The 144,179-nt window shown below is 40.6% G+C and overlaps 4 protein-coding genes and 1 long non-coding RNA gene across 5 annotated transcripts in view; 2 read left to right on the top strand and 3 right to left on the bottom strand.

Annotated features, from left to right (window-relative positions):
* Positions 1-17,011, top strand: part of tmem161b (transmembrane protein 161B) — an 18,397-nt gene extending 1,386 nt beyond the window's left edge. The window contains exons 2-12 of the mRNA XM_022192870.2: positions 3,288-3,391; positions 4,552-4,632; positions 6,105-6,202; positions 6,876-7,032; positions 8,444-8,595; positions 8,710-8,770; positions 8,885-9,025; positions 10,930-11,043; positions 11,932-12,106; positions 13,012-13,108; positions 13,217-17,011. Of these exons, the coding sequence (XP_022048562.1) occupies positions 3,288-3,391; positions 4,552-4,632; positions 6,105-6,202; positions 6,876-7,032; positions 8,444-8,595; positions 8,710-8,770; positions 8,885-9,025; positions 10,930-11,043; positions 11,932-12,106; positions 13,012-13,108; positions 13,217-13,494 (1,458 nt within the window). The 3' untranslated portion in view covers positions 13,495-17,011. The remainder of the gene's footprint in view (positions 1-3,287; positions 3,392-4,551; positions 4,633-6,104; positions 6,203-6,875; positions 7,033-8,443; positions 8,596-8,709; positions 8,771-8,884; positions 9,026-10,929; positions 11,044-11,931; positions 12,107-13,011; positions 13,109-13,216) is intronic.
* A 15,386-nt stretch (positions 17,012-32,397) lies between these two features.
* Positions 32,398-59,534, bottom strand: LOC127534658 (uncharacterized). Its single transcript, XR_007942891.1, has 3 exons — positions 59,314-59,534; positions 36,808-36,956; positions 32,398-35,865 (listed from the first exon to the last, which is right to left on the bottom strand). It is a non-coding gene; the product is annotated as an uncharacterized LOC127534658 (long non-coding RNA).
* A 664-nt stretch (positions 59,535-60,198) lies between these two features.
* On the top strand, positions 60,199-66,059 carry ccnh (cyclin H). The gene is made up of 9 exons (XM_022192903.2): positions 60,199-60,607; positions 60,698-60,820; positions 60,906-60,979; positions 61,878-62,091; positions 62,220-62,383; positions 62,728-62,798; positions 62,922-63,027; positions 65,651-65,714; positions 65,824-66,059. The coding sequence occupies exons 1-9, from the start codon at positions 60,491-60,493 to the stop codon at positions 65,848-65,850; spliced, it is 960 nt and encodes a 319-aa protein (XP_022048595.1). The 5' UTR covers positions 60,199-60,490; the 3' UTR covers positions 65,851-66,059.
* On the bottom strand, positions 63,789-85,664 carry LOC110950338 (ras GTPase-activating protein 1). Its single transcript, XM_051950413.1, is given in 27 exon segments — positions 63,789-65,278; positions 67,096-67,175; positions 67,274-67,408; positions 67,883-67,960; positions 68,059-68,147; positions 68,242-68,309; positions 68,427-68,510; positions 68,652-68,767; positions 69,206-69,348; positions 69,457-69,616; positions 69,714-69,886; positions 70,004-70,080; positions 70,220-70,377; positions 70,616-70,696; positions 72,123-72,210; positions 72,366-72,522; positions 72,667-72,790; positions 73,195-73,273; positions 73,389-73,410; positions 73,413-73,538; positions 73,686-73,738; positions 74,340-74,371; positions 74,658-74,775; positions 75,355-75,425; positions 76,138-76,273; positions 78,402-78,554; positions 85,288-85,664. Coding segments are annotated over 27 exon segments (2,673 nt in total). The 5' UTR covers positions 85,311-85,664; the 3' UTR covers positions 63,789-65,229.
* A 34,236-nt stretch (positions 85,665-119,900) lies between these two features.
* Positions 119,901-121,911, bottom strand: LOC110950085 (cytochrome c oxidase subunit 7C, mitochondrial). The gene is made up of 3 exons (XM_022192488.2): positions 121,734-121,911; positions 120,423-120,570; positions 119,901-119,999 (listed from the first exon to the last, which is right to left on the bottom strand). The coding sequence occupies exons 1-2, from the start codon at positions 121,806-121,808 to the stop codon at positions 120,454-120,456; spliced, it is 192 nt and encodes a 63-aa protein (XP_022048180.1). The 5' UTR covers positions 121,809-121,911; the 3' UTR covers positions 119,901-119,999; positions 120,423-120,453.
* Positions 121,912-144,179: the final 22,268 nt, after the last annotated feature.

Below are 144,179 nucleotides of genomic sequence, written 5' to 3'. Positions count from 1 at the left end.
TTAATTCAATTTGATCCACTTTTGACTACAACTGTTGTACTTATATTATAAGATGTAATATTAGATCCATCGCATTAAGAGTTTGCAGCTAGAGAAGGAATAAATGCACCATAGAATAGCAAAGATGAATGAAACTGGGGATCAAAAGGTCAATATCGGGTTCACTCCTTCAAAGTTAGTTTCATGAGTAAAATAGTAGTGAAGTATTTGAGCTCTTATGGATGGTAGTTATCGCTGTTGCTCCCACTCCCCACCCCCAACAGATTTCATTTGGTAGTTGTGTGGAGGGGGTCAAGCAGACTGGGCCAGATAAGAGAGTCCATGCTGGCTCAATTTCCCCCAGGACTGAGATCCGTGCAGGTCCCCCACAGTGGATGGTCAGCATCCACCAGCAAAGACTGTTTGCTGCTGACCTATATTACATGACCAGTTCTCACATGGAGAAACGTCTTGAGTCAGAGAGGTTGTATTTTGTCACGCGTCACATCCGAGTGAGTATAATTGCCAAATAAATGGCACCCACTCTCCCCTATGTGACTCCAGAAGATGTATTGACTTTAGCTTTTGGAGCTTACCCCATGCTGGGTGACACTGGGGATCCCCATGACCAATCCAAAATGTAGGTCTAATGTACAGGTCTGGCCCGATCACCTCCTCTGTCACTTCCTCCTCCTATACCTGCTCCAGTCTGACATGAGTTTAACCATCAGAGATTTTTACTAGTATTATATGCAACGTTGTTAGTTTTGATAAATGTTTTTTATTACATTAGAAGCAACATATGTCTGGTGTTAGGTTAACATTTCAACTGTGTGTACCTCAAACTAATTACACTAACAAAAAGCATGTCGTTTAAAATATTTATGAAATCAGTGTCATTGCAGAAATTCAGTCGAGATTTTCTGTCACTTTTCAGTGTTTTCTGAAGGTTCTGATTTGAGTTGGAACAGAGAGGTTCGTTTAGCTTAATACTGTTGAGAGTGTCAACATTCTATTGAGAAAACACTGAAGACTTCAAAATCTGTCTTTCATTTTAGGGTGAGTGTAGATTCAGTGGCACTAGATCAGGGCTAACCGGGATCTAAGACTTTTCAGAGATAAACATATATTAATTGGGGATTAGTTTCCCAATTGGTTCCTCTTTGCTCAAGTGTGTGCAGGTACAGATATCAATGGTTCCTACAGATTGCCTAAGAGAAGCCGACCCACAGATCTTAGCCTACAGAGAGTAGATAAAAGCGCAACGTGATGAGAATGATTCTGGCCCCTTAAGCCTAAGTGAATATTGATCTAATGTGCTGGACTGATATTGAGCTCCTCGTGTTGCTAAATCTTTGGGTACCTGCCATAAGAGCGGCAGGCTCGTGGCCACACAGACATGACAAAGTGTCTTCTCAGTGCATATTGTATCATTAAATTTACTCAAATTAGTCAGTGTTAAGCAGTTGTTGTTTTGTTAATAATTAAATTACTCACAATTAATTAAATATTTACCTGTCTATGTTTTGTCATACAAATGTTCTGTGGTTATTATTATATTTATGGCATTGTTGTATTTTTTGTATGCTGCATTTTAGTGTTAATGCATTTTTCGGTCATTGTGGTCTGTGATACTAATCTTCTGTCACCTTCTAAGTTCAGTTTACATTTATGTAATAGCTGTCATGGTAGAGGTAATTCTCTGAAAATGAAATTGAAAGATGGCACATATATTTAAAAATGCCAATGTATTTTTTTCTAGTCTAGTATATTAAATATGACCCAAATAGTGTCAGTCCATTCCTACCATAGAAATGGTAAATAATTAATTTCTTGTTTTATTCATGACAATTATATTAATTGCTAATTGTTTTTGCTCATGATGATAACCACTTTGGTGGCAGGAGTTTAGAAAAATCTTGAACTGTTGCCAAGCTGACCACATTGTATAGATTTTCATGCCCACCAGCACTATGTCATCGCATCTACCACTGGCTACAAAAATTAAGAGGCTTATCATGTTGTGCAGAACAGTGGAGAGATACTACTGTTTACCATGTTGTTGAATTAAACATGCCTGGGGCATTGGGTAGACATGTGGCTCCGTCACATGAATCAAGTTGTGAATGTTATAAAAGCACTTACGTAAATCAGCCACAACATTAAAACTACCTGCCTGGTATTATGAAGAACCTCAATGTGTTGCCAAAGTTTCCTATAGGAGCATCATCATGGGACCTCTGAGGGTGTCCTGTTGAGTCTAGGACCAGGATGTTGGTAGCAGATCTTTTGGATAATGAGTGTTACAGGGTGGGTCCTCTGTGGATCGGCTTATTCTGGCATGTCCAGTGAATTCTATTGGCTTGGGATCTGGGATGCATGGAGGCCAGGTCAACAGCTGGTGCTCTTTGTCATGTTCCTCAAGCTGTTCTGAGCAGTTTTTGCACCATAGCAAAGTTTTAAGTCAGAAATTGTCACATTATATGGATGGTGTTTTTAGATAAAATGCTAAAATAACAATAAGAATTGATTTGAGAAAACTGGCATGGTATAATAGATGGGTTTTAGTTCTAGTAGTAGTACTACTAAAGCAATGAACTCCTGAGTTCCCAATGAAATACGGGTCATTCTTTGAACTGTGGGTCTTAATCATGGCTGTAGAGCCTAATCTCTACAACATTAAATAAAAAGATATTCTTCATATGTCTTCCTGTGAAATTACTGAAACCATCTACCTCAGATAGAGTATTCATTTACATTATTAATATAACATCTAAGTTAAGGGAAAGAGTCATCCACTATTTTAGATCAAGAGTTTGTCTACTTGGGACATCTTTATAGTCTCTACTGCTACCATTAACATTTTGACAAAGTGTATTATGTCATATCTGTCTGTGAACAGCTAATTGGATCATTATATTGTCAAGGAAGTATTTAAGAATTCAAATGTAGTATCCAATACATGTGCACAGTCTGAATGTTTATTGTCTGCAATCTAGGTAACGTGTCAAAAGAGTGCCTCTGAAGACTCTGATGTGCGTCAACAATTTTGTGTGTTAGCATGTGTTAAACTTGACTTGTGAACATAACAGTTATTATCAGATATTATGAAGACTTTTGGTCTGAGATTGGAAGTATAATTTTAAAGTTCAAATTGTGTTTTAAATACTTTCTACAGATGCAATCAAAAGACGTGCTTCAGTATGCATCAGCCTGAATAACCTATATTTAATATGTGCAATTACTTCCTTCAAAGGTATATATAATTGTTATTTAAATGTAATTTAAACCCTATCCTCTTTCCACAGGGTGTGATCGGTGTGCAGCTGGTGGTTACCATGGTAATGGCCAGTGTAATTCAGAAAATCATACCTCATTATTCTTTCGCAAGATGGCTACTCTGCAGTGGCAGGTACTGTAGAATCCTTTGCATGCTGTTTCAGATAGCTGCCCTAAATTTAGCATTTTAATTTCTTCATTGTAGTTGCCTCCTGAGGGGTTGATTTCAAAACGAGAGTTCAGAACAATTGGGATCAAAATGTTTATTTAGACGACAGAAGAAAAGAATCATTAAGACGCGCTGCACAGACCAAAGGGCATCAAAATATTGGGATGACCCAGGAGGAAGGCACATAAAAATAAAGTTCCTGCCTCATTTGCTCTAATTAGTGCCACATATGTTTTTCCGTAAACAGCTTATTGGAACACATTTAATAATTAATTCATTTTTCTTTTCAGGGCGCTGTTGAAACATTTTCAAAAAAGTTTTTGCCCTAAGCAGGAGGCCTGGCGTGTCCCTTCAGAATACTTTGTAATTAATTTTCCATAATAAATAAATATACAAAGGGAAAAACAAGCTGTGCTCCTTCTTTCCCCTCTAACACACAGAGTGCTTCTTAAGATGCTGTGACAAGAGGGTTTCTAAACAAAGTTAAGGAGGGTGCCTCAAATGTTTGTCTTCAAAAGGATGCTCTTAAATTAGGTCTTATTTCAAGTGTAATCCTTAAGGATGAATAACCTTGTCGTTGTACAGCCTTTCACAAGCACTTTTTTTTTAGATGTGTATCAGAATGGCTGATGTAAAGTAAAGCTTTGAGAAATGTCTGTTTCATGTGTATGTTGGTGTTGGGAAGTAAATCATAAAGCTCAGAGATGTTGCAAATTGAGACTTTGAGCCATTTTCATAGAATCAGGACTTAATGTCAGCACTTACAAGAGCATTTTTCACGAGGCTTTTGATAGTGCTTTAAAGAGTGATGTAAAGGCAATTTAAGCTTTTAACTGTGGGTGAAATACCCTTATTCTCACAAGAAAAGGAAATGAACAGACAAGTGATTATTTAAGATTTCTCAGTACGTTTATAAAGAAACCCACATGACTTACCTACTCCTTCGATACTTCAGAATCAACATAAATCATATTACTCTGGATTTCTTGGTAATTACATAGAAGGACAGCAAATCTAGCTTCACATTGTCCATTTTTTCAATGTCCACAACTGTAAATCTGTTGTATTGTGTCTCACTCTTTCCTCCTCCGTCTGAGTCTGATTCTCCTTTTCTTTGTTCACAGTCTGCGGTGGTATCAGCACCCTACGGAAGATGAGTTGAGGAGCTTAGCTGGGAAACAAAAAGGACAGAAGAGGAAAGACAGGTAGGTTGTAAGAGAGGGCAGAAAAGAAGAGGGGCTATTGTTTGGTAGTTTGGAAAAGCAGAGGAGGTAGAAAAGGTGCCCCTTTCATCACAGAGGAAAAAGATGAGAAGCAGACGTTTGAGATGGATGGAGACCACAGGCATGTCGACCAAAAAGATGAAGCTGATGTGTTTATGTGGCTCATTTAAGGCCTGTTTGAAGTAAGGAGATAGAAGTCTGTTTTTGTTGTTTTGTTCTTTTGTGGCTCTTCATTGGGACTCAGAGGAACTCGGCTTAGAAGTGGTCCCGTCTGGTGGATGTGAGGAAAGTTGGTCCTGTTTTTTGGGGGGACGTTACTACTAAGTCTATTTTAGGGAATGACAGTTTGAAAAGACTGCATCCACTCTGAAATCAAAGTTTCCCAAACAGCATTATACCTTCAAAGTGGTCAGGTGTCAAGCTTTGATTCTGGTGGATGATTTTCCTTCAAGACTACTTGGCAATTCAAAAAAAAAAAAACCTGCTATTCATTTTTTAAGGCTGCAGGTGGAAGTTGAACCATATGTTGAACACGCAAATTCAGTGCCGTTTCCTTTGTACTCTCCTTTTGAATGTGAATTTAAATTAAAGTCACAACTGAAAGTTAATCCTGACTGTCCCGCATGGTGTCCAGCTCTCCAACTTAAAGTGATTTCGTAGTTCAGTCCATTCTCTGACCCTGTATGAGGCAGGTCACCGCTCTCCAGCACCACATGCTCAGTAATCCCTTGAAGAAAAAGATGCACCACTGTCCTTTTGCCAGCTCGTGCCATGCAGCTCCATTCCCTTTGTTAACCGCCTGACTCCCTCAGTCAGGGGTAGAGCTGAGCCCCTTTTTTCCTGTCAGGTGCCTCAGAGATGAAATCTGTCCGGGGCATGTTTGGCCCTAGAGTCTTACAGTGGTATTGTCCTTATGAATTCAGCACACACACAGGGCTGAACAAAGTCCAGAAGTAAGGAGGCCCACCAGACAGTTCTTCAAACCCAAAGAATAGCTCTCCATGCACCTGTTGTTAGCGATTTAGTGTTGCCTTTGTGTTGGCCCCCTTGGTCATGACAGAGTCCAGTCGTTTTTGTAATAGAAGTATCTAGACCTATGCTAACCATTAAACTTGAATGCCAGAGCTGCATTGAATGTCACTATAAAGAATGGACTTTACTGTTGGACTCACTTCCACAATGACTATCTGGGTGGCAGATTTGGTTTTGGCATAATTGGTTTAGGCAGCAAGTTTTAACTTTAATTCTCCAATTCCATGTCACTTCTTGTTGTTTGCGAGAATGGAGTCCACTAAATTGATCTTTTTTTTCCAGCATAATTGTGACTTTTATGGTCCTACGCAGATTTAAAATAGGCTACTTGTCTGAAATTCTTTGTACTGTACTCATATTTAGAATTATTTTTTCTGTTTTTCTAACCCAAGTTGTTGCTTTGCTGCTCTGTCCTCTTCTAGGAAGTACAACGGTCACATAGAGAGTAAACCGCTAACAGTTCCCAAGGACATAGACTTACAGCTGGAGACGAAACGTATCACAGAAGTCGACACATTAGGTATAAATCTACGTATATTTCATCACATAAAAACAGTTTAACCCTTTGCGCTTCAGTGCGTAGTAGGTGTACCGCCGGCGGTACACCTACTAATTTGCATAGGAATTTCAAGAATGTCCGACGGCTGCAAACGCGATTATACAAACACTATACGCCGATGGAAAGCTTAGATTCTCATGAATCCGCCGGTATAAACCACTTTCAGATGCGATTACCACAGCGGGTGAGAAAAACACATTTGTCCGACAAAAACGAATATCCATCCATCCGTTCTCTATACACGGCTTCAACGCACACAGCGCGACTCACATTTCCGGGTTCATTATTACACACAGAATAAAAGATTCCACAAAAAACGGCCATAATCCAACCTTTTACATCCAGACAACACAAGCCAGTAAACTATTTTGTCCAAAACATGTCCTGAAGTCGGTATAAAATCCACGAATCGGTCGTTTTCAAGGAAATGCACCTCGCGATGTGCGTCCAATATTCCCCGTATTTTTCGTAATTTTTTTATTTAAAAATAGAATATTAGCGATTTTTTTGTACTGAAAACGGCTGGAATTGACTGCAGCTTAAAGGGTTAATCCTCACTGTTAGCTTACCCGAGCAGTGTAATGTATATTGTTATTGAATGTTTTGATTTCGTTTTATCCCTTTGTGCCCGCAGCATTGCACTACTTCCCAGAGTTCCAGTGGCTGGTGGACTTCACAGTGGCAGCAACTGTGGTCTATCTGATAACAGAACTCTACTACAGTGTGGCTAACCCCTCAGGAGAGATGAACATCAGTGTGGTCTGGTGCCTACTAGTACTCGCCTTTGTCATGTATCCTCACATCTCTATTTACATCTCGGTTCCTCTTTCGTCCTCTGAGTCTCCTCCGTGTTGTGGTGTAAACCGCTCTTTTAAATTGTAAGCACATGTATGTTATGCTTATCAGCGACTCGGTAGCGTTTGAGGTTTCTGCAGAACATGTTTTTGTGGTTTCTCCTCTCCACCCACACACTTCAATTATTTTCGAACATGTCATAGGTTATTACGTCTTTGTCTATAAGAGAGATGCAGCAGTGCGGGTAAGAGGCTATGAAATGACTGCCTACTGGCTCGACTGCCATCGCCTTTATCCTCCACCTGCTCTTTTGCTATGCTGAATGATGGTTAAATAATATACATTATCCTTGCCACCGACCAAAAGGATCAATCTTTCCAGTTCTGCTGGTCAGGCCTGGCTCCGTGCGGTCAGATGGTGTGTCATTTCCTGCCTGTGCTGGAGATTGGCGGCCCAATTTCCACAGCCCAACAGACTGATGTGCTTCGGGAAAAGGACAGACCGAGGAACTGATGAAACGGGACGATGAAAATGAGGGAATATGTCGCCCCAATATATGTGTTAATGGGGCACTTGATTTCAGTTTTCCCATTTCAGCTCTGATGACATGGTGAGGACTCTTGCCCTGGAGATCAGCTGCCCTGCTCTGTTAACCTTTTACTAATAACACTGGAACTCTGGAGTTTCTCAAGTATATGCGTTTAATGGTATTTACTTGCTTTTTTCCATTTGTTTAGTGAAGCTGATCAACATGACTGAATATCTTCTTCTCTGGCCAATGTCGACTGGCTGACTTGGCAGTCTGTTGATTGTAGGCCACTACATGGTAGCTCAAGTATGATCATTTCCCTCTCAGCGTCATGCTGCCTCTAAGTTATCTAGTGAATGTTTATGCAGCTGTCTTCACAGCACAAAATGAGGGTTATTGGGAGACAGCATCCACTGGCTTGAATACCATTCTTGAATTGGTCTGAAAGGGAGTGAATGGCATACTGTCACCAGAAACGTTGCAGAGTCCGAGGTTATCTCCGCGGCAACCAGTTCACTGGCGATGGTAAAGAGTAAAATACAGTTGTGACCTCAATGGCATGCACCACTTTCAAAGCAGCACATATTCTATATTCACACATGCCAAGTAGCAGCGTTTGTATGGTATTAAGGAGCTGAGGGTTCACACAGAGCCTGTAAGTATGCACAGACTGTGTCCTTCTGCAAAGATGGACAAACATTTAGTGTGGTGAAAAGCTGTGTGTTACAATTTCTTTTTGTACTGGCCTATTGAGGATAATTACCGGTTTCCCTTGGATTTACAAAAAAGACATTATACTATTTCTGCACAGTGGTTTGAATTTGCTTTTCATATCAGTGTGCTTCTTGGGATGTTTTTCCTTGACTCTGTCTCCACAGTAAGACCCTTTTCTCTCTAACGGCCCACTACTTCAAGCTGGAGGAAGGAGGCGAACGCTCACTCTGCATTACTTTTGCTTTCTTCTTTTTTGTCAAAGCCATGGCCATTCTTATAGTCACTGAAAACTACCTGGAGTTTGGTCTGGAGTCAGGTCAGTAGTGTACAAAGCCTTTCTCACAAATGACCCTGATGGTAGGAACTTTTTTTTTTTTTTAACTTCTGGTCCTGTTCAGTGAGTCACTGTTGAACATTTCTTCATTTCTAGGCTTTGCAAACTTTTCCGACAGCGCTCAACAGTTTCTGGAACACCAGGGCATGGAGTCCCAGTAAGTACAACATCAGTATTCTCATAGTATCATTTTTGTTTTCTCTGCAGTCATGAATTCTTTATGACTCATGAAACTACAGTAGTATCTCACTGTGTGTTTTCTCTTTCATAGGGGTCCCATATCTAAGCTCACCTTCAAGTTGATCCTGGCCTTGCTGTGCTCTCTCATTGGAGCTTTTCTGACTTTCCCTGGTCTACGATTGGCCCAGATGCACCTAGATGCACTCACTTTAACCACAGCCAAATTTACACAGTGAGTCCTCTGCACTAATCTCTGTCCACGTTTGATTTCTTCCTTCTAATACAAGGGTAGAAAAGGTGTCAATAATTGTTGAAACATAACCTTCGCAATCATTAAAAGAAACTGGAGAACTGGTCAGTAAATATTCAGAACTTGCTTTATTTTTGTAATGTGTTCCATTTCATGTGTAATAAAAACAAAAGGTGCAGGTAGACTACATGGAAAATATTGTACCCAAAGTCCATTCTCAATGCAACAAACGCAAGTACACTTGTGACTACAACAACAATAGCAATACTACATATAATTTCCAATTAAGGCTGATTATATGAACATGGTTCTAAAAGAACCTGTGACCACCACAGTTTTGTTTGATTCGTTCTGGTTTGCGTTTAATGCAACATGGCTTCATGAGCACAGAAAAGGGTAAAAGGATCAGATCCCCACAATGTACGGATTTGTAGATGATTCTGACTGAAGTTGCAGTGGATTTTTTGCTCACCTCATATTATTTGCAAGACTAAGGTTTACCACAGAATGCAAACGAAGTCTGATGAATTTAGATGGCACCTTTTTTATTTCATAAATCAAAACGCATTTGGTTCATATCAGATCCACCATGTTTTCTGTGGACGAGAATGACAAACATAGTTACTGAAGTTTTTACACCCAAATAGTAAATGAAAAGATGACTAGCCTTCTCTAGAAGCTTGGCACTCTGCCACCATCATTCAAGTTGCACACTCACATTCAGGGACAATTTAGAATTAAATTGTCACCATGTTTTTGGATTGTGGGAGAAGCATACACATTGAGAACATGCAAACTCCATGCAGAAAGATCCCAGGCCCAGGCTGGGACGTGAACCACTGATTGTCTAGCTACAAGGTGACAGTGCTGACCCCCGATCCACTTTTCAGCCCATATTTCCACTCAAAAATTATTCAGGTTAGTCAAAGGTAGTGTCTACAGATACGGACCCGTACCCGTAGCCTGTGGCCTACGGATACGTCACTTTCCATTTGCCAGACAGATACGGACACGTACGTGAGTCTCTCGAGTCAAGAAGCTGCTAACCACTGCAAACTGTTGAAAGGTAAGCAAAGGTTAAGATTAGGGTTAGTGTTAGGGTCAGGTTTAGGGTCCATACCTGTAGTACCGATGCTACAGGTCTGTACCTCCAGCGTCTACCGGGAGTTACGTGACCAGATCTCGCGTATCTTATTGGCAAATGGAAAGTGCTGTATCCGTAGGCCACAGGCTACGGGTACGGGTCCGTACCTCTAGCAACTACCTTAGTCAAATGTGTACATAGATCTAGGCTTAATAATATTTGATGTGCTCAAATTGGCCACAGAAACTGTGATCGAGAATCAAACCGTTCTATTCAGGACGATGAAGAAACCGTAGCGTAGCGGTGCTTCTCTCCTACTATTCAGAGTCTGTCAGATACAAGAGAGCACCCCGCGAGTTAGATGAAGACTTCCTCAGTTTCGTCAGATTTCTATTTCAGAACCCACTGGGTGGCATGTCTCCAGCCATGATAGGGGGTGAGGAGCAGGGAGCACATCGCATTCAGATAATCCACTTTGGCATAGCAGACTCACCAAAATGGCCTCCTCTTCCATTCCCCCTCTTAAGTGTCACAAGCTTACATCCTCAGACCCTGTCACTAGCAGGGATTATCTGCAAGCCCTTCAAAATGTGGGCCTTGGTTATCTTCTCACCCCTCTCAATGAAAGTTGCACTGATAACATGAACCTTATTTCTCTAACTTGAAATTGAGATTAAAAAGTGATGATTTTAGCGAGGTGCTCAAGTTTATATAATACGTAGATTCACAGATGATTCTGGGAAAATTCTTGAGCAGAACTTGTTTGACTTATTTTTTTCTTTCTATCTTTCTTTTTCTGTAGGACTCTGCTTCATATCAACTTCCTGTCCCCGCTCATCATGGTCCTGCTGTGGGTAAAGCCTATTACCAAGGACTACATAATGAACCCCACTCTGGGAAAGGAGAGTGTGCCTTTGTAAGTAAAAATAATTAGCTGGCGTACAGTATGCATATCCATACAGTAACATTTGGAGGAACTTTTCTTCTACTGTTAAATACAATATAAACTGTGCTGCAGCTGGATGAATTAGAGTGAAAAAAAAATTTTTAAATTGTCTTTTTTATATGTAGTGTTTGTTTCATTGGAACACGAAGAAATTTCAACCAATAAGCTCCATAAGCAAATAAATTACTCACATGGGTACTCTGTATCAGTGCGCAAATGAAAGTACGTGCACTTGGTCTGACAACAGGGTCATTGATGCACCTCTACATGCCACTCAAACAAGAGGGATTTGACGATGTCGTCGAGCTGTGAAAATAAAAGTAATTGCTGCTTTTTTGCTGGAAAATGGATGTAAACAAAGCGACGCCAGTTAGGAGAATGGAATTTACAACGGTTCGATGAGAGGAGCGTATTCAGCTCATAGATAAACTGGAAACAACACACACATTGTCTACGTGGATTCAATTAGATTGTAAACAAATTTAGTCATACCTGAATTAAGGCTCTTCACTCTATCTTCCATCTCTTTTTTTTATCGTAAGATAGCGTGTTTTATTTGTCACGTAAGTTTGAATTGTGTCACGTGTCTCGCTTTCTTCTTTTACCGACACTGGCTGTGATACCATCAAGGTCAAACCCGATTAAGTCTGATTTCATGTTACAGTGCCCCACTTTCATCTTTTCATTCCTCAATTTCACCCTCTCTTACTTTTTCTTTGTTTGTTTGTCTGTTTGAGACTCTCTCTATCTCAGCGTCTCTGCCTCCCATCCGAGTGATGAAGCAGATCCATGGTGTGCTGAGTTTGCGGGCTGGAAGAAGCCACCTTTTCATCTCTCCTGTCTTTCTATTAATGCCAGGATGACTGAACAGACATATGACACTCTGCGGTTATGGGCCATCATACTGATGTGTATGCTCCGGCTTGCCATGATGAGGCATCACTTGCAGGCCTACCTCAACCTGGCCCAGAAGGGCGTGGACCAGATGAAGAAGGAGGCGGGACGGATAAGTACCGTTGACCTGCAGAAGATGGTGAGTAAATATTGATCCAGATTGCAGCTCTGCATTAATGGAAAGACTGTATCTCTTATCTAAGCGGTGCTCTGAAAGTTACAGCCCTGCTTAGATCATGTAGATGGGTGACGTGGCTTCTGTTGTAGCGGTGGGGAAATGTAGGTATAAGTCAGTTTCTACGTATTTAAAAAAAGTAAGTCTAAGGTCCTGCCGTTATGAAGTAAGAGTAGAGCACAAAACGCAATCAGCTGTGCTCTTGTATTATTCAGAAGTCATGCAGTCTACCTGTGGTGCATTTGGAAATTGGCTACATAATCAATGAGTGCCTTAGACACTTGCTTCAGTTGTGGCCAATCAGATCAGTTTCTATGATTCCCTTTATAACAAGAAGCACTGACAGTTTAGGCTAATGCAGACAAGCCTCTTGTAGTGCACAGTGGAAAGTGTTAATATATGTCAGCCCAAGTTAGAACGGGTGGCACTGCAAATACAGACCTGCTGTCAAGAGCAGAGAGTGTCAAAGTTTTGTTGTGTTTCGGATTATTTGCAGCCCACAACAGAGAAAAAAAGTGTGTGATTAATCCTGACCGACTGCATTCAATATCAAAATATCATATTTAATTATTTTGGAGCTGTTAAAGAAATATGTATTTACTGATTTGTAATTTCAACATGTTTTATTACTGAAGTTATGGTTGCATGAAGTGACACCTCCAGTGATCCATCGTTATCAGTATAAATGCAATTTGTCCAATAAGAAAAAACATTATTAAAACTGACATTGGCCTGTAAGCAGAGAGCCATGCTATGTTGTAGAAGCTGTAGCTGTGATTCTTTGTTTAAATGTTTTGCATAATTCTTTGTTAAATATTTGGTGTTAAAAGCTTAATATAATGCTGCTCTTCTCCTCTCATTTCTCTAAGGTTGCGCGTGTTTTTTACTACTTGTGTGTAATCGCACTACAGTATGTGGCACCACTGGTGATGCTGCTACATACAACTTTGCTGCTAAAAACTTTAGGTGAGCCATCCACTGCTCTCTTTTTTTTTTTTTTCCAGTTCATAATATCTCATTGCCTTCTGTTAGTTCAAGCTGTTTTCTTTCTTTGCCTCCCTTTGGTATGACCAGGTGGTCACTCCTGGTGGGTCTATCCTGAAGAAGACCTGCCTTGCACCTATGAAATGAACTCTGTGACGGAGGCAGCACCAGTAGCGGCTCCGGTCGTAGAAACAGGAGCCCGGGCGTCGGTAGCCCAGCTGTCAGTGGCTCTGGGAGGTCTAAAGACTGTTTTCACCCCCTTACTTTTCCGGGGCCTCTTCTCCTTCTTCACTTGGTGGATTGCTGCCTGCCTCTTCTCCACCTCCCTCTTTGGCCTCTTCTACCATCAGTATCTCATGGCTGCATAGCATCACCGATCCAACAGCGGCACCCGAGACCCCCACAGTGCTGCCGTGTGTTCGGCCCAATCAGAAAGGACTGAGCGGGGGCAAAAAGAGGCCTGCTGATGACTCTGCTCTTAAACTCCCCTCCCTCCATCTCTCTGACCACCTCACAATGACTGATCATATCATCAGAGCTCCTGGTTCACCTTCCAGTGCTTCCTCCACAGATGACTGTGAACTCTTGTCATTGTTTTTACTTCTACGACCACCACTTTTTGTTTGGGCAGGCACGATATCGGAACCTTACCAAGAAACAGTACGAGTTAGAGGAGTATTAATCGTTGTCAGCAGTAATGGAAAAACTGGTCCAGATTTCTGTAGTAAATCTGAATGGCGTTAGAGGCCGAGATGCTGGATGCAATTAATTTTACATGTTGAGACGTTGTGTGGCAGTTCTGTCATATGAATGGGGGCCAACGGGGAGAGTTTAATCAGTGGTATCTGTTCACAAGAGAGCACGTGCAATGAGTTTAATCCATAAGCATCTTCAGATTCGTGAGGTCTTTTAATTTAAAAAACCATAAATGCAGCTTCTTTACAGTTTGATTTCATGCTCTTGTCCTCCTTTTTAAATTCCTTCTATTTACAGTGGTGGTTATTTCCCTTTTAAACTAATATTGGCAATGAATTACACCACAGATTTATCCATTCCTGGAATTACTCAGCATAAATGGATACATGTTGTTTGGGGCCTTGACATTAAGTGTCAGACAGCCGCTATTTTCCAGTTTGTATTCATGACTGTGCTCAGTTCCTCAGTGACTGTAAAGAAGCTACATTTAGACATGAACAAGACATCACTGAATCTGGATTTTTATTTTAATTTTTTAAGGGGGCTAATTTGTGACTTCACATTAGCCTAAAATTCTATTTTTTATTTGTTTTAATTCCATTTTGGGGACACCGATAACTGCCATACTTGGGCCCCAGGCTTGTTTCTCAATGAAATCTTTAAAATATGCGGGGGTTTTTGTTTGGCCTGTTTTTCCTCAGATGTGTCACTGAAGTGTCTGAGAGTCTTAAAATACTGCAGTCAGTACCAGTGAGTCTTTTTTTTTTTTTTTAGAATCGGAGGAGGGAGAGGCAGCCTGTGGGTGTTTCCAGGCTGGTTAGGAAGGACTGTGATCAAACCAGGGTTATAGAGTGGACAACAAGAGCTGTACTTGCAGGGGAGCTGAAGGAGATGTTAAACTCATGACGAGACGTCTCACTGACTTGAAGCTGATGTGTTTAAATCTGTCTAACTGAACTTGCCATAGAGGACAAACTTCCATATTTAAATGCAAGGTGTTCCAATAGCTTTGTGATGTTCTAATTTGCATCGTTAACCTTCCCGGTTTTCACTGAGCCATTTTAGAAGCTATGGGAGAATTCTGAGCAGCGAAGACGATTCAAAGAGAGGACAACATGCAGGGCCCCAGTTCAACGTATGTGCTTGCATCCGTGTGTCTGTCTGCATGTACAGGATCTCTGCTGTTGGTTAGCTGCAATCTGAACGGGCATTGTGATCAAGAGGAGATGATGTCCGCTACTGTTGAGAAATCACTGGCCTTTATGTTCTGATTTCCACTTTTCTTTGTATTTTTTAACCTTTACCCATCCCTTGCTTTTTAACCCATTTGAGAGCAATCTTGTCTTTGTTTTATATTCATTTTGTAATGGATTAAATTGTGGATTTGTGAAAGTTTTGATTTTAAAATGGCGCCAAGCGAGTGCGTCCCCCGCTGTCCTGTTGGCTGTGGGTCTGACGTGTGCTGGTGTTTGAAACTGGACTACAACTCTGCGGCCTTCTGTTTTATTCTGTAGATCCGTCTTGATAAAGAGGGACTCACTGGCTCTGATTCACAAAAGGACATATTTGCTGTGTCTTAGTATACTGTAATCCTTTGGTGGGCAAATGTACGCACAAAACAGTCATTGTGCTGGTGACACACCGGCCAGTGTGATTGTCCAGTCTATTCAGGAATGTAGGGTACATAGTGCCAGATTAATTACAGATCACACAATCCCGGGGTTCTCTGGCATCTCATTATTGCGTTTATATATATATATATATATACCAGAGCTGTAATTTCTAAATTCCAGCTCTCGAGTTTTGTACAGAACACATTTTACAAAGTCCAGCAGCACCATATCAGCATTTCTAAGCTCCTGATGTCGAAAGTCTTAGCTTTAGTTTGTGTCCGTTTTAAACGAAGAGGAATATGCACATAATGAATGTATCAATCCTGCCTAATTTCTAGATTGTTTTTCATGAGAATGATTTGTATGGTGAGTTGATTTAACGCCCCCCCCTCCCCTCCACCCCCTTCACTTCTTGAACTCTCGACTTGTCTAATACCATCTGTTTAATCTGCCTCTCAAACTAAATCTAATTTGTCCTAATGACTATTTTTATTGATTGATCTGTCTTTTTTTTGTATTTATTACACATGTTGAGGCCTGTAAACATTTCTAATTTTAATAACATCCCCTTTTTTTTGAGTGCATGATGGCTAAGAATCTGTTTTAAAAATGTGTCTGACAAATCAGTTGCGGATTAACTTTTCTTTGAAGGAGCAATCCGTTCAGTTGAGGAACAGCTGGGATACTTTCGGAATCCATGGGCCTAATCAGGCGTCGTTTTCTTCAGTTTGTTACCACTGAAAGTGTTTTATTATTCATTGTTGGGTTCACAAAGTAAATTTCACACATTGTTGTCTTTCATGTATTTATTTCTGCTTTAGATTTTGTCTAAAATAAATTATGTTCTTTACTTTGTCCTTTTTTTATTTTATACTCTACTCACTCACTGGATTCATACATAACTTTAGCGGTAACGCGACGGGAAGATGGGTTCATTTACGCAGCTTTAGATGCAATTGGCACTTTAGATATGAATTTGCTGTGAAATTTAAAGCAAGGACCCACTTGCTTTGGTTTTTAGTTGGGGAAAAAAAGAGCTTGTTTTTCTGCCTTCTTACAGTCCTAAGAAGGAGAAAACCTCTGATTTGTTGGTCATTGTCTTTTCGGACCAACTCTTGTTCCCAGATGGCCAAAGAGAGAAACTGAGTTTAGATATTTAATACATCCACTTTACTTTTTTTTGAGTCAGTAAACTGCCGAAATGACAGCAAGTCAGTCACAGTGTTGAATTTTGGTGATATTCTTTCAGATACATTAGAATGACTCAAGAAAAACACTCGTCACCAAAGACTTGTTTGTGAAATCGTCTCCTCATTGATTCAGACTGTCTGCTTGTTGAACCTTCCTCCCTCCAAATTAGGCCGACAAAAGTCATATAAATGTGGTTGAGAACAATAATAATTTTTGGTATGTTGTGTGTCGGGAAATTGTTCTCTTTCTTTAAGTAGTGCTGTGTTTTTAAAAACCTAACCGGTAAACGAGAACTTTTTTTACAGGGATGAAAAAAAGCTGGTTTTATACTGAGTCAGAGTGTCAAACTGTTAAATATCTTGAATAAAGTGGTGTTGTTTTTATACATCTTCGTGGATTTTAATGCGGACCTGATTTTTATTTATTTATTTCTGTGCTATGGCCTTGTCATGGAATTGAAGGAAATTATACTCTATCTCCCCCTCAAATACACGCGTTGCACCCAAAGTTATCAAAACAGCTCCACACAGATTTCCCTTTCTAAAGCTTTGCTTCTTTATCTGCACTTGGAAGCTTGAAGCACATAAGATTCTTCTTTCCAGATCAGTTGTATCATTGCTTTAGACTTAAAAGCTTTCCTCTGAATTTACAGCAGCTCCTTTTTGGTGCTTCATCTCCTCAAGCAAGATTTAAAATTCTGTCTCTTTCGCTAGACTTAATAGTCTTTGTATGACGGTGCTCAGTAATGCGGTATTTGTGTTTTCAACATCACTCTTCTTATGAAATATGTCGTGCAAACTAGCATTGATTGAGACAGTCAGTGGCCATCGATTTGCTTTTTTTAGTTGGCGACTCTATTCTTGTGGGAAAGGTTAGTGGAGTAGATAGAGGGATGGAATGACAAACGCTCCCAAACTCCTCTTAATGCACACTATTCTCTGGGAATAACATCAGGCCAGTTAATACAGGCCTTGAGTGCCATTGTCCACATGAGCGGGAAAACTGGGCCAATTCATTCATTCATAGGTAGACAGATCAATAAGACAGCTTCCAAAACAAACCAGTGGAGAGGTTCCTTTATTCCTCTTGAGTGGGGCCTATTCACTGAGGTTCCTTCTCCATGGAGTGGCGTAGAGCTCCGATTCAGCCAGGGGAGCCGAGACCCCCACCCCTCCATCCCGAACACAGTCAGGAGAACTGAGAAGCTTCTGAAGGGGTGATGCTATAATAGTGGGCTTTCTGTCCAACACAGAGGAGTGATCCCATCCTCATGTTGATTGTGAGAAGCAGCAGCCATGCTTACGTGATTGACCTGACCTTGTACCATGAATGGCCTAGAAGAGAACACTTTACATTGCTTCAACTCCCCTGACCTATTTTTTTTTTTTTTTTTTTGTTGCTTTCCTCACAACGATAGCTTCAAATCGTAAGCCCGACAAGAAAAACAGAAAATGGTTCCCCTGCTGAACTGAGTGCCAGTTACAGATTGGTTGACTGAGATCAGCATGTAGCAGTCATCTTAAAAGTAATACATGCAATTATCATCTTTTCATTACCATGACAACAGCTGAAAAGGTAGCACAAAACATTTAAGTGTCTTTATATGCCGCATGCAAGTGTGCTTTTTGAAAAATTGACATTTCGGAATAAAGGAGATGATAGTGAAAGTTTATTCAGCACATAATCAAAATTGCTTTTAAGTTCCACAAAGCATCACCGGCTTTTTATTTTTCAAGAAATGTGTAATAAAGCGAATCAAGATTGAAGCAACATTTTTTTTATTGACAAGTGAGGTAAAAGCAGATTATTGAAAGACAGTAAATGCAGGAACAATTTACAATTGACTCAAGAAACAGAAATCAAGACAATATGAAAATATATTCAGAAGGTTCTGTTTAATAACGAACAGTAAAGAGATAAAGCAAATTGTCCACACCGATGTCTTAGTTTGAATCATGTCAGAAAAAATCAGAAAGGATCAAATGCATCATCCAACGTCGATGTTCAGTTTTTTTCTCTGTTGACAAGGAGATTTTTGTAATACACAGAAAATCAAGATGCAGTCAACATTTAAGATGTAGCACTGTGGAGGACTTTATCCATGTTTCCGTAACGACGCACACACTGATGGTCATCATTGTTCACATATAATCATTGTTTTTGATAAAGCTTTCACCGTGTTACAGCAGAATTTGAGTTAAACTTTCACTGGTTACCAGTGCAAAGCAGGAGAAAATGGACAGAGAGAAAAAAAACTGTGATAAGCCTCTCACCATGCAAACTCCATTTAAATCTTGTCATGGTTAAAATTTGAGGTCCGCTGCCTTGTGTTGAAAATATGAAATGGCTGACTGCCCTCGTGGTAATCGCCACTGCTCTTACATTAATTTATCTCAGATGAACATTGTTCCTTTGGGGTTTCCATGCTTCATTGTTGTAGGCCTTTAATTAGCAGCCTCCTGATAGACACTATAGCGCGCACACACACACACATAGGCACAGTATAGCTGCTTCAACAGTGTGTATGAGTGTGTGTGTCTGTGCACATGCATTAGGGGCTGAAATGAATTGCTTCTCTTTGAATCATAAAGTAAAATAACAGTGAACCCCCTTTTGCTGGTTAGCACAGTTTATTTTTAGTGACATTATTTCTAATGCAGATTCTCAAATTTGAGAGACATTTGAGAATTAAACTGAAATGCATTGCGGTGAGAGTGCAGCTCATCATTCAAGCGACTTCAAGATCAGCGGTCTGCCCATTAGTATATTTTAAACAGCTTGTTTTTTTAACGGCGGCTACCAGATGTATTATTATGAATTGACTCGTATTGCATCATAAAAGATTGTATTTTGATTCACTTCTTTGCTGAGGACAAGTGAATTTCATATTTCATGTCTTGTATATGTAATCCACGATTTGCTGGAAAAACTGCTTAGTTAAAGATTAATGGTGTATTCCAGATTAATTTGTAAAAGCTTGACGTTTGGTGTTGGAAAACTGGAGCATTAAGCTCACAGAAACCTGTAATATCTTTCAAGGAATTAATTAAAATGAATTATATATTCTTAAAAAGAACAGCTCTATGTCCCTTAATGCAAATTCTACTGTAGATGGCTCCTAAACAATAAAAACTAACAGAGTGGGCTGCCCTCTAGTGCCACCAACTGAGTGTGACAGTGAGTGGAGGAGGAGGGGGGAGAGCACTGCTTGTTTTGAGCATTAGCAGAATGTCTGCTATTCAGCGCCGGCCAATCAGAGAGCACCTTAGTAACTCGTTCATACATCCAGCGGAACAAGGTGGCGAATGCAAATGCTCTGAGATCAAGGTTTCTCCTTGGCAATGGTGCAGCACTTGTTTCCCTCCTTTCATGTCCAAATGATGATGGTGATAATACGAGGGGAGGACAGGCCTCAGACTCAGCCAAAGGGGGGAATGAGCATCGATGAGATCTTTGATATGGAATGCTGCATCATATGATATTAGTGTCATTCATGCAGCAGTTTGATTGACAGTTTATTAGAAAAATTGTAAGAAATGCACTATAGTCTTCATCCATTTTTCATGTTTGAGTTGCTGACACTTTGATGCACTTTGGCGAATGTGGTGCTCAAACTAGGACAAAGGAGCCGCAGTCTACATCACATCATTTTCTTCTCTGGGATTTTCTCCTTTCCACTCCAATAAAAGAATTAATACAGTAAAAAAAAAAAAAATCTTTCCCCCCCATAATTGCTTCCTTTGTGGTTCAACACTCGCAAATGCATTTATACAAACACGCACAGTTCTACATGCATACACACAAACACGAACCTGCATCATTTTCCTCCATGGACCCTGTTGTTCTGCGTGCCTCAGGTCGAACAGAGTTAATTTTCAGTGTTATATTTTATTAGGATGATGATGCACATTGCATTCACGGAGCACTTCAACCTCCAGGTCCTCCCACACATTGCTGTAAAGCCGGCCTATGTTCCTGATTAAGACAATGTAACTCGGCTCTGTTTTCAGGAACTGTGAAAGTGATTGGAATGAAGTCGGCAAATTCTGAACATTGCTCTGGATAAAGGGAGGAATTTCTTTTAAAGCCTGTCAATTAGCTTGTACCTCACATACAATGAACGGCTTCTGCACAGTTTCCTTCCACACCAGTTCAGATCATATTCATAATCAGGCACTCTGTATATGGGAATATTTCATTTGTGAGTAGAAATGAAACAAGTTGACATGTTAGAAAGCATTTAAAAAACATTAAACATCATAGACATTGAGTTGTGTTTCATTTTCCTGGCATGTTGTGTGATATTGAAGCGATTTCAACAATAACATCTATCTGACTGCATCTTCAGTTTGCTATTTTACTTAAATTATTGTTTTACAGTGATCCTCTGCTTGATTTGACCCGATAAAGACAAACAAAAAGCATTCATCACACTGTGTGTATGTTCAATTTAATGACTAGAAAGTTGCACTGTTCCCACTGTGTGCTTCTAAAACAAACTTGAGCAAGGTTTGGAAAGCTTCCTGGTTATAATATTTTGTTTGCAAATTCAAAAACAAGTGTGGTAATTTCCATAAAATTTGGAATCTTGTCAATCCTCCGAGCAAATTTCAAAACATCACCAAGTTCAGGGAGTAAATGTGCTGTTTGATCCTGTTTGTCTGTGAGAAGGTCACACATTGATACTCTGTTGCTTCAAACACCCGCTGACCTCTCACTGCGACCTGCCGGAGGAGGAGGTCGGAAGGTCACCGGAGTCCTTTAGAGTGGTCCCGAGGGAAACTGGCCCCTGGACACCGGGGCCCCCAGCCTCTGTCAGTGCAGACACATAACACATACCGAAGCTCTAGCATCCTTTACTTACAATATCTGCTGCGGAGACAAGGCGAGTGTGAACTTACAAGAGAAATAGCTGTTTGCGACTGAGACATGGAATACATATTTATGCTGGATATGCATCAAAAGTGGATGTTTTTCCAAAAAGATGCTTGCAAAATAATTTGTGTGTGTGTGTCATCCCCTTTCTTAAGCCAGCACCATATACACTCATAAGACTACCTATGGGGGGAAAAAATGACAACTTTTTTCATCCTGCACTATTTCACTCAACAATATGAAAAAGGAGCAGCTATAGAAAAAAAAGCTAGCACACTTTCATCATTATCAATTTTGTTCCTAATGAAAGATTGAAAATTATATATCACTTTTAGCACATTAGGAGGAGAATGTAACATAAAAATGCTCAATTTCTTTTTGAAGGTATTTCTTTTATTATTCCTACAAAAAGACTATTATCTGGTAGTGGTGAATGCATATTAAGCAAGAAAAGCAACTATCATTCATCTTCCACAATGCATAGCTGTAAATTATGGCATTATCTCTGCTGCCATAGAGGGAAGAAGGGGAGAATAAAAGAAAGGCTGAAGTGGAGATGAGGGAGTGCGTTGAAAATAAAGAAAATGGTGTAGAAAAAGGGGACAAACCCTTATACACACACACACAAACACACACATGCACACCCTTCAGCATGAAGTCAATGAGAAAGATTATGCTTGGCCTTATCCAGTAGGGCCTGTCAGATTTATTTCCAACATCAAGGGACTCTCTGCTCTCTCCAGCCCCATCCATCAGTGCCCTGTCTGGGTCTCTGTGTGGTCAGAGTCGTGGACGAAGGCTCGGAGGCTGGAGGAGGTGTGTGTCTGTGTGTATTCGTGAGCGTGATGGGAAGGGGGGCATCTAAAACAGGAGTGGTTGCCAGGGCACACAGGCCCGTGGCATTCTGCACTGTCTGGCATCCCAGTGTGCAATAGGAGCACTAGTCACCAGTGGAGGTGAAAAGCACTGTCACAGAGATGAAAGGGGGCTTCCCCCCGTCCTCTGATCTGCGAGAGAAAAATGAAAAAGACAGACGAATATGGGGAGAGAGCGAGGCAGAGAGCTAGAGAGAGTTTTAGAGAGCGTAAAATCGCTCTCACTGTATTTCATGTCAATATGTCTCACATTTGAAATCCTTATTATAGATTGGGTGTGGAAAAAAGGGATGTGCTTTCATTGTTCAGGGACATGTCTCGTCACACACACACACACACACACACTAATATTCACACACACACACACACACACACACATACACACTATCCTCCTTGCCCAGGCGCCTGTGCCACACCACCCACCTCTGTCGTTCTGCAATGTGTAACCTAGCAACTATTTAATTAAAATAGCATCAGCAAGGATAGAGGCTTTTTTTTCCCTCCCTTGCCAGGATTTCCTCCAATCTCAATGCTTTTCAGCACCCCATGAATCAAAAGTGACGCCGTGTCTGCCACTGTATTGTAGCCCTCACATCCCCCCTTTGTTTCTGCATTTTCACAAAACTGCCTTGCTTCATTGGCACTGGATTGGTAGAAAGTACCTGATGTCATATATCTAGTGTGCTGCCACTATATCTGTGCTTCAACTGGCCAGAGATTTAATGCGGGACATTATTATGCCACAGAGTTGTACAAACAAGGCCATCACCTCTCTGTCCTTCAGAGTAGTCTATCAGGAATAATAGAATGCCTCCTCTTCAAGCCCTTCTCTTCCTCCTCCTGCTCTTCTTCTACCCCCCGTGCCTCCTTTTCTCTTTGTATGCCAAATCACAGCATCCCCTGTTTCGATCTAAAAAGAGGCGCCTCTTACCATGCTCTACATGTGTGCCAAGCTCGGGCAATGCGGAGCAATTAGAGGAAATGTGAAGCAGCTCTTCATGTCAGCGTGCATCACACTCACTGTCACTCAAACCACATCCATGACTCCTCGTCTCTGAGAAACAAACAATGGAGCAATATTCTGGCTCATGGCTGTCAAAACAGGAGGCCCGATCTCTATTTCTCTCCCTTTCTGTGTCTTTTTCCCTCTCGTGCTCTCACTGCGGCTAATGGATACCCTGATGTGTCATAGAGCAGTGAAGTTATCTGTCCTTTTCGTGATTTTCTGTAATGTAACGTTCCATATAGTGGAGGTGCAGCAGGAGGATAGACATAGCTCTTTTCACTTGCTCTCGAAAGGAGGACCTCTGTCATTACTTAAGAAGCAATGCAGTGGTAGTCATGGTAAATGGCTTTAATGATCCCACCTGCAAATGGGTACATTATAGGGTTGACCTCCATCACAGGTACATTTATGCTTTCCACCAAAAAAGACAAATTTCTACCTCTTATATCCCTCTTCCCCCTATTTCTTACACACACACACACACACACACACACACACACACACACACACACACACACACACACACACACACACACACACACACACACACACACACACACACACACACACACACCATTTCCATTTCTGCAAAACTGCAATTCAAACAAAGACATTTGAGACCGGTGAAAAAGGAAAGAGTTAAGAAATGTGTAAGGATAAAACCACATATGCACTTCTATCTAATAGTCACTGAGAATATCACTTTAAGCCCAATTTAAGGGGTGACTGTCATTGAACCATTTTGCATGATCTTTTCAATATAATGTATCAATGAGTGAAAATCCTCTTGACTTGAAGAATATATTCAAATTGAGCATGTGTCTGACTGACTTCAATAGGACTGGAAGCCGAGCACTTGTGGATCTGTGCATGAAGCTATTTGCTTCAAATGCTGATTTTATAAAGTTATGGATTTTTAGGAGTTTTTAAAAAAAAATGCTTTATTTTGGATGGTCACTAAATCACTGCAAAGATAAACGAAAACAACTACACCACTAAATATGCATTTGAATGGAATGATAATGTTGTCTTGGGCAAATGTAAAATCCTCCCATATTTGCATAAATGTACATATACAGTGTGTACCTGAAAGATTAATTCTGTAATCATCTGAATTCGCCATTGCCTATAGCCCATATAGCCTATGTAAATCTCTGAGAATGTGTGTTCACACAGCGATTTGCATAATGGCACATGATTTTGACAGGCAGGACGAGAGCGAGGGACCCCTTGACATTTTTATAATGGCACTTTACAGGGTGGACAAGGTTGGGGGTAGGGTGGTATATGGGAGGCGGCACTAGTGGAACAAAATATAGGGACTTCAAGTGTATCTCACGCTGATGAAGTAAGGCACTGACCTACAGTACGCTCTGTTATTCAGCATGCTGTTTCACAGGGGGCCCACTTGAGATTTGCAGAAATAGTGCAGCGGATCTAAAACCTTTCACCATGTTATAAATGTTGTGCACAAGATAAGGCCTTTAACCTCACAGTACATGTCCAAAGAGGCAATTTAAAATTGTATATAAGTTGATAGATGGATGAAACTAGAGCATCTTTCATTAGTGCACCACTTCCATACAGGGTCACATCCAGTGAGATGTTCATGTGAATGCTCTAGGAAATAATTCTAATTCTTCAAATTTCACATTTCAGGCACGCTTCTCTCACAGACCGAGCCGCAGAGCATTTAACCTAATTATTCTCAGCTCCCATTGTGGAAATAATATTTCATGTGTCGATAAAGAATTTTGCAACCAACCTCTACTTATGAATTTTCCTCCTGAGTTACATCAGTCAAACTGATTCTAGCAAATATGTCCCTTGTCAATAGCAATGAGATTGATAGAGTCCCGAATCACAGAATGGGACATGTATGGCTGACACAGAGGTCTGTGGGAGAGGCCACCAGCAAATTAAAAGGTCACGGACTATGATGGTTCTCCCGTTGTCCTGACACACGCCCCTATGTCTGCTCTGAGTGACACGTGCAACAATGCAGGTTTTTTTTTTTTTATCTCATCCAAACAGCTCAGACAATGCTGCAGCCTGGAGCCATATGCTGTGCTTATGGTCATCCACAAGTCCCCCCATCTTTTGGTGCGTGGGAACGTGGGTAGACAGAAAGGGATGTCTGGAGTGAAACCCCTTAACACGTCTCCAAGGGTAATTTTTTCTCATATAGTCTGGGACATGACAGACACGAGAGCGCCGATAAACAGCAGTGAATGTGACGTGGGTAGTGGAGAGAAAGTGAATCAGACAGGATTGTTTGCATCACACAATGATCGAGACAGAGCATGCCATTTAGATTCTTGAATAAATAATACCAGTGAACTGAAAATAAAACGGAATAACCAGCTTTCTCGATCAATTTTGTAATGAAAAAATAAAAAAAATCCACACATTTTTCGGAGTGTAGATTTTAACCACCATAGGGTCTAAAGTAATCCTTGTGTGCTTGAAGCTAAAAAGCATCTTACTACCGTGCAGTAAGATGATGTTGGAGGCAGAGTCTCGACTCCAGATACTTTCCAACAAATTATGTGCACACTATTCCTCGATGCATCTGCTGTGCTCTGCCCTCTTGAGCCCCTATTTTTAAACCTGGTCGCACATCCGTCTCACTCCACGCTTCAAATCCCTGTCATCCTGACATGCATACACACTCTCACACGTACACAGACACCTCATTAAAATGCATAAAACCCCTCACTCACACACACACACACCCCTGACACATGCATTAATTAGCACGCTGGTAACAAACTAGCCTCTCCATTCACACCCTGAGCCTCTTTCATTAGCATGACAGTGGCTATAAGCGGCCAGGGGCCCATAGGCTGCAAGGTTCTCTCCTCAGGGCCTCTGATTAAAGGCAGAACCCCTAGGACGCAAAGCTCCCAATTCCTTTCATCATTGCACCCATGCAGAGTCTCTTGGATGATCCCTGGACCGCAAACTGTCAAGTATACCTGTTTCTTTGGGCCCGACCCCCATCCCATCTCTTTGACTCTCTCCTCTGTCTCTCCATCCTCCATCCTTCCTCAACTCATTTGGATCCACTACAGTGTACTTTCTTCCATCTAAGTCTAATTGTTGCCTCACCTCCTATCTCTCCGTAGACCCTTATGTGCTTTTTTGGGGGGTTTAGCTCCTAATATATGTATGCAAAAAGAGGGCGTCTGGCTGGTGTCGGTCTTCTCTTTGCACATAGATGCAGATCACACAGGCATACCATTTCAGGTTGGCTTTTGGATTCACAATGGCAGCCCCAGGTGACCCAGAGAAGAGTGCTCATTCTATGAGGGCTTATCCTTATTTCTCACCGCTATAGAAACCACCTTTCCCCTTCTCAGCGGTAAGAGATCCGGACAGCCCTACACCTGACGCACAGGGTGGCTATCATCTCCAGGTCTTGCCCATCAGGGTCTCCCCGTCCAGCCTGGATTTCAAGGCAAAATGTCTCATTAGCCGTGGTCCTTGAAAGAAGGGCACTCAATTTCAAATTCAGTTCCACATTCCCTTTGAATGGAACTGGAAGGCAAAGAAGAAGAGAGAGAGGACGGAGAGAAAGAAGGCATGGGAGACAGTTTCAGTCGAAGGCTGAGGCCTTGGACCCAGAGGGAGGGAGAGCAGAGAGGGGAATAAGGTCTGCTGAGGCAGCCATAATTTCACGCCATCATTACCTCTATGGGCTGGAGATTTATGCTAATGCCATTTCAAGGAAGGAGTGCTGGACAAAACGGGTTTAGAGGGTCAAAAGGAGCTGTGTAGTTGCATGTCAGTGTCTGGTTTTCAATTTATTCAGTTTGTATTGTACATTCTTTTAATCTAATTTCCACACTAATTCACAGTTGATTCAAGAAATTTCCATTTTTGCCCTTCTTTAGTGTGATGCATCACTCTCTGATGAACAAAAGTAGGCAGGGAGTTTTATTGGGAACTGGTCACACCTCTATCACTAATGTCTTCAAAATACACATGCCTGCATTCCATGAGATACAGTACTTTACCTAAGCTTACTCCTAACATCCATTTCATCACCCCCATGACACTGCATCTCTCAAACCAGTCAAAACTCCATCATAGCTCCACACCAGTCTAGGCTGAGGTGAAAATCTGATTTGGCCCTGTCCTCTTCCCCTGCAGAGTTGAGAACTCAGGTGGATGTCTTGCTAAGCTCTATGGTGGACCAGCATTGCTCTGAGCTGAGGGGTGTAAGATTTGTGATCTGGAGCCCAGAAAGCTCCTGGGCAGCCTCCTGGAGTTCAAGAAGGCTGGACAGAGAACCTTACAGAGTGGCAACCGCATACACCGCTGTCAGTCACTAATGATGGTTGTATGGCAGCAGCTACATGCAGCAGGGGGCGAGCTGACTTTCTCCTAACGAGGAACTGTCACAGAGAGACAGGTCAGGAGTGTGAGAGCTGGGCAGATATCGTAACATAACACATCACACATAGATGAAGAAAATGTCATCGTCTGCCCCTTCAGCCAGAGCAGAACTAATAATTAGGATTAGTTGATGCTATTAAAAGGAGCCAGGGGTGCTGGTATCCTGCAGGGTTTCCTAGTTAATGACCACCCCTCAACAACACACAACAGCACAGAGGTTGCAGTGTAATAATGTGGGAATCGACTGGCGCTGACCTTTCCAGTTATTTCTCATTCTGACCTATCGATCATGATATCTATTGATCTACCTTTCTGCTGTGTTCTATTGCAACTGTGGACATCAGAGATGAGATCAGTGATTGAGGGTTGCACCATGGTGAGATCGAAGGCTGTAGATGGATAGTTATCATGAAGACCACCTGTCACTCCTCCAGCCTTCCTCAAGAACCTCATCAGAACTCTTGATGAACACCACAGGAGGTCAGGCCATGATAGTAATAAAGCAGTTAAAAGGAGGGGGACACAGACACAAAAGTGATAGGATATAAAAGGTTTCACATAAAGTGGTAAAACTGTCTGTGGTGGTATAAATTGAATGCAATTCTTCCCTCTTCTAAATTTAGCAGATTAGCACCACCTTGGCAGTACTGGATGAATATGCTGTTTTGATCAGGGTGAAGGAACTTACAATCAGTAATGGTGAAACAGATGATGAGCTTCAGCTTCAAAATGTAGAAACTATGTGCTGTGACATATTTCTGTTTATTAGTCACATTACAGCAAACTTCACACAACAGTCATGTTTGCCAGGTCAACCATATGACTGTGTGTTGCATGATTCACCAAGGAGAGTTTCTCAGAATACTACACACATCTGCTGGTATTTAGGGCTCGGATTGCCACTTGTTAACTCGAAAAAAGAATGTGTTTAGGGCAATCCTGGAGGGTTAATCCTGCGCCCCCCCCTCCCCCCCCCCCCCCCCCCCCCCCAAAAAAAAAAAAAAAAAAGCTTCTTTAACCCTTTCAAGAAGACAGTAGAAGGCTGGATAATTTCCTTTGATGTTTATTTTAAGTGATACGATTTCTATGCACCTACTGAACAAAGCTGTTCATGTCAGACTGTTTCCTTGAATTCATCTGTCAAATGAAATGTGATTGCTCATCGTGGGGCCTGAATTGAGCACTATGGATGTCTGCATGACATTTGGCGTCTCTATAAGTATATTTTACTTACTATATATCTCAGCTTTTGCGCAACCAACTGTCAATCAAGATAAGGCTGTACATTAAGTAGATGATTTGATTTTCAGGAAAGAGAGTGCTCTTCACCTCCAGACACTGATACAAATTTGTGAAAATGTGCATACTTTAATATAATGACTGTCAAAAGTCAATTTCTCCCTCCTTAAGCCATCTCTCATTGCTGCAAATTGAACCGTGCCACACAGATACAGAGTGCAGAAAGAGTCACACAAATACGGTGAGAGCTTGGTAGAAATTGTGGCGCTGCACCAGTCAGCTGCTGTCTGTTAGCAGTACGGGAGGGTGAGCACTTGTGCCCTACGGCACACTGCAGGGGCTAAAACGTTCCTCCACATCTACGCAGGCAGCTAAGAGACTGGAGGCATACATGGGATTACATCCTGTGCTATTGCCCTAGGCAGTCACCAGGAGAGGCCCTCACTCGTACGGCAAAACCACACACAAATACATGCAACGTAGAAGCAGTGAGGTGAAAATCATATAAAGGCTCACTAATATGCTCAAATGGCAAAAAAAAAAAGTGAACTTAGTGTGTGTTCTGTTTTTCTTAAACACACACCCGTGCATCATAATAAAGCATCCGTATCCTGGTTTCTTTTGGTCATTAATGAAAAACTTGATGCGAGTCTCTTTTCCTGAGGCAGTCAGCAGGTTGCTAAATAAAAGAAACTCTCAGAGGAAGCAATAAGTGTGTGAGGTTTAAAGAGGTTTATTTTTATCTGAGGAATACTTGATGCAAAGTTCAAACAGTTACTTAAATATTGTAAAATCTTTATAATCAAGTGTCAAAATAGGGAATAGTTACTGTATCTGCAACACAAAAACTGTTTACTCTCTGTGTTGCAATGCCGAAGGTGACATATCTACCTCCTTTACCACTCAATGACCCCCCCCCCCCCCCCACACACACACACACTAATACAGGCCCTTACATACACGCACATGCACACACACACACACACACACACACACACACACACACACACACACACACACACACACACACACACACACACACACACACACACCCAGCAGGATATCTGTGGTGAACAGATGAAAGTATCTTGCCTGCACTCTTCTTGACATTGTGCAGGAGGACCCAGGGGGTTGTTCTCAACAGTCTGGTACATATACAACACTCCAAGACAAATACACACACACACACACACGCTCGCTTAGACTCCACGTAATGTGCACTACATATTCAAGAAAAAGTCACTCAGTAAGTACTAAAAGGTCATATGAGGGCAAAAATGTGCTCCAGTTACTAGTTCAGTCTGGGGAAAATTCATTTCTCTACTTTAAACATATCACCATTATATAAGAAAGTGTTCCCAGCTCACAATAAGATCGAAATCTAACGTAAAGTTTAAATTTTTTGGCTGTGATTTCAGGTACAGTTCAATATTGCACGTCTTTGAAATGAATCCTCATTCTGGTTTAGGTTAGTTTATGCTTCACCTTACACCTTTTGATGTGTTCTCATCGCGGCTCAAAGAGAGATATAAAAAGAAATGTCAGAAACATTTCTCTTACTCTTTCAACCCTTGTGCCCATTAACAGTTAGTGCTTGGAGTAATTGTGATTTGAATGTAACCCCAAATCTGTTTAATGAGAGCAATGATCCATAGAGGGAGCACAGGTAAAGTGCTTTTAACGAGAGGGCCCTTATTTTACCAGCCAGAGAGGAGCAGAGAGGAGCGGAGCTGCTATTTCGCATTCAGCTTCAAAGCAGCGCTTCAAATTGTGCCGACGAGACTTCATTTCCTCTTATCTGAGAGTGTATAGGTCCTCCAGAGTGAGAGTGTGCAGAGTGAAAATGTGAGGGGATGGTGGGTGAAGATGTATAGAGCACACAGCACCACAGCGAGACGGAAAGACTCAAATTAGCTGAATATGAGAAATGGAGGGAGTTGTTAGACATTACAACTGCATGCTCAGGAGTGTGGGCTCTACAGTTATGTCCTCCTCCAGACAGACCTTGAAAAATACTTTATAGTGAGGGAGAGTCCATGATATTCATTTCACTGCTTGCACAAGTAGATTCTATGGCTCTATATAGCTGCTTTCCCTCTGCATTTTACGCAAACATGTTTTGGATGTCTATAGACACAGAATCTATATGACTGTCATTGAGCTGGAGAACACTGTATAATAACCTTCCTTTTGTGGTAAAAGTGAAATCAAATTCAAACCTACAGCCAGTAGGGTGTTTATATAAATGCAGTTAATCCAGTGTTCGAAGGTAAGATAAGATTAAACTTTATTTCATTTCTTTACTACACTTTACTACTTCAAATATTACATTATATTTTTTAATCAGAAATATACATCTGTCATGGCTGGCATCATGCTTGTAATGTGCGTTTTCTAAAACAGCCACATTATGGTCAGGAGTGGACTGGGGCAAAAAATCAGCTCTGGCATTTTTGGCCCAGACCGGCCCACAACATTATCGGTTCACTGAATCAAGCACTAATTTTTGAATGACTAAAAACCGACAGAGAGGTCGGAGTTTCAGAACAAAAATTCAAAAACATCCCTAGAGACCTAAACAAACTTGTTGACAAGTTGGAACACAATTGCAGTCCAGTAAAGCAGGGGTATTCAACTAAAATTAAAAGTGGTTCAGTCTGAGAAAATATATTAAAGCAAAGGTTCAGAACATCATAATGTTAAACCTGAATTAGTGTGATAGCTATATGTATATGTTGATGTAACCTACTAGTTTTATTAGCGTCTGCATGTAACCGATAACTGACTATCTATACTATTTTGTACGGTTTCATTGGACGACTATCTTGAGGCCCCTTCATGTGGTTTAGTGAGGGTTTCTGTAACAGTTCTACAAAGCAACCCGCAGCAGAAGAGACTTTGAGAGTTTTCAGGAAGTTCTGGAGACCAGACTTTAAAGCAGCAGAAACATTTGTCAGCAGTTTGAGCAGGAGAAGGTGAGCTTCAGAGTAGAAATGAGAAGGAAACCTTCTTGACCGACTATCAAGTTTCTATTTTAAATGATTTACCGTGTGAGCCCAAGAAGACTTCAGTAAACTCCCTCCATCCCCTGGACACAACAGATTTTATGACCATGTTGAATCTTTTTTTTTTTTTAATGTTTTTGAGTTTTAATTATAGTTTTCGCATAGTTTTTCTCTTTGCTTGTGTAGTTTTGTTATCTGTGTGAAAGATGCTAAACAAATAAAGTTGAATTGATAAACTGAATAACTGACTAACTCATGACTGACAACAGAAATATTTTTGTGATTTAAGGGTCTGTTTCATCTTCAAGGTTGGGGTTTATATCTTGACAGAAAAAAGATTAAGGAAATAAACTACATTTAAAAAAAGCAATTAAATCAAAGGAAGAAACATTTAATACAATAAAATTTGTAAAAAGAGAGTTAAACAAATACAGTTAAATCATATTAAACAGACAAAAATTTAATTAAACAGAAGATACAAAACATGTAATTATGAAATAAAACATTTTTAAACAAAAGTATTTAGCATTAAAGATCAAATATAGATAATTAAACATTGAAAAAATACACTTAAATAAGAGTATTAAACATTTAAAATTCAAAACATTTAATTTGTTATTAAACCTTTAAAAAGACAAAACATTTCATTAGAAAATTACATCTTAAAGACAACATTTTAAATAGGAATTAAACAGAAAATACAATGAAGCATTCAAAAATAAAATTCAACATTAAAAGGTAGTAAAACTTTTAAAAGAAAACCCTTAAAGATTTAATCTAAAAATTAAACATTGGAAAAGAAAAGGAAATTTTTCAAACAAGCCAATAAAACATTTGAAAAACAACAATTAAACATTAAAAAGACAAAACATTTCAGAATCAGACATCAAAAAAGAATAAAAGGTGAGAAAAGAGCAAAACTAAACATTTAAGAAGAATCTAACTAAAGAAAAAACAGTTCAATCCATGGAGTCATCTCCAGAGAAATGAAGGGAGGTCAACTTTTATCAACCTCCATCCAGATGTTCAACTTGATATCTTTACTCTGAGATTTTTAGCACCACAAACCTTTAGTATCACACTTTATTATCATTTATTAGGACTTTAATGGAATCCACCAGCAGATTTAGTTTTTGTTGAGAAACTTTATTCTTGTTGTCGTGGGACTGCAGGATTTAAAACTGTTCCTTCTGTTTGACCTCATGTTTATTAGTTTTAGTGGAGAAAGTTATTTAGGGTTAGGGTTAGGGTTAGGGTTGTCATTTATTTATCATCAATAAATGACACTGAAGATTAATCTCTACATAAATGAGACTGAGTCTGGACGTGCTGCTCTGTCATTAACTCCTAATTTTAGGGAAAGTTCAAACAAAAGAGGACAGTTCAGATAAGATTTGAGAATGAGCTTATTTTGAACAAACATCTCAGACTTTCTGAGCTTCAGCACCTCTAGCAAGATATTTTAACAACAAGCAACTCAAGAGATCCAGAAGTTGGAGAGTTAGCTTTAGCTGAGCCAAAGAACATGTGGGACGCTAACCTAGCAAACATTTCAGACTTTTCTCTGTGAATGCCGAGAAATAATTTCCTATTTAATGAAAGAGCTACACATCTGAACTCAGTCTCATTAAAACAGACCAGGGACGGCTGGTATAAATGGGCTAAACAGGGCTAAGCCCTCCCAAGCAAACACAAAAAAGATGAGAAAATTATTTTTTAAATAACTTACAACAGATTGTTTTAAGTTTAGGTGAAAAAAAGGTAACAAAAGCACCAATCAGTCAAAAGAAAAACATAGAATATCTCTAAATGGGCTTATTTTTTACAGCCCCAGCAGATACAGTCCGCTTTCATTCATTTCGTTCTTGTAAGTGATTGACAGGTGTCATGTCCCACCTCTGTGATTTACTGATCATTTGGGCTAACGTCAGGCAGCCCACTGACTTTTGACCAATAGCAGCGACTTAACGCAGTGGTGGCTTTTATTCATTTTGTTCTTGTAAGTGATTGACAGGTGTCATGTCCCACCCCTATGATTTACAGATCATTTGGGCTAACTTCTAGACCCTCCAGAAAAACGTGATTTTGCAATCGCATGAATTCCCGCATTAATCACCAAAATGCCGCTGATTATGTAGGGGTCAATTATTTCCCAAAAGGCCGCATAATCCCCGCAAAACAGCACATAATTCCTGCAAGAATCTCACATTTCCACAAAAAAAAGAGAAATATGCGGGTCCTGCTTGATTTCACAATTTCCGCATAAAATGAGAAAACTATAACCAATATAAATGGAGTTGTGAGTGAGTTTTTATGTGACGCCTGGCCTGACGTCATCAGTTTGTGCATTCACACACACACACACACACACACACTAGAAGCACGAGCTGATGCGGAGCGCGGCACCAGTGTTGCCAACTTAGCGACTTTCTCGCTAAATCTAGCGACTTTCGAAAGCGTCCTAGCGACTTTTTTTGTCAAAAGCGACGAGCCACAAATCTAGCGACTTTTTCTGCTGTTTTGGAGACTGACAGGAAAACTCGGATCATTCTGCAGTTACTGTCCTCAACAAGCAGCAGGTGCTGCTGTGAGCTTCTCCCCCTCCCAAAGCACAGGCTGTCAGTCCAGTAACCCCGCAGCAGTCCCAGTGTCTGATTAGAGGACACATCCCTCCATGGCCAGACGGCAGGTGAATCGCGCATATTTTTGCATACTTTGCAACTTTCTGCAATTTCCCCACATAAAATGGCATAAAACCCCGCATATTTATTCACATAACCAAGGATTTTAGCCCGCATAATCAAGGATTTTAGCCCGCATGTGTATCACAGGTGATGTTGCTTTTGTAGCTGTGTTAACCATTTAATCGGTATTATGCATTTGTTAGCCCACCCAACAAATTTCACCACCAGCCGCCACTGAAACAGACTCTAATTCAGTGTCGTTCATCCATATTAAAGTGCAGTTACCCAAAATGTTTGTTGCATGAACTCCAACAAAACCTGTCCAGGTAGAAGGCCACTTTGACAAACAGGAAGTGGAAGATTCCAAGCAGATTTATAGAAGGGGGAACCAGACTGTACTAAGTGTGGTCCAGTATAGATGGGTGTTTTGTGGGATTTTAAGGCTGATCATGATTATTAGAGAGACATTTGGAGGAGAAATTCATTTGCAGTAAATGAAAGTATTTAAAATCTTGGAGTTAAATTTAGAAGAACACAAACTCTAACAGAAAACTTTGTTGATGTGTTTTTGTTTTGTTTCCAGATGTTAAGTTAAAGGAGTTTTATTCGTGACGTATAACCAATTAAATCTCTCCAGAAGACAGAGTGACCACAGCAAGATAAAGGTTCAGAGCCAAAGTAATGCCATTTATAAATTTATTTGTTACCGTAAATCAGTAAAAATTAAAATACTGATAATCAGTAAATCAGTCAGCCCACAGCTACTGCAATTCTACAATGTATGTCTCTTTCCTTTGACTGGTTATTTGTACAATATACGATGTATATGATGGTGTTTTTTGAACCAATGACTATACTATGATGTTTTCTAAGAGACATACTATGCTACTCTGTTTGTTCTGGCCCTGGGCCGCTGCACTCCTCCTCTGGTGTTTTCTGGATTGTACTCAGCTGCATGCCTTCGTCCACCCGGCCTCCGTTGAATCGCCCCGCCTGCTGTCTCTGGAGCTGAAGCTGGATTGGATCAGACCAAAGTACAGCCCAATCACGATGCCAGCTGCCTCTCAAAAGGCTCCTTTATCTGGCGGCACTTCTTCTGAGGGGAAGCTGAGCTTCAGCAGAACTTTGGAGATGTGTTCCAGTGGTTGGTGGATCTGTGGGGAGATAGAGAGAGACCTTTGAATTGTTCAGAAAGGACAACAGGGAACCCATTGGTAGTTTTAGTTTAGGGTGCTACTGCGGTGTGTTTTGGGGTTTTAAGAGGTTAACAAGAAGAGTTTTTTTTCGTACTGATGATCTTTTATTTTGTTCCTGGTTGGAATGCCCATCAATGTCAACGTGAAGTTCACTTTTAGTTCTGTTGATTTATTTTTATTTTACTAACACCCATTTTCTTTTAATCCCCTCAAATGTTGCATTGTTGTAAACGTACTCTTTGAAATAAATACTCATCTAACCCTCTGGAAACCAGCATTTGGACTGTTTTTGTGTTGCTCCTCACCTACTTCAGACAGCCGGGACCTAACGTTTTCTGCACCAAAGGATATACTATGATGTTTTCTGAGTGACATGCTATACTATAGGATTTTTTAATTGACATATTAGTATGACTTTTTTTTGTTTTTGTTTTGTTGTTTTTTAGCAACTTATAAGAATTTGAACAGTTTTAAAAATGACTATACTCTTACTTGTGCAATGAAATATTATTCTATGGCATTTTTTAGACCACATATTACACTCTGATGTTTTCTTGAATAACATAGTATTTTGACAATATACTGCACTATGACATTTTTTGAACCACATATCATACATGACAATTTTAGGCAGCATCCTATCATTTTGAGCTTTTTGAACCCCATAATAATCTATGTTTTTGGGGTTCTTTTGCCGACATGCTATACTATGAACTTCAGGCCATACTATTTTATTCTTGAAAAGTGTACTATACTTTGACATTTTCTGAATTACATCCCATACTATGGCGTCATACACAGAGTGCTTTGGTTACATGTTGATTTATAGTCTAGATTTTTTTTGTTTTGTTTTTTGACAGCATTACCACAGACCTGACCGTGAACACCGTTGACACCCACCTGAGGGAGACACTGCCTAAGATCTCCAGGCGGCTTGGTTGTGGTCTTTCTGGTCCTGCTCCAGAACATCTTCATCAACTCCGTCTTCTTTTGAAGAGGCCCTCAGATGCTGCAATCTCTGACCTTAAGGAGGAACTGCTACTTTCACTCTGTAATGAGACGGCGGTTATTTTAAAGACCCAGCTCCTGGCAGCTTGGAGTGAAAATTTAACATCCATCAAAACGGAACTATAGACTGTTAAATCTGAGCTGTTGGTCAGTATTTCAAACATCAAGTTCGACCCGGGTGCCCTAAAGCACGCTGTGGGTGAAACGGAAACTTCAGTCTCCACATCACCAATGACATCGTCACACTCCAAAGCAGAGCATCTGTCTGCTGAACTTTTAAAAGTGGACTATAAAGGTGAAGAATGTGAGCAGCAGAACAGATGTGATTAGAGAGAAGTCATTTTCTTTTTTCTTTTCTTCCTGGTTGACTTGATGCTGTCAGATGCAGATGTTGGAGCTGATTATGATCTTTCAGGAGAAAAAGCTGCTTTTCCTTCATAGACTTTACAGGATATTATTCTGTCAGGTTTTCTCGACTATTTATATTTTTATTATCTGTGATCATTACATTATTGTAAAATAAAGTTGGAAGTGTTGCTTTCAGTGATTTTTTAATAAATAGCAAATATGAGGCTTTTATTTTTCTGGAAGTAAAAGTAAATGTTGCTTATCCGTAGTTTCACTACTAACTTGACTTAACTTTAGCTGCACTTTCACCATGTTCTAACTGATAGATCATTTTTATTATATTAAATTAACTGCGGGTGGCCAATCAGACCACGGGGGTACAACACGTTGTCTTTCTATCTACTCTGTCCTCTTGCCTGTCCTTTGCCTCTAAACTGTTTTCTGAACGCCGAGCTTGCTTAGCGGCTTCAATGCAGAGATTTCATTGGCTGAGTAGCGTCACGTGGGATGCCTGAATTCGTATGTAATTGGTCTGTGTGTTTCCTGAACTGATAACCAACAATGTAAACACTGGAAAACCTGCGCTGGGATCATAGAAGCGACACGTGATATTTAAAATGTCATTACACTTTACTGATTACAGGTCCGGGGGAACCTGTTGACCAGCCCCACTAGACACCGGCCCACCGGGACAGTGCCCGGTATGCCAGATGACCAGTCCACCATGATTATGGTTAAGTTCAGCTGATCTGTTTTTGATGTAGCTCATGTTCAAATTTGGCAAACCTTAATTTACGCCATTCAGTTCACCGGTCCCTTTTCTTCTATAGTTTATTTTTTGTTTCAGCTTTTAACTGTGACAAATCTGCCTGCTCTCATGTGGCATTATATCCAAGAAGTGCAATAAGAGCTTTAAATAAAGTATAATGCATGGTTTAGTGGCATTAAAGCTACACAGGGGGAGATTAGTTAGAATTGCTTTAGATTTGTGGTTACTTTACCAGGTGAGCTCTGTGATTTCTTCCACAGAAACAAGCAAGTTTGTCAAAGAAGAATAAAAACACAGCTGTTAAGCTTTCACACAACATAGTGTTGAATTCATGATAGCTGTAGCTGCTGCAAATAAAATCTTATGAAAATCTGTCAAATACATTTTGTGTATAACTGCTGTAAAATACTAATGACATCGTCACACATATTTTCTTCAGTATTGGTCTTGGTGTTTATTGCCATCACTGTATGCAGGAGTGACTTTGTGACACACAAACTAATTTACTATAACGATATTTTGACACTTCAACGCCACTATTAAATATAACCTGCGCTGAAATTTCCTTTGAAGTTAGCCTCTTAGTCCTAAGTGCAAAACCTGAGTTTTGTGGCACCCGCGCAATGAAAATCTTCACATATGTTAAAATGAAATGAAACAAAATTTTAAAAAAAAAGACAAATCAACATCACTCATGAAATAATTTGCAAAGTCAGTTGCAAATTTTTAACAGATGGAAATACTGCATCAACCTAAAAACTAAAACTAAAACAAAAAAAAACAAAAACAGGAGAATGGCCTCTCTTTGAATGAAAAGCCATGTGTCCTGACAGCTAGCCTACATTACCCTACCTACTGAACTTTCAGCGCACCAAAAGGGCTTTTGAGCTGAATTAGCCTTTCGATTTTACACTCCCATAAATGGAACATTGTTATCTGGCATGCAATAACACAGCTGAGGTGAGTACATAAGTCAACTTTCAACAGTAAGGGTGGGTGTGTGTGTGTGTGTGTGTGTGTGTGTGTGTGTGTGTGTGTGTGTGTGTGTGTGTGTGTGTGTGTGTGTGTGTGAGTGTGTGTCCTCCCAAGCCGTGATTTGTGGGGACCAAATGTCCCCACGACGATAGAAAAACTAAAAACTATGTCACTTGTGGGGACTTCATTTCGGTCCCCACAAGTTTAAACAGTGATTTTCTTGGCCATGTTGTTGTTACTGAAAAAAGTAAAAGTGCAAAAACGTTTCTTTAGGGTTAGGCATTGTTTTGGTTAGGGTTAGGGTTTGGTTAAGGTTAGGGTTAGGGTAAGGGTTAGGGGTTAGATATGAATGGGAGTCAATGGTATGTCCCCACAAGTTATGGCGTGGGAGAGAGAGAGTGTGTGTGTATGTGTGTGCGCGAGTAAGAAAAGAAAAGGCATATTCCCATTTGTAAATTTACTTTAGCATATCTTTGTATTTCTTACTGTAAAAGGAACTAAATTCTAACAGTTTAGTCAAGTTTGTGATTTAATAGGCAATAAATTTCACTCTCTCTCTATATATATATATGTGTGTGTGTGTGTGTGTGTGTGTGTGAGTATATATATATATATATATATATATATAAATAAAACAGTATCATCCTTGCACAACTCTTACGGTCTTCCATTACTGAGTGATAGAAATCCTAGTTGGGAACTACAGCCAACTTGAATGTCCTCCCCCCCATACAACAAAGCATCCCGGACTGGAGAAATACTGCTGGAAACCTTTGAGGTTGGATTGAATGAATGAAAAAAGAGAAAATGTCACCAATTCCATCTTCGAAGATTTCAGATAGAGAGTCTGACAATGAAGGTACATCAAAGGGAAATGCAGACCCCACAGTCTTCAAAAGGCACCGTGAGCACATACAGGGATATTAAATAGATGAATATTGACAGGGTTTTTCCTATTTGAGGTGAATGGCACCTCAGCTATCTCCACAGATCCAACAGGACCAGAGAGATGGCAAGCACAGCCGGGGCGCTCTCCACCTCCCAGCCATTCACAGCAGCCTTAATTGACAGGCAAAACCCTACAACGGCGCCTTTCTCCCCCCTCGTCTCACCTCCTCACTGCTAACTTTGCCCACTGGACCGAGCTGCTGCTGAGCCAATCAGAAGAGGTTTTGTTTGCTGAACCCCGATACGTCCTTCAGCACTTTGGCCCCATTCATCTCACCAAACAATCCCCCTAAGAATTTAACTGGTGGGCAAACACACAGCACATGGGTAATGAAGGGGGCACCTTGGCTGTCTGTGTGAATATTTACCCTGTCATCAAAGGAGGGGCATGCATATAAATCTATACCTGCGCTCCCAAGTTCAGGTTCAGGCTTTGGTAGTGCAGGAGGCGAAGCGAGAAAGACAGCAAGTGAATAGTCTTCAGATCTAACACACTACAGGATGCGATGGAGCTTTAAATGTATGGAATATGATAGAAAATTAGCTTGGTTTGTAACTCTGCAGGCATGCAGAGGTTGTTTAAAATGTCAGATCCATGAATAAATACATTTGAAAATAAAATGGCACCCTCCCACACATCAGGGCTATTCGACAGGAGATGTGTAGAAATGCTGCAGTGCATCCAAAGCAACTAGGACTTCTTTTTTCTTTCCGATCTAAAGGTTTTGCGCCCTCTTCCCACAGTGAAATTGAAACAAAGTTTAGTTTTGAGTTTTGTGAAAAGTTGTGACCTTTTCCACAATATTCTATTCAGTTGTTTAACACCTGATGAACCATTCCTATTCCATTGTTCAACACCTGATAAACTCAATTCGAAAGGGGCCAGGAAACAATTCGGCTAAAGAGAGAAGCAAGAAAATAGCTGCAATCAGCCACTAGATTGCAATGTTTTGTCTGCGATTTGGAAGAGTGGAGAGATTCTATCAGGCTAGTTCTTGTGGCTGATATGCTACTGGTAATACGTTCAGCCCAGGTAAACTTGCAATGGGATGAATGGACATTTTATTGAAACTTTCATATATAGCACTCGGGGAGCTGGCATGGTCTATTGGAGACAAACAAACTGTGCTCGTCAGATTTTCTCCATGTGTAAAAATTCCAATCTCTGCCTATTCCTTTTCTCCATCAACCTCGAGCACATTGTATGTTTACTATTGGATTGCATCGGGGAAATGAAAAAACACATGAATTTAATGGGGTTAATAAATAAGAAAGTTTGATTAACAGCAAAACATAAAACAACTTCACATAGAAAAGAGAACAAATACAAGTTTAAGGTTTAAGGATTATTTTTTTATTCTTTTACATTAACTATATTCCCCTGGGATGACCTCGAAAACATTTTTGGATGGGACGGTGAGTCTTTAATGTATTAAAACAAAATGGCTGCCATTCATCACCACACATGCAAGCATACCAAGAGGAGAGAAATGGCACAGGTTCTCTCTGAGCTCTGTACACAAAGGACTGTCTCTCCCTCAAGATCCTTCTAGCTTTGCTCTCCACAGGAACAGTAGTAGTAGTAGCAGTGTGTGTATAACCGTGTGTGTGTGTTGTGTAAGTGTGTGTTAAGGTGGAATGGGTCTTTCTCTACCATCACCTTTCAAAGCTGGTGAGCTCACACCCCTCTCAGATCAACAAAGCCCCAGTCACACATTACTGTACATGTCGATTCGACTACAAAACCACCAACCTGTCAGGGAGCCTGAAGGTACGAGCAGAAACATTAAAAAAGGATGACCTTGTTATTAGTGGGGATGTGGGTTATATTTTTCCTGGCATGTAGGCAGAGAAAAATGTGATAATGGCAGGATGCTATGTTTTATTTATTCATATCGCTGATGTCTAGTTATTATTCAATAGCTCGGTACGTTAGTTTCAAATGACATCCAAAGACTACAAGAGGCAAAATGTAAATGCACATCTGCTTAGTGAGGAAAGATATAAGGAAGAAGGAAGTTCTCATGTGTGCTGTGATTTAAATAAAATGTACAAACACGGTGTAATTATAAAGGAATACTGATCAGAATATTGAACAAGTCTTGCTTTATGACAAGACATGCTGTATGTGCAATTTACAGTGAAATATTCCCTTTTTTCTTGCTTGAATGACAATCAGTCCAATTAATAAATCATGTTACATCAAATCGTTTACATTTTTAACACTGTTATTCGGTCCAATAATGCAGATATTTCATCCTGTGATATTTGAAATTAGTCCTCACATGCAAAACATTAATCAAATTCAATATTCATGATATTCCTTGAATAACTTTTTGTGCATTTTGTTCACTCATTCGAAAATAATAAAGAATTACAAGACAATCCTGACAACACATCAACACTAGTTCCAACCATTACGGAATCATTTTCATCTTGTAAGAAAGTTTTTACAGCATTCATTGCTGCTCTTGACATTATTGCAATTAGTTATTAATAAAATCAGAGACCAGAATTTATTGGCAACATCTTAAATAATCATTTTTAAAATTCATACAAACCTGCTGAGGTGTGAAGTCAGTTTCTCTCTCTCCCTCTCTCTCTCTCTCTCACACACACACACACACCCACAAACAAAGCCCTTTGTACCGTCTTCCCCACCAGCTCTCCTCTAGGGGCCAATACTGTGCTCCAAAGCCCTTTAGAGGGGCAGCAAGCCGGAAAATGACCCCATGCTGTCTCCGCTCGCCTCAGCCCCGCCTGGTTACGCCCGTTTCCCAGGGACCCACTGAGGGTCCAATGCCTCTAGGCCTCCCTCTCACGCCACACTACCTCCCAGGGCCAAACGTTAACGGGGGCTCCTCGCTGCTGACAATGGCTGCCGGGAAACGTGGGAAAGAAATGTCACAAGGGTCTCTGACAACCAAGGTTCGACCCCCTGACCTTGAGGGCTGGTCCCACTGGGCCTCTTTATGTAAACACGGGGTGTCTAAACAAAAGCAAACCCTGTGTTAATCAGATTCATAACCCATGTGAGAAAATGTTTAAGAGCAGGTGGAGGTGTGGAGGATTTAGATTTGAATTGGTAGCTGCTTACCGATTAAAGGGAAATATATAAATATGCATTTATTTTCTTGCATTTTTGAGTATTTTCATACTATCATATTACAAGTGGCAACTGAAAGACAAATTTGGTTCAATCTCTGATAAACTGAATCAATATTCTTTACCAGTAACACTTAAAATACACTATTAATGGAGTCATTAATAGGCTGAAGACACAGAATTGACAAGACTGCTGTTTGAACTTCTCATCACCTTGTAAACAGTCCTGGTCATTTAGCCTCTGACCTTGCAACAATGTCTTCTCAATCCGTCCGCTGGCTCCTCCATATGGCAGAAGCAGGTCAAATGAGGTTATGGTCAGCCACGCTGCACCCTCCAAGGGGGTTTGGTGGGGGTTAAGGTTACACCACTGGGTGGACACAGGCAAGGTGGCTACTGTGTAATGGTAGGGAGCAATTTGCTGAGGAGTGGAGGTTAACAAGGAAATAATTGGTGCCAAGCAATGTTCAACTTAACCCTGGATTCCCTGGTTATGGCTGGTTCTGCTGAGATTAAAGTGTAGTCATGTGGGTGCCATGTCTTGATTCATTATGCTATAGAGCTCATGCTAGTTGTGTATTTATTGAAGAGTTATTTTTTAAATAAGTTTGTGTAGAATATTGACTATACTGTCCTGATTTCTAAAACATCAGCATGTTGTTAAAAGAGTGGCTACAAATCTGAAAAAACAAATAAAATTACACTTCTGTCTTATTAGTGCCCTGTGAGGCCCCAATAAACTAGTCCTTGCTGTGTTTTCTTTTTCATGGGTCACATAATTATAGTGATGAGCAGTGAGGCAGCTGGTCATCCTATTTACCAACAATGGCCCTAATCTATTTGCTCAAGGCCCTTGACAGGGTCCTATTGATGACCTCATTGGTACTAGAGCACATGTGCGGGTCAGACCACTGTGGTCACTGGAGGTCAGAGTTCGCAAACCAAACACCACGACCTCATTCCCAGGAGACTCTTGCTGATGGACTCCCGTGGTAGTTAGTGGACATCATTAAGGACTCAGGCTGGACAAGTGAAGGATTAATGACCTCAGACGTGATGAACTGCTAACCTTGTAATCAGAAATATGAGCAAGAGGCAAAAGCACTTTGCAAACAGCAACAGTCACAGCAAGCAGTGAGGAGTTTGTAGCCATGAATGCATTTGTATGCGTTAATGCTCCTCTTGCGACAATAGTATCTCACCAGTTGCACAAGTCCATTGTCGCTGACAATAGGAGCAACCAATGACCTTCATATATTGTATGTATAGGTAAATGCATTGGCTCCTAAAGCAGGGAAGAATAGCACCACATTGTAGTCACTGAATCCACAGTCAAACACCTGTGACCACAAAGCACTATGATAGAGAGCATTTTAGTGTAATAAGACAACAAAAATATGCATGTCTACTCATTAGTGATGCAGAACTGTGAGTGGGAAACAATAATTAACTTCCTCGATGAGGTCTTTAGAGGGACAATCTTTGAGGATTGCATTTTCCATTGCTGATCTCAAGGTTAACTACTCTGCATGGAAATAAGGGGCCAGGGGTGAAACATTTCCTGACCACGAGCTAGAGTCAGGATTAGCATGTTAATATGCGTTTTTGTATCAATATATGCTATTGCATGGTGGTTTTCATTAGAATTAGCACCGACTCGGCTCTATTATCCACCTGAGCGCATCATAACTGCAACTTCTTGCATAACAGCTTGCTCGCTTGCCCTTCTCCATCTTTTTCCAGCCTTTGCCTCATCAGCACTATCATCATCACCATCATCAGCACCACCATGACCGCACACAAAAGCCCAAACCTACACAACTTATATGAGCAGAGATGAGATGCTGCATTGTCCCATGTCTCCTTGTAACCCCCATGATCATAAATCTGCCTGCATGGCCTGTGATCGTTTATGAGCACTTTACATGAAGATCACTCTCACAAACAACGCCCTTCAGCTAGTAATGAAAGCCAAGCATCAAAGCTGAAGATCAATGTCAGGTTATGAGATTCGTGACAGGGCTTGCTTGTGTGCATATGATCTCATATGTAAAGAGGATCTCCAAGAAATCTTGATACGGAACAGTGGAAGATACACTTAGATCTGTTGTGCTGGGTTATATATTATGATTTGGAGCGGGGGGAAAAAAACAAGTCGGACCCATCTAGCTCAAAACAGGCGTCCAGATTTTGATATTGATAAATCCTCTGACAGCCAGAGGGCAGGCCAAATAAACTGAGTCTCCATATTGGAACGCGCTTTCAGCTTGTGGCTGAGGTCAAGGGTTAAATGACTGAGGTCAGAGAGTCTTGAACCGCTGTCTAGGGACCACTCAGATCAATGAGAGGGTGTTGAACATGTGGAAGGATCAGAGGAAGGACCAGTGTTGGACGGGTTGATTGTTTTCTAATGAACGCTTCAAAGAATAATTCCGTGATCCAATATTTAGACAAAAAGACAACAACACAATGTACTAATATGCATGTAATATTCTAAAGGCACACAGACTGAAAATTTGTGATTTCTTCCTGAAAGATATGTTCATATAAAAGATAATTCTACACCGAGAACACACCTGTGAGAAACCTTAAAGTCCTGCAAGCTCATAGAAGTGTTTCTTGATCTAACGCCTCTATTGATAAAATGACAAAATATCTTCTAAAACCTTTACAAATCTATTTCATGATATGATAATGGTGAGGGCTCTGTTTGATTTAGGGACAAAGTGACACAAAATTCTTAGTCAGATTTATTGGAAGAGAAGGATAACAAATTCGGATTAGGGAACCTTCGCTATGGTTGCAACGATAGCAATATAATTAGGTTCAGGGAATGATCGTGTGTTTTTATTATTTGCTTTTAAGTTGACTCACAACTGGAAATAGGAGATGAATAAATTGCATTTTTCCATGTTAATGTTTTTTGACCCATTCACCCTAACCTTCCGATATGGATTCCTGCTTCTGGCTCTGAAGAAAAATCTGAACTTCATCACAGCGATACTTGCTCCATTTCTTCTACCTCCTTCAAACCTTGACCGCTTGGCATTGGCGTGCCGCTGTGACCAGGCTTAGCTCTGGTTGTGCCCAGGCAGGTACGAGCTCAGATAAGCACCCCACTCTCTGGCCCGGACCACAGATTAAAAACACATCTCCTCTTTGCCCACTTTCATCTATGGCCAACTGTCCAGCCAAGCATCCCCTCTGCCTCCTCACCCCTGCCTTCTCTTATCCTCTTCCTCCTCCTGCCTCTGCTTTCTCTCTCATGCGGGGGACCGAGAGTGGCATGCGGGGACAAACCTGAGATCTTACAAAAAATAAAAAAGAGGAGAAAAACAGGAGGGGAAGGACATGGTGGGGTGGGGATGGCGAGGAAGAAAAGGAGGTGAGGAGAAAATAAGAAATGCACATTGTACTTTTCAAATGGATGGGAAATGATTCGCTAGGATTTGCTGACAATTATACGGTGGGGTTTAATCAATTCGGACCATTCACAGCGTGGAGAGGGCTGATCCCCCAGTACAAAGGAACAGACCGTGGGAGGGCGGTACCTAAGAAAGCGCCGGCCTGGTGTAAGTAACATGAGGCAACACTCCCCTCCCCACACATTGCAGCGCAGCATATGGCTCCTCTCTGAACTTATTAGCTGGCGGATTAAGGCCAATCGCAGAGAGCCAAGGGCCTGTGGCTGCCTCCGTCGCACCCTCCCTCGCCCCTCTTCACCCCCAGGAATGAGGCTGACTGACAAGGGGCATTGTGTTAGGCACCTAGATCGCCACACCTCTCACTTACCCTGTCATACGGTGCAGTTTGATGAGGTTATTTGCTGCCACAGAATGCACTGTACATAGGCTCAGAAATTACTGCCTCGCGCTATGTCCGAACAGCTCCCTTCAAAAATGTCTACATCATAATATTTCATGCAATAATTTCACCCTTTTCCCTTGACCACCATGGTAATACTACCTGCAAATTAGCAAGCTGTTCGACTATGGAGTGGATTAAAAGCACCTGAATGTGAACACACAGATTAGCCCGGTAGATATGAAGTCTAATTAGCATCTCATTGCAACTCGACATGCAAGCTCAACATGAGTGCAGACATGCTGAGAGAAAAGGCTCCATTGGACAGAGGTTGATTATAGGTCCATTATGCACAAAGTACTTAGTGATGGGCTGAGAGTAGGAATTAAGAGCTTGATGGCTACTGTGAGGGGACCTGGGCTGAAGTACAGGGGTGTTAGCAGTCAACAGGGTCTTGGGTCTACAAGAGGCCAAGACTGGGGGAGGCTATACAGTAGACCCTGGCCTCTCTGAGTATTCATGGAGAGAGATTTGACAAGAGAGGACCCCCTATTTAAGCCCTCATTTGATCTGAAAAGTGGCAGGTGATCCTCTGCCTCTTTTTGTGTCGGACCACAGGGGTTCGACGACCCCTTGTGACTTGTCTTACCTGGCGCCCCTCAAGACACCTCATTTAGAGAAGAAGAGAGAAGCTAATTCAGTCCCGGGTATCCACCCATCACAGGGCTCCACCTGGCAACACGGTTGAGGGGTCATCTATGCTGAGACAACAGGGATGCTGGACGCCTGCTTTCCTAATCCCCTCACATACTGTGAGGTGTTGGAGGACTCAGAGGTCAGAGATGGAGCAAAGAAGCCATCTTCCTGGTTCATTTAGACAGGATTAGAGGGCCAACAGGGCTGAGTCTTTAGGAGTGAGGCCTCACGCTTGGAGATCATGAGGGCATTTCTGAGAACAGCAGAAGAAGGCGCAGCTTTGGTTTCGCTTTCCTGCTGAGACCACCGCTAACCTGCGACCTCACAGAGGCATCCACAACCGAAGCTGACAAGTGTGACAGCTGTGGGTTTATTGGAGGTACAGAGTTCACAATATGCAAAATGTTTTGACTGTGGAAAACCTTTTCTCCATTTTAGAGCTCTTTTCAAGTGAGTGCTTGTTTGTTTGTTTGCTTTCAAGAAGGAATTCTCATTAGGAAAGAGGCGAGCAGTTGATATTTAATGAGAGGGGAAATCCTGCTTTTCCCTGCAGGATGGTTCTCTATACCTTATCTTGAACCCCTCCATCACCGCCGCTAGCTTTCATGTGTGTCTCGTCATTCTGGGGTGAATGACTGCCATACTCAGAGAGACTGTGTCTTTGAGAACCAATGATTAACACTCTGTGGTGGGGTAGAGGACTTAAAGTACGGCATCTCACCTTCTTTACATACGAAGCACAAGACCTTGCTTCTTCCTACACCAACAGTGATGCGGCAGAAAAAGAAAAACACACAGGCTGTATTTCAGAGACATGGATCTAAATGGGTGTTCTAATAGTGAAATCTTTCTTCTCCTAGATCTCCAGATACATACACCACTGCCCAATCAACGCTTCTTCACTTTGTATCTCACCATTTCTGACACCATCTCACCTCTGATGACACTCCAGAAGCCTAGCCTCGATCATCAGCAGCTTTTCTTACAACAAAATTAGCCACAGAACTGCCAAGGAAAAAGCTATTTCAAGAGTGAATGTATGCACTGTTAGACAAATACGACAAAAGAAATGAGCATAGATGTTCAATGGGAGCAAAAATATAAATCATTAAACATGAAACGCTTTCACATAATTGCATTTGGATTATGTTTTATTTCTTTACTAAATGACAATAAAAATCTGAGAACTCAGCAGAATGAGCTGATCAGTGATCACCACACTAACTGCTTGCAATGCTGAAGAGCGTTTAGCAGAGGCTATTAGATAACCATAGTGATAAAGCCGTGAATAGCACCAATGCAAGACCAACTGTTAGCATTTGAGATTAGCTCCATGCTGAACCTTGGGGTTCATTTGGCCGCATTTGCCTCCATTATCAACTGAATAAGCAGCTCGGGCTGGCAGGGATCCATCTCTGTCCACATACTGTAGCTCTCTATGTTCGTCTGAGCTCGCTCAAATCACGTTAGCCAGTCAAATCAGGTTAGCTCCTCTTTAGCATCAAATGCACTTTTAATTCAAAGCATCACTTCATCGACACCAGACGTGTTGGCATGCCAGAGACTGAGTTGTCAGTGCCTCTGCACTGATCCACATCCACCAGGGTCAGAGAGACCAAGATACTGAGCCAGTCTGTGCAAGTGTGTGTGTGTGTGTGTGTGTGTGTGTGTGTGTGTGTGTGTGTGTGTGTGTGTGTGTGTGAGAAGGAGGAGTTGGACTATGAGATATTTTAGGGTTGGATGAGAAGAGTTACTGACAATCTGGCAGTCCTTCACAGTGACATGTGTGTTTGATGGTACACACAGCCCGTCGTCGGCCTCCATGACCCAGCGCTGTCACTGAGGGTCTAGTGTGTGACAACGTGCGGCTGTTTGTGCTGTGGAGGACTACGGTTTGTTAAGGTTGGGTTGGTGGGGGCAAGGACAAGGGTGGGGGTTGGAGCTGAGGACAGGGGTTGTGTCGAGGCTGCCACTCTTTGTGGTTATTGTAGGGCATGGAAATACGCCTGCCAAAGTGTTTTCCCACCATCTTAATTCCACATTATCAGATTTATCCTCAACAACACATACATCAGAACAGTATGATAACGGATCCATATATTTGAATTAAAAATACACATAATACACACAATACAGACTACAGTTTAATCACAATTGTTGGTTCTTGTCCAAATGTCACTCATCTTGTGCACTGCGGAGTTCTTATGGTCATTCATTTGAGACCTACTGCAAATTTACATGAACAGCAGACTTCCAGGCACAGACTAACACTGCTCTACCTATAATAAATCACCGGGGTGAATGCACAACAGCAGTGGAACGCAAAAAAAAAAATTCATATCTTTTCAGTCCGAGGGCTTGATGCAGACATTGTTAGTGTTGGACAACAAACCAGGCTGGATTTACCAACAGACCCCTGCTCTTATCCCACTTGCTGCCTGCCAGGTATAGTTAATGTCTGTTTCTATGAGCAAAGAAAAAGGTTCTGAAGAGCAAAGAGATGTACAAGGCGCAAATGAAAGAGAGGTCGATTCCCAGTTAGAAGTTGAATCTTCTTTTCATGTGCCTGAGGTCCTACTTGTCTCATGTAGAACTCGATAAGACTCCCTGACCATATACAATAAAAAAAACACAAGTCTTAAGTTGAGCTGCAAAGGCTTTAACTTGTAAGAATAAAAGCAAAACTCCTACAAATGTAATTAAAAACATACTGTGCTTTTTTTTCCCATATTGGGAGATATTTGTTATTCCAAGGAGAACCTTAAACAACTACACAATCTTATAAATTTTTAGCAATGTCTTACTAATGTCTTTTTCCTGCACCATTTCTGTGATTCTGTAGTGGCAATTTGTTGCACACACTACACATGGACCAATTATGCTCTTGAAAATAACTGAGTTGCAGGTCGTTCTGACTCATATACATGCCGGGAGGTGTAGTCAGGTAGTCTGATTGTGTGAGGCTAATAACAGTAGAGTAGGAGGAAGAGGTGCGCGGAGAAGTTAAAAAGGCTATAAGGCTTACAGTGGGCGTAGGCGGATGTCTGGGTCTAAACGTGTGTGTGTTTGCATGAGTGCACGCTGTAAGTGTAGGCACCGTGCGGTATGCTAACCCTACTCTGATAAATGTGTGGGATGTGAGGATCGTTGTGGAGCCCCAGAGCCAATCTGTCCAGGACCCTCACTGCAGCCTGAGGGCCTCCTCAGTGTCTTCCTCTACCTGTCTGTCTCTATTTTTCGCTCTCCTACAATTCAAACACTCCAGGAATGTCTGAATAAAAAGATGTATTTTTTTCTTGTAGTTTCAAGCATGTAAAAGTACATATTTGTTCGCATTAAAGATTCACAGCTCAACAATGTGGTAATTATTTAAAAAGCTGGCCCAAGTTGGAGATATTAATTAACAAAAACACGTCCGGAATTTGATAATATGATGATCCTGCTCAAAACATGCAATTCTCGAAATTTACAAAAAGTTAAAACAGCCACAAAGGATTCTTTTTGAAGCCAATGCTAATATTTTTAAGCTGACATCTCCATCATTAAGAGAGGCCTGTAATTAAAGGAAACGCACAAAGCCCTTCTCTGTTGCAAACTGTGAATTAGCCGCTTCGTTACAGTGCAGAGGGAAGCCTTCTTCATGGCAGAGCAGCGCTGTAATAACTCGCATGCATCAACAAATAGACATTACAAAAATCTGTGAACTATAGATGACACAAACACTTTGTAAATATAATTTTTGCATTTGAACTGATGAGCGCTGCAACACACAGATCTGGAATCAAATAAAGATTGCGTGAGAGGAAGAGGAAGGGAGTGATGCAGAATCAGTGTGTGATGGAGCTGAGCAGCAGAGAGAATAAGGTGGTTTTGATCAGGAGTTTCTCTGGGATAATTGTCAGGATCTGCTGTTTGGAAGATGACTGACAAAAGGAAAAATATGACAGTGGAATTTGTTGAGGAAACATGAAAATGTGTCAAACATCCGTCAAACAAAGAAATGCAATATTTATGGATTCTTGAAGAACCTCTCTCTCGCTACACACACACACACACACACACACACACACACACAGACACACACTCATGCATATTGTTAAAGTCTTCTTGGCATCTTCTCTACAAATCATTTCCCATGTCGTCATGCGTCTCGCTAATGTTCTCTCATAAAAGGATTAACATGCAAAAAAGGCTGTTTACATAACAATGACAAGTGCGAGTGTTTAAAAATCTACAGTTCCAAACGTGATTATGATAAGCATGTGAAAGTTCTAAACCGACCTCAGGCATATGTTTCCAGACAATTGTAGTCATTTTGCTGTTCGTAATGCTGCTTATGATTAAAGAAAGTAAATGTGCACAGTTTAAAACACGGACTGCTTCAAATAATGGCGAGGTTTTAAAAACACACAATCCAGATTATAATGTGTGTTTTATCAAAAATGCACACACATTTTTATGTATATTTACTTGACTTTTATCTCTATATAAAAACCTTAGCGTGTCATGGCCAAAAGAGAAGATAAATAAAATTCATTTAGCTTAAGTTTACAGTAAATGGATGATTTAATATATCCTGTTAAATGTACATATAATCCTGCATTTGTATTTAATACATTTAAAGCCAAAGCAGAGTTTTTAAGCTACTGACACATGATGACACATACACACTGTCACTGCTAAATAAAATAGAGGTCTTTAAGCGAAGAAAGAAAAAAAGAAGGAAAGTTTTGCTTTGTTTTTTCCCTTTTTTCCAGAGAGCCCGTTGATTAATTAGAGCTATCTGTCTGAAGACCTCCTGGTATGGTTAGACAACCTCTCCTCCCTCACCTCTCCCTTCCTCTAACACACACACTCAGTCGCTCGCACTCACACACCTACTAAGAAAACAAAACCCCACTAATCATTTGAAGCTTGTGCTTTGTAGGTGGGGCCCAGTCATTATCAGGCCTCAGCAGTGCGGGTTTTTGTTGGTTTTAGCTTTGCATCCTCAATCAATCGCTAACAGGAAGAGCTTTAATCAGGGTTTTAATGCAGCAGTACAAGAGGTGGGCTGGCCCATTGTCTGGGTCTGAAAGGCTGATCGGAGGGGAGTCCTCTCGCGTTTCTTTACATTCACCTGCTGGGCCTTATTGGGTCTCTTTCTGAAAGAAAGGGACAAGGGAAATGAATAAAGAACACAGGCAAAGTGTGGGTCTGCTCAACCAGCCTATGGGTTAATCAAGGAGCTACTTGTCATCTCCACAGAGTCTCACAGCTCTGGCGGTTAAGCTCTCCCCTTCTCTTTCCCATGCCAATTCAGGCACACCGAGGAGCTAGGCTGGGATGAACAACAGCGGGCCATAACACAACCATGAGCTAATGATATGCTACTCTGAAATGAATGTATGAAGCAGAGGGGTGCTGGGAAAGAAGAACAGAAAGGGGGGGGGGAAGTTTATGAATGGAGGAGAAATGTAATTTTGAGAGTCTGAATATATGAGAAAAAGTATGGAATGAAATCTAAAATAGATTCCAGTATATTGTACAGGGGGAAGATGTGCTTTACAGAAATATTTTGTTAAAAGACAAATGTACAGACACACAGATTAGGTCTGCAGCAGAAGCTCCACACATCATCTATGCAGTAAATCTTTCCAAGTTTGAAAAATATGTTTGTAAATGCAAAGCAGAGCTGATATTTCTGTGAAAGTTTTTGTGGTATGAGATGTTTTGGTGTTTCGGCTTTGGTAAATATTGCTCGCACATAGGCAAATTTGGGAGGGGAGGACCTTCTTCAGCATAACTTGCAAAGGTGACATAAGTTAAGATCCTGGATCTCTAGAAAAAAAAGAATGTGACTTGAGTTTTATCAAGAAATCAGCATTTGCAAAGGTGCAACGGGGCAACAGTCACTCCCTTTCACAGCCTATTAAATGATGCTCTTACCCCATCTAGTGAAAAGAAAGAGTAATTCATCCACAGTAGGACTGACTCAGTGTGTGTGTGTGTGTGTGTGTGTGTGTGTGTGCGCCCACGCAAGTGTGTGTGTGTTTGGGGGGGTTTCTGTTACATGAACCTCTCAAGAAACATAATTAAAATAGTAAATGAATGCATTACCATAATGTAAAATGTGATGTAAGCATTGGAGTGCATTTGGACTTTGAGGAAAAGGAAGAGACGCATCAGCGTTTATTTGTACTGCTGATTGTATTAATTATAAATTTGATTCCACTCAATATTCCTCACACAAAGACCACAAGAGGGCATTATTTAATCAGGATATTGTGGCACAGTTTACCACTTATTACACTGAAGTTCTACAAATATATGCAGCTTTAGACCTCTGCAGATAAAGAACAAAACAGACAAGAACTTAGAATATTTCTAAATCCGTTCCAGCTTATGACTTATTTATTATTACTATTATTATTATTACTATTATTATTATATTATGTTTTGGTGCTATTTAATAGTGCAAATGTTTGGTAAATATAAATTCAGCAACACAAATAGAAATTTAAATCCATGTTAAAATGATTTAAAGAAATAAATTACAGTCACAATAACCGTCCAAATCATAAAAACAGTAATCATTGTTGACAATTACATTTAGATTTATGTATTTTAAATTGCCCTTCCTTTGCTGAAATCTGATTTGACTGAGCAGAGATCCAAATCAACGTTTCACATCAACATGTTTTCTCTAAAAGTTCAACCCAACGTTTATGACATTTCCAGGACAAAATGCATGCAATTTGTGCAGCACACTGAGTGCTTTGGAATTATGCTTGTACTTTAAACGTCAGATTTGTCAGAGACAATGTAGACTGGTGACTAATGGCTGATCTACCTGACAGGGCTTTTTGTTGAAGTCCACAGGAAGTCCGCAGGAAGCCTTCAGTGCTCTCCAGCAGGGATTGATGCACTTATAAGAATGCTCTCCAACAAAAGGGATGGCAGCAATTAGGAAAACAAAAGAGGGGAGGGTGCCAGTGATTATAGCAGGAGCACTTCAACAGCAGCTTCTGCGGTATCAATTAGAGAAGCCACAAAGAGAGCCAGAAATATCCCTTGTAGCCGTTAATATTTGTTAAATATGTTTTTATAAAAACACTGCAATTATAGGTAGAGAAAATATGAAAAAAAGAGGATCTATTTAAATACGTGCTGTCAATGTGCAAAATGTGGTGTTATTTTTATATAAAAGGCCTTTTTTTCTTCGTGTGTGATTTTATCGGTCTGTAATTTTATTTGGTTTTATCTTTTGGGAATAAATGAAGCACAAAAACTCAAAAACTGGAAATCAGCATTCTGTTTCATTTGTAACGACTGTGTTTAGACTCACTTGAGCATCCTCAATTAATAAATAACAAAATGAGAAAAATACATGGCTATTTCAGCTTTATTCACGTTCATTCTTAAGAGCTTCGTTTGAAAACTTATTTAGGCTCATTTGCAGCTTCTGAGAGTTCACTCTGACAGGCACCGACTGCAGAAGGTCAGCAATTCACCTGCAAGTCGAGAATTTAGCCTGCCTAATTTTTGCTGTCCTTCAGGTGCAGCCTGCCAACCTCTTTTGCATTTTAATGCAGACAACCTGATTATTAAATCTTAGAAGGCTTTTTTTTCTTTTTCTTTTTTGTCTGAAATAAATGGTTTGGGTTGCCGGGCAACCCGGCTTGATCAAACACAGCTCCCCTCCCCCAATTTGAAGCTCATAATTCTTCATCTATATGCAGGCACCTACTTCTTAATTAGATTAAGATGCATAACCCCCCACTGCAAGCAAATTCACACTGATGTACGGCTCATGTACGGCTCATGTACACTCACATGCATTCATTCGCGCGCACAAACACACGCATTGCTTTAGCGATAGTACTCATCGATTAAAAATGTAGTCATCGGGAAGAAAGAGCTGATTTTGGAGGATTTATATTTAAAAAATGACTAAATATCAGCAAGCAGAATGCGTTCATTTCAAATGTGACAATTAAACCAGGCTGCTTTGTGTTACTGTGCAACACTAGGATTAGCTTGGTTTCAGAATTTTAGCTTCTTTATGCTTGAAATCCAGATAAACATTAAATTGATCTATTGGAAATAATTTAAGCATTTTAAAAATAATAATAATAATAAAAAAAGATATACACATTCAAGCTTTTTGTAAGACAGAGAGAACAGAGCCAAAAGACAGGTCAGACATTATTCTACCAGCACAGCATTTCATCCATGGCCTGGCTCTTTGAAAGGTGAGGACACTCCTCTCTGATATAAAGGGTCATTTGGAGGACTTGTTGGAGCCTTGTTCTGTGAGGGATTGGATTTTTACCAGAATTACTGCACCTTAGCATCACTCTGAATCCGCCCTTCTCTACATTTTCATCAAGGTGCTCAGAATGATGGAGTGCGACGTGTTTTTCACTCCCCAGTGATTTAAATCTTGGCTGCCATTTCCAAATGATCGTGAGTGACTTTGTTTTCTAAATAAAACATTTACATCTGAATTTACCGAGGCGAGTAGGAAAAAAAATCAGAAACTTTTTTTTTGCACTGTTTGCACTTGTCTTCAAGGCAAAGTTATAATGGGTCATCAAATTTCATCCAATTCTCAAAGGTCTGACTGTGGAGGAAGAAGCTGTATGCACATAGCAAACCAAGGACAGTTGGATTTGCCGTAAAGAGCATGCCAGTGCTCTCCCCTGGAGCTATGGCTTTGATTGAATACTGAAATGAGTTGAAATGTCACAAATCTCTACCAATATGCTAGAAAGCTCGAAATGAAAATTGGCCTTGGGGTTTTAAGGTTCCCATTAAGAGTGTGCTTAACACGTTCTGTTAAGTGTGGTTGGAGTGCATCAAAAATACAACATAATTACGTGTCTCCGTGCAGTCAAGCAAAAATGTCCCTAAAATTCCTCGATGCTGAGCAAGTCTCGCTGGTGAAATTCAAGAGAGTCAGAGTCGGGCCTCAGAAAAGCCAGGGGGCAGCTGGGTTCAAAAGAAACCTGCTGATATGTGGTCAAAAAGGGAGCAATTATGATGTGATTGGTCCCAAAAAGCTGCTTCAATTCACTACTTTCCTTCAGGTATGAACTTATAACAGTATTTTCCAAAAACATTCGAAGTCGGAGGACCACAGCACACGTCTGAATACTAACACGAATGCAAACCTGCCTTTTATTAACAAATTCCTTTGTACATCACAGGAGATGTGACAATTTTTTTGTCAAATTAGAGTATATGATATCTTCTGCCGGGTCTTGTTTTATTAAAAATAATAAACTCTGCCTCTATATCAGCATCCCCGTTCCGCCTAGTAATGCCCGTCCTTCTCTGAATGCACTGATTTGATACAACCGTACTCCTTCTTATTTACTCCTCATCTCTCAGGTAGCAGTATTTTCAGGAAACAGGAAAATGACTATCCTGGCTGCTTAGTATTCACGTCACGTAAAGTGGGTCTGTGTTCCTCATTTAGTTTTGTACTGTACAGCTGGGGAGCTGTCCAGCACACAGCGGCAGTATGCAAATGAGTCTGGATTTGAATGGAGATGGAGGTAGACACAAAGCTCAATTAGAGACCGAGAGAGAAAGAGACGGTGGGGGAGCGCCGAGTGTCTGGAGGGGAGGGGGAAGGGAAGGCAAAAATAAAAAAAATAAAAAAGCAAAAAAAAAATCCTCGGCTGCTTAATGCCAACCTGAGGAAACCAATGTACAGACACATTCAAACACTAAAGGCACACACAGATGTGAATGCACTTAAATAGCCAGACATTTTTCTAAATTCTTCAGACAGACAGCTGATCTCTGAGGGGCTCAGACAGCTCAGCTCTGTGATGCGTTTCGGTCACACCAATCACACTGACAATATCCCACATCATCCATATCACACATATCATCAAAACAAAGAAGGTATCAGGCGAGCACACGTGCACTTTCCTTGTTTTATTGCAAAGAGAGACTCTCCCAATGCGTCAAGAAGAAGAAAAAAAAGAAGAATATGAGGAGGGGATGTCGGCCATTTTGTTCTTGGGTGTTGGTTGATGCCCAGAAGCGGTACATATCACCTGACCCAGTGCCTGCATGAGTGTCCTTGGAGGAGCCTCTGACATCAGCACTGCCACCCCTGGTTGCCATGGCAACCACGGTACCAATAAGTGGTGGTGGTGGTGGTGGGCGGGGTATGGAGGGCAGAAAATTAATATGCACTTAAAAGGGAGTTTGAATCAGGATTTAATTGTTGGCACGTGAAGCCGAAATGGATTGGACGGTGCAGCAGACACGAGGAATCAGAGCAGGGGTGGGTGAAGAAAGACAGATTAAGCGAGCTTGTTGGCCAAAGAAATCATTTGCATCGTTGTCAAGGTTAGGCCATTCCTAAATTATTTTCTTTCATTTGAGAAAGTCACTTCATAGACGAGACGTGGGAAGGCGGGCCACGGGGTTGGGGGATTATCCTCCTCCGGCTTCTCCTCCTCCTCCTCAGCATTATCACCGTCATGAATAGTTTACAAAGCTGTGTACAGCCAAGGTGATGCTTCACACAGCATCGGCGGCCGAATTTTAGCTGACTTTGTGTCCATGAATTGCAATCATTTTCGGCTATGCCCGGAAAGGTTTTCATATGCAGCTGAAAATCTAACAGACAAGAGTGCAGACTTGACTCCGGGAGACTAACTTGATCAGGGAGGCTCGAAGATCATTCAGTTGATGTGTCTGTGGCAGCAAATCACCCAAGTCTGATTTCCCATAAAACACTGCCTGTCACATTATATAGGAACAACCTTTACTCAAAGAGACACACACATGGCTTACCTAAAATGTCTTCAAAACCATCCCTCTATAACACACACACACACACACACACACACACACACACACACACACACACACACACACACACACACGTTTGTACTTCTATCTTAGTGAGGACATCCATAAGTGTAATGCATTTCCTAGAGCCTTACCCTAACCTTAACTATCACAACCGATTGCCTAAACTTAATCCTTTCCCTAACCAAACCTCATTTCATACCTGTTCTCTAAAAACAAGTCTTCACCCTCAAACATGGCTGTTTCAAAGTGAGGACCGGCCAAAATGTCCTCACTTTGTAAAAATGTCCTCACTTTGATAGTTAAATGCAGAAAGTGGTCCTCACAATGTAGCAAGTACAAGAACACACACACACACACACACACACACACACACACACACACACACACACACACACACACACACACACACACAGCTTAACTTGCTGCCTCACTTTCAAGCATCCAAGCATTTCTTGTGTGAATAAAAAGGATGCTTCACAGCCCAAATATACACAGAAAATTCAACACAAATGCATAAAAAATAACATTTAACAGCCTATGTTTCAAGACACTCCAACACAAGACAGAGAAAAAGAAGTCATCACACTGCGGAACAGCAGAAGGAAAGGTGTACTACTGTCAGCTCAGACACACAGCCACGCACACACGCACGCAAAGCAGGCATCCCATGCGCGCTCACATGTGCGCACATACAGTAAACGTTGCAATGGTCTCATCAATAATGCATCGGCGCTTCATGTTTATGCAATTTGCAGGGCAAGACCGAGCGATGGATACTGTAGTCTGGAAGCCTGCTGCACGCTGAACATATAGCATCTTTACAAGCCTCACACACACACAGTGAGCGCGCACACGTAAAAGTTCACACATCTTTAGCGGCTGTAGAGAAACAGATTATATTAAAAAAAAAAAAAACAGTCCTCGGCACATACCTGTTAAAGCATTACGTCTTTGATTCGGGTTTATGCGGGCTTGAAGGGCTTCATGATAACAACGCACTAAGGAAATAAAACTGTAGCTGCGGTGATATGCAAATTAACGGCTCCCGCTGAACGCAAGGGCATTTATTATTCATAAATTACTCATGTTTATGCAAATCACGGTATACGGAAACACTGGTGGGGACTGAGCGGCTCTGTCTAAACACACTGTGATTCAATTTCTGTTGCGCTCTTCCGTCTAAAATCACCAGAATCCGAGAATCTGACATGAAGCAGCTGCCGTGGTGTGAACTTTCATCCACGTGGGTTTGGGTGGGTTACATTTAAAAAGTGGAGGAGAAGCAAGACAGGCCTAAAAATGGGGACAAATCATTGTTATATATATATATATATATATATATATATATATATATATATATGACATAGTTTGGATGAGGGGCACAGAAAGTCTGAAACCTCAAGCTTACGTGGCAGAATTAGTCTTCTTTAAAAAAGCTGCATAAAGTAAGAATTGGCTGCATCTTTTAAATAAGTTTTAAATTAGCATTCATTTCTATAGGTTAGTGGTTCATTTTTAAATTAGTGCAATCCTGTTGTATTAAGTCTACTTGAATTGTTGCCACAACATACAGGATAACACAAATGAAGCTAAAATTGAGCTAAATGTAAAGGTTACTTAAGAAGCTATTTGATGTAATAAAATATTAAGGCTATATTTAGGCACAAATAAAGGAGACAGGAAATAAAAGAAAATAAAAGATTTTCAAGCAATGTGTGTGTACGTGTGTGTGAGGGAGAGAGAAAAAGAGAGAGAGAGATTTAGTATGCGCGTTGTATCCGGAGTTACGGTAGGCTCCTACGTCATCAAGAGGAGACGACATTGACGTAAAATAATGCCGACGCACATCCGTTTTGTTATTGCTGGTATTTGTACTTAAAGACGGTGGTTTTTGAAGTTACGCGAAGAAATAAACAGGCTGTTTTGTACAAATATATACGGATTCTCCACACAAAACTATCTTTGATGGATTAGCTTTTATCCAGACCAAAAAAACGTATGTTACTTGATGTCTAACTTGCTATTCTTTGAGCAGCAGGCTAACTTTTACTTACTTTTTCACTTTTTTCTGGAGCCGTTTTGATTCATTTATTCTCGCAAGGAGCCGTCATGTTCCACAACAGCTCTCAGAGAAAGTACTGGATTTTTAAAAGTGAAGATGAACTGGAGCACATGAGGTACAAAGCTAATCAGAAATTCCGTAACAAGGCACTAGAAAGCGGGAAGGTAAGTTGCAAAGACAAAACAATATGAAATATTTAGAAACAAAGGCTAGTTTAGGCCACTGTGTGACAGTTTCCTTCACCCGTTTCTCAGCATGGAGGGAGTAAGTCCATGTTCCTGGAGCGTCATGAGGAAGACATCTTGTTCCGACACTATGAGAGGAGGTTGCTGGACTTCTGCAACGCTTTTAAGCCTGCGATGCCCAAGTCTGTGGTGGTATGTAGTTTGTTTGCAGATTAGCCAGAGCAAAATCACCTTTGGGCCTACAGACACCTGAACCAGAATTGCCTCGTCTGTGCAGGGTACAGCTACCATGTATTTCAGAAGATTCTACCTGAACAACTCCATTATGGAATTCCACCCTAGGATTATCATGTGAGTAGTGCCTGTCATGGTAAGAAATGAGCAGTGAAAGATCTTTTTTAATTGGAAAATATAGATTAAAAGCACAAACTACAGAGCCCAATGAGAGCTACACTGATCAGTCACAACTGGAGCCTATCTCAGCTGACTCGGGCGAAGGCAGGGGACACCCTGGACAGGTCGCCAGTCTGTTGCAGGGCTACATACACAGACAAACAATCACACTCACACCTACGGGCAATTTAGAGTAACCAATTAACCTCAGCATATTTTTGCACTGTGGGAGGAAGCTGGAGTACCCGGAGGAAACCCACGCATGCACAGGGAGAACATGCTAACTCCATGCAGAAAGATCCCAGGCCCAGACCGGGATTTGAACTGGGGATCTTCTTGCTGCAAGGCGAAAGTGCTAACCACTACCCACTGTGCAGCCCCAGTCACAAGATTATTAAGATAAAGACACTCTGTGCACGTTATTGAATGGGCAGCTCCAAAAGTTTCAAATAGATTCTAAATGATTAGAGAATTTAGTGTTCTCAGCTTCATATACTTTTGAAATTTTTACACTTCATTGCAATTGCAGTCATCTACTTATGCAACGTACGTCTGTTTTTGAGGAATATGGCTTCAGCATTTGGTGTTTTGCAATCAGTTCCTTTAGTGTTTGGGATGTGGATGCAGTTACAAATCATACCAAACTGTTTGTCTGACAAAGATTTGGCACCAATGAATCTATTTCTGCAAGTAAACCAGTGTGTGAAAGTCTGTATAAAATTTGAAAATCACTTAAAACAAAGCATGACATTCAATTCAGTTTTGAATAAATCAGTATACATCACCAAAATTGTTTATTCAGACCTCGCTGTTAGCAGTCAGATCAACCTATTGCAAGCTCACTTTTCTGTTTCAGGCTGACATGTGCCTACCTGTCCTGTAAAGTGGATGAGTTCAATGTGTCCAGCACACAGTTTGTGGGCAACCTTCTGCAGGAGACCCCAGCAGGACAGGAGAGGGTTCTGGAGCAAATCCTGGAGTATGAGCTGCTGCTGATCCAGCAGCTCAATTTTCACCTGGTGGTCCACAACCCTTACAGACCCATGGAGGGTCTGCTCATCGACCTCAAGGTGCGTGGTCTCCTCCAGGGCTTTAATGTCAACGTTGAACACAGCAATAACCTTGATCTCTTTGTAGTAATGAGATCATTTGTCTTGTCCTACTAAATTGCTGCCTTTTTATACATTTCATCAATCAGACTAGATACCCTACGCTGGAGAACCCAGAGTCACTGAGGAAGAGTGCTGATGACTTTCTGACACAGGCAGCTTTGACAGATGCAGGGCTGCTGTTTTCTCCCTCTCAGATCGCTATTACAGCTATTCTGAACAGCGCTTCAAGAGCCGGCCTCAACCTGGAGAGGTAGGTCACTTATTTTTCATTCAAAACATGTAAACAGTGGTGAGTTTGAATTTTAAATCACAGGTCTGATTTTTTTTTTGTCTTCTGCTTTTTTAAAGAATCTGATCTTTTTCACTTTGGTACAACAACAGCAACATTTAGATTTCTTTACAAAATGTATGCCACTTGGATTTTTTTTTCCTAATGTGTTTGATGTTAAATTGGTTCTGTACATTACACCAAAGGAAAAAAAACAACCTGAAAACCAACTTGCAGGCTGAGACCTTTGAATGTACAGTAATTAAAGGGGTAAAAGCAGTAACTGAGTTGGAACATAATCTCCTGTGTTTGATTCCCACATCTAGCTACCTGACTGAATGCTTGGGGCTGAAAGAGGACAAAGAGACTCTCCTAAAGATGTACGACTCAATGAGACGTGAGTGAACTGCGCCTCCAGTTTGACGCCACAAGATGGTGATGTTGCACTGTTTGAGCCTCACTGTGGGCCACACAGAGCAAGTCTTGTCTTGAGATTTGAGTGTTTTCTCTGTTCATTCAGGGATGAAAACCCTCCTAAAGAAGTATGAGCTGCCCAAACCAGAGGAGGTGAATGTTTACAAACAGAGGTTGGAGAGGATTCACGCTGAATTTGGCACTTCAAGCAAGTAAGGAGATGAAGTGACCTGCTCATTTTTTTTAAAGGATACTTTTCCTGTATCAGTGTGAAATATATCGTCACACCACAGATCTTAAAAGTCAGAATGTAATTGTGGAGCTGCAAATTCTTCATAACATTTAAAACCATAAACAAATGATCTACAGTTCTTTATCTACTCCACATTAGGGTGCAATAATAGTGGAGTATTTTTGTTTCACTTTGACAATACAAATTTTACTGAATATAAGTTGTCCTTGTAGCATCGGTGCACTAGTATGTGTAATCACTAGGGATGTCCGATATTGGCTTTTTTGCCAATAATCGATATGCCGATATTTTCAATTTCCGATTTCGATATCAACCGATACCGGTATATGTGGGCTGTTTAACTAGCTTTAGATAACATCACATATCTCCTGCCTAATTTTATTGTGTTGCATTTGCATTCTCAAATGCAACAAAGGCTTTCCAGGTGTAAACACTGCAAAATAAGAAATCTACTTCAACTTGCGTTATGGAAAAAATGCCATGTTTTTGCCATATATGTATTTATTTTTACTTGTCTCAAACAACAGTTCACACTTACCCTCTCTCGCTCTATGAGTCTGGTGAATGTTGGCAAAATCCAGGCATTATTTTATCGGTTTTAACGATACAGACCAATATTACATTTTCAAGCCAATATCGGCGGTCCGATATTCGCGGACATCCCTAGTAATCACAGATGTAATTCCATCACCCCACACCCCAAGTGATCCACTCCAGGTATCCATTGTCATATGTAGTAACAGTTTTATTTAAGCCCGGTTGTCGTATCTAAGATGCAAAAGGTTCAAGGTTCAGTATCAGGTAGAAAAATAAAAAGGAACACATCATCATCAGCTGTATGAAATACAGAAAGGAAGTACAACAGCATGCCGCATCGCTACCTACATCATCCATACCAAGGAGCACAGCTGATAGTGGTATAGCTGATGAGGAGACTCTCAGGCTGATTCGTTGCCGCTCGTCTGTTAACACTTGGTGAGGTCCGTGGTATCTTAAGTGCAACTACAGTAAACAGTTTGGTAAACTTTCGAGCTATGACAGGCACAGATTCACTTTGCAGCTGCTTGGATCGTTTAAGGAGGCACACGAGGCCGACCCTCATGACTTTGATAAATCTGTGCATGGCATGACTTCTCAGGGTGGATCTATATGAAAACAGTCGGTGCAGAGGTGGACTGAGAACGCCACCCGTGATGGTGGGAGAGCGAGAGAGAGACTGCAATGCATGAAAGCTTTCATTTACATCCAAAAGGCATAGAGGGAGTTCAGGTGGTGGTTGTTAGAGCAGCATATATGTAGGCCCACACACGATAGCAGGATCCATTCAGGGTTAACACATGCACAGGACGGGTTACAGGTATCTCCTACAAACGCTTCGACTAGCTTTCAGCTCTGTTCCGCTACATCATACACAAACACAGTTTATTTCTATAGAAGCCTAAGCAGATAATATCAACAAACAAAGCAGCGTATAAAAAACGTAACAAGTGGTTCCAGTGCTGCGTGGAAGTTTATACACAAAGACAGTGGAAGTTTTCAATGGTTTTGGAGGAAGAGCTTATCATAAAATCAGGTGACACGGGTGAGAGCACGGTGAGTAGAAAGGGAGTTAAGGCTTGTGTCGTCTTGGAAAGAGGTGCTATGTTTAAATTCCCTGATGACAGCAGAAAACGCTACGTCAATGCTTTGGATTGCCTCCCCTCTAATGCCATCACAAGTTTTGCTTTCCAAAGAAAGGAGCGGCCGATCAGGGTGTCTGGCTCCGTGTCAGTCAGCAGCCACTTCTGAGGGAGTGGCAGGAACGCCAGGAGAAAAGAAGTTCAGACATTTCTGCAGTTCACTGCATCTCAGATCTTCATAGAAATCAACTCCTCAAGGTCTCACAGGACAAGGCTTCTTGTCAAAGTTCAACACACGGATGGTGTCTGAAGCATTTTGGAAAGGGCTTTGGAAGGACAGTATTCAGATATGCAGCAAGTGGTTTTCCACGGAGAACAGCCGTATTGCATCTGTACTGCCAGGAATCTAGGCCACATGCTTATAAGTACAAACTCACTTCAGTCTTCGGTTGTGCACCTCATGGGATGAGGCCTCACTTTGGCTGGCTGTGCGGTCTGACTACCGCACTTTGATTCTCGGGGGGGGGAAATCCGTAAATACCTCACATTACCTGGATGGCAGCAGCCAGAGACATGATGGTGCACTCTATCCTGTAAGATAAAGTGGACATGTTTGTGAAAGGCACATGCTGACGAATCACTCAGTTTTGCTATGCATTAAAAATGCTTCTGACAGCAGGGCCAGAAGTCTGTATGCATGTATTTACACATGGTGTAAACTATTCTACATCAAGTTACAGCAATAGAAAATGAAGACATAAAAAACTACAACTACTAATGGAGGTCATGAAGGTGTAGTGGACACTAGATGTAACACTAGCTAGATGAGTGTTGACGATGGACTTCAGGGGTTTGGCTGAAGATAAGGAAGGAAGTTCACCAACACTTAGGACTTGCAAACAACTTGTGATTCACAGATGTGTTTGTAGTAATAAATAGTTAACATTATTTTTTGTATTGCAGTAAACGGAAGAGAGGATATGAAGAAGACGGCCATGTAGCAAAAGAACCACGTTTGGCAGAAGAGGTGAGATATTTTCATTTCAGCAACAGGCCAGCATTCAGGCAAATTTTGCTTCAAGTGGAACCACTTTTTGTCAAATTTTTCTGAATTAACAAACTTTGTTTCATTCCAGGAATGGACTGATGAAGACCTGATATGAACACAATATGATTGGGGAACCAAACAGAGTTTTAAGTTATTACTGTACTTACATCCAATATTTTACTGTCAATGGATTTGACAGAAATGACCAAACACAATGGAGTGTCACTGTTTGCAAGAGTACATGTCATATTTACTTTTCTGTGTGACAGTTTTTTTGGTTTGCCTTGGTTCTGCAGTAAGAATAAAGCTATTTTTATACATTTCTATGGACTAAAAACAGAATTATTATATATATATACCTTAAAAGTAACAAAGCCTTGGTACTACGTTCAGAGGACAATGAACGACTCCATTATCTACTTTACAAAAACAGTTTAATAAGTGCATGCATGTCTGATACAGTCTGTACTATTCCAACAAATTTACTGCTGTAAACACTTTCATTTTACTTGGTTTTTCTGATTATGTGTCGTGTCTGGCATTGGGAAGTTTCAAAATAAGCCTCAACCAAATAATCAAAAAAATAGCTGATACAATTTTAGAAAAAAAAATTCTGCTCATCTCACTTATATACTCATGATTCCAGCAAGAGAATTTATTAATATAAAATAACCATATTTTTTGAAAGACTTTGTTCCAATCTAGAAAACAAAGAAAGGAAAAAAAATTAAAAAAAAAAAAGAACAGACAGAAATGCTTGTTTCAGCTCTTTGCAGATATTGTCACAACCTTAAAATAAATCAGTCACTAATTACAGTATAAAAAGCATCATCGCTCATAATCCAGTTACCAGTAAAGGGGACTGAGAGAACTAGCTTCTTCATGTCAGTTTCCTCATTGAGCAGGAACAGGGGTGGGGGGGTACACTTTGGCAACCTGTGCTATCAAAACACACAGTGGGTACAAAGAAACCTGTTGAAATCTTAATATTTGGCCCTCATGATGAAGGGAATGAAATGTACCCAAGTCAGAACCATTAACAGTTTATGAGGGAAAAATATTTTTCTTGTGCATACGGCTGTCAGTCACTGGTGCAAGTTTTTTTTTTTCTTTGTTTTTAAGCACTGTGTCGCTTGTACTCAGCTGCTGTTGTTGCATAGCTCTCTTGTGGCGAACAAGACAAGATGGCAGGTGGGTGGAATGGGCGGGACGACCAGAGGAAGACATGATGGAGGGTGGTGGATGGGTTGCCATGGTGATGAGGGTAGAGCATGCTAGGTCTCCTCAGGGCTGCACTCCGGCGGAGGAGACTTGGCGCTAGGATGGGAAGGTTTGGAGGAGAAGAGGAGTGCAGTACTACCTGTTGCTGTTGGACATGGCATACTGAGCCTGCTTCTGTTGGAGGAGCTCTGTGATGGCCAGCAGCTTTTTCAGCACATGCTGCAGAAAGGAAACAGGGTTTAAATAAGTCACCTAAAAAAAAAAAAACCCGACGGTATGAATTGCGCTGCGAAGCTGTGATATCATCAGTGTCTGACCTGCTGTGCGCCCCTCTCATTGCTCAGCGTCCGGAGCTCGTCTGAGTGTGTGGCACAGACCTCATGTAGCGCAGCCAGGTCCCGGGACAGGTCTGTCCTAAAGTGCTCTGTGGCTTCAGGGAGGTCAGGAACGTTCTAGGAACATAGATGACCATTTTTCTCAGCTTGTAAAACAGATTCTTCCCTCAGGTTCTGCATTAAAGCTGCAACTAGCACAAATTTTTAGTCTGTATTAATCAATCGATTATTCCATTGATTTGATATTTTTTCCATATATATCATCTAAGAAATAAAATGTCCATAGAAGCCAATGTGACATTTAAAACTGGTTTCTTTATTTGACCAACAGTCTAAAGCAAGGCGCTAACCACGACCCACCAGGAGCAATTAGGGGTTCGGTGTCTTGCACAGGGACACCTCGACATGAGCTCGACGGGCCGAGGATCGAACCGGCAACCTTCCAGTTACAAGACGGCCACTCTACCCACTGAGCTATGAAGCTCCATATAGCATAATCAATAGAATACTCGATCATTAGAATAATCTATAGCTGCAACTAACCATTTCACCTCGGGATACTTTGATCAAAAAGCAACAAACGTGACTCACCCCTAACTCATCCAGAAACATGATCATCCTATGTTTGTTGCACAGGATAAAAGGGTTCACACCCTCCATGTAGGGTTCCTATTGAAGAACAGAGAGTTAGCCGCCAAATGCCAACAACACTCAACAAGTACGCTGCTTTAGCCACAATATTTCAGCTGAACACTACGAGTTCATACCTTAGCACCAAATTCAACGAGGTTGGCCAGATTCTGGACAGACTTGGCCACCAGAGTGAGGGTCCTGCCTGCCGTTGAAGATGGAGGGTCTGCACAAAGGAATGGGAAAAGCAAAACACAGATTGTAAGAAGTCACACGTGAGAAACAGGGCATTCTGTATGTGGTTTTCAACAGATGCTCACCAGCAATGATGTTGAACATTCTGGGGTTGAGGATGGCGGGGCAGATCAGTCTTAGAAAGACAAAGCCGCTGGAACATAAATGGATACGTTAAGAAAACTGTTGAAATCACTGTTATTCAATGCAAGATATCCTGACTGCCTTTTAAAAATGGTGTCCTACATACGTATCATAGGTGTTTGTTTACCTTACAACTCTCGTCCGCATTGTGGTGTTGGGCCACTTCCGTTGCACTGACTTCTGCAGACAGCCATAGATGAACCTCAGTGTCCTGGATGGGCCATTGCACAGACATCGGATGGGTTATTTTGATTTCCTGGTCTTCAGATTTGCATTTCTGTTTCAACTGCTAGTACAAGCAATTTACAGACAAAAGTGAGCACTAAATCTGCATGGAGCTTTATGAACTTACGGTGGTAGAATCTCAGCAGCCATGAAGATCTTCTCTACCAGCTCAGAAAGTATGTTGAGGAGATGAGCCAAGTTCAGGTTCACGTCCTCGTTCTTTTCCAGTTTGGAAGGATTCAACTACAAACAGAGAAAGGAAGGACAAGAGTGGGGAGAGGGAGAACAGACACAGAAATGAAGATGAATTAATTAAAATCTATAAAGTGTGTTTGTGACTAATGAGGTACTTATTGTACAGTAATGATAAAAATGAAAAATATAACATGGTTTTTACTGTGTCACATTAATCCTGTGTACTGGTAGATATGGATCAGTCATTTGTGATATAGCCCTGGCTCTGTCGGTGGAAAAATGCTAAATCTCCACACACATCTAAATATGCCTGGTGATTAAATAGCAATCTTTCTCCAGAATCACAAACTCCACCTTCAAGGCTGAAATAGCAGCTCTGAGATCTCAGTCATGTGGATGCTGTTCCATTACTAACATTATTTTTGTCTATTCATCTATAAAGCATCTTTGTGAGCCAAATGCACCGACAGATTTGTCGGCCTTTACCTCGCAGGACTGTTTGCTTTCCATTATCTTGAGGATGGTGTCTTTGAGAGCGTGGTGGACGAAGGGTGTGGCTGTGGCCTTCATGTACTGCTCCATCAGCGTGCTGGCCAGTGTGGTCGCTCTGAACAACGTTGTGGCCTCGTCTGGTGATGTTGCACAATCAGACAAGGTTAGAGGACTTATGCATCAGTTACAGCATGTCTTCACATTGCAATGCTTTCAGTTGATTCTTTCGTCTTTCCGCTTCTTACCCTCCATGCTAATCTCTCTGTCATTGAGCGTCCTGAGTAAAGGGGCTTCAGCCTTCTCGTGTCTGAAGATGCGCAGAAGGAGGCTCGCCAGCAGGGTGCGGTCCTGACCACACACATGAGCCAAAGCGTAGATGACATGGAACTCTTTCTGCAAGATCATCTGCAGAGGACACACAACAATGGCATAATTTTAAGTCAAAAACAAAGCAGACGGTCAACAGACATTGCAATCAAAAGCACTTTTCAGAGCATCAGACCTCCTTGAATTCGCTGTACTCCTCCTCAGGCATGATCTTCTCCATGGAGTAGCGGGCACGTACACGCAAGGAGCCCGGCTCGATGCCCTTCAGAGGAACATGGGAGCTGAGAGGGAACCACTCATCAATCATTTGGCCCTTCTGCAGACGGTTTAGCTGGCAACGCATGAACACTGAGAGGAGGAGGAATCAAAGTGTCGGCAGTGTGAGTTGTCAAACAAAGCAAAGACAAATAAGGTGCACACAGACCTAGAGATTACATTTGCTTTAAAATGTACAGATGTACTTACGGATGTCACTTTCTTTGCTCTTTTTTGTTTTGTTGCTCAGGCTGATTTCAAATCGGTTAATTTCACTGGATAAGTCACTAAAATAACAGAGAGACACATCTTGTTATTCTAAGCCATGTGGCTTTATGAAAACATCAGTTGGATAGAGTATATACAGAGAGAAGGAACAGTGGGGAAAATCCTAAGGAGGAAAATACACAAGCATGACAGACTTACTCAAAGATGAATTCCTCAGTAAAGACGGGGTTCTGCCCCTCCCTCGGGTGCGTCTTAGCAACCTGGACACTGTTCAGGTAGATGTTACAGTAGGGGTTGGTGAAATACTTCCCCGGCAGCTTGTGGGCCTCCTCCACATAAAGCACCAGACTGCTCACCTGATAGAAAATGAAGGATTCAGCACAAAATGTATGCGGGAATTTTGCTGATGTTATGTACAACTTTGGAGAATTCATTTACTTCCGATAGCACAACAATTACTTCAAATTTTGCTTCATCAACTACTGATTGCTGTTCGCCAGAGCAGTGACTTTTTTTTTTTTTACTTTGTTTGATGAAATCATCTGCTGCAATACTTTGTCTGCATGAATGCACTTTGGCTGATGGCTTATGTACCTGTCTGAGCCTCTTGTTGGAGGTGGGCTGAGTGGTTTTCCTTAGGTTACTACAGAACGTTTGAAGGCATTTCATCCAATCCTGCAAAAACAAAACAGTCAGAACATCTGAAGCATGCAGCTGTCATTGGTTCTCTTGTGTAAGAACTTGCAACACTATGAAATGTCAACTAGTGTAACTAGTTCCTTTAGTGAAAGGAACAAATCGCCTGGCTTTTTTTCATTTACAGAGATCCTGAATATCTATACCCATCAACCTAGTGGCCCTCTGTTATCTGAAAGCTGAAACGTATTAGTAACCCTGCACGTACATAGGACAATAAGCCATGTATTAAATGAAACAGATTGTACCCTTGTCAGAGCATAGTATGAAGCATAACACACCTCCCACACTATAGTTTTGGTATTTATGAAATGGTCAAAATCATTCATAGATATTGGAACAATTTTTGTCTTTTTAAAATGAATTGATATTTCTCGTTGTAGACTAGAATGTTTTCTGTTTATACCGTCTTATCTTGCACAAAGCCCACTGTTATTTCCCAAAGAGTGCAAATGGACAGATCAAGGAATTTTGCGAGATTCAGCTGCAGCAGTTCGGAATCTGAACAAACTAAAGATTTTAAGAGCATCTGTCATCTTTTAGAAGTCGTGGCAGCTCTTCTTCTCTTTATTCCAGCTGTGGCCAAAGTAGCTGAAGGTTAAGTGTTCCAGGAGTGAGTGCATTTGTGAGATCTTCTAGCGTCTTGGAAACTATTTATTTGTTTGTAGGAGCAGCGATGAGGCAGTTCACACTATACATTTTCATGTGTAAGTTCTGCTTTTAAATGGCTTAATTCATGAATAACACAAAAATGTGAATGTGCAGCTTCATTTGCAGAGGTGCCGTTATCAGTACTGAACAAAAATGCTGCTCTGAACTAAACCTGTAACCCAGCTGCAACCACATTATTTTACTGCCAGAGTGAGCCAGTCACCCCTGTATCAGCGGATTTGGATTTGAACACTGCAACAGTAAGACAGCACTGCCATCATGAGGTCAACGTGGAAGCTACAACATTGCTCAATAGAATGTTTTATCCAGAATACCTACTATTGTGCTTTTTATACCTTGGTTTATTACAAAACAAGCTCACTGGGGACCCTACAAACCTTTACAGTGTATATTCCCCTCACATTGGTCTGTTATGATTCACACAACACAGAATTTACTATTCAGATGCAGCTGTCAATTTTGGGTTCATTCAATTCATAAATTCATTCGAAATGTGTTTTTTTTAAAAATTAAACTAGAACAAGACAAATAGGAGGAATAGCAGGGACATTACATAGGGAGTAAAACTGTACCAAAGATATGCATTTGGGGGTTCATGCAACTATGAGCAGCTGCTGACAGTGTTGCAAGCATTACTTTTTGAAGCAGAACACTCAGTTTCAGTTTTTCTGAACTCTGTGTCCGAACAAAGCAAATGCACGTGTTTGACAGGGAAAGCTGATTCTTCTATTACCTGTGCCTGCTCTGGAGCCTCTCCCGCAAAGTAGAATATGTACTGTTCCTCGCTAAAGTGCTGGACAACAATCTGGAAACAGTTTGGCCTGATAAAGCAAGACAGACAAGAACATATTTGCATTACTTTGTACCATATGCTATACCCATTAATATGATTTTCTTCTATGCGGTATCCAGATAATTACTGTCACACAGCATTTTTATGCAAAATTAGACAAAAAACAGTGTTGTGATGTCTTACCTGCCAAACAGACTGTCGTGCACACCGTACACGGAGCACACACTTAGGTCGATCAGCCCTTTGGGTTTTGTGGCTCTCTTCTCACTTTCAAAATAAATGAGTTGCGCATCATTTCCCTCCAAGATGAAGTAAAGGTTCTTCCACCGCTTGCCTTTGCCTTAAGTTGAGAGAGACCAGAAAAAAATTTATATTCTGACTGACTTAAATGCAAGATAGACCGATATAATAACATACAAGATATTACATGAAGCTCCTGATCGTCTTGGTTGACAGTGCCACACGAGACCAATGCCATATATACCTTTGTTGAACAGGAGGTAGCCTTTCTTGACAATGTTTTTGTAGAAAGCGTCTTTTGTTTTCCGTCTGATAGTGTTATAAATTTCTCTCCCATCCACTGTGTCAGTAAGTACTTGTTCCTGCTGCTACAGTAAACACAAAACAAACAATCAAACTGTGACATAACAACAAAGGCAAGGTAATTCCATTTATTCCAAAGGCCAGCTTACACTACATTTCTTTTCTAAATTAAGTGCTATGTTTCTTGCTCCAGAGAAATTTTAGAAAGTGTAGCGTTTGAAGAAAACAAACAAGTAAAGGTTTGAAGCAACATATGATTTTCAAAATATGTATTTACAATTCAGAGACATTCACACAGTCTCTGCTTTCTCTTTTCTTCTTTGTCCAAACTGGTTACATGCTAGCATGAAAATCCAGACACTTAACATGCTAGTGAGGACATTAGCATTTTAGCCTTAACAAACCGCTTACATTCAGTCAACAACATACAATCACACACTCGAAAATGATGCTATACAACCGTGCGTACCTGCACTGAAACTGGGTCTTTTAGATTGTAGCCCTCAACAATCTGTTCTTTCTTATAATGGTCAATGATGTCATCAACACTGCCAGAGAGAAGAGAGAGCAAAAGATGGAGACACAAGTTCAAAAATGCTACCATTAGCATGCGGCTGTCCTTCATATTTGTTAATTATAAGGCCGGCACATTGGCAGACATACCTGTTGTAGTACCTCCCCCCATCATGTACTGATTATTGGGGGTGGGGGAGATCTTAAACCTTTGGATGTTTTCATTGGTGCGGAAAAAGAGGGAGTAGTCCCCAGGTGTGTTGTCTGACGGCCGGACGAGGAAACTGCACACCTGGCCGACTGTGAAATTCAAGGCAGAGCGAAAAAGAGACAGGTTTTGATCAATGGACTTTGATGTTCACAACGCTTTTCTGACAAAAAGAATCCACGATAATGTGCCCAGTGATTGACAGCTTTAGCCTAATGAAAAGCAAAGAGAAATGGTACCTGTCATCAGAAGGCTGTAGGCCTCTTGCTTGGTGATCTTTCCGTGATACCAGCTGCAGGAGATCCAGAACAAGAGAAGGAAAAGAGAGAGACAATCAGTTAACTCAATCAACACTCAATGCAGAAATCTTTATCAAAAAAATATTGAAGAATATCTCTGTTTGGGACATTCATCAGAGTAAAATGACTATTCAGTGACTGCAAACTTACTTTACAAAATATATCACATAAACATGAGATTGACTGTGACTGATTTAATTTACATGGGGCATGCCTGAAGGTTTTATTTCCCAAAGCTGAAGGTCATAAGCGAGGTCAAAATGCTGATTCAAAAAGTAAACAATGTACTTTGATGCTATTCTGCTTGTCAAAGCAAATACAAAAACGTCATTTACGTTATAAGGAAAAGGCAAATTAGGCTGTGTGTGTAGATGCAAACAATGAGGCTGAACTGTCAAAGTAGATCTTATCCTGTAATGACATGTTGCCTCCAAGTACACAGGAAATAAGCACTTTCTTTTTATAAGGTTATTGAGCTGTGGAGCATTGAAACTGATGAGACGGATTTTTCGGAAATTCAACTTTTAGATGTTGCTTTGAAATGTTTTCAATTTATCAGACTAAGTAAAGTCAGTTCAGTGCAAACCAGCTTACACTTTTCCCTCATGTGGATCTTCTTCCCGGCCCTGAAACACACCAGAAGCAGAAATATGTCAACACAACAATGACTGCACAAATTGTAATGTCTAAAGGCTGTTATTCCTTATATTTCTACACAATATTCCATTATAACTATGGGTGCTAGGCTACTGCCACTTTGGTCTGATAAACTGTAAAACCAACATATACATTAGTTACTTCTTTGATCCACACAACACTAAGTTTACTGTGCAGATGCCACTATCAATTCTGTCCACATTTCATAGAAATTACACAAACTGATGTGGCCTTCCCACATTGTGTTGTACTTACTACTTCTTCAACAAGATCCTCCACAATGAGCCCTTGCTCCTCTGTGCGAACGTTGGTCACCCACATCCAGCCATCGTCCAGTTCATTGTGAACAATAAACATGTCCCCTTTCAGGAAGCTGAAAACGCATTGATGTCAAAATTATATCAAAAGGAAATGCCACTTAAAGGCAGCACTGCACAAACTGCATGATGAGGAAAATGCGACGAAAAAATATTAAATTGTTACACAGTTTCACTACACTAAGGGGCTTGGGATCAGCAAGCTAAGTAGACAGACTTGCTGTATTTATTTAGTGTAGATTATAATACCAAAGCAGCACCAGCAGGTGTCTCCTCTGATTCATAACATTTTGAATGTCTATCTATCCAGTTAAGCCAACAGCTCGCTGGCAAGCTCAGCGTTGAGGTTGACTTCAGACAGATGTTTATCAGATCTAGGAAATGAGGGATCGCTGGGATCATCAGTAAGTGTGCCTACTGCAGCTTAATGACAGGGACAAGAGTGTTTTGCAATAACAAGTCAGTTGATGTGCTTTCCAGACTGCTGTGAAACGCTGCATAAAATGAAAGGGAAACTAGAGTGCTTTTTGTGAATAATTCAGGCAAATACTAAATTTTGGTTGGACATGAAGATGTTACTCTGCAAGTACAAGGCAAGAAAAGTCTGTTTTCCACAGATATACACAGGTACCTACCTGATCTCATCAGTATCTGGCACTTTGGTGTATGGAAGTATGGCCCTGACTCTCCTCCTGTCCTCTACAGGCTGTGGAAACATGAACACAGAGAATAAAAAACTTGTTCTCAGCCTTGACCTTCTACAATTGTATTCATGGTAAATCCCCTAATTATTTCACAAAATCACGTATTCTACTACACCTCCCACTGGGAGATATCATAGTTGGCTAAAAACATAATTAGCATTAGCTTGGGCTTTGCCTTAAACTGTTCTGAATACTGCCTGAAGGCAAAAGAAAAAAGGGTGAAGAAAGATGTGAAAATATTCCCCTGTACAATGAGCAAACGGTAGAAACAAAGGAATCCAGTCTGACTTGGGGTTATCTTAAAAAGGCGCCTATTTCCACACATCTTTCAACCCTCACACATTTTATGAGATCAAAGAACATTTACAGAACATTTCTGGAGATTAGGTTTCATTATGCATACTTGTCACATTTTTCATGCTTTTAGGAGATATAAAAAGGTCTGAAGTTTTGAAAGACACCCTTGGCCTACTCAGAGTCACTCATAATATTTAGAAAAGGTGCATTTCATAGTGTTTGTTCTAAAAAGCAGCTAAGATGAGAGGGGTAAAATCATGTTATGCTACATTAGACATGCAAGGGAAAGAGTTTAGAAAAAAAAGCAGGACAGTGAAAGAAAGTAGTGGAATTTCACAAACGCTGGAATTTTATTTTTTTTAACATAAGATTACAGAATCTGCTGTATACTTCATATAGCCCCATAGTCAGTCTCACCTCTGGAGGTGCCACTGGTGATAACAGTTTCTCTCCTTTTAGTAGGCAAGACACATAGCTGTAGTAACCGATCAGATCTGATAGAGACGAGAACCGCCGCCCACCAATGTAATAGTCCCCACACATGGCGATTATCCTGTTGACAGAAAACATAACAATGATAAGCGGTAGCAGAGGTATTTTTAATCATAGCAAAGTGATGTCAAGTGAAAATGTTCAACTTTCATTCATTTGACATTAACTGTCTGTATGGACTGTGTCACTGTTTTTCATCACTGCTCCTACACTGCAAATAAAACACAGATTATATCAACGACAGCAAAACACGCCTACGCATCTGTACCACAATCCTTAAATGTCTCAACTATAGTCAAAGTCTATCTAAAGAGAAAAAGAAAGGTAATGATCACATTACAGGCCTTAATGCTCAATATAAAATGTTGTCATCAAATTGTTGTGTTGATGGTTAACTACATATGTGTGCACACGTATGTGCCATACATGTAGTGACACATATCTGGCTGCAGTGTGAGCACAGCTGAGGTTCTAAACAACAACACAAGCAGGGATTTAACTTAATGACAAACTACACGAGTACAAAAATACCTATGTTATTGTCATTTGTGCAACAGTAAAATTTGAAACATGCGAGGCGTTGACACTGGACCATGTCAATGTCGTGCCCACATGAGTCTCGCTTCCCTGGGCATAACACATTTTCTGACTGCTCTGGCAGCAGTCACATAACCAGAGATTCAACATGATTAAGGGTTCATTTGTTCACAAAAAAATTAAAACTCAAAATCTCAGCAGATCAGAGTTAGCTGAAGAAAAAATAAATAAATCTGGGCCACCTCAGCATCTATTGTGATTGTACATGAAGATAAAGGAATAAAACTATCCCGACATTTGTAATTTGTGAATATAAACCTGAAAATCACTATCAGAGTGTGGTTATAAAAGTATGACAAAAACCCCTCTGCAGAGCCACCAATCCTAATTCTTTTATCATCAGGTGAGTGGATTTCTGACTGAGGGTTTATTGGAAACTCACTTGTGCTATTACTCATTTGTTGCATGCAGAATTAGGACATCAACCTTTTGAAAAGTAGGTGTCACTCAATTAACTCTAAGTTAATTATTCCCTTACAGAACAGCTTTTCCTAGCATCAATGACATCATAGGTCCACAATAAACCAAATGAGTGAAGGGGATAATGTCCTTATTGCTTAATTGGAACACATCCCAATCTTCAAATAAGCCACTGCAAAAAAAGAAAAAAAGTATGTTCGGTTTCTTTCAAGTACAAGACGTTACTTTGTTTGACCTTGATCTAAAAGAGAATATATTCACCTTTTGTGTGTCTTCTCGTACTTAATATATAGCATGTAATTGCCGGAGAGGACAGATTGCAATGTCAGTCTGGTTTTATTGACTTTAAGGCTGTAAAATACCCAAAGTTATAAGGAATACGAGTGCTGTCCTTTTTATTTTTTATCAGGTCCACCAACACACATTGCATGAAAGAGAAGACATGAAAGTCTTCTGAGTCACAAAGCAACATATGTACCCAGACAGAGTCGTGGGTTGTAGCAGACATCCAAGGGTACAAGTTGGTATGAATTAAGAAAAACATCTCTCAAACTTTGTACTGTCTTTGTGACCCAAATAGACTGAAGCAGCCTGCAACAGCATGCCAGGCAAGCAGAAACTACCTTTTCAAACCAATTCTAAACATCGACTCATCTCTAAGGTTGCCCTCCTGCTGCAGTCTGTGGCTTTCTGCCCTTTCCGTTAGCAGGTAATGAATAACTTCTGTAGTTCCCCTTTCCTTATCTCCTACTGGAGGAGGGCATGCTGCCCGCTTATTGCAATTGAGGTGAAACAGTTCATGGTGAGTCAAGTTATTAAAATTACTCTGGCCACATAGGGTGTCAGCAATCCCATGCTATGTAGCTAGTATGTTAAACACACAAAATACCTTGATGGTGTTTCCATTTCCTGTAAACCCCCTGAATGAAAGCATTAAGGTTTCCCAGTAAATTATAGCAACAAATGTTATGTCACCATTGTGCCGGCCTAGTCAGGACACAAAAGGAGACCGCTAACTCCAGAGCTAACTCATTTGGAGTGAAACACCTGAACAGGTCTATACAAGAACGTACTTCTCTCTCAACTTCTCAAGCTCCTGCTGCAGATTCAGACTGTGCCTGTCACTGAGATAAAATTACTTTTACTTGTTGCATGGACTCTATCGGTCCTACCTGAAGTGGTTGACCACATTGGTCATACTGAGGAAAGACAGGACAAAGGAACCGGGCCGGCGGTCACTTTCCCTGATGAGGTAGCTGCCAGGAGTCCGGGCCTGGCGCAGACGCTCCTCAGCAATGGTTCGGTCTAGCTTGCCATGGTACCACCTGTGAGAAGACAAGAGGAAAAAATGACATGGGTGAGACAGTCTGACAGTTTATTAGGCCACCGTATACAGTCTGTATACATAAATAGCCATGAAATAATAAAGCAAAACAATGAAAAACCAAGTAATATTTAAGTGCAATTAAAAGGAGCTGTATTCCTGGAGCAATAACCTAATTAAACTGAAAAATACAGATTTCCATTAATCATTAAATAGATCATAAAGTCAACTGCATGAATGGTTATACTATAATGTTGTGTAAAATGGCTCCATTGTGCAGATTTCTGTTAAGTGCTTATTACTTGAAATAAATAACCATTTACAATGAATATAAAAATTGTGGCAAAGACAGTGGGAGACATAACTTGCTGTTCTGAGCGGTCAACAGACATTAGAGACTCTTAACAGAGGTTAAATACATAACAGACAAGCACCTTCATCGGTTTAATTTAGGTCATACATTCCACTAAATTTCAAATTTAACCTTGAAAGCTCACTGCTATTTATCATTTTTGCAAAAGTTCTGAAAATGTGCTGTAAGAGCAAAGTAAACAAGTAAATGATCAGTCAGAAAATAGTGACAGAATAAGGTCTTACGACAACAATATTACACAGACATGAAGCTTTAAGATTTTTAATTGCTGGCTACATTCTAAAAACAAACTTTAAAGGGAAAGGCACATAAAAACATTAACGCAAAAGCTTTTCTTTTTGAGTCTCTGCCACTCCAGTTAAGTCCTTGCTTTCTGAATTAAACAGAAAACCTAAGAACAAAACTGGTTAAAATTTCAGCAGGAGAGGCTGTACTTGACAGGGCCTTGCCAGCTGGGGTAAAAAATTAACATGCTTTTCCAAATTTAGGCCACCAGTGCTTCTCAGAACAGAGGGTAGTGACTGGAAAACATCCAGTGGTGAGAGGATGAATGAGGTGCTGCAGTAGCTCTTTTCACAGGAGACCTAAATGGTTCCCATCTGGTTTTGGGAGTACAGCTCTCTGCTTGTAAAGAAAACGTGATGATGAAGTCTGCTATCATGTAGTAGGCTACGAGGCTTGCTGAAGAGGAGAGGGAGAGCGTCCATGAGTGGGCTTTGGGGTGGATTTTGGTGATATGAGAATTGAATAGGGCAATTGAGCGCAGTTGAGAGTAGAGCCAAACAGCCCTTAAGGGGCTGTGGAAGCTTGGGAAAATACTACAGTGAAAAGGGCACGACAGAGGACCATGATAGGAATAGTAGAAGGTAGAACTGTACTCATTAACCAGTTAGGTTCCAATGATAACAGCATAAATATTACATTTATGACCCCACATACATATGAACACACCACCCGCTACATAATGAAAAAAATCCAAGTAAAATTTGGGATACAAACTTCAACTACAGCTTATCTTGAATCAAGTCAAAAAAAAAAAAAAAGACTGAATCCAATTACGTGAACAAAACAAGATCATCAAAATAAAATAAAAAAAATCAGAAAGCAAAAGTTGACATTTAGCCCTAGTCCAGAGGAAATTAAAAAGCAATTTGTGCAAACTGAGATGTAACACACCGACTGGACTTTTTTTTGAGGGGATGCAATCCTGTATCATCTCACTTCTGATATGTATGTTTTTATTTTCTGGTAGCACAAACAGCTCATTAAGACAACAATGACGGCCAGCATTATTAGTAGTGTTAGGCATCGAATCAATTGCATATTATTAATAATGACAAGCAGAGAAAACTGAACTGAAGAAAACACATTTCGGTACAAGTGTGCTACCGTGGTCACTAAATGAGCTACAGAAATAAATACATCACTTAGTTGTTAAACATGAAGTACATGTTTAAAGGATCACTTCCCTAAGAGTTTACAAACAGCAGATGGATATATTATTAGTTTGGCTTTTGAATTCATGCTAAAACCACATGCCTGTTTTCATAAAATACTGTGGTTGGTCAGCGTGCCTTTAGACCAAAAACAAACCGCACCAGAGACTCCACGGAAACGAATGGAGATGCTCTTTCCAAATTGTCTCGCTTAGGTTGTTTGGGCTGCACCAGGGTTGGACTAAGAGCTTTCAAGAATTAGTGTTGACCGAAACAAATCATCCCTATCACTTAATTTCTTGTGTGTTTATATTTTTGGATTCTTGCTCTGTAAGGCTAGTGTTAAACTTCCCAAATCCACAAGAATGAAAGCGTCCACTATGGATCGAGATGTCTAAATCCAGTCATCAGAGGGCGTACTCAAAGTTCTGCTTTTATTTCTGCGTACGCTTGTGTGTTTGTGCATTCTGCACCACAAGGTCTTCAAATGTGCATATGCAGAAACACTTAAATGAATGCCAAATCTGAAGAAAGACTAGATGCTGATCTAATAAGTATTACAGGAACAACTACAGGTCCATGGTCTGTGCAGCAAAATATGACCTTAGCTGTCTTCCACACTTAAACCAAGTGTCTTAAGATAACAAAATGTTTATCACACCTCTATTCGAAAAGACATTTGTTTTGAGTTCTTTTGTTCAGACATAAGGTGAAGAGATAGAGGTTAATTACCTTGATGAACATTTCTGATCTATTCGAAAAGGTTTAAGAACAAGTATGCCTTGTATGTATGACTGGACAAAAGTACATTTTATAGAATGGAGAATTGTTGACATCTGTACACTTTTGAACAAAACAGGGAAGTCCTTTTCAAGCTGAGGACTAATTTCAGTTTTGATAGAATGTAGTCCAAACATGGATGGGAAAATGCTAGATGTCATATTTTACCTAGCACACAGACTGAAATACAAACCCTGCTAGGTGGCTGAATCAAGCAGGTACATAAAGAGCATAAAGCTGCCGTGATTATCAAGCGTATAGGTTAATCCAGTATTGATTACCAGCATTCATTCCAGTGTACATCACCATGGGTTTGCTTTAGTTTGCCATTCGTTGCACAAGCTGCACACTATAATTTCCGTCTTAGCACAGCAAGCTCAACCACGTGGAGTTGTGGTACGTCGCCTTGAGGCCGTTTGCAATATTTAACTAGCCTTATTAATCTCATTTACTGTACATCTAACAGGGACACCACCCTTCAGAAGTGAAGAAATAATAAAATATCACAAAATCATTTGATATTATGAGAAACTTGAAATGCATCCACCCATAGATTTTACCTGGTCGTTTTGTGTATGAGTTACAACACCCAGTTTTTACATTTTACCGCCCATGAAAACATGGCATATGAATGGTTAAATTGGACAAGAAATGAGACTATGAACATAAGCCGCAATAGTGGTGATAGGACTCAGTGCTGCTGTCAGCTTTAGGAATGCCCTATCATGTCAGTACATGAACAGTGAGCCGCATAGCGATGTCTTGGGTTTCTACAGAACTGACGCTCAACTCAGGATAAGGCATATGTCATTTGCATATTATTCCCTATCCAGCTGAAAACGAAGGCTAACTAATGCAAACAGCAAAATATATTAGTCAACTCATTGTTCTGTGTTGTATTGTGACAACTCACAGGCATGGAAAAAGACTGCTTTCTACACCACCTAAGTCCCAACAACCTGTTAATGATGCCACCCAAACAAAATGTGTTATAAACTGCTTAGGTGAGTGAGCACACACCGTCACCCTGATTGTCAATGCCATAATGTCTACATGTGTTCGTTATAAGGCTCGCTAGGCTAATTGTGTCATACTGTCAAGAACAATATCACTGCACACTGCTGAAATCGAACATGCCCAAGCTTAGTGAGTTGGGCAAGATGACAAAATACAGAGCTGCAGGCCTTGAAAATATTGCATCACAAGGCCTCCAACAGCACTGGAGTGATAGACTGTTGTGTTTAACCGCAGTTTCTAGTTTTTGATTTAGATACGATCTTTTAAAAACAGCCTGTATCATCATGAAGTCCTGAGAAGCACACAAAGCAAACAATACAGTTTTCTCCTACCAACTGGAATGAGAGGTATTTAACAGAGAAACCACGCAAAGAAGAGCAAATTTGTCAACATATTTTGCAGAACTGAAAGTCACACTACTCCCACACACGAATATTTGTATATTTGTAGTTTTCCTTTACTGCACAAATATTTAAAGAGGTTGTTTTATATCAGTAATCAAATGGAACAAACAAAGCCTAATTTGGGCTGTAATGTCAGAGGGAAAAAAATATGAGAGTATATTACACATGCATGAATGCCAGCATTTAGGTAATTAATGTTTTAATTAAATGGGGAACAGCTGCTCCATAGAGACAGGCTTTTGTACAGTAATATAAACGTGGCAATATAAACAAACTCCAGGCTAAACAGTAAACGCATTGTTTGGGTCATTAACGTACACTTAACTCATGACTGGGGTCATGAGTGGAGACAGCCCTGGAAAAAAGCCAAACCAGCATAAACACGGTGTGTGATCCCCACAGGAGGAATCAGTAGGTGCTTTAAAAATGGATAATGGAAATGACTGACAATAACATCAACAGACTGATCTTAGTCAATGAATAAATCAGTCTGTATCCTGTTAGAGAACATTTAAATCCTCAACTTGCAAGGTGTGTCATCCAAATGTGAACTTGTTGCAAAAACAGTCAGAGTTTTCAGAAAAGTTTTTAACCAAAAATGACATCACCACATCTCTATCGACCAGCTATACTGAAAAGACAATCCGTGTGTATGGGGTAGAAGAAAATAGGCCGTTAAACAAGTGGAAGTTAAATGATTGCTTCTACATTGTCCATTCTTTTATAACTGTGTAATACAGTTTTATTAAAATTAAATTAGGGTTAATCATAAATTGAAGTAAGCAGAGATTCTATTATTTGTGCCTATCCATTTTCTAAACAGCTTTATTGCTACAGCATGCCAGAAGAATATGATAAAATGTCTTTTCGTATTTTCTTCTGTTTGCTCGGGCTAGGTCTTGAGGGGAATTAGGAGTAAACAGACAGACAGAGATTGCTTTGTCTTGAGTGATCTGTACCTGGTCCCTCTCTCCCTCTGTTTCCCATTACGCTCTTTTGTGAGCTTTTTCTCTCTAGCGTACGTCTCATTTCTTCATCTTCTTCTGTCTTGATGGATGCAGCTGTACTCAAACATCTCCAAAGGCATACTGTCAGCCCTCATCACTATCAAAAAGTAATGAAACATTGCATTAGCGTGCATTAGCAATGTGCCTCAGTGGAGCTACAGACTTTCCATAGGGGGTACTGAGTACAACATATTTTTAACGCACAAATTTAATCCCCAGTAAAAATCTCACCAACATTCTCAAATAGAGGAACAACAGTACACCATGTAGTTACAGATGTATTACAATCTTACTTGACTTCTACCTATAGGTTCTGATATGTAGGTCAAATATAATGGTTAGACACCATTACATTACTTATATTTCATTTACGCTATATTACATAACATCAAACCTGCATAACTACTTCACAATCAAGAGAACATTTTTCAAGCAAAACAGACACAAAAAAGCCCTGGAAAATTCCTGTGATTTCCAAGGGAAAAGTCAGAACTGAAAGAAAGATCTCACATAGAAAAAAGCCTTTAAGCAGTAAAATGAACTTTACACATACACCACAACTAGTTTAGAACCAACAACCTAATCATAATTGCAATCACAATGTCAGTCTGTGCAAGGATATACGATAAAACATTGCAATATAATAATAAAAAAAGTTCAGCATGGGGAAGCTTGTGAACAAAACAACCTGTGCTCTGCTCGCATGTACAGTCTGCTCATTCGTCACACAAATAATAAAGAGATGACCAATCAGCCGTGGTCACATGACGATGGAAATGGATGCAAACCTGACAGCTGATGCTGAATTGGTGGCTAACTTCTGCAAAGCTCCACTGCACAAGTGACAAATTATTTGGGCTCACCTGTAAAGGGTCACTGTTGAATTCTGACTCCCTCGTGTGAGCAAAACACAAAATCGGAGAGCAAAATTTTCAAATATTAGCTTCTTACTTTCAGCTGGCATGGTGACAGAAAAAAAAAAACGCCACTGCCTGTGCTCTGCCACAGAATGTCTACGAGGAAAAAGATTTTTCATTTTGAAAATGAGTATTTCTGGCTTTCTGCCGATTCACCCAAGCCAAGTAGGGAGACTTCTCAAGTAAAACCACTGGCCAATCATATCACATCAGGTTAGGCAGACAAGGTTTCCTTGATACAAATTAGTTCAAATCAAGTCAATTAAATTAATTCACTAATTTAGCTCTAAATCAGGATCCTCAGCATTTGCACCATTTTTTTTAGAAAGTGGAAAATAATGTGTGCGTATGTCAGTGGACTGTTTCTGTGACTTGTAATCAATATTTCCATTTTCTGCATTTTATATTTACTATGCATACTGACCATCTTTGTGATAATTTTTTCTGAGAAAGAATTTGGAGAGGAAGTTTGTAGATTGAGTATTTGAGATTCGCGAGTTGAGAAATAAGTACAAACCATGATAAACATGTTCATTTTCCTGGATAAACAAGACAGCAGAATCAGACTAAATGTTTTTTCTAAATCACCGTCACAACATTATCCACAAGAATCACAGCATGAGTTTATGACCAAATGATGCGGCCCATTTTCATTTTCAACAAACAATACATTACCAACTACAATTAAACTGAATTTCTAAAACAAGAACTGTTGCTTGGCAAGAGCTGCCTGCTGTTTCTATCAGCCCACTGAGGGAAGGCTAGGTAAGAGTTGCAGAGTGATTTGATGCCCCACTTACACCGAGTTCACCCTCTGCTGCATCTCCCTTCTGTGTCCCGTGGTCTCACAATGTGCACCCACTCCACCGATACTGCTGCTGGCCGGGCAAAAACTGTGAGCTCCGATGTGGAAAGCAGAGCAAAGGCAGCTCTAAATCCGTAAAAGGCATGATGATGTGACCCTGTTGCTGCCCTGATACAATCATCTCCCGTAGCCGGGGTCAATGAGCAGCGTCCGTGAAACAGGGATGAACAAGAGAACACAGAGATGCAGCCTGCCTCACATGCATTTAGTTGAAGGACTAATTTGGTGAAAATTGGATGATCATGTCTGTTTCTGTTATCCTTTAGAAGTTGCTCTGAAGAACGAAACAAGTTGATCTTTCGGCTGCTGAGGCAGACTGTAGCCCTGTGGTCTTTGCTCCCACTTCACCCTCCTCTGACTTTCTCTTTCTCTCTCATAAAACCACGCATCATGAGCACGCTGCCTATTGGTTTTTCAAGCACTGGGACAGCAAGGGTAGGGAGTGGCATATCTGCACACACAGACAACTGTATGAATACACATTTATCCATTGCCCATGAGCACTCAACTACACAGACATGCATAATGGAAACAAACCAGACAGCCATGTGACCTTGTGGCTTGGTTTAAATAGTTTAGTATTATAAATACACTTGGCTTTGTGTTTAAAGATCAAAACACACAACGATGTGCCGCTTGTTCACACTGAATGTTAATCTGGTTTCAGCCTCACACCAAATATTCTAAAATGCCAGAGCTTTCAGTGTAAACACTGTCTGGGTTCATGCTCTAATCAGCCAGGCAAACAACTCCCATGCAAACTGTGATCCATTCACCGCTCATATGTGTGTGTGTGTGTGTGTGTGTGTGTGTGTGTGTGTGTGTGTGTGTGTGTGTGTGTGTGTGTGTGTGTGTGTGTGTGTGTGTGTGTGTTCATGTTTCCACAAGACAGAAAAAGACGGAAAACTGATGATGGCTGACGACTGCTGTGAATTGGGATGGACTCTGATAGCGTTACCATTTTCAGTCTGGTTCAAAGGTTGCAAAATAACCAAATTTGTTAGGTTCTGCAACTAACAAATGTCTCATCAAACACAACAGACATTGGCAAGGAACAATTGCCAGTGACATAAACAAATGGTGACTCGGCCACACTGTTAACAAACATGACAAAACCACTTAAATGTTCCAAAGCCCAAACAACAGCAAAATGTCATTTTTGCAGGAGGATGATCACAACCAAGTGAGAACTGACATATTATTCTATATCTACCATTCAACATATTAAAGCAAGTTCTAATAAAATCATATTAATAACGTTTTTTCCTAGCAGTGAAATGAAGAATGAGTGGGAACTGTCACAGAGCAGTCATAAAGTATGTGGTGAAAGACCTGTAACTCCCTAGCACTGTGGAATATCCATGTTTAGGCTTAATAGCCAATTATCTTAGTTGCTATTCATGCTAGTGTGATTTTTGTCTGGGTATTGGTCCTTAACTTGCAATTAAAATGGCTAATTGTGTTTTAATAGTACAATGAGTGACAGAAAACCGCTTTTGTCAATAAACTACTTTTAAAGACTTGACAAGAACTAAAATTTCAATAAGTAGATTCTGAACAGGATTCAGGTTCTGTTAAGATGCTTCACTTTGCACATGATGAAGTGCCAGCGCTCGTTACCTCACCCAGGGAGAGACAGTGACAGCACAATGGGGCAGACCTGAACCATGCTGGGCAGATGGAGAAGAACCATCGACACATCCTTAGGCTTGCTCAGCCTGAATGTGAACCAATCATATTTTAATGCCCGGCCAGACACACAGGGACCAAAGCCGACATCTCAGCTTTCCTGCTGTGAATCAGCCTCCCTGAAATAACATCATTACATCAGTGATAATAGGCTTCATATTCTCCTGAGTTTTTGATTATTTTACAAGAAGAGGCACTGAGGTAAGAGCACTGTCTGCCACCATTTTTGTTGAACTGAATATAGAAAAACTGGCAGAAATATCAACAAGACAGTGTATTTTAACAAAATGGAATAACGCAAAACTAGCTTTCCGTTAAGTGATTATTCCTTTAATACAAGCAACAATACACAAGCATCACTGGTAAAGGAAACTATTTTACTCTACTTGATGGGTAAGGAAGTCACGGCTTCAGCACAGTAGTACTTAGACCTAGCCTAGCACTGTGAGACTTTTCATTCAAAGTCTACAACGTATCATGTGGCAAACCAAACTAAAGAGAAAAGTCATTCAAATCAGAAATCCTGGGTATTGTGAAACACAACTGAAATGCTTCTGAGGATCCTGTTAAGGCCACAATGAATGGCTCAGAAGTCTTGAAAACAGGATGCAGGAGAGAAAAGGCAGGGCAGAGTGAGTATTAGAAGGGTATGACAGGACATTGTGTCACACATTGGAAATGCATGGAAACCATAGGCTTTGCATTATCAATGCACAACACAAACCTTACCCTCATAAAACTCAAAGCAGCATTTCAGTCAGTGGGTCTACTGAACTAAGCTTAAGAATGTGCATCCCAAGCTATAATGGTTGGGAGACTGATGGGGTATTTGTGGGACAAAGTGCAAATACAGTTTAATACTGCCTACACTGGTTTATGTAGCTTTTCAGCTAGGAGTATTTTAAAATATATATATATGACAGGAAATTACAGGCTTAATACTAATTTCTATGCTCACCACACTGTAATGACTAATCCAGTTTCATTAATAAAACACAGCTTTGTTAAAAATATGCTGTAATATTTTGGCTCGAGAAAACAGGCTCCATCAGGGAATATTCTAATTACCTCCGCCAAGGAGGTTATGTGACACCCGGCGTTTGTGTGTCTGTCTGTCTGTTAGCAAGATAACTCAAAAACGCCTGGGCAGATTCACATGAAATTTTCAGGGGATGTAGACTATGGTAAGAGGAAGAGATGATTTAATTTTGGTGGCAATCCGGAAAGGATCATGGATTCTGGATCACTTTGAATTTTTTAGTATGTTTTAGTATGTGGTCCAAAATATGACAAAAACATCATAGGTTAGTATGTCGTCCAACAAATTGGAACAAGGTGTCCAGATAGCTCAACTGGTTAAGAAGGTGATTCGTACACAGAACTGTGTCAGAGACACAGGTTCGATTCCAGCTCATGAGCCTTTACTGCATGGGTTTCCTGTTTCCCTCTCTATCCTTGGCGGAGGTCTGCACTCTCTGAGTGCTTTTCTAGTTAAAGTATGTGACAGAATCCTTGTGCCATTTCAGATTTCCATTGACCACAGTTTCACAAAGGGCAATTAGGTGGTACAAGTGTTAAATTAACAATACAGTAACAGAGATGTTTCCACAGCCAACTGGTAAATCTGGTAAACTCATTCACACAGCTACTGATCTTCAAATCCAACTTCTTTCCCCTTTTTTCCTTCCTCCTTCCACCACCACCTCCTCAGGGAAACCCTTTATGACTTAAAATCCCCTCTAATCTTCGTGGAAACTCAAAATCAACGACTCATTTCCCAATGTGCTGTTTGTTTAAGCTCAGGCACAGGGCCAGAGGTTTCTAAAGGTAGCAGGAACACACACTGTTGAGGCCACCTGACATCTTCAGTCTCTTCGCCTCTTCGTTCAGCGATCATCAGAGTGAATTTCTTATCACAGTGCTGCAGCCTTTGTTTATGAATGACACAATGTTGTACAGATGTGTGAATGAATGTCGCTGCTGTTTGGCCCTCTCTCACTCTTGCAAACATTTTAACTCTAGCACATTGTGCACATTTGCCAAGTTTGGCTTTCAGTCACTGTGCAATGCACACAATTTAACTACTTCCAAAAGAGGGAAGCTTTTCCATGATTACTCTTCCAACATGCACTTCACAGGCAGCAAACAAAACTCAGAGGAATACAAGATCAGTCTTGGACCCTGATTATACAAAGCATGCACAGCTAGCTACACAGCTGAAGGGGCAGAGTGAGATTCAGAATCATTCGGGGTAGTTAAGGCAGTCAGCTGTGAATATGGCACCTGCCAACAGCGGATTTGCCACCAGCATAAGGTATTATGGGCACAGAAGGGCAATAAAAGTCCATCGCAAAAACATATGAATGTTTAGTATTAGTAGTGTAGGTGTATTATTATATACAGATGAATGGATTTCATCTGTATTATTATATACAGATGAATGGATTTCATGCCATAAAATGTGGCAATGTCTTTTAGCTTATTGCCTCCAGACCACAATGTGAGCTATATCGATGACTGTGATGCATTTTACCTGAATCCTTGCATACTAGATTAGACATCATCTACAGGAGAGCACCGCTGGATAACTAGTATTAAACCTGAAACGTTACCAACAATCACAGCTGTTGCAGACTATTTAACCACAATGTAAAATTACATCTCCGGGGAGGTGTATGTCAGGCGCCTAAACAGGTTACAGCATAGATGCAAAGCAGGAGTAAGAATTAAGTTTATGTGTATAGCTGTTAGGAGAGCCTTAGTCTTTCGCGCTTATACTGCCAACAGCAGGTGTAATAATACAAGCATACACATTCAGAATTTGACCATTTCTTTTTAACAAGCTGTTTGATGGATACAATTTTCTAACAAAGGCACAGGCTCAAGGTAAAATTTGAAAGGTTAAAAAGAAAGAAGTGATTAATTTAACAGCAGAAATTGTGTCACGATCTGTCAACAAACCTACATCCTTCTACTTGATGTGGACAAAGTTCTATGTTACTAAAGGTCATAAAAGTAGGCCTCATTTTGATAAGACACTTCCTAATAATAAACAGAAACTTTAAAGACATTTCCTCCAGCTTTTCAGTGCAGTCATCACCACAACAAGATAGTATCAAAAGCCACAAACCCAAAATAGAGGACATGTTTGCGCTGATGATGCATCTTGGTTCAGTAAAGCATCAGAGGCTACAGCACAGTGAGAGTCACAGTAGGTTTATTTTGACTCTTACCAACATAGACAGTTATATGTTAGTAAAAATAGCAGACAAACATGTGACTTATAGTCTCTCATTGTGAAACAACTAAAAACAAAAAAGCAAATTTCGCCATTTATTTACAAGTAATAACTGTTCTGTTGCGACACAGACAGCCCTGCAAGTTGATAACCAATGACAGGTTTGCAATGAAAGCGCAAACCTATGAAGAAGTCAGAACTTTCTTGACAAAGCTACTGCTTCTACAGTAGCAGAATCTGTAACAATCTGATATGAGTGCAGTAAATTCCAGCTTGGGTCATTCATTACCACAACAGGCAAGGCAGGTGAAGCACTGGCCTTCCTTTTCCTCTGTAATCTGACAGGGAGATATAGGGTGGCTCCTAAAATAAGAGCTGAATCCACACTCCAAGCCCAGTCACTTCCATATCTCACAGTATGAGGGCCAGAAATGACAATGCTCAGCAGTTCTCTAATGAGACTGTAACAAATGGGAGGGCCATATTTAGATTATTACAACACCAGCACACACACGGGTTTGGGCATGTGCTTGTGTGCATGCCTGATAAATTCATAAAAAATACCTATAATTAGAGATGTGTTTCTAAAATACAATGTTTATGGTGCACTTACCATGCTACCATTAAAAAGGCTTACAAATGCCCTATTTTACGCTTGTTTAACTTTAATTACGAACAAAATACAATATTTCTGCCACACAACACCCATTACATCAGAGGCCAGTGAAGTGGTTCTAAATAGACAACCGTGTAGCAAAGCATAAACATGAAGCATGATAAAGCACTTCACGCTGTATCAAAAAATGACTGGACTCTCATTGCAGTGATATATTAACAGGTGTTTCATGGGGCTGCATTGTGACACAACACCAAACACAAGCCAGCCACAAAAAAATAACTGATTAACTTTACTCTAGATAAAAATGCAAAGTATTAATTGCTGGTTGGTCGTAAAAAAAAAAAAAAAAAAGATTACTTAAGAAAATACAGTATTTAAAAGCTGGCAAGGAAATATGTGGGTATCCACTAAATATTAGGTCTATCTATGAAAGTGTGTGAGTTTACAGTGCCTATAATCAAACTGATCTCCAAAAAGATGTGACCAGTTGGAAACAAAGTCTGTGATGCAGGCATGAAAACAAAGGTTCTGGACACAACACTGAAAGCATAGATAAAGATGTTGCTTACATTGATGACTTGAACTGACCTCACTCTGACTGAAGTAAGTGCATGTCACCTATGACTCGTCACCAAACTACTTCACTTAGGCCAACCTGATAGTAGAGTGGTTAGGGCGCATACCACATGGGCACAGATGCCCTGAGCAGCAAGTCTCTGGTTTAATTCCCAGCTGGTGACCATTTGCTGCATGTCATTCCCTCACTTTCTTTCCTCAACTTCTCACCATCCCTCTATACTGCTACGACGAATTAAAAGCATTAAAATGTCCCTCAAAAAACGTTCACTTGGGGATCTGATGGAATCATTCCCTTCTAAAACTGAAAAGTCGATGGCTTTATGGTGACAAAACTGCTAAATCGACTCCTCTACAAGGTGGATATGCTTATATTCTTAAACAACACTTGTAAGATTTAAGCACAATAGCAACAGCCAATTCAGTTTTTCTACCTGCTATAGGAATTTGCATACTGCAGCTTACTGTTGACACAGGACTGAGTCAGACGTTGATTAAGGTGTCTTGTATCTTTAATATCCTCCGACTGGAATAAACATATGAAAAGCAATATTGTTCGATTATATTATTTTGGTATAACTTTGACATTGTTGGGTTATCAATTAAAATTTTGATGTTTGCCATATGTACTTATTCATTACTTGGGTTATCCCATGAAAACAGTCCAAGCTATTTAAACACAGCATGACTAGTAAAATAAAATGCACCTTAGTACACTCAATACAGATTTCATGTTGTTTAATTATTGAAATGAAATATGGCAGACTGTAAATAAGAAAATATTCATAGTACTACCCTATGCTAAATGCATCAACTCTCTTGTTATGGTTTGTGATTTAAATGGTAGAAATATTAAACAGACAACTATTGTCCTGTTACACCTTGTGCTTCAATTCAACAATAAACGTTTCTTTCCTGTTTCAACAAAGGTTCAAAAGTAAAAAGCTAAAAAGTTGCACTGTCTGCTGCCAGTTAAACCTCATCTTAAGTAATAGTGTAACAACTTTACAAATGTAAAAAAGATGCAGAGGAGGAAATAGGTCTGTAAGTGGGACTGTTTCATGGTCACAGCGGTTTGGTTTCTGGTTGTAAAAAAAAAAAAAAAAAAAACACTGTGAGGCAATGTTTGTGACCTGTGAGCACACATTTCAAGTGAAGATAGCACAAGTGGTTAGTCAAGACTACTAGATGCCAAATGTTAACAGCAGGAAGGAAGTAAACAGAAAAAGTACAGGATGCTTGAAAATACTAACTTATATAGGGCTCAATGTACGAGATGTCATTTATTTGTAGTGTACTTACTGGTTCGTGGGAGGTGCAGAGAGAGGGAAAACCACCTCTTCTTCCTCGTATTCCGGCCCATCCTGCATGTCGCTTTCATCCATGGTGCCGCCGAGCCCCCCACAGCCTGGAGGGGGAGGAGGAGGTGGTGGCAGTGGGGGGAAGACACTGGGCCCATCCGGGACTGTTGATGTGGGTGAAATCCGACTAGCTGGACCCTCCAAAGTGGGAGAGCAGCACATGCCGCCCGCTGTCCCTGAGCTTGTTCCTTGAAACACTGAATGTCCACCTCCTGCTCCGCCACTCCCTGTTGCGGACAGCACTGCTCCGGCCACATCCACCCCAGACATGGGATAGACCATACTCATGTCGGGAAGTGAGTCCGGAGAGGTGTTTGAATGTTGGCGGAGGGTTGGTGCCGGTCCTTGTCCCAAATCAGTGACTCGCACTCTACTCGGCTTGGGATAGTATGGGTAAGGGGCCGTCTCCGGGCCTCCTCCGCCTGCCACCCCTGTCCCCGTCGTGACCGAGCCCGCATCCTCACTGCTGACCTCCGCAGCCATCATATTAGAAGAATAGGTAGAGGGGAAAAAGTCCAGAAGGGAACCTGCCCTTCCCCTCCGTTCTCACAGTAATCCTTCAGTGTTTGGGCTCCGGGGAAACAACACCAAAAGTTTCTCAAAATCGCGTTTAGCTAGCCAGCTAGCGTTAGCCGACAGCTAACTTAGCTTACTTGCCTGCACTAGCGGGCGTTAGCTTTGCATTCGCTCGCTACCAGAGAGCCAGGCTAACGCTAGCGGGATGGCTAACAGCTTCGAGACACTTGATGAGTTCTTGCTCGCTATGTCTTCATTGTTTCCTGAGTTTAAAGTTCACGCAGAAACGCTACTTCTTAATGAACATTTACAATGCGTCCACCAGAATGCAAATTCACCAATATTTCCCGTTTTTGGTTCGGACTTCACCCTCGGCACCAGGCAGACTACTTGTCGAGGAGTGTTGTTTTATTGTCAGTGTTGTGTGTAATCCCCGTCCTTTTTCCAGTGTTGTTGTTTTCTTTCCCTCTGAGTTTTGCGCCGTCTCGATTAGAGTCCACAAAAACGCCCCCAGCTTTGTCGTCTAAATCCCCGGCACGGTTTGTTGGTCCGTGCGACCTACCATGTCGATAACCAAAGTAGATTTTCTTTTCTTGCGTACACAAGCTAAGTTCGCCTTTATTTCTGGGTTTCAGGGCTGGCTGGTGGCTGCCCGCTGCTGCGCTGCTCTCCCCCCTCCCTCTCCCACTCCTCTACAGTCACCCTGCAGACACGGCTAAGTGAACACAGAGCGACGCAGGTTTAATCCATGACATCTTCAATCACACTATCTGATATTAAGGTGGATAAAATGTGATTCCATGACTGCATAGAGCAGCAAAAAAAAACAATCATGAACCTGAAAAGGCTTTCACACAAGCTAGATATTTCCTCTGCTTTCATCTATATGCTGAGTCTTAGATTGAACTACTCCATACTGGCTGCAAAAGGATGAACAAGTCACATTCTTTATTATCTGATAAGTAATGAGTTTTTTTCATAAACAGAAAATAGTGTCTGTTTCTATTTTTTGTGCATAATCCACAATGTTTGTGCCCCTTATTCTTGCCTCAGTCCCAAAAATCAAACCCTCTCCACAGCAGACATAATGATGTTATCCATTACACCTGCATTTTTTTCCGCTATGACAAGCCGAAATGTCTGCTGTGACAAATTTCCATCCTCCCTGGTGGGCGATGTCAGTCTAGTGGATTGACAACACTCAGTCTTCCCAGCGCTGCAATTGACATAATATTCATTGTCTGTTACGGACTGGTTGATGAGTAAGTTAAATATGGGTACTGTCTCTCACCACTTTGACATATTGCTGCAGATTGTCTGAATATAGCTCAGGCTTTGTGACGTAAAGCCTGTCTTTGTTAATTGCCTATTGATTTAACGTATTTTGTCACTGCGATCTGTCAGATTAACTGGCACAGATACAAGTAAATACAAACAGAAATTACTGGGACAGTGATAAATTTGTAGTTGTTTGGTATTTTATTATATTGGGAGATTCATTGTATCCCAAATTGTGGGACAATGCAGCAGAACAATGATCCTAATCGTCCTGTCTTTGGCGGCACGCCAACCAAGGAGTTATATTTATAGCAAAACAGTCAAATGCTTGACTGGCCAAGTCAACATATTAGCACAATACAAGCAAAGACCAGACTGGAGACAAATATATCCCCTGAAACAAGCAAGGAGTGAAGATGGTTGCTGTGCAGGCCTGACTGAGCATCACAAGAGAACACAACAAATGTTGTGTCGTATGTGTGGGCATGGACATGTGTTTGTGTATTTATTTTTAATGGGTCTGCACATCAGCTGGTGCACGTAAATGTGAATTGAGACGAAATGTGAAGCAATAGTCACAATGAAGTGTTGTCAGTTGGACAAGTGTCACATTTATGTAGATGTCGCTATTTCCATGTCTTCTTATTGCTCATATTTGGGACTATTTTCACCTTTAAAACATAGTTAAATAATATTACTGAAACTTAAAATCGTATGACAATTTTCTCAATAAACAATATGAACGGGAGTGTTTAAATAGTCACCTTAAAAAACATCAGCAGACATGAACAGGCCCAGTGCTATCTCTTGAGCACAGTGAAGTTGATCTTTTATATAAATTCTAATCTGTGTCAGTTCAAAAAAAAAAAAACCCACTAAACATTCACGTGTCCTTTGCAGGCCAGAAAGTTGATTCGTAAGCTCCAGTAAGTCAGCCATGGGCTAACCTTGGTTTGTGGCAGCTTATAGTATTGAGCAGCAGTGGGCCGCTGTTGTTCTCCACCCACAGTCTCCAGTCATGCCCTCAGGGCAGCTACCATCACCGTTCCACCTCCACACTGATCCGTTTCTGAGCAACTGGCACTGTAAAAGGGATATCTGGATGTCCCTTCCACCCTCTCATTGCTCACTGGAGTTTGACTTTTGCAGTCATTTCCTCAGTTTATGAAGCATTACTTCTCTGCTCTCTCTACTTTATACAGACAGACAGACAGACAGACAGACAGATAGACAGATAGATAGATAGATAGACCTTCACTTATTTGCATTGTTCTCTGTTCTAATGTGTGACAACCTATCAGTGCCCTTCTCTTCTGCTTCATTCCCCCTGTTTTCTGATGAATGGCTTCTAACATGCACTGTGACAGAGGTGGACAGGCCAGGTGTGAAAAACTATACTGTCACTCAGGAGGAAGTGCACCCTTGACCCCTTTCGGTCACTCAGGGAGCTGATGCCTGTGTTCTCCTCTAAAGCACAGGGTTCCCTGAAGTCCTGTGACACAGAAGCTCAGTGAACTGTGAAATCTGAAGGCTGGCATTGATTTGACACATAACCATGAGAGGCACTCGACTTGAAATGCACAAATACTCAGTTGTAAACACGCAAATAAATATACACTACAATCTGTAGTCATACACTCAAGCATACTCATTAAGCGAGGCACTTCATTGAAAGTGGCCTCTTTAAGAGACACAACAGCCTGGTCTTTTTTTAAATCAAGACATTATTGCCCCTGCATTGACTGTAAGGTTATACTTTCAACTTCATTGCGGGTAGGTCCAGTAGTCCAAGTTTGGCCTTATATGGTGGTGTAATATGTAGGACTGGGATCATCCTGTGTCTCTGTATGGCAGTGTGACCGTGTTCTGTGGATCCTCCCAGACTGAGCTTAATGAGATTGCAGACAGGATGCAGCTAATCGCTTTCCCTTGGCAGACAGATGATATGAGAGGGCCAACTTCATACCTGCTGAAAGGTGGATCAGCTATTCTGTGCCATGTCTGAATTCACCCAGTGACCCTGTACCTGTGTGTGAAAACGTCTAAAAAAGGAGAGTTTATACCGACAGTAAAGAGGTTAAATAATCAGGTCCAAAATCTGCCTTCAGGAGTTCAACCTGTGTACACTGTGATACCGTGCACGTGTATACTGTGATTTCGTCTGTAACTGTGTCTTTATCTTTGTATCCGTGCATGTGTGCTACAGGATGGAGAACGGGGTGGGGGCTGTTACTGACAGACTGCCAAGGGGAGGAAAAGTGTGTGAAGGAGAATGACGGGGCAGCCTGGCTGTTCTGCTCTGTTTCACCATAACTGCATTGTCAGATATGAGGATGGGCGCGGATGTGAGTACCATGGGAGCCTGGCTGTGCGTCGACTGAGGATTCTCATCCATATTCATTGTCACATTATAATAACACTTCATTGCCCTCAAAGACAGCACATGGGACGATCTCCACCCTCCTACGCATTTGGAAACAATTATGATGTTTTTTTTGTGTTTGTCTGCTTTAACTGGCAGGTTGCATGTGATGTGAAACAGTAGCAGGGTATCTTTTTAATTCATTTTTAAACCCAAATCTAAGAGTAACCCCTTACTGATAAATGTGAATGAATTAGCTTTTCCAAATAGCCGTCAGTTTTTGACTGTGTTACTCTGAATAACAAGATATATTTGAGAAACTGCTGCAGCTGCCATGTTTGAGTGTGTGTCGCTCATCTTTCATCCTGTGTGGTTAGGGCAGACATTAGATCGAAGCTATAGCATGGCAATAAGCGTGACAGGTTGTACGTGCTTGTACGCTTCCTCTCTCAGTCTCTCTTTCTGTCACCTTCCTCACTTACAGACCGCACACACAAGTCTACCCACAGGCTTTTTTTTAAAAATCTTCATATTGTGTGTCATCTCGATTAACCCCTCGGTCTCTCTCATTTAAGTGCTAAAATGATGAGTGTCTGAGGTGAAGTACACACATTAACACATATGTTCCCAGTTCCTGGGTCAGTGCACAAGCTCACTTGCCTCCCCATTCAAGCCCTCTCAATCAGAGGATACTTGTAGTCACATCAGGGCTTGTATGAATAATTCACTGGATTAACATAAAAGTTTAAAAAAGGGACTGAGTGACACATGGCTGGATAGCGTGAGCAAAGGTCTGCTGCAGTTGGAGGCTGGTCTTCCAACATTACTTTCATGAGATTTATGGAGTCTTGCCATGCCATGTCCGATGTTAACCAGATGTTTAAATTTTCATCCATCCATCCATCCATCCTCTATACACCGCTTTATCCTCACTAGGGTCGCAGGGGGTGCTGGAGCCTATCCCAGCTGACTCGGGCGAAGGCAGGAAACACCCTGGACAGGTCGCCAGTCTGTCGCAAGGCTACATATACAGACAAACAATCACTCCCATATTCACATCCACGGGCAATTTAGAGTAATCAATTAACCTCAGCATATTTTTGGACTGTGGGAGGAAGCCGGAGTGCCCGGATTAAATTTTCATGACATGTGTAAATTAACAATGTGGATATCAAGATGCAGATGATGACATGAAACATTGAGCAGTCGGCCGAAAAAATAACCTCAATGAGCTCTGCGAACATGTCCGTCTTCTGGCATCGTGCCAGCATGTATTGTAGTGTTTGTTGCTAGTACACATACATTAGGTCATGTTAAAATATATTTTGTGCATTAAATCTGCATGGAATTGCTCAGACAAACCCATACAAGAGACTGCACGGGTTATAAATTATGTCTGGGAATATGTTTTGTATTATTTATCCATAAAATGTAAGTTTCCTGTCATCGGGAAACCATAATATTGTTGGCTTTAGCTTTTTTGTTGCTTGGTCCAGCTTCTATGCGGCAACAAAGATTCAAAGTAAGACTTGGACTCTTCTGTTTCTTAGTGACATTTTCTGTGATCTGTTTAGTTCACTAGCAGTTGACATTAACTTAGTTCCTCTTTTGGACCAGATATATCATGCTGGAGAAGGCAACAGGTCCTTGTCTCACTGGTGTGTGTATGAAGTGACATTTCATTGAGCGTTGAGTCGTATGTAAATGCCCTGTATGTGAAAGTGGCACAAGTATGAGACCTGCTGCATATTTTTGCCTGTCTGCGCAGTACACGCTTCCATTTGTTTCCCTGCCTGCCCACTTGTCCTGTAATACTCTAATTGGTGCAGGATGAGACTTCTTCCAGTGCTGCCTAAATATGTGCCCACATGTGCCTGCTGTGCTGCTCCACCTCCCTGAGGAGTTGGAGAAAGCAGATGGGAAGGCCACTGTGGTTCTTTTTAATGGATAACTGCAGGTTGTAAATCTGGCGGTGTGTGCACACATGCATGTGATTAATGCATCGGCTTAATTACAAAAAAGGAGACCCTCCATCTTTGCATATAAATACTAATGACAGAGGCCTCACAAATTACTGATTTACTTTTTTTATCGTTAACAATACATTTCAAAGGCCCTTTCTCTTTCCTTTCTCCCCTTTGTTTTTTTTGACACTCAGAATGACTGCCAGACACGGGCTGACCAGAGCTACTCTCCTACTTTCACTGCAGTGAAGAAGGCTGTTTTTGCCTTTCTTTTTCAGAGGGCAAGCGGGGGAGTTTGCAGCTGCCACTCGAATGCACATATGGGCTGAGTGTTGGTGAGAAGGGGGTGGGGGGACAGTGAGCACATGGCCCCCTCAGTCACACTTTAGAGAGGGATGGCCGTAGAAAGTGGGCTGCTCTGTGCAAGCGCAATTTTTCAATTCAGAAAATGAGGACTTTGACTGGAGGAGATGAGCAGTATTTCTTAATGGCTCTTTTTAGCAGCATCGTCAACGACTTCTAAATGTCATTCTTGTGGTTTTAACAAAGACAGTACAGAACAGAGCTCTGCTGCGCTAAAGTTTGATGTTAAATACGTTCATCCATCCATTGTCTATACAAGGCGTAATCCTCATTAGGATTGCTGGGGGGGTTGGGGGGGGCTATCCCAGCTGACTTAGGGCAAAGGCAGTGGACACCCTGGACAGGTCTTCAATCTATAGCAGGGCCACACATAGAGGCAAACAAGCACACAATATAGAGTTACCAATTAATCTGAACATGTCTTTAGCCTGTGGGAGGACACAGCAGTACCCCTTTAGATAACTCATACATGCACAGAGAGAACATTTCCATGCAAACTCCATGCAGAAAGATCCCAGGAAGACAGGGACGTGAACCGGGGTTCTTGCAGCTGCAAGGCAAAAGTGCTAACCACCAAGCCACTGTGCAGTCCTTGTTTCTTTCTTTGACAAAGATATTAACAGACATACAGAAAGACTTTTTTAAATTTTCTATTTTTTTTTAATTTTTTTGAAAGTGTTACCTGAATTCTTTGAAGACTGGATCAGAAAATAATGTAATCCAATGGTTCCCCCTGCATCTTGAAAGAAAAATACTTAATTTTTAGTTTTGTTGGTTGCTTGTTTGTTGAATGAGAAAATAATGATTAACTACAATATATAAGCTTCTATTGATACATCAAGACCTGATTCTAAAATTACTTTACACATTATAAATTTAATTGAACTGATGAAAGCAATTAAATTGATTTATTTTTCATGTTAATGTATTATTAAGTCATTGCTTTTCGAAAGCGGCTGAGTGTGCTGCAGCATGTTTGAGCCTATAGACGTTGATTCAGGAATACAGTAATTGAAATATTTGTGTAGAAAGTCCAGCTGACATGATGCCTGCCTCTCATATTGTTTGAAAAGATTCTTGTCCAGATGGGCTCTGGAGGGAATTAAGAGCACTCAAGCGCAAGTAAAATGACAACTGATACTCCACAGACAGACTACTATTACAACTAATGGACTGCATCAATAAGAGAAGCTGCATTCAGGTTGAGGTTTAAAAAAGAACTTACTGATCCTAGTTAATAAGCCTAATTTACTTGGCACCCATTCAGACATATATAACACTCACAGCTTCCCATTTTATATGACAAGCCAATTTCACCTGTTCCTCAGGATCAATATTTGTAGGAAAAAAAAACCCTGACTATAAAAGGGGAAAGTGAAGGATGAAGACCTTTCACTTTATGAAAATGCACTGTGTGGCTCAGCGCCCATGTTTGAGGTTGATTATCAGATGATATCACCCTGGCACCAGCGGTCTGGGCGGGTCCTTTTCCCGTCTGGGGATGCCATGAGAGACGGACAGCAACTCCCTGGTGGCCAATGAAAAGGGTTGTCATTAGAAGCACTTCCTGTAAAAAGTTACTTACAAATATCAGACTCATAAAACACGTCAGTGTGTGTGTCAGTGTGTGTGTGTAAGAGAGACAGGGCCATAAAATAAAGGTACTGGGCAAATTGCCATTGTATTAAAGACATTACATGTATAAACTCAGACTAATTAACATTCTTAGTTACTCTTGGGACAGAATGTGACCTTTAGCTTTATTAAACATATACAACATGCATCATGCTGTGAAAAAAACAACTATAGATATATAAATACTCTGTTGGTTAGCCGCATCAATTAATGAGTCACAGCCTAAATGAGGTTATCCCTTCTATTCGGACATGGAGGCTGACACCAGAAGCTGCTCACTGCCCAGCCTATCTGAGCAACAGCTGAGACATCACACAGCTCATTAAAAGAACGTATGATATCATCTTCCCTCCTATATTTTATATGCATCAGTAAGGGATTAATGTCGCTCTGACTAAATTAAAACTAACCTTGCCCTTTTCTCTCCTGTCTTTAATTTTTTTTTATCTCTGTAATACTTCTTCTTTGACAAAATCTTTTTCCTCTGCTCTCTCATCTCCCTCTGTCCCTGTGTGTCCCTTCCTCCTGCCTCACCTCCCTCCATCCCCTCAGGCTGCAGCGACATGTGCGTTGCAATCTGCAGCCCCGGTGCTCGGCTGTGTCCTCAGGCCTCCTCGCCGCCCTCCCCTTGTGCTTTTAGGCCCTTCTGTTTAATTCATGAGCTTCCTGTGGCTCCTGTCATGTCTCATCGGGGCCACAGGAAGGCACGGTGTAAATAATGGAGCATCCCCAAAGACATGTTCAATGCTGACTGTCACAGCAGAGCACCATGCGCTCCCATGGAGAGGATAGGACAACAGCCTGTGTTTCTGTGCCGCTCTAACACATATGTCGTGCTCATAACATATTTTTTACTCATATGGTGATGTGTAAGCACATACTGTGTTGATGTGCCACATTTAGCTTCGCAGACATTTTGTTATTTACAGAATATGCATAAATGAACGTTTAAACAAGCTCCACTCCTATCAAAATTGCATGATAAAGCACAGTTTTAGATTTAAAAGATTCACATTTTCCATTTACTTTTTCTGGATTCGCTCCACTTGTTTTATTTTAAAAGGCAACATGGTAACAGATACTATATCCTCCATAAAAAAAAGAGAAGAAGCTGAGATTCATTTATCAAACAAGCACAACCTTCTCCAACTGCTACAATCTTTACCATTGATCACCTCTGGGCGTTTTATTGACATTATTCACAGCAGAGGTGGTGCTGAAGCAACATCCCATCAGTGATCTTCTCTGGAATCCTTCCTTAAACCCCAGAACAGGATGAACGGATCAATATCGTTGTGAAGCAAAATGAGAAATCAGGGTAGCGGTAAGGAGGCAAGGCCCTCACTTAATTCTTACAGGACAGTCATGAGAGGGAAGTCTCTAAGGTGATCTGCTTGTTAGACATCGCTGAGCAATTCCTCAGACACAACAAAGATCACTTTGTCCAACTGAAATGTCTAGCTTTAGGATATATTTTTCTGCATACATCAATAAAGAATGGACTGAACCTAAATAGGATAATAAAGCTCCAAAGTGTACAGTGTCATGTCCAGTGCTCATGTAATTTGGCTTCTTTTGTCTACAACATCATCACTCACCCTGCAGGAATGTTCCATGATCAATTTTCAGGGCATCAGGAATGCTTATAGCCTAATATAAACTGGGAAAACAAGACAGCACTGTAATTTAATGGGCTTGTCACGTACAGATAAGAACTGGGTCAGCTATGGAATAAAACTGAAAAAATTGACCATGAATCTAACCTGACCACTGTCCCCCCTGGGATGTAAAAGGTAGGTTTCAAGTTTAAAAGTAACATTTGGAGATGCGAGTTAGAGTATAACACACTCTGAAGTAACAAATGCCGTAACAGTTTCCTTCCAGTGATGGCTCTCTGAGCTCAAATGATTACGCATCAGAGTGAAGCCTCAGGTTTGTGTGCACATGTATGTAAATTCATTAGGTGGAGATACACACTGAGGCAGAGAGGTAAAAGTAACCACAGTGTGATCACAGCATAGGAATCCTCTCGAGGGTAAGAATCTGGAAACACACCGCATACTTATTGATCTGTGCTATGTTCAGCAAATCCGTTACTTAGGCTCGCTGTGTTTTACAATCACCTGTGCAACCTCCCCCCACTGTTCAACTCTGGGGTGCATGCTGTTTAATTCTGCTTGATCTGCTTCCCTGTGGCTGATGGTGGAGCCCACTCGGTATACATAGTAGAACCTGTGTGACTATAAATATACAGTCAGCCATCAGCATGTTTCCTGTGACACAAGTCATTTCTCTTTATCTGGTGTGATATCTCTCATGACGCACTATTTCTTTTCCAAAAAGGAGTTTGAGGTTTGCGGGACATGAAAGAACATGATATGGGATATTTACAGCAATAGTGCCATGTTAGTGTGGAACATATTTTTAACATTTTGCAGCATTTTTTTTTAAAAACATGGCCAGTAATAGACTTTTAGGGTGTGAACCACCTGTCACTAAAAAGCAGGTGCACATAGTGGATGGATAGATGGATTCTGAAGAGGAAGAATCAAAGCATGCCACACTTGAGTTCTGGGTCATGGACATCCATAGGTCCTCTTTACCTGCAACTTTACTGAACAAAACAAGGCTAGAATGAAACATGATTTTGAATAGATGGCATGTTTCAGAAGTCTCGGAGAGCCCAATTATAAAACCTGGTTTAATGGAATAGTTTTCTTTGTGCTCTAAATATGTGCTTGATTTTAATAGTATCTTAGTTTTTATCTGTCTCCCAGTCTAAATATGTGTGGCCACCTCTGACATCATTAACATCAATGGAAGACAGCTTATTTTTGCCTAAGAAGGACTCCCTCACAAAAGAAGGAGCACATGTATTCATCCTTAGCCCATTTGACCTATAAAACATGAAATATTTGCCTATTCTGTTAATTTGTTTGTTTATATAATTTTATGTCAAGTTAATTTTCTGGTAAATATATTGGATTGTAATAAATACAGGATAAAATCTTACCTAAATTATTGGAACATCTTTTGCATCACTGGCTGTTGCAATATGGACAGTGAATGTAACCAAAATGAACTGAATATTTTACCCCAGGAATGCAGATCATTTCTTGCATTGCTGCCTTATACTTCCCAAAGAAACTGTAGCTAGAAATACAGGGATGGCACTGTAAGATCAAAAGATCTCTGCATGCCAGCAGACACAGTTTACACAGCTGTTAGTGACATCATGACAGTGGCTCTTAATGAACTCACATGCTGACTCGCCAATCTGGCAACAACATTTTGTTTGATCTCTTCAGCTGTGGTTGCCTATATGTGAAAATCCACATGGCTACATGCTACTAAACTTCCCCTGTAAAGCTCTTTTTATCATTCATTGGCTCAATAACAATCAAATTACCCCTCTGGATGAAAAGCTTGAAAAATGCAAAACAAATTAAGATTATGGAATTAGATTGCATGATAAATCAGCACAGTGCTTGGAGGCAGGGGGTGAACTTCTGCTATCTATATATGCATAATCCTCTCCCTGGAAAGGGTGTCGAAAAAAGGGCGCTATGTGATGAAGTTGAGTCTCAACAAAGCAGCTCCCATGGGGTGCCTAGAGTAACACTGTAGGAGGCTTAGTTTTGTGTTAAGTGGAGGAGTGATGTTGGGCTGTACGCCACAGTGAAAAATAGGGGCACTGCAGGTGGGGAAATCTAGGACAAGCCATTAGAAAAGCAAGGATATTCATCTTCTGTGCTTAACCCATGCATTCCAGTAGGAACAGGAGAGAAATACCATCTTCTGTTAACATAACGCAGCCTCCGGTATTCTGTTCATGTGTCGCTTACCAATATTTCAGACTGTTCAGGCAGCTGAACCTGCGGCCTCTCTGCTTCTCACTGTAATGATCCTGATGCTGATGTTTAGGCTGATCTCAGTTTGAGTGGAAAAGGCCTGCAGCAAAGAGCTTGTATTTTCGCCAGAGGCAATCTTCTCAGGGCCTCTGAAAAACAGGAGCAGACATCGTTTCTTGCTTGGGGGCGAAACTTGTTCTGCAATTAATTAAAGACTGCTTTATTCCCTGATTTTATTAACTAATGTTTCAGCACCCTTCACAAAGACACACACATAGACACACACCGACAGCCTCTGCCCTCCAGCTGCAGTGTTGCTGTAACTCCTCAGCATCTCGAAGCAGAATACAAAATTTGTCCGAGCATTTTCGATTTACAGCTGCATTTTTAAAAATATATACCCGGCTTTATGGTCCACAAAATAAGGATTCAAGACTATTCAAAGAACCACTTGATGTAGATTTGGTGGTGTGTTTCATGCCTGCTTGAATAGGTCAGAAGTCCCTGATGTTGCTCTAGGGTTTTTGCAGAGGAGATAGCTTTTGCATGAGAACGTATGGCTTTTTCATTACCGGCTAGACAGGAACTATTTTTATCGCTCCTTCCTTCACTGTCTTTCAAAACTGTGTAAAAAATGCCTTGAGATGCTGACTGCAGTGCAGTGAATGGAGCTGTTTTTGCTGTTCCTCCTCTCTCACTTTCTGCAACAATGGCAGCTTATGAATTCATAATCCAAGGCTGCCTGAATACCCACACACTGTATGTTGCAGTACAGAGTGTAAGCTGAGGACACACTTTTCTCTCAGGGTTGTGCTGCAGCTGTTTGTGGAAACTAATAATAAAGCCAATGAGACTGAATGTAATTGGCAGGCATCCATCTGTGATGAAAGGTGACATGGAAAGACGGATTTCTGAACTCACTGTCTAACCGCTAACCGCCATGTTTGTCTTGTGACTGGCAAATCCAGAATTGCTTCTCTTGTTCTGCTTCTGTCCTCCTCTTTATTTTTTTCCTTTTTCTTTTTCTTTCACTTCCACTGACTTCCCCGGGCCAACAGCGTCCAAAAGCCTCTTTATGAGGACCATAATGAAGAGTAAAGCCCTGCATTCAGTCGTCATGCCTCCAGGGCCTGTTGCATGTCTAAGCTTAGTTTCATGTCCCATCCCCTTCAGAAGGGTTGGTGAAAGGGCATGATGCACAAACAAAAAAAGCAAACAGAAGGCTATTCTTAGAAGGCTGGGGCACAGCCTGTGGTGTGAAGAGAAAGAGATACTGATTCTGCTCTTCACTATCTGTATCAGTCCTAAGATTAAGGTTAAGATGTTCTAAGTGAAAGTAGTAGGCTATAAAAAGATGAACAACACCTTTACAAGATTCCTTTACTGGCATAGAAGCACTTTTCAATGGCAGCACCACAGGGCTGACTGCTGTTTCATGTTAGCAGAACTTATTTTTCATTTATTTGCTTTCAGTTTTAAGTAGGCTGACCCAAAGGTATCGTGACTTGCAGGTCTCCATGCCTCCATGTCTAATCCCAGTCTGATGAAAAGTGTGGATAAAGCCCCCTCTTCTGGTCAGATTCTGCAACCCAAAAACAAGAGATGTTTTGTCCATATAAAACTGAGGGGGAAAAAAAGGACACAATGTACCATTAATCTGCAAACACCCAAGTGAAAATATCCAGAAGGTAATTGTAATGATGGATAATCTACAAAACGCCTCATTTTATCACATTTCTCCCTTTAGAGGCAACATGATGTGTTTTTAAATGAAGCACCAACGGTGATAATGGTGTGTGACTCCTGCTTCACAATGCCCATGTTGATGAGACTCTTGCGTCTTCCTGGAGTGACAACAATGCCAACAGTCACCGATTTTTTGTGTGAGTCTGCCACATGGCACAGAGCCAGCGCACACAAACACTGCCATGTGCTCTTTCGGTTTGACACAGAGATGGGAACAGTTGTCAGAAGGGGTCTCTGTTGTTGTCAAAACAAACAGGCATGGTACACAGAATCACATGTTTGGATTTCTTTTTTGCATCAGCAACCAGCCCAAGCAGAAGCACTTTTGACTGACCAATAGATGGCACTGTAACATCAGAGCTGAAGCGGGCATCCTTAAATTGCCAAATGAAGGGAGCAAGGAAATACATCACCATTATGAGACAGATCAGCCTCATGCTGCCTCTCAAATTTGGGAGCACATTGGCGGGAATGAATGATGTGTATTGAGAGAAGATTAAAAAAAAATCTTAGTGGCTACATTTGCATGTGTTTTAAATATACAACAGGATATTTTTAAACAGCAACCATTCTGGTCGTCCAAAATGAAAGCTGCGCCATAATACGAAGTGCACTGACAAAAGAGTTATAGTTATTATTCAAACACAAGCAGCACAGATGCGGGATTCATGTAAATATTCAGCTCCACCAAACAAATCATGTAGCCTACATGCTCGGGAGTGTTGTTCTCATATCTTGGGAACAATGAGAAGTAAAGGACAGAAATTACGACCTCTCTGTTTGGCTCGCGCTTCCGTTAGTTCCCCATTGCCTGCTTCATGCAGCTGTAAATAAGGGTAATTGTACAAAAGCTTAATTAAACGACATAAATCCCATTTACGACATCTAGGCTTTACTGAGCCGCTGAATCACAGGAGGAAGGAAGTTTGTGTGTGTTTGTGTGTAGAGTTTATTTAACTCCAACAACCCATACATGCTTTGACATCTTGTTCCACATGATGCTGCAGAGTGTCTGCAGAACACAAGACCTCTCCCTCCTCCCTCCTTCCCTCCCTCTCTGTGTGGATATGAGGTACAACTTTATTGTGGCTCTTGCTAAAGTCACTTTCTATGAAACTCCGGAAACCCAGAGCAATAATTCATCTCATTCATTAGAGCTGAGAGGATGTGTGTGTGCATGTGTGTGTGTGTGTGTGTGTGTGTGTGTGTGTGTGTGTGTGTGTGGTGGTAAGGCTGTCTGACTGGCACTCAGGCTGGACTTCTCTGGTATTCCACACCACAAAAAAACCCAGACAGCTCAGCCCAGTGTCCATGACCCCGTGACCTGATGAGAGGATATTTAATGAGCATAGGCGGCGGGTGGAGCACACAGACAAGGACGTCCCCAGTTTAAAGAACAAGGGAATGTAGTTAGTGAAGGTCAAATACAGTTCAAAGTGATCCGCTTGTATTTGTTGTGAAAATTAGAATGCAACAGAAGGCTATGGCGGACATTTAGCCAGTTCCTCAGTCGATTCACATTTGTCTCCACGTGGAATATATAGTGAGTATGTGTACGCCACCACCAGCAGCTTCCATCTCTCTGTCTCAGCAGTTTCATCCAGCGAGCACAATCTCTTATGATTGATTGATATTAGATTGAACTGGCTGGCTGTTGTTTCAGCACCATTGACTTTAGCAAGAGTTGCAGCTGAAGATTACAACACTGATTGCATTTCAATTTTTAATGGAAAGTGCCAGAATATCCAAAGTTCTTTCTGGTGAGTTCACATGGCGTTGTGCGCCATTAGCGACCCTCAGAAAGACAAATTGGTTGCATTAACAGTTGCCTAATGTTCATTTATTATTTGTAATAATAAAGTGGCATGTATTTGTGCTCTCCTGAAATTTATTATGTTGTACAGCACACTGTTCATGGGAGATGATGCTTTTTTTTTTTTTTCAAAAAGAGATTTATTACAACCTCATAAGTCATCTGAGTATTTGTGGCAGTTATTAATTTGCCTGTGTGATGAGGCGCCACTGAGTCCACTGGGCCTGATCATGTTGTATTCAGTGGAACATGCAGGAGGACATGGTGCTTCTGTATGTGCCTTAATGGCAATAGATTAAGAAGGTAACTCAGAGGGGTTCCCTCTGAGTAGAGATGATGCATTAACTGCAAACAGGTAGCACCGTCTGGTAGAAGTGGATGAATTCTGTAATTCAGCGTCCATTCATCAATCATCTGCAAGTTGGAAAGTGAATGAAAAAGAACAAATGATGATGAAAAGAAAAACGGTGGCATAAAACCGACGGCTCAGATCAAAATCATTCAGTGTAATTGCGTGAGAAAGAAGGACAAAGGCGTCATCTAACAATAGTGACAGTTTCCTGTGTAACCTTTTTAAAAATATTGTGCTCTGAGGCGGGGCGTAAAGCTATGTTGGAGTTAGCTGTTAGAAATCACAGGTGAAAGTGAATCAAGCAATCCAGAGGAAGCTCTAAATCACTTCTGCAGTAATGTAACAAATGAATAATTCACCAGCAGAAACGGTACTGTTCCCACCAATACATCTTCAGCTTTCTCTCTGGCAGACGATAGTGAAGCAGCCAATAATTGCTCAGGGCATGAAGAAGCACTTAAAGCCCAGAACGATGTAGATCAGAGTGGAGTGCACACTACAGTGACAGGCACCACCAGTAACTAGTCCATCATGCTAACCTCTTTACTGCGGCAGATGAAAAAGTTAAGGGCCCATAATACTGCAACACTGCTTGCACATCGCTGCAGGCTATATCCCACATGTAGTCTGTGGCAAAAAAAAAAAAAAAAAAAAGTGCAGAGAAGAGCTTTTGGAATCACAGGGAGGAGAATTATAGCACTAGTTAGAATTTAATGAAGGCACATAAAGTTCGAATCTCAGTGTTGGAGACCTCAATGAACTGCTCACTAGGAGGGAAAATGCAGCCAAAAGCAGTGTGCGGAAGACTTTGATCCAGCTAGAACAAATCTTTAAAATGATTCGAGCAGCGTGCCGTTGCATTGCGGTTGGCTTTAAAGTGCGAGATAAACGAATCCTCCCGTAATCACCAGAGCTCTAAGACCAAGAGATCCCACAAACACGTACAAGTGTAGAGCTGCACAGGACTGCTGAGACCTCTGTCTTTCCAGTCTTATCTTCCTCAGCAGTATGTTGCAAGAGTACTTCTCTGCAGCAAAAGTGAAAACTCCAATATTATGACCAGCTCAACGTCCCCCCTCAGTGGATTATTACTGTATGTAGCTGTTCTCTCAAAGGTCAAGAGGAGTGATTTGTCTCTCCACAGCTCTGTACTGTCTCTCACTCTAAATCCCAGTGGTGTCTGGGTGGAGATGATAGAGCAGCCTATTCCTTCCCTCCAAAACTCCCTGACTTCCCTCTCCTTCCCTTGTCCCTCAATCGGTCATTCCTTTACTCAATTACATGCAAATACATGCAAAAATGCACATTTTGTAATGAACGCCATTATTTAGAAGGCATGGTTGTTGCTGAAAGCACTGCGCAGCACCATCTCATAAAGTTTATTTCATTTCTCTCATGATAATCCAGCCCGGGCTACACTCATGCATGTTTTATTGTCTGCTTAGCTCTGTGATGGAAAAGGAAAAAAAGTTAAGCAAACATTTAAACGCACTTCTTTCATTTTCGGAAGTTTAATTAGCATCTCACCTCCACTGAGAAACGGTGGCCTACTAACATTTACCCATTATTTGCTCACTACATAAAAAAGCTTTTCTTTTACTTCTTCTTTTATTTCTTTCACTCCCAGGCTGCCACATCTTACTTTGCTTCTCTCGCAGCTGGCAGTGCAGATTTGATTCAGCATTTCCAGAGTTCCCAAACTCCCCATTGCTTATTCTCTCGGCATCACTTGCAGATGGCTGCTGAGGAGGCTCCTGGGACGGTGGGTTTGCAAGGACCAGTTGGTTAGACACTCAGCTATAATATGTATTTACTAAACCCAACCAATTCCACGTTGTTACCACTTTTTTTGTTGTGTGTTTGTGCACTTCATCGCCCTGAGCTGAAGAGTCTTTCAGAAGATGCATAGAGAGTTTAGTCATGTATTTGTTGTGAACATGGCTTTCAAGGATAAAGTGTTACACTGCAGTTCCTCCTTCAATGATAATCATAATAATGCTATAATATTTGACTCTCACTTTTGCACACTGTAATTGCCTTATTGCGATAACCCCTGGTTAAGACCAAGGCTTTTGTGGAGGGCCAGCCCATGTTTTATGTGCCCATGAATAAATGGAATATAAATCAAGCCTATTCTATATGAGTAAGTCATTAAAAACACTCTGAGGTTAAATACAGTTGTGAAGGGCATAGTTTAATTACACCATCTTTTCCTGTTCTGTAAGGCAGGCCATTCACTTTCACTTTAACTGACCTTTTTGGGAACTTACAAAGAAAAGCAAATTAATGAACCGCTGAAATTTCCAGCCACTAAAAATGGGCTCTTTGTGAAACTTAGGCAGAACACATAACCAATAGAGTAGCAAAGCAGAGAAAAAAAATCATATCAGGCTCAAAATCACATTCACACATTTCCTTTACCAATATAGACTTCTGCTATAACCCATATACCACTGAGCTAAAGATACAAAAAGTATCAATTTCACCTTGCAGAGTGGTATTAGACAACAGGGCAGCCTGTGAGTAGAGATATAAGCAAGGTGTCATAAATGCCCATTTTATACTGCTGAACAACACCGGCTGAAAATGCAATTAACTTCTAAGAATAGACATTCAGAACAAAGACACTTCAGAACAAAATCACATTTAAAGTCAAAGAACTACGCCTAATTGTGTTAGGAGACTTTGAAGGTAGGTGAAATTCAATCTCAAACTCTAACAGACCATAGCTGCATCGAATTAAGCCTACATACTTTGTTCACTTTATTCCGATGAAAATTACACCAAAGTAATGAAATATTATGCTATAGCCATAGGGGAAGCTTTTCGAGGAGAGATGAAAACATTTATTCAGAATAAGGGCACTCTGTGATATGATGACATTGCATCAAGATAATACTGCTGAGAATGCCTTATTTAAGAGCTTATAACGATAGGTTAGATCTCTACTGGAAATGATGAAACAACAGTGAAATTTCGGTAATGTGTGGCTGAAGTTCTGTGAGGGATTTTTTTTATTAAACAAATATCACCCCCAACTTTCATAAATCACTTTAGTACCTGTGCTTTCTAGGGTTATCTTTATTAAATTCTCGGAAATATATATATATATATATATATATATATATATATATATATATATATATATATATATATATGTATATATTTCACTTCTTCAGAGTCTTTGTTTTGAATATTTTTTTCTTTCACTTTTGAAATGCACCACTCAAGAAAGCTCTGGAGTTCTGGAGTCCCCAGGAGCCGAAGGGCTACATGTTCTATTCAGAGTCACTTTTCTCAAAGTTTGAAAAGAAGTCTGCCTGCCGTCAGTTTGGATCCATAAACCAAAGCGCAAAAGATGTGACGAAGATGGCGGGGTGCAGGGTGCGAGATGGAGGAGTGAGAAACAAAGACAGCAGACGGGAATATTTCTCTGCCTGCTGAGGAGACACTGCCATCAGTGTGTGTATATGAATTTAGGAAAAAACTGATATGCTTAAACTTCGTCCATGGCTGCTTGTCAGACCAGAGACTGGTGTTCAGTCCCAATGAGGTGTGTGTATATGTACTATATTCTGGCAACAGCTATCACTCTTTTTTGCAAGCTCAGAGATTTCTTTTGCAGTGGAGAGTCACCGGCTTCCTGGGTAGAGTCAAGTGAGCGATGCTTTTGATTGTGTATCCATGAGGGTACTCTGAAAAAGAAAGAGCCACATGTCACATCAGACAGCTTCTCTGATCGTGTCCTACAGCTCTGGACAGAGCAGAGATAAAATGTTCCTGACAGTATTTTGTTGTGTAACAAACACAGGTCTGGCCCGAGATTTCTGACCAAACTGTAAATGTGAAATGACATTTATAAGCAGACTTAACACACAAAAACTCATTCCACCCAGGCACCAAAGCCTGCAGTGGACCTATCTAGCTGTGGCTGTCGCAAAAGTTTTGTGTTGGTCTTTGTTGTAGTGCGCGACTTTCTCCTGAAGTGTTCTGATCGTTCCCATTACAGATTCAGCAAATGTTTTTGTTCAGTCAGCTTCCTCATTTGCCATGCAAGCTGAGCTGTCAGGGGGCAGCAATCTTTCCCTCAGTCCTTATCGTGCTTCCTCTCATCCATCCCTTCTCCTCGCCTCGCTTTTTCCTAAGTGGCCACCCACCCCTGCCATGACTTTGTTCACCAAATTAACCGGGGTACCTACTGTGATTGGACCAGCCAGTGGAAAGTCAACTTTAACCTCTGCTATTAATTGGATATCTTGGCCTCTCCTGTCAGACTGAACAGACTGTAGAGCCTTGGGATGGTTTTGTTTGGGTTAGCCTCCACATGCACACACTAAAATCAGCAAGTTATGATTTCATTAGGTGAGATGTTCTGTATCATATGCATTTCTAATTTCAAAGAGGAATAGGAAATCTAATTCTCTCTTAATAAGTCTGCGGAAAGATCTAAAGAGATGAAAAACTTACAAAACTCTGAAGTGGTCTGTATCCTATTGGAAAGGGAAAGGTAATTAAAATTGTATAACACTGACTAATTGCTGTAAAAGTAAAGTTTTTTCTCTTCACCAAACAGAACTTTAAGCACCCCATCATTGACAGCGGATCTGAAAGATGTTGAGAAAGATTTCTATCTGCGGGGTGGTTTCATGCTGAAAGTACCAGAGGGATTACATGTCACGCAGTGCCGTCTTCAAAATATCATCTAATTTGTATAACAAATATTTATGCCTTTTTAGGATCCAATTGAAATTAATAAATACATAAACAAATAAGCGAATAAAGGATCCATTTGATCCTTTTATGTCTGCAATGCTGAGCTCGTCTAGCGAGGCTTTGTGGCTGAGGTCCTGGGCACCATGTGGTTCGGCAGAGCTTTGAAAGGCACCATTCAAAGACCCAACTGAACTCGGGCCAACCCGAATTGTGCCCGTTCGTTACATCCAAACATCTGTGGTGTCCAAAGAACATCCTGGAGGAGACTGGTCTTCAGAAAAATAAACCATTCTGAGCACCATGTGCCTTCCTCTGCCCCAGTTCTCTCTCCCTGTCTCTGCGAGACACAAGCCTTTCATTCACATTTCCCCTGCACAGCCAGTCCTGCCTTTGTGACTTGTATTGCATCTCTGTGAGCGCTCTGTTCCTGCGTTCAAAGGCAACAATTATAGTTGCATCCTGCCCTCTGAACAAATACACTCACAAAAACCAAGTGATGTGATCAAACTGCGCTTGTATGGACTCTTACTGAGCTTCTCTGAGCTTTATGTAATGAGTTTATCAAAGTTTTACTTGACCTCAGTAACTATATCAATAATATAAATGACAACTGAAGGACATGCATATGATGAAGGGGAAAAAAAACAGAAAAGTAGCTTAAATTATAAAGCGTGTTGATTCCAGCAGGACAGTTTTCTCATCATGCAGCAGCTGTAACCTTGGCACTGACAAGCATTTTAAGCCTCCCATTATTTATAACATGTTACAGCCTGGTAGTTGGTTTTCGTCCAGATGGGGGAGCTGTTCAGCTGCCCAGGAGCATTACAGTAGTGCACAACTGCTACTGCTCTCTCTAACTACGCACCTCTGCATCTATGTCCTGGGAGACTACTGCAGAGCTACATCAGAAATCTCACAAATATGGTAAACAGAGCTGCAAAAACTATAAAAGTGCAGACGCTCAGACTTCAGGACAGTGTTTGTTTCCAATGGGGAACAATCGTAAATATACACTTCCTGTACCTGTGCAGCTTCTTTGCCCATTTCTGCATTCTATATCCATCAATATCTCTCTGTTTTCTTCAATCCAGCTGCAAGTAAAAATTGACATTACATTCAGCTATTCTCTGGAGCTATTTTGGAGATGTAATGCAGACAATGCTAGCCTGCATCTGTGGCTCTATTTCAGAGCGAATTCGCCTGAATGTACATCAGCTGCATTTACTTTGCTTAGTTAATTTATGCATCTACAATCAACATAGATGTACTCTCAAAAAATGAGCTTTGTTGAAGGTTTAACACAAATATGACAGATTTTTCTTTGTCCTAAGCATGTTTGGACTCATGGTTGAATGTGTGTTTATGTAAATACTGTATTCACATTTCAGCAGTGTTCCTGTGGATGTACTTGAACTATGTTTGTGCATCTGTTTCGGGGCTTATGCGAGTGTAAATATGCATGTGAATATGCAGGTTTGTGGCAGATGCCTCTCAGCGTGCAAAATGCCTTGGGTTGAATCTTTCCAGTGCGAGTAACAAGGGAGAGAGACCACTGGAGAGCAACAGACACAGTTTCTGGCTGAGAAAAGCTTCAAATATTTTCTCTCCGTCTGTGGGAGGAAAAAAACCCAAAGCAGAGAAAACAACAACAAATGATCGACTGAACCTCCTTTTTTATGCCGTCCCTCTCACTCTCCATTTCTAGTAGTCTCACATTGTCAGACCTTATTCCCACACTGCGTTTGCACTGTCCCATCACAGCAGAAACCTCTAGAGATGCTTCATCCGAGTCAAAGATATCTTTCAGGCTATATTACAGACTGTAATAACTTTCACAGGGAAAGAAAATTCAAGGACTTTCACCAAGATCAAATCCAAATCACGTGGTGCTCAGTCACAAAGGCCTGGACAGGAGTCAATAAACACTTGCAGGCCGAAGATCTCAAAGCCTTGTGATTGAGTGAGGCTTTTTATGTCCCCAGATGGATTTTATAACAGACATCTGGTAAAGTGAAATATGAAGATTTCATTTAGAGGGAAGAGAGACAAATTCAGAAGGCGTGCTGTATTTTGTATGAAGCAACAGGGAAAAATGCACGTCCCACTCTTCATAGGTATTAACATGAGGCATGAAGTGGGAGAGCGTGGACTGAAGCGCGGAAGATTATTTAAAATGAAAACTTGTTTCACGCTGGAACTTCCTCCCATTAAATGTGGCAGTGTGTAGTGTTACATTATTGAACTGAAGACTGTTCAGGGATCTAAAATGGGCTGGAGGGGATGTAGAGATTATGCCAGTTTCGTATCTGTACCGGGATCCCTGCCAGGCCTCTGCACACGTTATTTTCACATCAAACTGACTGTGCAAAAAACCTGAAGTGACACATGACATATTTTTCTCCTTTCGGCTTCAAGGCCTCTTTGTGATTTGCCACCTCTGGAAAAAAAAGGGGGCAGATCTCTTTTAGATGGTTGAGCGCATGAATCGGATCTGCAACATTAATGAACATAAAGGCTGCAGAGTGCAACACATCCTGTATGAATAACGCGTCTTTCTGATGCGATGCTTTGGATGTTTTTTCATTTTTTCCCCTATCTTTATCAGAGCCTGCTTCTTAATTAACACCTAATATTTACATCTCTTTCCTCTCCCCCCCTGTGACATACAAAAACACACACACACACACACACGTACACACATATGAGCTGACTCTGTATCCAGAGAGCATTCATCTCCTATGAACAGCCATTCCCTGGAGGTTCTAGACTAATTGTGTAGAGTTCCTAGCTGAGGCAGTAGAGGCCCACTCTGACGAAGTGGGAGGTGCGTGTACACTTCATCTTCCTGCACTGACAGTTCCGTGCTTCTCCACCAGTCAGCATCTTTGAGGTAAAGTGTAGTAAACAGAGAAGGTAGGGGAAAGAGGATGGGCTTAGCGCAAAAAACTTGGGAGTTCACCGTGTCCTTGAAACTTTATTGACTGACAGTGCAGTGTCAGGGCGTTGCTCGGCGACTGGAGACAGCTGCTTTCACCTCTTATTGTCGTCACGCTGATATGATGGGTGGGCCACATTGAGAACATCCCTGATATTGCATGCAATGGAGTGATTGGTGGTGCTGTGAATTGCTGCGGTGCAAGATGTTTGTGAGTGCTGATTAGAGCTCATCCGACTCACCCAGAGGGGTAATTTAGCCTGTAGAGTATTTGTCAGGCACCCACACTCATTCACAGTAAGTAAATGTTTATATAACCGTCAATCACTATTGAGTCTGCTCACACCAACTAACAAATGTAATTGTTTGACTATAATACTGCGGCTAGATGTGAAATGTGACTCTTACTGAGGGGATTCAATAAAACATCGGGTCTTTTTATTAGATGCCTGTGCGTGCTTTACACCAAGCTAAGCCCACTATCTTCTCCTCTGAAGTGCAAATGAGTCTATAATTAGATTCCACACGTGAGATGCAGAAAGTCTACAGAGGCTGCAATGAATGGCTACAAATACTGCAAATAAGGTGATTTACATATCTGCAAGAACACATAAAACTATATTAGTTTGTTGGATAAAAGAGAAAATAAAAAGCTGGGGAGCCGTGACTGTGGCTGCGCTGTATTTACATTAAAAGCTTTCACCTTTCTAGCTGTTTACTGCACATAAATTGCAAGTGACCTGTTCATGCTATCAGCAGATATGATGCTAAGCAATCACTGAATGGTGATAAGCTAGAGTGGACTTGATCTGTAATGACTACACTTTGTTTTAATTAGTGCATGTACACCAGGGAATGTAAAGCATTAAAAGACAACTGCAATAATGCATTTACCAGATATTGGCTATAATGAAGGCGTAAACTCTGGCAAACCCTGTCTAAGAAAGAAAGAAAAAAAGCCTGACACACACACACAATAACACTCCTTCTCTCTTTCATTTCCCCCCACACTTACATACTAAATGCAGCATGACAAACTCCTGTGAGAGACTTGGCATGCTGGGTGCGTAATCCTCCTGTAATGTATTCTTTTTCTGTCTCCCCCCACCCAATTCCCTCCCGCAACCACTCAAAGTGCCACGCAGCAGAGATATGGCAAACCCATCTAAAATGTGTGATGTCGACTACTGTGGAAAGGACCCCTCCTGCAATGTGCCTTGTGCCAGCACACCCTTATGTACTTTTCATAAGTCGCCAGCACTGCACTGCAGCTTGGTCCTTGTCCAGATAACATTGTGTCTAATTGGTCCTCGCTGTTGGAGTCTGGCATCAGTGAGGATCCTTAAAAGCTCCAGTAAGAGTGCATAATGGCAGAGAACAGATAATTTATAACTATATATATATATATATATATATATATATATATAAAGACCCGCTGCTTGGTGCATGTTTTTCACTCTTGGATACCCAGATAATGTGACACTCCTCCTGGACCCAAGAGCTTTAAGTGTCAGTGCCAGTCTAAATTTGTACTCTCAGCGGGAGCAAATGCATATCTCTTTGTAATCTCTTTTTCTGCAAAAGGGTCCAAATGTTGGGGACATTCCCAAATTAGCACTCTGAGTGCTGGGATGTTCCGTATCACCAAAGTGAACCGCTTGTAAAATTTTAAGTAGCTGCCAGCAGTTCTGTTCAGTCAGTGCCATACTGTCAGAGACCAGAGCACAAAAATTGAGCTTTTCAAATGTTTTCTGCTGTATCAAAATCAAATCAGAGTAACCTACTGGATAAAATGATCTGCTTTTGAAAGCCAAAAATAGGCCCCCATCACTTACTGCAGTCATTCTGTTGACTTGCCGGTTGCGAGGGATGATGAAGCGGACTTTTTGCAGGCACCTTTCAAGCCTAGTTAGAGTGTTTGATGCTCAAAAGACAGACTCTGGATGGAGTGTTACTCCAGTGAGGCTTATTTGTCTCTAATGGCACTAGAAAGCTCATTCTTCTTCTGTGAACAGAGCAAAGCGATCATTGAGATGCACTCAAAAAGAGCCAACATGAAGTATGGCTCATGTCAGCAGCTGAAGGACATCAATTAGCGGGTTTACACACTTAATCTTTGTGCTTCATTCATAAGGACCATTCTGAGAATGGATTATTGTTGAAAGCTGAGATGGACTGAACATTGGGAAATAGAAGATTTTGAGCAGAATGACAATCACAAGCAACACTCCAGGTGACCTCCTGTCGTGGGCTGCATTAACTCAGGACATGCCAATCAGACCGGTACAATAGTGTGTTGTTTGCATGCTTTGATTGTGTACTTGAGTGACAAACATTTGGAGATTTAAATTTTTTTGTGTGTAGCGCTTGTGTGCACAGCTTAGTATATTGTGCCAGATTTATATGTTGAGAAGACACGAGGAAAGTCTCTCTATCCTTGAGCTACAAACAAAGGTCAACCTGTAAATGCCAAAAACACAGCTATGAAATATCGGCCCCACTTGCTGACCCCATTAAATATCTAATATCTTCATCATCTAGGAAGAGCTGCATGACCTGAATGCTACGACATCTGGGAAGCCCAGAGGCTCACACAGCATAACATCATCATCAGTGCAAAAGAACACAAAAGCACCTGACAGATTTACACGTTGTTATGAGTTGTGTGAAAATCAGGAAAAGGGGATTAGAGGGTTTGCGACAGGTTATTTCTCATGGTTACAGCTTCTCCCTGTATGTGTCTCCTGATGCCTTTAGGCCAACCAAGGCCCTTCTTTGCTCCACAGCACGAGCAAACGAAAATCTAACCTTAGCCGATTTCAAAAAATGACTGCAGGCATAAGGCAGACCTGAAAAGAGGTGTATGGAAAACCTCTTAACTTTTACATTACTCCCCCTCAATGACTGAGCAGCCACACCACCATTTTAATACTTTGTCCTTGGATAATTATAGCCACAAGCACAGGGTTAATTGAACTGAAAAAAGGTTATTCAGTAGAGTTCAGCCAAGGAGCTGAGCTATAGAGTGGGGCAACAATAGCTATCAGAAGAGCAGGACTGGTGTCTGCACTGCCAGCCCTCTCACACCCAATTTTCAATTTCCCACTTTATTCATTTGCTGCAGGTGCTGGTAACAAAGGGTTTAAAATTACAAAGGCACAGGTTTATTATCTTTTACAATATGTTGTCTTTAGACCAATCATATATCCACATCTTATGAATCTTTGGGGATGTACTTAAATTAGGCAGCAGTATTTTACAATGCAGGAGCACCGCTACTTATTGCAGGCATGTGGTTTAAAACAAATCACATTTAATAGGGCAAGCCATGTACAGCCAACAATTCAATTCTTGAAAATTTTGGTACTATAAAAAAGTCCTTTTCTGCTTCATTTAGTAGGAGTTACTTTATTATTCAAAATTTAAGCCTAATGACTACTAAAACAAAGTGCGATTTGCGTCACATTGACCACACTATAAATGGAATCATAAATGATTTGCAATTAAATGGCAGTGTAAAAAATACTAGCAGGCAGGTTCATATTTTAGGAGACTTTATTTACAAAGAAAATTAAGAGATTCCCATTCTTCTGCACAGATAGAACGCCGATGGATAAATATGTTCCAGGTGACAACCTGCAGGAGAAACAAGAGAAAAAAAGGGCATAAAGTGATAAGATGACTTGCATACATCTGTTGTCAGAAAAGCAATTTCTCAGTAAACACCAGTGACGATAAGTGTGACAGCAACTCCGACCTGCCCCAACCTGATACACATCAATGTCTACAATAAACTGTCACATTAACTTGCTAAAGTGCACGCTTATCTACACAACAGAGCAGCAATATGAACCCACGTGACATTTGTTTCTGTCACTCTCAGACATGCAGGTAATTTATTTCAGATACAGCACAGAGAAAAAGGCTAAAGAGGAAATGGGGCGGACTGCAATTGTCTGAGGTCACTTTACAAATGAAGGCTCATATGAATAAATTCCACATCGCCCAGACATTTTAATGAAAGCAAATATACTGGATAAAAATGGCAGGTATAATTACCTTGAAGGCTGTGGAACAGAACTGGGCTGTTTCACTTCTTCAGGATCTGATGTCTGACGACAATGAAGGGGAATGTGAAGCCACTGCCGAAGAACAGAACCATCATGCCCAGCAGACGCCACTTGTTTTCCACAGAAAATGGTAGGTTCTGGAAAAAAAGCAAGACTGTTATGATGCATTGCATCGCTAAGAAATTAATGCAATACTAATGAAATCTGGAGAAAGCCTTAATTGCTGAACAGCAATAGAGGAAGCATTTGCCAATTGTATGAGGAGTGTCGTGGCACATTCAAAAATTATATAGCAGTTTCAAGTTTACAACGGGAAAGGTAAAATCTCACCAAGCGCTCAGGTATTGCCTGCTAACTTACAAATGCAACAGACTATATCAATATATATATTTTTTTAGTGAAAAGAAGCCACCCCTACAATGACCTGTAAGACATTAATTTTGCCCCACTGTTTACATGCGAAAATATATTAACATTAAACTAAGGATCACCTTGCAGAATTCCAAACAGGCACATGCCTTTATCAACATGGTGAACAACAACACACATGAAAAATGAACTGACTGTCTATTTTGACACAATCAGTGAGGTCCACTTGTCAGAATTCAATCAGAAGAGCCTACTGCTAAGACAAACATTATTTAATGAGTCAATGTAGCAGAAGCAAACTGCAGTATACAAGTACATTAAAACAAATATCCACACGATTGATTTCATTACCAGAGGTCTTGAACTAAACAATAAAGATAGTTTAAGTCATAAAATTGTTTCCTAGTTCCCTCTGGCTTTGGTTACAGCTCTGACCTCAAATGACAGCAGTTAGCTAATAGTACAGTCCGTTCAGGAAATAAGATTCCCGTTACCGTAAGTATTTGTAGATATCATGCTGTCTTAGCAACATACCTGCATCTTATTAAGTTTATGCCAACGAGTTAGATACTTTTAAAATGCCTAAATGACATTTTACATTAGTTTGCTAACTAGCTGAGTAGCGCTAACGATATTGCTTATAGTTTGTTGGCCAAGCTAATGCTAATTCACAGGCTAACTGTCTGTCAACAATTCTGGACTTGCTGCTACATGTCTGTCCTTCAATTTAAATGTTTTGTGACCTTAAGAAGAAGGAAATACGTGTTCTTGTCTGTGCTGCTAACTTTGCTGGCCTTACAATCACGCTCTTGTCAAATGCCGGACATGACCTCCAAGTAGCGTTAGCTAACGTCAGGCTGTGTGTACAGACAAGGCCGCGTCGTTAAAAGCACATTTAAATGACAACATCGTTTAAAGAATTTAATCTCACCTTTCCTGGTCCTTCAGCATAGTGTGAAGAACGAACGGCAGATGTTGTGAATCGCCTTACAGCTTGTCCCAGCATGACTGCAGTCTAGTTTCCTCTCTGTTTCAGTACAGCGATGCTAAGTGCGACCTTCTGGTTACTGAGAGCGGTAGGACGGCGCAAAGGACTGTGGGAAATACAAATGAGTCTATGTCATGTGGGAAATGTAGTTCAAATACATTGCAGGCAATGTTTTCCTTAGAGTATATTTTCTATCATTGATTAACCCCTTAAAACCTCACTTCAGTATGTTGGAGTTGGGTTTTTTTTGTTTCATGCCTGAAAATAATAATTTCCTGCCATAAAATAGCTGAAACATATTTCTATTCTGTTGTATACTCTACAGCAGGGGTGTCAAACTCATTTTGGTCCAGGGGCCACATACGGCATAATTTGATCTCAAAGGGGCCGGACCAGTAAACTTATGGCATAATTACCGAGAAGTAACAATAAGTCTAAGTTTTTCCGACGTTTTAGTGCAAAGGAGAACGAGTATATTAGAAAAATCTTTATATGTAATGAACTGTCCTTTTAAAAATTATATTAGAAACAACCAGAGACTAGAGTAAGGGCAATTTCAACAACACTATGACTCAGTATAACATTTGTGCGCATTGTGCATTACAACTGATCACAGTGATTGTACAATGGCACAACATATTTAGTCACAGGTATGTGTAACTTAAAAACATAGTCCTGGAATTTAAAAAAAATCAAACTTATCAAGATATAGAACATTTTTGAAGTCCGTTTTCCACATCTAGAAAGTAATTATGAACACCTAAATTAACTCTGCACACCTTTAAATCTTAAGTAGCAGCTATTTTATACAGACAGTTAAGAAAGTAAAGTTGTCACCTGCCTTGTTTATGTATAAAATGTATACGTAAAATATACATAAAAAACTACATACATAACATGGATGCATCCATTAGAAATAATATTCCACTCAACCAAACACTTTTGTAGTGAATCTGATGACCAACACTGAATTTCACAGTATTTACTACAGCAACTTTTCATTTAGCTGTTTTTTTCCCCCCAATGTTTAAAGCAGCATTTTACAGAATTTATTCTTGCTTCGTATTTGCTCCTGAAACTTGACATCTTTTAGCCTGCACAACTACATCAGTATCAGGCATCATGTCCTGAGCAGCAGCCAACTTCAGCATGTCAGTTATAAGTGCTTATGTGTGAGCTTTGAGCGCAGTTTTGTTTTATTAATGTTCATTACTGAAAAAACTTGTTCACAAATATAGGTTGTCCCAAACGTGCACAACATTTTTGCAGCCAGTGCTGTTAATTTAGGGTAGCCTGAGGAAGCTTGGAAGGGGCCTTGAATTTGACACATGTGCTCTATAGTAAGCTCAGATCCATCACTTCCCCACCTCTCTGTCAACATACCTCCCCTCAGTTTGCCTTAGTTGGAGCACATTAACTCACTTACAGCTCTGCTCAAACACTGTAAAGTAATTTGGCCATTCATTTGAAATGGAAACTGCTTCTCAAGACTAATGATAGTCAGCCTGTGAGTGAACATGACTGGTTCATGTTCAAAAATCTGACTGACTGTCATCAGTGCACTGCAGTTTCAAGGTGGTAAAGGCGCTGACTACTTATTTTGCTCATGATGTACCATATGTACATGCTATCAAGAAAAAAAACAACTAGCTTTCCACCAAGGGGATCTTTGTTTATTCCCCTATAAGCCCAAGACTCATATCAAGTGATCCATTGGTGATGTAAGTTTACATTTGATGAAGCAATAGATATATAGTGTATGAAAATAGAAGTGTGAATACCAGAATGAGACACAATATCTGTGTTTGTTTAGAAGACTTTTACCACTTCATTATATTAGAAACCTTTCATCACAAGAAGCAAACTGCTTTACACTGTTCGCTGAATTGTGATCATCCAGATATATTGATTAACTGACTAATTGTTAATTTGAGTTTCCTGTACTAGATGGGCTTACAACACACTTAACAATAACCTGGATGACCCCAGGATAAATTGCAATGTACAGCTCCACAAATAAAAAAAAAAAACAGGACTTTTCAAAACATTCACCTTACATAATAGAAATGCCCAGTTATACTGAATACGGTGTCCTCCGTCTCAGCTGCCAGCTATCTTCTGTAAATCAAAACAGAAGTCTGCACATAAATAAAGCCAACTAAATGTATCAGCCTCAGACAACCAAAACAAATCAAGATTCTTCAATTGGATCTTATCAAACAGACAATTCCTCAAGTCACTGCACAAAGGGCAGTGGAATAGAAAATGAAATTCATTCTCAACAACAGCAAGATTACACAAAAAAAGGGACACTTACGGTGTTCTCTTTATTTCTTCCTATCTCAGTTGTCAGCGGAGAAGCACCAATTCTTAACTGAGCACGCAGGGATCTTTGCAATTTGTGCATATTTTATTCTAGACAGACTTCAGCTGTGAAGAAATGAAAGCCACCGTTTCTCCAAGAACAACATAAATTAACCAATCACGCTTAAGAAGTGGAGACATAATGGGTATGGACTGATGCTCAGCTCTGTTGGCCTGTGTGATTGACAGTGTCTCACAGTGAATTGATTTAGAACTCTTCTTTTAAAATTGAAAGGGGGCAAGTGGGTGTAGTCAAATACCACAGTATTCCATTTGAAAATACTGATAATTAGATATCTAAAATTAAATCTGGTATTTAGATGTATGATTGCGTGTTCTTGTGGGCTCCAACGAGGTTAAAAAAATGTTTAATAATCTGTATTTTTCAGCCTTTGTCACAAATATATCACTGCTGAGGAAATAACCTGAGAGTATAGATCGAAACCAGACATTCTAACTGATGGTTAAACCCTTCACAGGTATTGCTGCTGCTGCTGCTACATTTGCACTGATTAATGTTCATGTGGGAAAAATGGGTTTTTACTTTAGAGGACATTTAATTTATTAATTTAAGATTGCTGTTTATTTGGACTTCATGTAGATGTAAACTGGTTATATAGGTTTCAATGTGAAAGTTTTCCCAGGAGCCTGATGTTACAACTACAGCTAGAAATACATCACAACCTCCACACCAGGTTATCTCTCTCTCTCTCTCTCTCTCGCTCGCTGTATATGTATGCAATGCAGTGATTTGTGTGTTGTTGTTGTTTTTTTTTGTTTTTTTTTACAATATACACTTGCTATTCTTCAACTGTCTTGCTTTAAACTTGTCCTACATTGTCCTTTTGCATTTAAGAAAAAGAAAATGCTCCACATCATCTCACTGTTGTGCATTCAGGAGTTTACGTTTACTTTTCCTGTGTCTGTTTGCATTCACACGTAATTCTCTCTTTGAAATGTCAGAAACAGAGTGCACATCGCTTGTATTCTCCCGGGTCAAAGAAGAGTTTAATCAAACTGCCTGTTCTTAGCTCTGCTGCGGATCAAATCCGAAGCATGGCCATTGGTTTGACATTCAGGGATGTCAGATGCCTTTTGTCAGTTTTCATGAATGAGTTCACGGATGTCAAGTAAATCGACGCATTTGTACTGAGTTATCACAGCGGTATTGATCTTTCCTTCTGAGTCTCAGCAAGAACAAGAATAAGTGTACTATTGAATGTCAAACTGTTGTTGTAAATATGGACTTGTGTATTCGTTACCATCTTTTGCCGTTACACTGAAAAAAATGCCCCTCTCAAAACAAGAAAAAGAACCTTATGTCAAAGAACTTTCAACTTGAAATAAGTGAAAAAATATGTCAATAGAACAAGTGAAAATGACTTGGTAAGATTTCTTGAAATAAGATATCATATTTAGAATATTGAGATCTTACAATTAGCTGGGAAAACTTATTTTAAGCTATATTTTACCAGGATTGTCAAGCTTAGGTGTCTTCACCCTCCTGTTGTCCTCATTTATGGAACCCAAAAATATTGTTGCCTTGTCTGAAAAAAATTCCAAAATTCAGCAAAAATGTTCCCAAATTTATAAAAAAAAATGCAAAAAAAATCTGAAAAGTTTCCCTGAAAAGTTTTAGTTAAAAAAATCCCCAAATTTGGCAAGAAAATAAAAAATAAAAAAATCTAAAAATTGTAAATATTTTCAAAAAATGAATAAAAATCTTCAACAAAATCCTAAAAATCTCTAAAATGATTCTCTCACACACACACACACACACACACACACACACACACACACACACACACACACACACACACACACACACACATATATATATATATATATATATATCAGTAAAAGTTCTAATATTTTCTTTAAGAACATTCAGAAAAAACTCAACCAAAATCCAGCGAAATTCTCTGGATTTGCTCTGATTTTTTTCTGAATGTTCTTAAAGAAACTTTTTTTTTAACATTTCTTTTTTTCCACCAAAAAATGTTAAAAAATTTCCCCCAAAATTTTGAAAATGTGGACGTTTTCACTGTGAAAGTATGCATTTTTTTCCCCACATTTTTAAACTTTAAAACGGGTCAATTTGACCCGCAGGATGAGAGGAGGGTTAAAACAAGATAATTTCAAGATTGTTTGACTTAACAAGATATTTAAGATGCATTGTCCCAAAACAAATCCTTCCATCTTGTTGAAATGTCACTTGTTCAGTGAATTTATTTAAAATCAAGTGGGGCAAGACATTTTGACTAAAAATAAAACAAATAGACTTGGTAAGATATTGAGTTTTTGCAGTGTACAAAGTAGTCAGCAATGCTATACAATATCTTCCTACATCTTGTGTAACAAAATAGCCTAGTCTTAGTAGGTGCACTTATACCAGTCTTCACATGCATTTCTTACTGTCATGTGTCATAACTCGATTAGTATGGAAATCGAGTCATGAGATAACAGGTGGCCATGTATGCAGGCAGATCAAACCCTTCCTTGATTCATAGATGGTGCGAGACTGTAAGCGTCCTTGATCTTTCTCCAGCTGTCCACTGACTCCTGGTTGACAACTCTGGCACCTTTCCAGTCAACGTTTCAACCAGTTTGCTTCTCTTAGACTCAGCTTATGTCTGGAGATACAATACCCAAAAATCATGCCGTAAATTCGAAAGTCACTGATTCGGCTTTATTGTAACACTCAAAGTCAGTCAAGGTCAGGAAAAAATACATTTCACAAAGCCCATCATGCTCCAGCGTGTTGCTTTTGGTTGTTTTCTTGACATTTTGTCGTCTCATATCTACACATTTTTTTCTTCGGGCAGCAAAAGGCATTTGGGGAGGACAAGTAATTTGAAAAGAAAGTTAATAACAAGATGTCCCTTCTGATGTGTTGAAATAACTGGGACCATGGAAAAAATAAACCCCCCAAAGTTCTGTTTTCAATCATTCTAATTCTAATGAGCCACTGTTTGTATTAATTTTATGTATGACTCAGTTTTAATATTTTTCACATCCGATGGCCTGAAAACATTTTCCAAAAACAGACAGAAATTTGTTGCAGAAAGCGCAGAGGAAAATTATCTCTTATGAATGAACTGGAAAAAATATAGTTCACTGTGGAGAAACTTACAATAGTTGTTCACAAAATTAAATCCTCTGAGTTCATTCATTTCTTTGAAGTCTGCTTTGGGACTAGTTTCAAAAGTGCTATTTTGAGTGTTTTGAGAAGAGAGCGAAGTAGGTCTCTAATGCTTTCATTTTTACATGAGACTACTCTGATTTCTGGGTGAATTAAAAAGTCTGTGCTCTTTATTTAGGCATTCACTGTCAGCTTTAGTATTAAATTAATAGGGTGCAGGCAGAATTTCCCGCAAACTGTGGGCTTGACTTGATGTGAAACTGTGTTGTTTCGTTGTGTGTGATACCTTTACTGTTAGCGTCACAGTCGGTAGATCATGTCTCAGTCCAGACTTAATGTTTTCTCAGCGTTGTCAGCTAATAAAATGCTGCTCTCCTGACAAGTTGTGGGGATGCTCTGACATTGTCTGCTATGATGCGGGCAGCAGGGCAAGCTGGTTACCCATCGTCATGACTGCCACATCCATCAGTGCAGGGTCATCACCTGGCCGGCTGCCACATGTCTGCCCTTTCATTGTCAGTGCAATCTGTTAAGAAGCAATGAAGGACCGGGAATCATCCTGGGGCCTGGTGCCCAACACAAACAGTGTCATCAGGCCCCGCTATAAATATTGATGTTATTACATCCTTGTCGTATAAAGTTGGTGGCACAATCCTGAAATCCATCCTGCCTCACATTCTCACATTCATCCATCCTGACAGTCCAATGTTAGTTGTGTAAATAAAACTGCATCAGCAGCTGCAGAGCAGCACAACAAAGCACCAAGGAATGATGTAAAGTTACATAGCATGATGGTGCACACACAGCTAAGCATAGGACTAATTCATTTTCATCAAGGTACACATTGATTTGGCTTATTCACAGAGCTTTATTGCTGTGATGTCTTTTCATAGATTACATTATTGGGCAGTCGGCTTTACCACATGGCTACGTATGTCCATGTTAGTCGTGCTTCACACAGATGCAGGATCTTGCATGCAAACTGACCATCCCCTTTTCTATCCTGCACCATTATCCTACACAGCTCACATATACATAATGTCCTTAAAGATAGGCATGCAGAAAGAAAACTCAGCGCTGCCACTTCACATAATCTTTTTCCTTTGACTTCGCATGTGCATTCATACCGGCACAAAGCAGAAAAAAGAAACAGATACTTTCAGCGTGCTGCACACCTGACATGTGCACATTCATATACCCACACTGTTGCATACACACACCCAAATGCAACTGTTCTTTGGATAAGTACATAAATATTCTAATATTATTACATTTGACTTTTATTATTTTTTAAAATAGATGTGCTTCAATATAGAATGATCAGTCACAACATAAAAACCACGGACAGGGGCATGATGGGAGGACAATGCACCCTGCTGCTCCTCAAAAAAACTGCTGAAGAAAAGCTCAAAGACCACGACCAACAGTCCAGACCACTGAAGTGGCTTCCAAACTCCCCGGATTCCGCTCCGGCTGAATATCTGAATATAACGTTGTGGTTTGGTCTATACAATTGTGAATTTTGTTTTGCACAAGAGTAAATGCCGTCATCCTCTACTATTCAGAACCATTCAAGCTTGTTACCATATCAAGTTACCATATCAGTAGTTACTGATATGGTAACTTTGGATGTAGTTATGAAGTGATAGCTGAACGTATTTTAGGAGAAGGATGAGACTGATTTAATAACCCTGTTGTTTTTGTTGACTTTCTTAATTTTTTGCTCTTGACTTTCTCTCTATTATGAGATGGCATGTGAGATTCTGAGTGTGAAAAAGAGGAGTGCAAACACACTGTGTACACAAATACTCCGAGCTGCCATTTCAAATAATAACCCACATTCCCATTTAAATCGGCCAGCTAGCAGTCAAGTGAAACCCAGGCTCGGTCATATCTGTAAACAAACCCTTAATCAGTCATGTACATGACCGTGCATAGTAATATAGCGGGCAATGTGCATAATTACACGACGTGATAACATGATCACAAGCTTGAATTACAGGCATTACACACAAACTGACTATCTGTAACACATATTTGAATGTCAGATAGCCTCAGGTTTTTATAAGCAAATGGTATTTGCAGTCATTAACCAGTCTGCTACAGTATATGATGAATAGCAAGCTACATTGCCAAGGTAAACAGCATTTCTCGCCTTAGATTTGAAACAATGTTCCACAAAGGAGAGGAGAGGTAATGGATAGTGTTAATCAATCAGGACTGTTCAATCTGGCAGCAGCACTCTTGAGTTTAAGGTGTCTTGCATCATTGCTGCCGACAAGAGCTGATTCACACAATTATAGCATTTTGTGGAATGCGGAGGAGCTAAAAAGAATCCTTATTTGGACAATTATTATTATTGTTATTATTTATTTCTGGTTCCACCTGCAGTGACATAAAAACTGTTTCATCAGGTGTTAGTTTGATCTGGATGACTTCATCTGATCTTCAAGGGATGTGAAAGGAGCGGCTGATTGTCCCCCACTGTGCAATTTCCTTCCTTTTATTTTGCACTGCAGTTTATTTCTCTGAATTTGTGCCTTTTTTCTCATCTATTTTAGAGCCAGAATGTGTCCTGGGATTTCAGTAAGAGTGTAAGTGGGAACCCTACTTGTTTACAGTAAATGCACAGACACACTCCTGCATGCCGACACACACACACACACACACACACACACACACACACACACACACACACACACACACACACACACACACACACACACACACACACACACACACACACACACACATGTTTGTACTTCTATCTTAGTGAGGACATCCATAGGCGTAATGCATTTACTAGAGCCTTACCCTAACCTTAACCATCACAACTGATGACCTAAACTTAATCCTTACCCTAACCTTAACCAAACCTCAATTCATACCTGTTCTCTAAAAACAAGTCTTCACCCTCAAACATGGCTGGTTCAAAGTGAGGACCGGCCAAAATGTCCTCACTTTGTAAAAATGTCCTCACTTTGATAGTTAAATGCAGAAAATGGTTCTCACAATGTAGCAAGTACAAGAACACACACACACACACACACACACACACACACACACACACACACACACACACACACACACACACACACACACACACACACACACACACACACACACACACACACACACACAGAGTCACACAGCCTGCAGCTAGGACCTCATAGCATGCATGAACGTTCATTCATAGTGGCGTGATTTGACATTAATCTTTAAAGTGGATTAAGGGGAAACTGCATGGACTTGCAGCTGACCTAGCCCTCTTGGGATCACTAACCTGTGCCCTTGTACATTCAGGTAAAACCCCTTAAATAATGAGCATCCTTACTTAGATTTATGTTCATGTAATATTGCTGTTCCTCCAAAGCGTCTGGCTATTTTAATGCACTCCAGTGTCACAAACGGGCTTTCCTTCCATCCCCCACTCGCTGTCCCTTTGCTGTTGTGCTGAAGTAAAATGGACACTGATGATTGGATTCTACATTAAACCTGCCGGGCTGGAAAGAGAATTAGATGGAGAATTACTCTGGAGACCAGAGGTAAACATGACAAATTTTTGTCATTCCTTTTTTTCCCCCACTGGCCTCCAGCATGAACCGGTCCAGACGTATCAAGCTCTCATTGAGGTCCATTTTGAAGGTCCGAATACCCTCCTGCAATCTTTATATTTCCCATTTTTTTCAGTTCAAACTGGTTCAAATTCACTTTTCATACACCATATGTTACTGGCATTTCACCACGTTGTATGAATGTAAGAAAAATGACAGTTAATTAGTGTTAGGTGAGAATATGAATGACAATATGAATAAACAAACATGTTTCTCAGTAAATTTCTTCAAATATACCGCATGATCCCACTGAATTCCAAACACAGGAAAGCATTTTTGTTTGTTTACAAAAGATAATTACACTTTTAAGACACATCTTTTATTCTCAACCAAAAATCCATGATTTTCTTTGGTTAACAGTTTTCTAATAGGTCCATCTAACCAATCTTAGAAATAATATTTCTGAGAAAAGAAAATACTCCTTCATTTCATCCTTCATTTCAGACATTGAAAACAAACTGTTAACCTGTTGCAGATTCTTGCTCCTGAAACGTTCCCAGGTCAAGGAGAGAGAACAAAGGTTGCAAGATGCTCTGTTCATTTCTGCTGAGATGACTGCAGGCTTTCTGAAATAAATTTGTGCTTACATAGTATTGCAAAAAGGATGATTGTATTACATAGTAGCTTCAAGCAAAGTAGTAGGGAAAAAAAAAACTTTCTTTGCAAGGTCACTATTTCTCACTGTTTAGCTACATTCACTTTCCTTTTTCATGTCGTCCACTTCCACTTTTTTTTTTGAAACTATTTGCCTGCATAGGATTATCACTGACTGTATTACTCGTAAGCCCTATTCTGTTTTACCCTTGAGGCATTGCACAAGCTTCAAAAGGTGTGTTGGAAAAATCATTTAACTTTCATTCACTTTAACAGAACTTTTGCGCCTCTGGCATTGATTTTTTACCCCCTTTTTTAGCTAGTGAGGAGTAAAAGTGAGAACTGAACTTTTGAGCTTTGTGCCGTAACAAATGACAATAGCTACAGTAAAAAGCAGAATTTAACTCCAAAGCAAACCACTGGACCGGAGCACTTTGACTGTGTGAGTGTGCACATATGCGCGGGCATGTATGTGTGTGTGTGAGTGTGTTTTTAAAGCTGTGTGAATGAACGTGGTTTGCACACGTTTCACAGAACACAAATACACAAAAGTTTCTCTCACCAAACTTTCTTTAGCAGGCGTAAATATTCATCTGCAGTGGCACATTATAGGATAAGTATTTGCAATGCACTTTTTTTAAGCAACAAAACAAAACTAGACATAGAAACATCCGCTGTGAAGTTCAAGTGAACGTGCTTCCTTTGTTTCCTTTATTTCTATATGTCTTCCTGCTTGCTGTGTCACTGTTTACGAGTTTGTGAAAACCTCCACCATTCATTTAATTATTGTCTACCAGTATTCACGTCTGTGAAATATCTGCCGTCCTTGGCAATCCCCAGCAGTCTATTGAAGATGAGCTCCTGCTTTGCCACCCTGTCAACCATGAGACAGAGTGCCACAAAGCCACCTGTCAGTGGTCCGTTAAGCAAAGCTCTAGGCTGACCAAGGACTGAACGGGAGCATCTGTGCCACTGTTTGTGTCTAATACGCTAATGAGAGCTGTCAAGCTGTCGAATGCACTCCCGTTGCCCTCCGGCACTAACAATGGCACCTTCAATTTGGCTGTCTTGACTGACATTAACAAACACAGCCACAAAGAGAACAGACGTGTGCCAGCGACGCCAGGCGCTGACATGTTCACAAACAAATAAAAAATACAGACACACACACACACAACACACAGCCTTAAGCACATATACAGACGGATAAAAAGAGAGGGAGACAGAGAGAGATTTGTTTTCTTTATATAATGTAGTTGGATTTTTTACTGCTGTTCATCATGTTAAGTCCTGTTCCTGTGGCTGCCAATAGAGGCCAGTGTTGCTCAGTCACTGTGATGGAAGATCTTCTTCGCCTGAACAGCAATACACAAGCCAGAACGCTCTAACAACACATTTATCCCAGTGTGGAGACATTAAGAAAAAATAAGTCATCCCCACAGTATCACTAATTTCACATGAGCAATCTTGATTGATGCCATGTGCCAGGCTGCATAGCCCTGTGCCACCTAATGAAAAGAGCAGTGCATGCCAGTCAATGGCTGTGTGTGTGTGTGTGTGTGTGTGTGTGTGTGTGTGTGAGAGAGAGAGAGAGAGAGAGAGAGAGAGAGGAAGAGAGAGTGTGTCTTTGAGAGGTCTTCAGGCGCTCCACTCTAAACCTGCCAAGCATCCATCAAGCTCACTCTGGCTCCTCTCAGCTCACTTAACATGTTTCCCCCTGCAGTATTCTGGGACTCTGACCTTGTTCTGCAGCAACAAAATCTTCCTAGCAGGTAACAAAATAAAATAAAATAAAAAATCAGACATACAAAAAAGGAAAGAAAAGAAGAAGAAGAAGAAACTGGGAAACAGGAGTCTACTGTGGGGTGCTGGCTCTGCTTGCAGTTTCTACATTCAGTAAACCGGCATCAAGAAAAGTTATCAGCACTACCTGTTCACACAGAAATGCTGATGCTGCTTCTGCTTTTTATATTTTCCAAAAAAAAATGAAAAGAAAAGAAAAAAGACATGTCATGTTGACATGCAAATGTGCTAGCCTTCTAATTAGATTAACACCTGCAGTGCCAAGTCAATTTGCACAGAAAGTGTCTGCATACAAAAGAATCTTATTAATCACACTGCGTCAGTCAGCCGCTGATCTTAGGCTCTAACAAAGAATTCTGTCTTGACCACAACTTGGCTTGAAGCTTTAGTGAGATTTACAGTTTTTTTTAGAGGCAATCAAACATTAATAAAGCACTACTGAATAAAAATAACTATTCTCAGATTGTTGACTTCAGAATGATTCTTTTAATTTCGAACTAAAGGCAGCCTCCAATGCCCTGCAAGTGAGAAAATGTCAGGAATGATGACAGTGTTGCTCATGTAGAATTTTTAGGAAAAACATTTCCAAACTAAAATATAGTCATGTGTGAGGGAGCCAAGCAGTTCAGGAGGGTGCAGTCGCCATGGCAACTTGATCTCATCATGTTAAAAGCGTAACTGTAAGCACTGATAGCAACTTTTATGTGAAGTTACCCAAAATTGTGTGTAAGTGAAATATGAGGTCCCTTTCTGTTTTGGTTGTAGGCCTCCTTCAAAAAAGATGAGATTCAAAAGGGGCGCCGATGGTGCCAATATATAAACCAGCTGGTTAGATGTGATGTGAATGTCTACGTGACGCCTGTGCAGCTAATTGCTGTTGCTTTTAATGGGTAAGCAGTTTTACAAATCTAACTTCCATCTCATAAGCTTTGTGAGCTTTGGTCAGAAAATCAACTGTACCATTTTGATAAAGATTAGACAAATTAGTGGAATGTTAAAAATGTTTCAACCTTTTGACAAAATCCAATATAGCAGAGATGCATTAGGTTGCGTATGTAGCTTATCCACCACTATCTACCATTATCCAACAAAATAAATTATTCTGTTCATGCATCTAAATTCCAAGGACGAAATCCATCTATGGATTCTTTCTTCTTTCTGCTCTTTCAAAACGATTAATTCCCATGTTTTTAATATGCAGATGATAATGATTTCTCTGTCGGAAACAGTAAGACAATAAAGAACATTTGCATTTTCAGATATTCACACTGGATTCCTTTAGAAATGGTCTCAAATCATGAGTTAAAAGTATCTTGAGCACAGTTTTGTAGACATATTCTGTATTGACAGAATCAGCAGTGCGCCAGGGAACAGGGTTTAATGTAAATTTAGCATGTAATGAACTTATTTCAAGGTTGGTGTTTTCAGGACTTATTGCCTGTTGCTCACCTTCATTGTAGGTATAAAAAGCAGTATCACACAGTGCTGAGGGGATGTTACTGCATGTGCCAAGATTTTATCGTGTGAGTCATCCATGTATGCCCATCAGAATATGTACATATATAGACCTGGTTAGCACTGGTGCCTTGCAGCATGGAGCTTACATGTTCTCCCATGCGTGGGTTTTCTTCGGGTTCTCCAGCTTCCTCCAACAGTCCAAAAACATGCTGAGGTTCGTTGGTAGCTCTAAATTGTTCATAGGTGGGAATGTGAGTGTGATTGTGTGTATATATATATATATTAGTGCTGTCAAACGATTATAATGTTTAATCAGATTAATCATAGAGTTTCTGTGGATTAATTTCGATTTTCACGATTAAATACAATTAATTTTTAAGTAAAATTAACTGTCTTTCATTTTGCATGCACAAACAGACTCAAGAAAGAAGAGGATATACTTGACAATTAACAGTTCAGGTATTTAAGAAACACCTTGAAAGGTTCATGTTAGAATCCTCGACTAACATGCTTTGTGTGAATGTGATACTTTGAAACGGGAGACATGTCGAGTCATTGTTAATTTCACAACGTCATTTTAAACTTACCTGTCGGCTCAGCCCACTCCTGTAGTGTTTCCTGGCTGTAGCTTAAACGGCTCAAGGACATCTCCAACACTTAACAGCATTTACTGTTAAGTAATTAATCATGATGATGGATTAATCTGCATTAACGCGTTAACTTTGACAGCCCTATATATGTACAAATGATGCATGTAACTGCAGTAGATTTCCTGCGATATTTTAATTGCTATTATTTGTATGCATTTATATATATATTTTTGATTTGTCTGAAATGTAATCTTGTGAATCATTTTCTTTGTAATAAGGACATTGCATGAGATATTTTTTTTAAAACGGACTTAGAGGAAGAATGTTTTAATATTTTTCCTATTATTAATGAATTAAACATTACAGAGAAATCCTGCTGTGTTTTATTAAAGCTTATAACTCATACAGCATATTTCCCAGATTCATGATATAAATTAAACTATTTGATGTGATGTGCTTAAAGGAGTGTAAACTTTCCACCACAGCCAAGGTCATTCAAGGTCACAACACTTTTTCTCCATTTTTAACTGTTGCAATGATTTCTGTTTTGCATATCACATAACCCGGTAAAGTTCAGTTAGTTTTCCTTGTATTTGTTCCACTTTTTGACTCTACTGTAGGCAATCTAGAGCATATAGCTGCATATGAATGATACTCACATTTCATACACATCTATGTAGTATTTCAACATCTATAAAATATTATTCAGATTTTTCCTGAGGACATTAAATGATCACAGATGGTGTAAAAAATCATGACATAATTCTAGTGAACAATGCAAACACATGAAACGAAGGCAAGCATATGTATGGTAATGGTGTACAAAAAAAGTCCATATTCCAAGGACTGTTCAATATCAACAGCGAGTAAAACAATATGAGCACATGAATATGATCAAGCAGTAGAAGTGAAAATCTATTGTATTTCTCCAGATTGGAGTTTTTGATTTGCTACATCTTTAAAATTTAGGAGTCCATAGGAAAAGCCAAGAGTGTAAATATAGAAATGATTATCATCCAGAAACCCCAACCCACCTCCCACTCATCAGGATCACCTGGGCAGAGCAGGTGGGTGTTGTGGGAATCGGATTCTTTGGCGAGCATGAGCCTGCCAGGAGCTGACAGGTCGTTTTTATTCTGCCAGAGATCAAACTCTTTATCTGGGCATGAGAAGAGAAGCGAATGCCTGGTGAAAACACAGGTGGAACTGTCACACACCTGCTTTGGCACTGATTTTGATCGATTTGCCTTGTTTAGGTCGGTTTGCGATGGTTGGAACACTTGACATACGGTGGGGACAGATGCATCAGAGACAACATGGGTAAAAAGCATCTGTGCAGGGCTCTTCTTTGCCCCTCCAACGATGCTTGGTTGACATTCAAAATTCACTCATGAAATATATTCGCATCATCTGCGGCTGTGACTCGTGAGCTGCTAATGGTGTAATGTATCTCACAAACCTGGTTAATCCTCAGCTTCAATGTCACTAATGGACAATGAAAGTCAAAGTGGATCCTAAATTTTTCTCTGCATTGCATTTATAAGCAGTGTTAGCAATTAAGCTCCTTTTCCTGCATTTTGTTCACACTGATGCTGACAAATAGGGGGAAATAATTGAAAAATTCTCACCGACATGCAAATTTAATACTTGATCCATGTTTATCTGTTTAGTGTAAAGGACTCAGACACAAGGCAAATGATTTCCAGCTGCAACGGCATACTTCAAAGAGTCCAGGATCGTTGTAATTAAAGCAGGCATAGGATTCATTATTATGCTCATAAATCTCCCCTTGATTTCCCCTTGCTCAACATAAACTGGCACAGTTGTTGCTCCATTCCCTCACTGGCAAGCGCTGCTGCCTCGCAGCTAAATATCGAACCACGGAGTAACGACAGTACAATTTTGCTCATCTGTTATTGTAATGTTGTAATGAATCGTATGGATATTCATCCAAGTGGAGTTGCAGTTTCATCCTGTTGCCCTTGTGAGAACTTGGGACCAGATGTGATTAACAAAAATGTTCAAATGTAAGTCTCTGACAAATGGGCCCATGTTGAAAAAGAATTGCAGCAATAGCGCTTCAACCATTTATTCTCAAGCTCAGACATCTCAGTATTACTTGACTCATTTTGCAAAGTTAGTCAGATTCAGTGTAGTGTCTTTTAAGTCTGAGCACTTACATCAGGACTGTACTGTTATGGCTTATTACATTTTTATGATATATAGGCAGACAGTATTGATGTTACACAGAAAACATTTGGTCAGCATTTATTCTGGAATTTATGTTCATCTGCTACATACATTCATCATTTTAAATGTTCTTTCAGTTGCCCAGGGCTTTTTTCATCCTTAGGGCCTGATGGATTGTTGACCTTCATCAGTGACTTTCTGTCACTGCAGATGTCTGAAGCATCCGTTCAACGCAGGACAACTTTCCGAGAGGGGACAGGGGGGCACTGAGTCATTCAGCCAGTGTAAGCACTCTGTTGCTTGACTGGAAAAGACACAAATATTTGATGAGTCTCCCAGCAAGCACCGTATTAAAGATGCAGCACCATGTCCGACACAAACTCTGCAGCAGCTTAAGGACCGGTTTACTCTCAGCTGACTGTGATCAGTGATAGCGAAAACAAAATACGGAGGCAAAGCTAAAACTTTGTGCTAAAAATTCTTACTGAAAGGCAAAGAAGTAGCTCAAGTGCAGGTTCATCTGTTGGGCCAGACATTAAAATTAAAAGAGGGAAAGTTGCTCAAGAAGTGGAAAAAAAGGGCAAGAAGTGCAAAAGAAAAAAAAGAAATAAAATAAGATGACAAACAATTTCATATTTATTGTTCAATCAGTATGAAATGACAAATTGACTCAAAAAGGCCTAAGGAGATGTAAGACCGGCGATGCCATGAAATCCAAGTCCCAATATCCCCGGCCCTAACTTAGCCTAGTATATGTACAGTAAAGGTTGATTAGTGAGGCATAAAATTGCAGCAGTCATGCAGTAAATCTGGCTGTCTTTACTGGCTTCCTGATAGATATTTTACTCTGGGTCTTTAAAATCACACCATTCCTTCACTCATGCTGCGATGCTCTCCGAGAACCAGCCACTTTCCCTCATAGGTGACGTGTAATCACATTAACAGTCTGTCAATCTCTCTGTCAAAATCCCAGCTATTGGTCTGCAGCATGTCTAAGCACAGTAGAGGCACAGCACTGGAGCTAAGACAAATGCTTAACCTATCTGTGCTGTAACTGATGGCATACACGGTAGTTATTTATCAGTATTTAGAGTTGAATCAGGCACTTGCATGGTGGTCTTACTCCAGCTGACTGAGCCAAAGCTGATAAAATAAAGTGTGAAATAATTTAGACTAAGCACTCTAAAAGCATTTTAAGAAGCTGTGGGGGAAGAAACAGCTTTGCAAAAGGGAATAGATCAAGACCATAGCATTAGGATGAGGCAAAGTCCTTATCTGAAAATGGGGAGGAGAAAAGAGGAGAAAAGAAAGAAATTCACACCCATATTCCAAACCTATGCTGTATTTCATTTCACACAATTATGCCCAACCATTTGCCTGCAGTAACATTCATTGAAAATCCATCCCTGCGTTAATGGAATTATAATGATGTAGTGTATGCCGTGGCACCTAATCAAATGGAATTGATTTAAGTTGCTTTTTGGCCCAGGGCCCTTGCAGCTCAAGGGCTCTGTGTGTGTCTTCTGTTTCTCTGATGGTCTCTGGCTTTGGGGAATGGACTTGATGGAATGAGGAATTCGTGTGTACCTGCATGTGTGTGTGTTACAGAGTATTAGCAGGTTTGTTAGCTATTTCTTCTCAGTGATGTACAGCATGCTGTTGGCTTCGACAATATGGTTAAGTACAAACTGTGTGTGTGGACGGCTATGTTGACTGTGCAGAGATGTGCAGCACAAAGACACTAAGCTGACATCAAAAGCAGGGTTGACCGACGGTTAAACAAGGCAGCCTTTGCTAAAAGCGCATTAACTTTTATGTGTATATTTATGCACAACTTTCCTTTTCTAAAAGCTCACTAAACATTAAGGCAAACAAAGCTGAACGTCAGGGCTCTTCTAGCTGAGAGGTGACGGTGCAAAACCACTGATCCACCATGCAGCTCCAAGTTCAGTTCAATTCAATTTTAATCATATGTTCCAATTTGGAACATATGTCATCTCATAGCACTTCACATGGTAAGGTAAAGAGCTTATGAATTTTAAACAGAGAACAGAGAACCCAGCAATCCAAAATTTCCTTAGGATGGGTGGTGGGAAGGAACCAAAAAAAAAACAAAAACCTTCAACAGAACCAGGCTAAGGGAAGGCGGCCGTCTGCCTCGAACAGTTGGAGTGAGAGTGAAAACTCTGAGGTGACGATGGCAGTAGATAAAAATGTACAATTTTCATAAAAGTGATTTCAATTCATCCTGAGGTGGAAACAAATGGATGGTTGCACGAAATTTCATTGCAATCTATCTAGTAGGTTTTGAGACATTTGACTCAAAACCACAGACATGGAATCACGAATGTCAGGAGATCACAAAAAGTTATTAGGACTCTAGGAACTGATAAAGTATGTACAAAAAGATGTACACATCTACTTAGAAGATGTCGACATTCTATGGGATGATAGAAAAAGCTGGTTGAGTTACATTATATTACAATTTTTGCCTGAGCACCATCCGTCACTCCAGCTGTTTAGACATTTCAGTGAAATGATGTTAACCTAGTGCTGGTGCTCACTGGATTGCTAAAATATCATCAGTCCGTAGTCTTTGAGATATTTCCGTCTAGACCAAACAGTAGTCCCACAGACGCATGTAAAGCCACATGACTTAAAGACCGAGCTATCCACAGGAAAACCACAAATATTTTCTATTAATGTATCTAGTGTTTCACAACTTATCAAAACACCCAATATCAGAACAGCTTCCCCAAATCCAGTCATAGAAGTGTTTGTTGCTTCCTGAAGTCCGTTCGTGCTGAGAAGACAACAGACAAGCTGCATCCAGAACTCAGAACTGAAACAGATGACAGAGGCTCTTTCTGAGGTCAGGGCCATGAAGCCTTGCTCACATCACATTCACGACTTTGCAGAAATGTGCAGGGAATGAGTGTGAGCAAGGTTTAACCATCAAACACTGTGCTTCAGCTGACCACTGTCTTCCTCACAGCCTACAAAAACTACTCTGCAAAACAATTTTACATAGCAAGGTTACAGACTGCGTTCACCGCGCCGTCTAGCCTTTTGTGAGACAGCCGCTAGTCTGGCAACCCTTTCACGCAGGTTCCTCGTCTGAACGAGAACAGGAACTGTCAATTACAGATGTTCTTGTAAAAGAAAAACTGAATATGTTCTTCAATTAGAATCCCATTCAGCACCAACACAAGGTAGTTGCAGAACTGCCTCAAGACTGAATTGAAGCAGCCATGTACTGGGAGGCGAATCAGAATATGTGAATAACTTGGTGGTGAAGGTGGAGTTGAGCAAAAAGAAAAGGCATACATAGACAGAATGCACTGCGGATCTTGGAAGAGTTTTGCACATTTACAAAAGCTCATTCTGTCAGTTCTGCAATCAGATTCTCACTGAGTCCGCAGTGATGAGGTGGAATCAGATAAAGCACAGACCTTACATGAAAACACAACCTTTTTCCTCTGCTGTCTGAAAGCATGCAGCCAATTGTGTCTGACAAATTGAGAGCATTTTACAATGCCCTTTGCCAAGCTTGTGAAAAATTAGTTTCCCTGCCTCTTTCTCCTGTCTCCCTATCGTGGACACCCAAGTCTCCCATTTCCTGCATGCCTTGCAAACACAAAAGAAAAGTGGTGACATTTATTGGGCCTGGGTTTATTTGTATTCCATCTCTTCCTTCACTACGTGTCGGCTTTTATGAGCTCACTCAGGCGAAACATTAAAGAAGCTCATTCTTTATTAATCCGCACAATGACAATTCAAAGCTTCCGACATACTGACTTTGCCGCGTGCGCTTGCACTTTCTACGTTTAGAAATCAGGTTACCGTCATTATTTTTTAAACATCCCTTGGTTGTTGCTGTATGTAAAGTTTCGCTCCGCTCGGGCTTTTTCATTGTGTCAAATGGGACAAATAGGTAGAATTACTGTACATAAAGAGTTAGAGTAAGAAGTTCAGTTCTAATGTGTCACAACCTCGCTCCATATAAAGTTGCATAAGAGTCTGCACTCAGCTGGTGAATGACTTGACCTTGTTATACTGGCACTCTGTTTGCCTCATGTTTATACAAATGAATCAATATGGAATCATCAGACCCAGGCGAAAGTTTTGCCCACTTTCAGCAGCATTTTACTCAAAGACAAACCACTGACCCAATGCTAATTTAGTCGCTCTGCATTTTGCAGCTGCCCTGGGCTCAGTTTTTGCAGTTCAACATCTGTGCTAACCCTGAGGAGCGATAACCAGACATGTTAGATATCATTGCACTAATGTGCTAGGGGGCAAAATCGACTGCGCTTGCTGACATGCATTTAATGAGATGTAAGGACATGTCCAGATGTACACAGCACTACAGCATCACCGGGTCACTTCATGTTGCATTTGAAGATTCGCTGAAGTTCCAAATCAATACTGGGAGTTTATGATTTGGAGAATGATGTCTAATATAATCTGTTTTGTCAGATGACCTTTTCCTACAGCACTGTTTTCTCATACAAGTATTAGAATACTATTTTTAAGGTGTTACTAAATGCTAAAGATACCTAAGTTCTGATTTTGGGTACACTCATCACAGATAACAGTTAACATTTAAATCGCAAACAACAGTGGTGGGGGGAAGTGCTCAAGTAAAAGTTGCAATACAGGAATGTTAAAATAGTCTATTACAAATAGAGGTACCGCATAAATAAAAGTACATAGCAAACAAGCAACAAAATGTAATTAAAGTGTTAAAGTGAAACTACTATTGTGTGCTGATTATTATTTTTATTATATAGGCTGACATAAACACATATACAGTATTAGACATGACATCTTTACCTAATTAACAGTGAATCTTCAATGTGTCCGCAGCATGTTACTGTTTGAACTCTTTTAGGTACAATTTTATATGCAAGGACCGCAGATAAAGCTGAGAAATAACTTCTGATACGCAGACATATTTTTAGTTTTTTTGGACGTTTCCTCCAATCTTTGATCTTTAGCAAGACATTCAGTCATTTGAACATTGATTGAACTTATGTTAAAAGGGAAAAATCACAGCTTCATGGAGCTGTTTACAACTCACAAACATCTGAAATGTGAACCCAACCACACATTCATTTTAGAAACAGAAAAGGTTGGGGACAGTGGTTAAATGTGTGGCAGTGTGTTTTAGTTTTAAAAACTTGCTATGCTTTCCATTGTGTGAAATGTGAGTCTTCAATGTAACTGTCAAGAAACGTAGTGGGATAGGAAGTACAGTATATCCCTCTGAAATGTAGTGAAGCGGAATATTAAGTGGCATAAATGCTCAAGTAAAGAACAAGTACTGCAAAATGTACTGGCTTTGAAAATGTACAGTCACTTTCCATCACTGATCAGCTGCAGTATTAGCATATTCAGGCCCTTGATTATATATTCAGGTACGATTGAGCTGAATTAAACTGACACACACACACACACATGTTTTTGAAAGTGGTGAATCAAGTGCTGCTGTATCACTGTGTGGTTGTATTACGACTGTTGAAGGAGCAATTTAAGGAAATTAGGATTGGGGCAACATTTGCTTTGAAATTGTGCTGAGGGAATATTAGTCCGAGCGGAAACAGAGGTGTTGTTTTTATAGGGAAATCAATACTCCTTTTTAATCTTAACTCAATTTGAGGGAGCTGGAGCCTCTTTAAACAGCCAATTTTATTTTTTTCATTGAAATGTGCTCGTGCCACGCAATCAGATAATGCTTTGTCCAATGTCTGCTTCCAAATGTTGTTTTTTCTTTCTTTTTTTAAAGCCGTATCAAACAACAGCCCAATTTAATACTTACTGTGAAGTTACTGACAGCCTCAGATGTACAAATGTTATTGTCGATGCAGATGTCAACACTTATCGACTACGTTTGAGTTGTTGCCAAACTGCAAATAAAGCATTTGCAATTACAGAAGGCTTTCAACACACTGCATAGAGGAGTCACAGAGATAGTTTTGGGACAAACAGGAGAACAAACGCGAACAAATGTGATAGTGTAAGGAAAGAGATGTGAAGAATTAAAGAGAATAGCACAAGAAATACAATAAAATATATATAAAAAAACAACTGAATGAGTAAAAAAGATTCTGTCCTTGTGGAGAAAAAAAGAAGAGGACTTTTGTAGAGAAAATGAACATTAATTGTCAAAGTGCTTTTTAAACTGATAAGAGTTTCCAAACATTTGTGGTTCAGCTCAGCACTGTGAAACAAGGTTCCAACACAGTGAAGATAGAGGGAAGATAGTTGCACAGTGCTCAGTGCTGCAGCAAACTCATTCAGGAAAGTTTTACTGATAAGCTTTTTGCATAGTTTCTCTACTACTTTTAATGTTTCAATGAAGATAATTCATTACAGCCTGACCAAGGTGGAGGAAGGTGTGGGGGTTGAGGGGTTGGGGCAGTCTGTACTTCAAGACATAATGATGGATTATGACCAAGCCAGACTGCATGTGGAAGTGCACAATCAGCTGAATGTAAGCCAGAGGCTGAGATTTTCATAAATATGTATGGCATCTTACGTATTGTTAAGAGCCTGCAGTGAATTACAGATCAGCATTATCAATTCAGAAATACATAATTCTGCTGAGGTACATTTCAAAAGCGGCTTACTT

The sequence above is a fragment of the Acanthochromis polyacanthus genome, chromosome 7, assembly GCF_021347895.1.
Source record: "Acanthochromis polyacanthus isolate Apoly-LR-REF ecotype Palm Island chromosome 7, KAUST_Apoly_ChrSc, whole genome shotgun sequence".
NCBI lineage: Eukaryota > Metazoa > Chordata > Actinopteri > Pomacentridae > Acanthochromis > Acanthochromis polyacanthus.
Note: the sequence above shows the minus strand (reverse complement) of the source record. Positions and strands in the feature narration are given on the sequence as shown.

What these genes read in the sequence shown, in the direction of transcription:
- ccnh (XM_022192903.2), top strand. Translation starts at nt 60,491, where the DNA reads ATGTTCCACAACAGCTCTCAGAGAAAGTACTGGATTTTTAAAAGTGAA. An exon ending in GTCTGCTCATCGACCTCAAG is followed by an intron (nt 62,092 to 62,219) that starts GTGCGTGGTCTC and finishes TTCATCAATCAG; the next exon opens with ACTAGATACCCTACGCTGGA. An exon ending in GATGTACGACTCAATGAGAC is followed by an intron (nt 62,799 to 62,921) that starts GTGAGTGAACTG and finishes CTGTTCATTCAG; the next exon opens with GGATGAAAACCCTCCTAAAG.
- LOC110950085 (XM_022192488.2), bottom strand. Translation starts at nt 121,808, where the DNA reads ATGCTGGGACAAGCTGTAAGGCGATTCACAACATCTGCCGTTCGTTCT. An exon ending in ATGCTGAAGGACCAGGAAAG is followed by an intron (nt 120,571 to 121,733) that starts GTGAGATTAAAT and finishes CTTTTTTTCCAG; the next exon opens with AACCTACCATTTTCTGTGGA.